A 144179-nucleotide genomic window follows, 5' to 3' on the forward strand; every position below is an offset into this window, starting at 1 on the left:
TGCTCAAATCACACAAATCAGATCATACAAACCCTCTTCTAACTCGGGTTCACCGTCAACTTTACAAAATCCAACATTCTGCCGCGCAAGGTACAACAATACCTAGGAGCCATATTAGACACATCAAAGGGAGTAGCCACTCCAAGTCCACAAAGAATTCTAAATTTCAACACCATCATACAACGCATGTATCCAACACAAAAGATACAGGCAAAGATGGTATTACAACTCCTAGGCATGATGTCTTCATGCATAGCCATTGTCCCAAACGCAAGACTGCACATGAGGCCCTTACAACAATGCCTAGCATCACAGTGGTCTCAAGCACAGGGTCACCTTCTAGATCTGGTGTTAATAGACCGCCAAACTTACCTCTCGCTTCTGTGGTGGAACAACATAAATTTAAACAAGGGGCGGCCTTTCCAAGACCCAGTGCCACAATACGTAATAACAACAGATGCTTCCATGACAGGGTGGGGAGCACACCTCGATCAACACAGCATACAAGGACAATGGAACGTACATCAAACAAAACTGCATATCAATCACCTAGAACTTCTAGCAGTTTTTCAAGCACTAAAAGCTTTCCAACCAATAATAGTTCACAAATACATTCTCGTCAAAACAGACAACATGACAACAATGTATTATCTAAACAAGCAGGGGGGGACGCACTCCACGCAGTTAAGCCTGCTAGCACAAAAGATTTGGCATTGGGCAATTCACAACCAAATTCGCCTAATAGCACAGTTTATACCAGGGATCCAAAATCAACTCGCAGACAATCTCTCTCGAGATCACCAACAGGTCCACGAATGGGAAATTCACCCCCAAATTCTGAACACTTATTTCAAACTCTGGGGAACACCTCAGATAGACTTGTTTGCGACAAGGGAGAACGCAAAATGCCAAAACTTTGCATCCAGATACCCACACGAACAATCCCAAGGCAATGCCCTATGGATGAACTGGTCAGGGATATTTGCTTACGCTTTTCCTCCTCTCCCTCTCCTTCCTTACCTGGTAAACAAACTCAGTCAAAACAAACTCAAACTCATATTGATAGCACCAACTTGGGCAAGGCAACCCTGGTACACAACGCTGCTAGACCTATCAGTGGTACCCTGCATCAAATTGCCCAACAGGCCAGATCTGTTGACACAGCACAACCAAAAGATCAGACACCCAGATCCAGCATCGCTGAATCTAGCAATCTGGCTCCTGAAATCCTAGAATTCGGGCACTTACAACTTACCCAAGAATGTATGGAAGTCATAAAACAAGCCAGAAGGCCATCCACCAGGCACTGCTATGCAAGTAAATGGAAGAGGTTTGTTTGCTACTGCCATATTAATCAAATACAACCATTACACACAACTCCAGAACATGTAGTGGGTTACTTGCTTCACTTACAAAAATCTAACCTAGCTTTCTCTTCCATTAAAATACACCTTGCAGCAATATCTGCATACCTGCAGACTACCTATTCAACTTCCCTATATAAGATACCAGTCATTAAAGCATTCATGGAGGGCCTTAGGAGAATTATACCACCAAGAACACCACCTGTTCCTTCATGGAACCTAAATGTTGTCCTAACTAGACTTATGGGTCCACCTTTTGAACCCATGCACTCCTGCGACATACAGTTCCTAACCTGGAAGGTGGCATTTCTCATCGCCATTACTTCCCTAAGAAGAGTAAGCGAGATTCAGGCGTTTACAATACAGGAACCTTTTATACAACTACACAAAAATAAAGTCGTCCTAAGGACCAATCCTAAATTTTTGCCAAAGGTTATTTCACCGTTCCATCTAAATCAAACAGTGGAACTTCCAGTGTTCTTTCCACAGCCAGATACCGTAGCTGAAAGGGCACTACATACATTAGATGTCAAAAGAGCATTGATGTATTACATTGACAGAACAAAAAACATCAGAAAGACTAAACAACTCTTTATTGCATTTCAAAAACCTCATGCAGGAAACCCAATTTCAAAACAAGGTATAGCCAGATGGATAGTTAAATGCATCCAAATCTGCTACCTTAAAGCTAAACGACAGCTGCCCATTACACCAAGGGCACACTCAACCAGAAAGAAAGGTGCTACCATGGCCTTTCTAGGAAACATCCCAATGCAAGAAATATGTAAGGCAGCCACATGGTCTACGCCTCACACATTCACCAAGCACTACTGTGTAGACGTGTTATCCGCACAACAAGCCACAGTAGGTCAAGCCGTATTAAGAACATTATTTCAGACTACTTCCACTCCTACAGGCTGATCCACCGCTTTTTGGGGAAATAACTGCTTACTAGTCTATGCAGAACATGCGTATCTACAGCGACAGATGCCATCGAACTGAAAATGTCACTTACCCAGTGTACATCTGTTCGTGGCATCAGTCGCAGTAGATTCGCATGTGCCCACCCGCCTCCCCGGGAGCCTGTAGCAGTTTGGAAGTTACCTTCAATTATTTATATATGTATCATCTCAACCTTAAATAGGTGCATACTTAGTCACTCCATTGCAGGGTTGCCTTGCCCAAGTTGGTGCTATCAATATGAGTTTGAGTTTGCTTTGACTGAGTTTGTTTACCAGGTAAGGAAGGAGAGGGAGAGGAGGAAAAGCGTAAGCAAATATCCCTGACCAGTTCATCCATAGGGCATTGCCTTGGGATTGTTCGTGTGGGTATCTGGATGCGAAGTTTTGGCATTTTGCGTTCTCCCTTGTCGCAAACAAGTCTATCTGAGGTGTTCCCCAGAGTTTGAAATAAGTGTTCAGAATTTGGGGGTGAATTTCCCATTCGTGGACCTGTTGGTGATCTCGAGAGAGATTGTCTGCGAGTTGATTTTGGATCCCTGGTATAAATTGTGCTATTAGGCGAATTTGGTTGTGAATTGCCCAACGCCAAATCTTTTGTGCTAGCAGGCTTAACTGCGTGGAGTGCGTCCCCCCCTGCTTGTTTAGATAATACATTGTTGTCATGTTGTCTGTTTTGACGAGAATGTATTTGTGAACTATTATTGGTTGGAAAGCTTTTAGTGCTTGAAAAACTGCTAGAAGTTCTAGGTGATTTATATGCAGTTTTGTTTGATGTACGTTCCATTGTCCTTGTATGCTGTGTTGATCGAGGTGTGCTCCCCACCCTGTCATGGAAGCATCTGTTGTTATTACGTATTGTGGCACTGGGTCTTGGAAAGGCCGCCCTTTGTTTAAATTTATGTTGTTCCACCATAGAAGCGAGAGGTAAGTTTGGCGGTCTATTAACACCAGATCTAGAAGGTGACCCTGTGCTTGTGACCATTGTGATGCTAGGCACTGTTGTAAGGGCCTCATGTGCAGTCTTGCGTTTGGGACAATGGCTATGCATGAAGACATCATGCCTAGGAGTTGTAGTACCATCTTTGCGTGTATCCTTTGTGTTGGATACATGCGTTGTATGATGTTGTTGAAATTTCGAATTCTTTGTGGACTTGGAGTGGCTACTCCTTTTGATGTGTCTATTATGGCTCCCAGGTATTGTTGTACCTTGCACGGCAGAATTTTGGATTTTGTGAAATTGACGGTGAACCCTAGTTTGAAGAGGGTTTGTATGATATGATTTGTGTGATTTGAGCACTGTATTAACGAATGGGCCTTGATTAGCCAGTCGTCTAGATATGGGAACACATGTATTTGCTGCCTTCTTATGTGTGCAGCGACTACCGCTAGGCATTTGGTAAAGACTCTTGGTGCGGTTGTTAATCCGAAAGGCAGTACCTTGAATTGGTAATGTATTCCTTTGAATACAAACCTTAGGTATTTCCTGTGCGATGGGTGTATTGGTATATGGAAATAAGCATCCTTGAGGTCTAAAGTTGCCATGTAGTCGTGTAGTTTTAGCAATGGCAATACTTCTTGTAGTGTGACCATGTGAAAGTGGTCTGATTTGATGAAAGTGTTCACTACTCTGAGGTCTAGGATTGGTCTCAGCGTTTTGTCCTTCTTTGGTATCAGAAAGTACAGTGAGTAAACTCCTGTGTTTATTTGTGTGTTTGGCACTAATTCGATTGCATTCTTTTGCAATAGTGCCTGCACTTCTATCTCCAGGAGATTGGAATGGTGTGTTTTCAAATTTTGTGCTTTTGGTGGTATGTTTGGAGGGAATTGTAGAAATTCTATGCAATAACCATGTTGGATAATTGCTAGAACCCAAGTGTCTGTAGTGATTTCCTCCCATGCTTTGTAATAATGACTTATTCTTCCCCCACTGGTGTTGTGTGGAGGGGGTGAGTGACATGTGAGTCACTGTTTAGTAGTAGGGGTTTTGGGGCTCTGAAATCTTCCTCTATTTCTAGGGAATTGCCCTCCTCTATATTGTCCCCGAAAACCTCCTCTATACTGTCCCTGGTAACTGGACGGTGTTGCTTGTGAGGTGCTGGCTTGTGTGCTCTGACCCCGAAACCCCCCTCGAAAGGGCGTTTTACGGAATGTGCTGTAATTCCCTCTGCTCTGCGGGGAGTAGAGTGCGCCCATGGCTTTGGCAGTGTCCGTATCTCTTTTGAGTTTCTCAATCGCTGTGTCCACTTCTGGACCGAACAGTTCTTTTTCATTAAAAGGCATATTGGGAACTGCTTGTTGAATCTCTGGTTTAAATCCAGACGTTCGGAGCCATGCATGCCTTCTGATAGTTACAGATGTATTAATTGTCCGTGCAGCTGTATCTGCAGCGTCCATGGAGGAGCGGATCTGGTTGTTGGAAATGGTCTGTCCCTCCTCAACCACTTGTTTTGCCCTATTTTGTAAGTCCTTGGGCAGATGTTCAATGAGATGTTGCATCTCGTCCCAGTGGGCTCTGTCATAGCGCGCAAGTAGTGCCTGGAAGTTCGCGATGCGCCACTGGTTTGCAGCTTGTGCTGCGACTCTTTTACCAGCTGCATCGAACTTGCGGCTTTCTTTATCTGGGGGTGGTGCATCTCCAGATGTGTGAGAGTTGGCCCTTTTCCTAGCTGCTCCTACAACTACAGAGTCTGGTGGCAGCTGTGTAGTGATGAAAACCGGGTCTGTAGGAGGCGCCTTATACTTTTTTTCCACCCTTGGTGTGATTGCCCTACTTTTGACCGGCTCCTTAAAGATTTCTTTTGCGTGCCGGAGCATACCAGGGAGCATAGGCAGGCTTTGGTATGAGCTGTGGGTGGAGGAGAGTGTGTTGAATAAAAAATCATCCTCGACCTGTTCTGAGTGGAGGCTTACGTTGTGAAATTGTGCTGCTCTAGCCACCACTTGAGAATACGCGGTGCTGTCTTCTGGTGGAGATGGCTTCGAAGGGTATGCCTCCGGACTGTTATCTGACACTGGGGCGTCGTATAGGTCCCATGCGTCTTGATCTTGGTCACCCTGGCTTATGGTGGTGTGAGCTGGGGAGTGTGATGGAGTTCGTGCTGGTGAGACGTTAATCACGGGTGGAGGAGAGGGTGGTGGGGTAACTCTTTTCACCACTTTTGGTTGTGGTGTCTGTTCAGTTTGGAACTCCAACCTTCTCTTTCTCCTAATGGGGGGGAAGGGTGCTTATTTTTCCTGTCCCCTGCTGTATGAAGATACGCTTTTGCGTATGGTCCACATCAGTTGCTTGTAGCTCTTCCTCAAACCTATGCTTTTGCATTTGGGAGGTTAGCGAGTGCTCTTCTGTATAAGAGCCTGAAGCTGGGTCGCTTGCAGTTTGTTGCGGCATCGAAACCCTGTCTGCGTGTTTTTTCGGCTCCGAGGTGACTTTTTTCTTTTTCGGGGCCGAAACCTCTCGGCGTCGATCTTCTTCGGCGCCGCTGTCTCGGCGTCGAGCCGTGTCCACACCGGCATCTCGGTGTCGAGGCTTGTCTCCAGCTCTTTCTCGGTCCCGAGAAGGCTGCGTGCCGGTGTCTCGACCGGAGTCGGACGACCTCGGCACTGTTTGGGCCTTTTTCGGTGCCGACGGTCGGTCACCGAATTTATGGGTGGAGCCATGGCCGGATGGCAGTGGCGTCCACTGGGCCTTGTAAATCTTTCTCTGTGTGGTTTTCGACGTCTCACTCACGGTTTGTGTATCGTCGAATCCTTCGGAGTCCGATTCTTGGATCGAGAAGGTACCTTCCTCTTCCTGCTCCTCGAACTCTCGGTGGGCTGTCGGCGCGGACGCCATCTGAAGTCTTCTGGCTCGACGGTCTCGGAGTGTCTTTCGGGACCGGAACGCACGACAGGCCTCACAGGTGTCTTCACTGTGCTCAGGTGACAGGCACAGGTTACAGACCAAGTGTTGGTCTGTATAGGGGTATTTATTGTGGCATTTGGGGCAGAAACGGAACGGGGTCCGTTCCATCGGCGTTCTTCAGCACGCGGTCGGGCCGACCAGGCCCCGACGGGGGATCGAAAAACTACCCCGAAGGGCACCGGAGCTCTTCGATGCGGTGTGGAATCTAAGTACGCCGATCCCGAACGCAACAATACCGACGAAAATCTTCCGAAATTAGCTAATTTTCCGTTCCGAAACTCGGAGCGACAGGAACACGTCCGAACCCGATGGCGGAAAAAAAACAATCGAAGATGGAGTCGACGCCCATGCGCAATGGAGACAAAAGGAGGAGTCACTCGGTCCCGTGACTCGAAAGACTTCTTCGAAGAAAAACAACTTGTAACACTCCGGCTCAACACCAGATGGCGAGCTATTGCAAAACATGCGTATCTACAGCGACAGATGCCATTGAACCTTTAGTTACAATCTGCAGGGCTCAGAACATGTTTGTGCCTGCTCTCTCTGTCATTAGTGGCCTGCCTTCTTCACAGATTCAGCGCCACATCAAGATCACTAGGCCACCAATCCACGTCTGCTGTGATGCCGTCCCTTGGGGACCTCGCAAGTGGCTGAAGCACTACTGGTGCTACTATTTGGAGTTTGTCTATAAGCTTGTAGGGATTTATGCAAACACTCAGCATCTTCTCCTCAATTCACCCCTATCCTTATGCTCTGTTTAAAGTTTGCATAAATCTTCTGATTTCCCAGCTGATGAGGTCATTGAGCAGTGATTTTGTTGTGATGAATGGCCAATGACACTAGATAGTCCTAAAAATCCTGACCCTGGAATGGGGGCCAGTTGTCTAATCTGATTTGCAGGCAAGCCTAGCATCGCAAACGTCTTCTCTACGATAGGCTTGGCATTGAAAAACACTGTGGATGGCGCCAGCTGTACCACTGGGAACTTCCACGACAATCAGGTGTCCATCAGGAAAGCTCCTAAAGTCTATGCTGATTTTAGACCATGGTGTAAGGCTGCTTTCTTTAGGCAGCACTGAAGCTGGTGGCCCCACCGGTTTTTGCACAGAGATGGCATGTCCACACCTTCTCAACCACCACTGCATCAATCCCCAAGAACCAAGCTTTGCTGCGCAGACGGGCTTCTGTTTTGGCAGTTTCTTGGTGGTGTTGGTACACAAGTTTGATTACCCAGTTTCTAGAAGATCCATGGCATTACTATTTGTTGCCCTTGCAGCAGCAAACCTTCCCAGCTCTCACTTATTTCCCTCCTCACTCACCATATCTGATGTCTAGCTGCCTGCTCCTCAGGCACCCTGACCCACTGAGAAAATGCTGCCACTAGTAACAGAATAGATTGAATGAATATCTTTTTGTAACACTCACATAGTAATGCAGTACAGGTCAAATTCATGCAGACAAAACTCAAATACCTCTAACCGAGGAAGTTATGTTCCAGGCCAGATCCACATCCAAACTGCAGTGTACAAGAGAAAAGAAAATCCTTGGCAAATCCTTTCGCCATACAGGGTGCCCAATTGTGGAATTCCCTCCTAGCATGAAAAGGAGCCATTGAGAACCATTTAGAATTCAGGAAAAAATAAACGTTTCAACCTGGTTATTTTCAAAGTGATTACCAGGGAAAACCAGTATAATTTTCCAACAAAAATTGTTAATACTGGCAGCTCTGTCTGCAGGCAAATGCCCACCCAATACTTTTCTAAGACCAAGGAAAACCACCTCAATAGCATTCCCTAACAAATGTCTTCCCAGAAGTCATGTTCAAACAGATCAGAACAGAAATCCCAGGAATACATAAATGGACCAAGTGCCCAACATAGTATTTTCACACTATGAAGACCGAGGTTATGAAAGAAGCAAAGACATAAATGTATTACAGTTTATATGAACAAACACCCCCACACCTATTGCCCAGATATAACAAAATTGGACTGTTGAGCACTCCATTGAAGACAATGGAGTGTTCCAGGATTGTAATGGCTAGTAGAAGCCCAGAGCATCAATATTCCATGGTTTGCTGTTGCTGTGAACAAAGGCCTCATGTAGCCCAAGGGGATTTCAACCCCCTCGGGCTCCATAAGACCTTTGTTCTACAAATTCTAATATTCTGACCACTAGGGGTGAAATATTCTAATTACTTTATAGCCCACCATAGCTAGGCTATACCGGCCATGAAAGGCCCACTCCCTTGTTAAAGGTCCTCACCTTCAGCTGGGGCCTTTAACGGCTGTATAGGCCACTACGGCAGGCTATATTGAAGCACCTACACTTGCAATGACCATTGATTCTCTTAAGATGGTGCATGAAAATGAGCATGAACTCGTCCTTTGAAGGCTTTCAAGTCCTTATTAATCTCTCCTTCTTAATCACCATTCGTTATATTGCATGGTTTCTGCCTTTTAGGCCATATATGCACCATCCCCTAGAACAAAACAAAAAGTAGAATTGGCTTCTAATTCACGTTCACAAATATTTTTTCATAAATGCATATATCACTGTACTTTCAACTTCTCAAATGTAATTTATAATTCAAACCTATCCTAATTTAACCACCCACTCACCCCCCAAAAAGTAACTGCTGTGACAAAGACCCTTAGATGTAATGCCTGATTTGTTGTGTAGCCATTTTCGTTATAGCTCCATGCATGTCATTTTAGCACACTAGGCCTGCCGCTGGGCACTTTAACCTAGTTATATTTTATTCAGCTTCCTTTTATTATTCTTACAATAGCCACTTTTAGTGGTTTTGTTTTATTTCTCTCTAGCTGTTTTTGCCTAGGCCAGCACTGCGTTCTCAAACAAGACATTCTTGCTCACTCTGTGCTTCTTTCAAGGCTGTAGTAAGATAGATTGCCAATGATTGTGGTATAAGTTTTGTGTCGGACATCCATAGAAAACACACATCCTTACGTAGGGACTTTTTCTCAGTACATCAGCTGTTTTATTATGAAAACACTTCCTGTCCCTTATACGTTAGAGTGGGATTCCAGCCACAGAACCAAGACTGTATGCTGATTGCTTCACTACAGCTGCTTTTGCAGACTTCAGGCCTTTGCTCAGGTATGGGGGCTGTTGTCTTCCCAGGGGAACCTGAAGGGCAGAATTAGAGCTTAACACGCTGTGCTCTACTATAGCCTAGGTAAGAATTAGTCCATTGACTCTAGTGACAATACGTTAGCGTTATTTCTATGCTTTACTCTCCTTGTCACAATTTTTAACTTGTCATGCTGTATAGTCCTGGTTATTGCAGTCCATGCTCTGCTATCTAAGGTGCAGTCGCTTTATTAAAGCAAAGTTGAAACCTATACTGCCTCGGTCATTGTGTATGTGAGACTAATGTAACTGAGAGAAACGGATGAGCCCCGAGTGACCATGGTTTCCCTGAGAAACCAATTATGTCATGCGCTCGGCTGACCAATCATCCTGCCCTTGGGTGGAGATGAGGCACGGCTGGTTAGCCAGAGTAAAACCCGGACTGGAGCGGCAGGTGTCACCTGTAGTGGGTCAGACTCAGTCTCCCACGCCACAGGTGATTCTGCCACTCAAAATCCAACACTCCCATTAGAATAATGAGGCTACGCGGCAGATTCATCTTGAGAAAACAAGACTAAAAACATTTAAATTCAGTCCACAACAATGCTAGACTAATGTGTAAAATGGTTTCATCTGAACAGTACAAGTGGAAAACTTAATTGATGAATTATTCAGGTGACTAACCACTAACCTGTGGATCCCAGAGTTGTGCGAAACAGAAAAGCACTTCAATGTCTTGTCAGTGGTAGTAGGTGCTGAATAAGTGCAATTAAAAAATATTCTCTGCCTTCTACAGAAGGAATGTGCTTAACAAGGTATAGAGTTTTTTTTTTGTAAAATTCTACATTGACTACATAATTTAGTTTGTCCAATTGGAAAAACGTATTCATTTTTTTTTTTTTTGTTTTTTAACTCAAAGATTTTCAAAGGGCAATTTAAAAAAAAAAATTGAAGCAAATTATAAAAAAAATCCAAAATAGTTACTAAGAACATTTATTTTTACATGAAAATCTGAGGGGAAAAAAAAGGAAGGGCAATGTAGATAGTTTTCCAGGTGGAGTCCTTACCTTTAACGAAGCACACTCCATCAGCACCGAGTTATGAGCCTTGACAGTGACAGTTAGCTCAAATCTCTTATTTCGGGAAGAAGATGCTGAGAGAACTAAAGTTAGTTCCTCTGTGTTGCATCCAAAATGAAGGGAAGGTTACTTATGAAGATTCACCAGAGGTAAGCTATGATTACAGCTAATTACTTCTCTTCCAAGAGAGCTTCATTTCTAAAGGCACAGACTAAAATAGACTTGTTCCTGATAAAGGCATAGGGGAACATAAAGGAAGCCAACTGGCCTACCTAAATAGGTTCAGTGAAGATGCTTAGCCTGGAGTAGACCTGAAGTCCCCTTCAAGGAAAACGCGTTTGTACGTGTGAGGACAAACCTTCAAATTCCTACTTTACAAATTGTTTTTAAATGGGAGCTTCATATAATAAAAAATAAAAAAAAACGTGGTTACAAATTTACTCGAAGCAAAACAGTTCGATAATACAAAGGATGTTAGACAACATCTAGAAATGGCCTGCTTTGCCATCGCTTAAAGCATTGCATATGAACCAAACTAGAGAAAGACATAACTCTGCAAGAAAGATTAAGAAATCGCCTGATTGACATGAAAATCAGGCAAGTTCTCAATCACTTTGTCAATATTGCAAAAAGTGCATGGTTTAAATACGATATAAAGAAAAAAAAAAAAAAGATAAACGCAAAGACAACTTTTTAAGGTTATAAAGGGACCATAACATTATGTCTTTGCAGAGTTACAGAACTAGTTATTCCTTGTCATTCCAAACTGTTGAAGGATTCCTCAACTATATGAATATGCGTTGACCAAAGGCTAAGTATGGTAAGGTTGGTGATGACTTCACAATGGGGATGTGAAAGGACAGCTACTTGCTTGTAAAAATAGTTTTAAAGCTTAAAGCTAGTCTGGATCCACAGGCTGTACACATTAGTCTGCCAACTAGTGGTTGGGTCCAGAACTGTCCCTAATCGCCTCTCCTCTCTAGCTTTCTCCCACCATTTTTTGGCTTTGATCAGAGGTTGGTAATGCCAGTCACTTGTAACATCAAATGTAAGCCTACAGTGCCACTGTACATGGTTTCAATCCTCACATTTTTAGCCCTGCTCTGGTGACCTGTCTTATGTGCAGTGTAGCTTTATTTATTCTAGAGATTTACCTTTTTGCTTATCCTTACCTGTAAGGATGTAACAAGTTTAAATGATTTGCAATATCCATTTTGCAATAGTCCGTTTGGACACTACAAGACCACTGTTTGCCGGTACGTACACCAAAAAGTTTTTTTTTTTTTTTTTTAAGTCGCTTTATCTCTTGCAATTCGCACATGCCAGCTTTCCTCACATCTAATGTGTGCAGCGCCTTTTTGGCTTGTGATTTTACACTACTGAAAGAAAGCAGGCAACTGGATTGTTTTGTCACATGGAAATGTGATATGACCTTTGAACTTAAGCTAAGGTTAATTCTCATGACCACTCTTATCCTTGTGTACTTTGGATACCAGGATGCAAAGCTTTAGCATGGTGTATGTGTGTTACAAACAGGTCTGTTTGGAAGACTGCATCAACTACCTCTGTTAAAAATCCACTTGTGCAAGATTGCTTTTTGCCTGCCTCTTAGGGGTGTCCATCGTCCCTTGATGTTTAGGGTTCCTATGTGTGCAGACCACCTTGTGATGTGTCTGTGGTGATGGTCACAGTGGGGATTGGCGGTTTGAACAGCCTGCTTTTTATTATATTTTGTGATGTCTACCATTAGCTCTGTGCAAGTTCCTTTTTGCAACCACTAGACCGTCTAACTCCAGTTGACTGGGACCACTGTGTATGGGTCTTGTAGGGAGCATGGGAAATAGAATTAGAGGAAGACAATGCCATCATGGCCTAGCATTTACATCACAGTTATTAATGTTGGATATTGTGGGGACAGAAAAAGGCATGCTTGCGCCATCCGTGCCATATCCCTCTTTTCAAATAAGGAGGCTTTGGGGGTGGGGATAAAATGGGGGGCAGGCTAACGGGACTTCCGAACTGTGTGCCTTAAGTGCTTCCTTTATCACCCCTTCGAAAAGACCTGCACTTCATGTTGAAACAGTTTTAGTTCTGCTTCAGCCGCTTTTTTTTTTTGCTTGACGCTGGTGGAGGTATTTTCTCTCTGTTGATATAATTCCGCAATTTGTTTCCAACATGTAAAACCCATTTGTTGGAAGTGGTTTTCCTCCATTTTTGCAGCAATTCTAGTCTGTCTCCAACTGGTGGTAGGCAGCAGGTGTCCTCTTTATGTATATTGTGTCCTGGCTTATATTCTATTCCATTCTTTGGGTGACAGACTTCAAAGGGGTTACTGTCTGATACTTCAGTGTGGGTTTCTGCTTGAATGCTCTGCCTTCGTTGGAATCAGACAAACCGAAATCCAGCAGTGCGCAGCTGTCAAAGGAAATAAGACGATGAGTCAAGGTAGGGTGGGTTTCATGCTTGTAGTGACGACTCGGTGAAAGAGGCGGGGGAACTAGAAAAGCCATAGGAGGACACAGGAGTGAAGAGGAGGACACAGGAGTGAAGAGAAGGGCACAGGAAACAGCAGTGAGAGCAGGAAATATGAATACTGGGGTGGAGGGTGTTCGAAGGTGATACAGAGCAGTGGAGGATCCTCACGGCAGCACAGCCCACACAAAAGGGTAACTGCCACAGAGGGAGGTGTCAAAGTACAGTGGGCTCGACGACCAGATAGCACACATTAATTTATCAGGCAGGCAGTAGCGTCCTAATCTACTGAAAGCTAGCTGCATATGATAGAGGGCACGAACGTCTGGCAAGAGGAACTAACCACCTGTGCTGCTGGTCTGTTGATGAGACAAAAAAAAAAATAACACCTTATCTGTTCGTTTAACAGCAGCTTTATTATTTTTCAAAACGTGAAATGGTGGGGTTTCCATTATTGATCACATTCCCATATATTGTGTGCTGGCTGTCGTGTTAATGGGGTTTTTAAATTCTATAGGTATTTCATCCGTCTACCAAATTTGTGAGGGCATTTTGAACAATTTTAAAAAGTCACTCATTTTTAACAGCAATGCTATTTCAGTTTCGACCTCCCATTTCCACCTCCCGAAGTCAAGCGTTTGTTCCGCAACACTTAGCCACTCTTCCTTTTTAAAACCGACCCCGGTATAGCCTTTTCCCAATGTTTTCTTCTTCCTCTGATCTTATTCCCCTTTTGATGTCGAACAGTCTTCTCTTTTTGGTGTCAAGCTAGAGGACTGTATTCTTTGGTGGAACAAACTATTTCCAAAAATTATAAGCAAATCTTTTTCGTTTGGACCCGCTTCGTCAATGCAGTACTATGGGCTTATACTTAGTCAATGACTTCATTATGTCTTAATCTCCCAAATCCATCAACCACAAATCCTTGCTCTCTGTGACCTCTAACGCATCCTCATTTCCAGACATTCCCAGGTCCTTCATGGATACTGGTCTACGGCATAGTATGCCTCGTATTTTTCCCTGACCTTTAAAGGTTCTTGGAAGAAAAGCCTTGCTACACTGGGCTTCTGGTTCTTCAGACCTTATGCACGTCTTCAGAGCCAATATATGAAGGCAATGCAGGCAAAACCCAGAGTATTTCATTCACTTTCTGTAGTTACTAGGAAAAATAAACTCCCCAAACGTGTCTCCTTGTGTTTTTCAGCTGTCCTACATCAACTTGATTTATTTTTGAGGTGTTGTATTTGTCCTGCATGCTGGGCATCACAACAACAACTTTTTTTTAACCTGGAGCCCTCAACACTGCTTCTGAACAAAAAGGAAAAAAAAAAAATCTTGATGGCAACCACATGTCGAGCATTGTGGGCTTATGTTGCACACCTGGGGGAAAGTTAAGAGACAACCACAAGATGGCAGACTAATACATAGCATATGTAATCAAGAAGAAATCCACACTGAAAAAAAAGAAAGAAAAATAAATGGATCATGGAAACCTACAGCACACATCCAATCCAGCCACCACAATGGCATGGAAAGGTAGATTTGTTCACAGTCTTTAATTAAGAAAGTCTGTACTTTTACTGGAGAACATATTCAAACCAGATGTAACGATTCCCTTTCATATTTAAGGGGCCATCACCACCGCTTCTCTAGAACAGTGCTGACCTCCTGCTATTTAAAAGTTCTCAGTTGCTCATGCTACTCCTGTCCCTAGTGGCAGAGATGTGTGGATGAATTCTGTTTGGGAGGTTGATTTGCTGCCATTTCTAAATATTTAGGAGATTGACAGGAATGCATCTGATGTTGCTCCCAATAGTGCTGCTGCAGCCACCATAGGGTTTTAACCCTTTTTGAGGATCCTTCCTTACAGCAGTAACAACGGAGTGGTGAGGGAACTCAACAAACGAGAATCAGATATTTGGCGGTGTATTTTATTCATTCTTTGCAACCAAGCAGGAACTGGTTTAGGGGTTGGGTTTTGTTGGGTTGGGGGGGTGGCTCCATCATTGGTTCATCTAGTCCAAGGACAATACGTTTAAGTGGAATGGCAGTTTAGTGTTTACAAACTGTCATACGTCCGTTGGATCATTAAGAATGAATGCCGTGCTAACTAGCACCTCTGATGCTGCAATATCAATTACCACCTGTATTATGGTTGGAGAATATCTTCAAGTAGAAGAGATCCATGCCAGAGTGTGCGAGCTTGTACTAGAACAGCATGGTGTTCTTGAGCATCTTGAATAACTAGAGTTGTGATGAGAACTACTGGAATGATTCATTGATACACATCCCTACCTAGACAGACGTCCTAGGGCATGACCTGGCCAAGGAATCATATACTGGAGGATTTGGTAATGAAAGGGGTGCTGTAGTCTGTGGAGAAGATGGTGCTGGAGACTTGACACAGTGATGAAAGTGACGGAGGCAGATAAGCTCACTAAAGGCGCAGATATACTATTTGAATTGGCCTTGGGAAACTCATATAGCACTCTCCTTTTATTTAATTGCAGACGAATTCTGCAGCATGGAGGGTCAAGATCTGCTTTATGCCACCCCCCCCACTTCAACGTTGCCTTAATTTATCCCACATAAAGGATTCTATTCTGAAGGAAAAAAAGAAACATCTATCAAGATAAATGAGAAGTGCCTCAAAAGGACCTTAAGTGGAATTAAGTTTTGAAATGTTCCGAAAGTGAAATGGGCAAAAGTGGCCTACAAGATACTATAACCAGGATTGAAAAATATACATAATGGAGTGTTTCCTTTAAGAAAGTGTCAAACCACAGACTTCTACTCAGCCCACATCTTTCTCATTTTTACCGAGAAAAATAAACATTTTGTAAAAGTTTTTTTATCATGCTATATTTCATGAAACGATTTTTTAAATACATTTTTCTGTTAGGAAACAAAAAAAAAAAAAATTCTCCCCCGATAAGCAATGGAAATCTTTATGAAAAAAATTTGATTTCTCCAAGAAAGAATACGAGTATTTTTGGTTTAAAAAAAAAAAAAAAGTCTTTAGTACAGCACTTAATCAGTACCAGGGCCCTCACCAGAAGCACTTTATTTTGCACCACTCATTGCCCCTGCCAGTCAGACCTCCAACACAGCTTTTAACCAACACCCTACATGTGTTGAAATTCAGACTATTCCAGGTATGGAAAGATACAAGAAAGGTATTTGAAACAGCTAGAAGTCATTTTTAATGTACATTAAATTAATAAAACACCTGGGGTGTGGCGTTGGGGAGGGGGGGGGGGGGGGGGGTGAGAGGAGGGGATGTCACAAAACCCATTTGCATGCCCGTCAGAGCCTTAAGTATTTGCTTTGCCTATGCTGGTATCTATTAAGTTTGATACTGGTGTCTAGGTTCAGGGATAGGAATGTAGGTTGCACATTTAATCCTTTCTTCACAGCAGGTAAGACCCGTGTGTCTCAGAAAAGGATGGTGTTGAATGTGAAGCACAACAGATAATTTCTGAAGATGCACAAATAGGATTCTTGCTTTATCTGAAGTCTGGGAAGAGATGGGTTCAAGGCGTTTACAGCAACTATACATTGATTAATGGAAGTTGTCGAGGTACTCTGCATTACATGCACGATCTAGATTTTTTTTTATTTTTTATAAAATCAGTTCCAATTAAAAGGAAAGTTAAACTATTTTAATTAATCATACCCAACAAAGATATCTCCTCCTATCTGTTGGAAACAGTAAATATAGACCACAACCAAAATTCACACAGGTTTGTTTACATAGATATCATTTATTGTGAACTGGATTAAAGACGTGGCAATAAGCACCATTGTGACAAGTAAAGATGTTTAATGAATGCTCTGTAGCGTAACTACGTATTTAACGATCAGGTACAGTACTAAGTACTACCATGCCCACATCCTACAGCCACCTGTTTGGACCATCCACTAAGCTGTGCTGATCGAGAATGAAAGACAATACGTGCATATTGTTATCAATAGCAAGGCTGATTCAGAGATGTGGGCATTGAGTAGTAGCGAAAGGACTAAGCATTGATTTCACAATGATCACCAAATAGGCCTCAAACAAGTAAATATCATTACCAATGTGTTTTAAAATGTACTTGGAAAGTCGTAGTTTTGGACTGCCGGCATGTTCTATTCACCCCAAACCACCACATTGAGAAGGTTTTAATTTTTGTTTTTAATTCAAGCACAGATACAGTAGTCAAACTAAAATATAAGTGGGGTATTACTAATTCCCAGCTACTGATATCACAAGAACCAATCAATACATCACTGATATACAAAGGCTGCAAAAATCTCTGTAGTACTCAGATTTATATAAAGGTACTTTTACAGCAAATAACAGACTTGTTTTTAATATTTATATATAAAACAACAGAACACGCTGGAACTCAACATTTTTATTCCATTTGTTTTTACACATTCCTGATTATTTTATGCAAGGTGAACCTATAACTGCTTAAAAGACATACACAATTCTAGTACATCAATAACCATGTATTTCGTTTAGCTATACTATTTTCACAACCACGTGTGCTAGGCAATAAAACCATCACAAAAGCTAAATTTTAGGCAGAATACTGGTCAGTAAAAAGAAAGCGAATAAGAGCTACCAGATATACAGACAGGCTCGGTTCCACATTCACTACTGCATTTATCAAGCGCCAGAAGTATCAACTGAACATTTTGTACAGTTGGTGAAGGGGATTTTAAAATCAGTGCATGGATTTCTTTCTTTTTATCAGCAGACCGATGAACAGACATAATAAAGCTACAGCTAGGTAGAGTGTTAGGATAGAGGGTTAATACTGTGATGCTGGGAGGCTGAGGTCCCAAATGATAGAACATCTACTCACTGCATTGCTGACAGTTATGATGGCTCTAATCTTAATGGACATCAAGCGTCATTTTGAACAGTATCTACGTCAGACAAAAAGAATTTAAAGAAAACTAAAAATTGAGAAAAAGGAATTCCGTTCAAGTACTTTAATGCAGACCTTTCTGTGACTGAAATATGTGATGTATTTATGGAAATGAAGGAAGACTTACAGCAGCAAAAAAATAATCTAAAAACTCAAATCCATGACTAATTACACGTTTCTCCTTTTACCGAAGAATTAACAGGCATATACAAATAAAGTGTGCAAAGGTTCAATCGGGGGGATAGGGTAAAATGCGTGCAAATGTTTAGACATTTAAAGGACGATTGAACATATTTAAGCATAACAAAAAAGAAAACCGATACAAATGAATAAGTCCATTATGCAAAGAGCCCCTGTAAAAGCAAAACGATTAAGCAAGGCAATGCCACCAGATTTTAGAAAGAGCAAATTAACTAAATATAAGAAAAATCAATATCCTTGGACAGATAATATGAAATGCATTCATTTGTTTATCTACAATAGTTATTTAACAGTATTTCCTGGAAAACATAATGCTTAACTTACCACTGCCATGTATAACTTACAATTAATGTAATGAAAAAGTACCTGGAAGATCGCTCAGGCTTTCAGTCAATTGCTACAATATGAGGGGAGATTCATTGTCAATGCCATCACTGAATCACTTATGTAATTCATCGTTACGGACTAGAAAAAAAAATCTGCAGTGGTCCCAAACGTTCATACCAAAAAGCACTAAGATTACCACTTTACAAATCTTATATATACCATAAGCAGCTGTTTAAAATTTAGTATATATCGGTATCGTGAATGGGATTAAGAGTTATGTACAGTTATTACTTGCCGAATGACAACGGATTATCTGTCCTCCCTCAACCACCACCCTCACCAGGGTCACAGTATGAGCTCTAACTCTTTCTGTACAAGTTGCAGCACAGAATTGTACTTCGACTTAGTTACCAGTTTGAAAAGAAAAAGTAACACGTTTTTGTTTACTTTTTCTACCTGTTATATTTTGTTAAACTGCATTCACAAAACCCCATTTAATCACAGTGCTTCATTAAAAAAAACGTAATAACCCACAGTAACTAGTAATCTAGATGGAATTGAAAATGAATAGAAGAAATTTTTTGAATGCAAGTGTATCTCTTTAGCTGTACCTTATTTTAAAGTACACAAACACCAACCAAATATTTCTTCATCCCACAAACTGTTAGCTACACTGAGGTTGTGAAAGTCGATGTACTATTCTCATTACTTGTTGCACGAGGGAATACATGTGTAGGATACTGAGCGACGGTGAACAGATAGTGAATTGTGGCAGTCATTAGTTGTCCCCTTCTGCAGGATCGGCATCGTCTCCCTGATTTTCTGATGTCCACAACTGTGAGATGAAATACAAAAATAAGCTTTAAACTTAAGTACACACATTAAGTCAATTATGTAGTTCAAAAGAGGAACAGTCATCAACTGGCATTAAATAACTTGCTGTAGCCTTGTTCAAAGGACCCATTTGTTCAGATAAAGTAAAATTAGTAAGCAGGCTATGGCAAGCGATTTTAAAGACTGAACATTAGTACAACTAAAATCTTCTGGAGGCTTTATGAATTCTCAGACTAAAGACGTGTATCGCATAAGAGCCCAAGACCACTGCTACTCTACAACTAGCGATTGCCAGGACGCTATTTCTGAACTTCGACGCTAGCCTGTAATGGGTTGCCATTTCAAATGAAAGGGGTATGGCATAAATCCATACATTATTCCAGAATATTTTTAAGAAACCACTTACTTGTATAGCTTGAAGAATCACCATGTAAATGTTCTACATTAACCATCATTTAGAATGTTGACCTGAATTTGTATATCATTAAAAAAAATATAAATTCAGGTCTAGAATTGAGGTCTAAGAATGATGGCACTGACAAATCAGTAGCACTGCCATTCTTAAGGGCATTCAGAACGTTCTATGCTTGTAATTATTGAAGGATGTTCGTGTAAAAGCATGCAGCCTGCTACAACAAATGCAACTTGATTGGCGTGCCATGGCTGCCTTTTACAGACGTTCCCCCTTGTTTCTGATGCATTGCAGTTATACTATCAGTTGATATGAACACGGTCTTGTTTCACACTAGCTTATAAAAATGTCAGTACCAGTTGCCCTGAAATTAGCACAGATACATTGGTGTATTTCCTGTTGGTGCGTTCACAACTCCGGAGTGGTCAGACTGTCTTAATGTGCTCCCCACCCTGAAAGGGATACATCTGTGGTAATAGACACCTGTGGCTGAGGGTCGATAAACCATCTGCCCAGTATCAAGTTGTTGTTGTGCCATTATTTTAGTTTGTGCTGAACTTTTCCTGCACTAGATCATGATCACTCAATCTCAGAGAACGTAACGTCGGGCAAACAGGCAGCAGCCTGTCAAATTCCGTCTTTCTGGGCCACGCTTTGTCACACTGTTCAGTATGGCTCTTAAAAACCTTTGCATCAGTTTGGGAAAAATTAGATTTGTTTAGTTTTTCGCATTTACTGTGATATCCAATAGGTGTAGAAGAAATATTACTTGTCAATTAAGAGTTATAGACTGCTGTTGGAGGCTGTTCGTCGGCTAATCCTCCAAATATGGAAAAACACATGAAAAGCTCCGTGTGCAAGACTTCTGAAACAACCATCATGGGCCTTCTCACCTGAAAGGGTAGTAATTTAAACTTGCAATATTTCCACTTACCAGAGACAAAAAGAAGCTATGGCATTCCAGGTGAATGGGGATATGATACTAGGGTCACCATATGATGATCTCAGTAGGGCATCGGAATCATTCCTTTGAAAGTTGTCACCTCGAAGTGTTCCGATTCAATGTAAAAATTGAGTAGCCAGGGGTCATTTATTGCTTTTTGTGTCTGGTCTTTTTCGGAGATTAGAACCCATATTGAGTATACTCCTTGACCTTCGATTAACTGGCATAAGCTCTTCTGCCATTTTCTGGAGCCACACATTCACCACCTCTAGCAAACCCTGGTGTTACTGTTCGAGAGTGGTGATAAGATAGTTGGTTTGATGGTGTGGTATCCAATTATGAGTAATATGCAGAGGCAAATATGGTTATTTTCCTCGATGGGGTAGATAGGACCTTATTCTTTATTAGACAGTGTATGAGCCGGGGCATTGAACACATTTTTTGGCCAAGGAACCCGTGCCTTGGGCTACTACACATTTTCTGCAGCAGTTGCCCATATACCCCCTCCCCTCCGTACCCCATGGCCTTAGCTATTTTGATCTTCTTGATCTTTTCCAACATATTCACCTGAGGGCCAAATTGATGTTTATGTGCAAAGGGGGCACTAAACAGATGATGTACTTCAGGATGGAAGCCTGAGATCCACAAGCAAGTCAGGTTAACTAGTGTTGGCCCCTCAGGACATGTTATAAGCTGCATCAAGCACACAGCAGATATTAGAAGTGAAGAGAAATTTCTCCACTTGGATCAACTTCTTGCCTCTCTTCAGACATGCCTCTCGTAGATGTTTCACCAGATTTCTTCATCAGGGGCATCAGGGCCTTTGTGTCAGCATTGAGGCTCAATCTTTTGGCAGTTGGCCTACTCTAGAGCTCAGGGCCATTTGAGGTCAAGCAGCTTTAAGACAGTGATCAGGGAATACTGTTCTGCCTTTGACAATCTCAGGGCTCAAAGCTCAGCTTTCTCAACGTCTGTGTTTGCACACAGTCAAGACTCTTGTGAAGCAGTAGAGCAGTGGTCTTCAAAGGCTTTAAGCCCCCTCCCCACCCAGTAGAAAAACAAAATCACAGCCCCCCCCCCCCCCCCTCTGAATTTTTCATGATTAATCAAATAAATTGCCAATGTTCAAATATGTATGGATATATTTGAACATTGCAGTCATGTCACAGTTTTTTTAAAAAATGCCATCAAATACATTATACCAAACATCCTGTTCTGGTCATGCCTTACTTTTGCTTAAGTGTCCACAGTGTGATTATTAGGGGTGAGGTGGGGGGTTTGAAGAGTATTTGGAGTCTCTTCCCCTTTGACATACACTACCAGCTTGGATATAAATGACAAAACATTAGTCCATTACAAAGCGATTTACTGCAGTCTCGCCTAGGAGAGCTGTTGGATTTCATATATATTTTTTTTTTAAATGATATGATTCAGGCAATAATGATAAATAGAGCCTCCATTCTTAAACAAACGTGCTACTATTAAGTTGTGCTCGGAGATAAGGACAGTGGGGTAGCAGCAAGGCGCTACGTATCACATAGCCACTTTTTCATTCAAGATCAAATTTAGGTCTGGAGACCTCCATCAAATTATTGATTAGGATATTTACTAACATTTCATGCAACACAGCCGCGAGTGAAGTTGCTGCTCTGTGTTGCCTGAAACTGAAATAGTACAACAGCACCATACTTAGAGATGCGGTGCTGTCTAGCATAGGAGCACTTCAGCCTAGTGGCAAAACATGGTTGTTAGATATGTTTCTGTGCAGGAACGGAAAGCTATCATTTATGGCTACTTTCTCTTTGCATGTGTGAAAAGGATACTTCTCCTTGCTACACCAGCCTCAGATAGGCACCATTTTGGCATAAACCAAAGTTTACTAGGCTTTATAAATGTGGGTTTATATCGAGATACATGGATGGATGCATGGGAACCACCATAGACCACCCAAGTAACTCCTACCTGACAGAAGGTAATGCAAGGGAGTTCTAGGCAATGCACTGCGTTAAATTTTTACAATGTTGCATCATTCAGGATTGGCACTAGTGTGTGCTAGAAAAGCTATTTGAACTAGCAAGCCCAGGCCTAATTGTTTCATTCTTGAGGCGAATTATCTTGATAACTGAAAACAACATTTTTACTTACTAGCAGGAGTAGTTTTGAAACCTGAAGAGTTCTCTGGATTCACAAGCTCTGCATTATTCTGCCATGTAGTGGTTGGGAATGGTCTTTTTTTTTCATTGTTTTTGCTGTTGAGGGCAGTGTTGTCCACCATTTTGGTGGTATGTCCATGCCCTGTGTGACATGGTATGGTGCCCCGGATGTTCCTGTGCATAGTGGCCATCTTCAGATTTTTTTTTTTTTTGCCTTCTGGCTTAGAGTTTGTTCCTTGTTTTTAGTCTGTCGTTTTCCTTCCTACCCGGGTGCATTTCCCCCCCCCCCCCCCCCATTTTTTGGAGAAAGGGGGGGGGGAGAGGGGGGAGAGAATGGAGGGGTTGCATGTGAACCTTGAACTCTTCAGGGTGCAAAACTACTCCTACTAATAAGTAACCATTTCATGTATCCTTTTCTGGATTCACATGCTATGCTTTAAATTATGTAGCACCGTCCCCTACTTTGGGTTGGTTGGAGTGAAATGAAGAATTCATAAACTATTGCTGCAGTACTTTTTTTGTCCCACTTGCTCTTTGTTCATGTGCATGTCCACACAGTATTGTTTTACAAATGTGTGAGCAGAGGCCCATGTTACAGTCTATGGCACGTTTCTTGTTGCATGCACTTTGGAGAGTGATGGGAGTGTCTTCCCTGTGGCTGAATAGCAGATCTGTACTGTTTCCACAATCTATCCTGAGTCTGTGCCCTTTGTTACTGAAGTGCCCTTGGTTGATTCTGCATAGGAGATGAACAGTTGGTTTCCCTTGCAAAACTCTATAGTTTCTTGCAAGTAGTACATTAAAACTCTCCTTACACCCAAGGTGTGTAGGGCTCTTTCCATTTTGTTTCCAGTTCTTTGAAGAACACTGCTAGCTGAAAGATTTGGTCGATGTGAAAACTGCCCACTATTTTGGGTAAGAACTGGGGGATTGTTCTGAGAACCACTTTGTCCTTGTGTATTTGCATGTATGATTCCTGTATGGTCAAGGCTTGTAGTTCACTCTCTCTGTAGTGACGTTATAGCATTTAATAATACTATTTTAGTGCATAGACTCAAAAGGTTTGGTCATCAAGCGTGTTAACATGGTGTTCAGGTACCACATAAGGGCTATTCTCCACAGATGGTGGCAATTCTCTTTGATCCCTTTAAGAACTTTTTCACTACTGGTAAGGTAAAAAAAAGCTGGTACGACATGCCTCCGGTGTATGCTACAATGGCTGCCAGATGTACCTTAAGTGTTTAACAGGTTATCCCCGCTGTCAAGGTGAGGAAGGTATGTTTGTACAGACTACCATCTTGTTCTCATTTCCATTGTTTTGTTTCTAATGCACCGGTGGGTGCACCTTCTCTTAGCAGAAGCAAGGAAGCCTACCACAAGCTATGCAGCAAATAGTTCCATAGTTCTAGGCGAAAGCTGTAGGTGATCAAACTATCTATTCTGGCACTAGGCTGCTACACCGAGTGTTGCTGGCTCCGGGAGGTACACCGTCCCCTTCTGCTTTATAAGGAGGTCCTGTTCCACCTTGATCATTTGTCCCCTTGGACATCGCTAGTAGGTTCAAGTACCAGGTTGGTCTGGCCCATTGTGGGGTTATTAGGATGAGGTCTGTCCCCAGATGTCTGGCTTCGTCTGGCACCTTGGGTAACAGGGAAATCTGTGGAAAGGTGTAAGCAATCTTTCTAACCAATTTAAGTGACAGGGCTTCTGACAGGTGGTGCTGAAATATGGATGCAAAATGTTGCCATTTTGTGTTCAGATGTTGCAAACAGATCAATTGTTTGCTTGCCCAGGCCCTGAAGATCCTCTCCAGAGTTCTCATTTAGTTCCCATGAGAGGAACCTTGTTATGTATGCCTGAAAGAGATAGGAACATGGTCTTCATCTCCATGAAGCGGATGTGTTTTATTGCATCTGTGCTGTTCCATTGCCCTCCTACCTTTAGATTGCCTGTGTGTGCTCCCCACCCTTTTAGAGATGCATCTGTTGTGACGGTCACAGTTGGAGAGGGTGTTCTGATATTCTTATGTTCTTTGATGTCCAACATTGTATCTGTGTTACTTTAACCATGTGATCCTCACAAATCCTGCTGGCCTGTGACTAATTGTTGCATAACCATTCCTGGAACGGGCATATGTGCAGTCTTGCATAGGTTACAAGTGTAATGCATGGTGCCATCATGGCTGTTAGCTTCATGACTGTCCTCACTGTCTGAGACTGCCCCCTCTGGTAAGGGTGACCTTGCTCTACTGGCTTTTACCCTTTTCTGAGTCAGGGAGGCCAGTGCTGTTTGGCGAGTGTTGTTCCTAGGACAACCTTTTCTTGTCCCAGCGGTGGGGATGACTTCTGGTGGTTTACGGAAAAGGCTATGATCACTGAATGTCCCTTTGGCATTTGTTTTGTTTTCACCTTTACTAGCCAGTTGTATAGCTATGGGTACATGTACTCCTTTTCTTCTCTTAAAGACTGCTACTCCTGCGATGCATTTTTTTTTGTAAAGACGCTTGGTACAGAATTTATGCCGAATGGTAAGATTCTGAACGGATATTGTACTTTAAGTGCAAATCGCAGGTACCTTTTACGTGTTTGTTTCACGGATAAGTGCCGATAGGCATCTTTCTGATGTAATGTTGCCATATAGTCCCTTTTGCAGGCGTGGGCTTACTCCCTGAAGTGTTGTCATCTTGAAATGTGTGCAGATACACTTGTTTATGAACAGAATTGGTCTTAGGGTGAGGTCGAGTTTTGGAACTAGAAAGCATATGCAGTTTGTTTTGTTCCCCCAGTAGTACATTTTAGACCTTCCTGAGCAGTATGGACTCCACCTTTTGTTATCTTTTTGGCTTTGGGGAAATTGGTGGTGTTTTTTCTTATCAGTTCTATGCAGTATCCGTGACTTATAACGTATAAAAACCAACTCTGAGGTGATTTCTGCTCACACCTGTGAATAATTTCCTAATCTGCCTCCCACTAGTGTTTTGTGGGGGCTTGTTTCAGTTAAGTCCTTTGTTGGGGGCTTCTCCACCTGGGTCCTCGTCCCCTTCCTCTTGCCTGCATGAGCTGCCTTGCAGGGTGTTGCCACTGTTGGCATGAGGTCTACTGTGCTTCTTGTTGCAAGCTGCTTTGAGCTTGCTGCTGTTGCTGACCGACGGATGGGTTCCCTGCCTGCAGGTCTTCTGAAAGTACTTGTCCCCTCCTGAATGAAAAGGACTGAGCGACCGCCTGAACAAATAGTGCATCTCCTGTAAAGGGTTTGTTGGAGGCTTGTACTTCCTACTTGAACTCAGATATTCTGACCAATGTCTCCTTAACGTTCTGCCTGTGCACATCTGCCTGCTAGCAGCGTTTGCTGCATCCAAGGCAGACTTCAGGCATGTGTTGGCAATGGTTTTGCCCTCTTGTAATATTGCCTTGGCTCTCTTGGTCATCTTCAGGAAGTTTCTACATGACCGACTGAATTTCATCCCACTGCTGGCGACCTTAGCCGTTCAACAGCACACTGGAATTAGCAATTCACCGTTGTGTTTCGGCCTCTCTCCTCATCTTTCTCACACCATGTCAAGGCTCTTTGCTCTCCCTTTCTCATGGAGAGCCTGTTGAAGAGTGTGTGTGTTATTTCGTTTCCTGGCTGTCGCGACAATGATTGAGTATGCGGGTGCGCTCCCCTGGATGCATTTGGGGTAGTCAAGGGCTTATACTTGTTTTCCACTTGGGTAGTAACTGCTTTGGCAGGTTCCTGAAAGGTTTCTTTGTCCAGATCCAATATGCTGGTTAGCATAGGGAGGTATAGGTTCCCCTTAGAGGCAGGCATCAATGGCTCTAGAAGAAAACAGGAATCTCTTCTCCTCCTTCAACGGAACCCCAAAATATGGCTGCAGCCTTTCTGACCGACATGCTGTACGATTGTGAGGTTATCAGGTGGTGATGGCCACGAGGGGCAGTTAACTACAACTTCTGGAGATTATGTTTTGAGGTTGTTCCATTACTCCTCGTTGAACCCTACTGTTCTTTCTTCCCCTTCAGGTTTGTAGAACTCCTGTTTGGGGTCCTCTCCATGATGCTCAGGTGTCACTGGAGAGATTCTAAGAAAGATTCCTCATTTTTTACATCCAAGGCAGGCAAGCCTTTATTTGGGATCCTAAATTCCCTTAAGGAGTCAAACTCCTCCTTTCGTTAAAGCACATCCATTCCTGCCTTTCATCTTTACTTCTTCCTTTCCAACCCTTGCACTTTTGGGATATCAAGCCTCAGTGATGGCCTTTTCTTCAGTGTGGACATTTCGGTCTCCGAAGATTTTCTTTTCTTTCGAGGTCTATTAACCTGAAGGAACTTTTTAAGTTTTGGGTGCTTTGCCATCATCAGTGTCCTTGGGCTTCTTTTGCTCCCGGCTGACATTAGATTGTCGTTTTCTTCAACGTTGAGGTTGCCTTGTGTGGATTTCTCAGAGGTTTAGCCTCTGGGCCTTTTAGTGGCTTGGTTACCTTCTGAGATTTTCTTTCGCCATCCTTCGTAGCCCTTTCCGCTTGTCTCTTTTCAGCATCTGCCTCAAGAGCGTCATTGTCCGATCCTCCATTGGCTCTCTCACCCTCAGACATTTGTGTCATTGCTTACCAGACCCAGGTCTTTAAGCATTGTAAGGAAATGCCTCCTTGGCATGGTTACCCCCTAACTTTTTGCCTTTGCTGTAGCTAAGTTATGATTTGAAAGTGTGCTGGGACCCTGCTAACCAGGCCCCGGCGTTCTTTCCCTAAACTGTACTTTTGTCTACACAATTGGCACAACCCTGGGACTCCGGTAAGTCCCTTGTAACTGGTACCCCTGGTACCCACAGGGCCCTGATGGCAGGGAAGGTTTCTAAGGGCTGCAGCATGTCTTATGCCACCCTAGGGACCCCTCAATCAGCACATGCACACTGCCTCACAGCTTGTGTATGCTGGTGAAGAGAAAATGACTAAGTTGACATGGCTCTCCCCTCAGAGTGCCATGCCCACCTCACACTGTCTGTGGCATAGGTAAGTCACCCCTCTAGCAGGCCTTGCAGCCCTCAGGCAGGGTGCACTATAGCACAGGTGAGGGCATATGTGCCGGAGCACTATGCCCATACAGTGTGTAAGCAAAACCTTAGACATACTAAGTGCAGGGTAGCCATAAGAGTATATGGTCTGGGAGTTTGTCAAACTCCGCAGTTCCATAATGGCTACACTGAAAACTGGGAAGTTTGGTATCAAACTTCTCAGCACAAAAATGCACACTGATGCCAGTGTACAATTTATTGTAAAATACACCCTTGAGGGCATCTTAGAGATGCCCCCTAAATACATACCCGACTCCTAGTGTAGGCTGATCAGTTCCTGCCAGCCTGCCACACACCAGACATGTTGCTGACCACAAGGGGCGAGTGCCTTTGTCACTCTGTGGCCAGGAACAAAGCCTGTACTGGGTGGAGGTGCTTCTCACCTCCCCCTGCAGGAACTGTAACACCTGGCGGTAAGCCTCAAAGGCTCACCCCTTTTGTTACAGCACCCCAGGGCATCCCAGCTAGTGGAGATGCCCGCCCCTCCAGCCACTGCCCCACTTTTGGCAGCAAGGCTGGAGGAGATAATGAGAAAAACAAGGAGTCACCACCCACCAGTCAGGACAGCCCCTAAGGTGTCCTGAGCTGAGGTGACCCCTGCCTTGAGAAATCCTCCATCTTGAGTTTAGAGGATTCCCCTATAGGATCAGGGATGTGCCCCCCTTCCCACAGGGAGGGGGCACAAAGAGGGTGTAGCCACCCTTAAGGACAGTAGCCATTGGCTACTGGCCTCCCAGACCTAAACACACCCCTAAATTCAGTATTTAGGGGCTCCCAGAACCCATCAAGATAGAGCCCGGGAAATGAGATTCCTGCAACCTGAAGAAAGGAGGACTGCTGACCTACAAGCCTGCAGAGAAGGCAGAAGACGAGAACTGATTTGGCCCCAGTCCTACCGGCCCTTATCCAACTTCAAAAACCTGCACCAGCGACGTATCCAACAAGGACCAGCGACCTCTGAAGCCTCAGAGGACTGCCCTGGACTACAGGACCAAGAAACTCCTGTAAACAGCGGCCCTGTTCAAAACCAGCTACTTCTTTGCAACAAAGAAGCAACTTCCAAAGACTTCACGTCTCCCCCTGGAAGCGTGAGACTCTGCACCAGACACCCCCGGCTCGACCTGCAGAAAACCAACACCTCCGGGAGGACTCCCCGGCGACTGAGCAACCAGAGACGACCCCCCCCCCGCCCGAGCCCCCCACAGCAACGCCTGCAGAGGGAATCCAGAGGCTCCCCCTGACCGCGACTGCCTGCAACAAGGGACCCGACGCCTGGAACCAACACTGCACCCGCAGCCTCCAGGACCTGAAGGAACCGAACTTCGGCGCAGGAGTGATCCTCTGCCTTGCCCAGGTGGCGGCTGTCCCGAGACCCCCCCCGTGCCTGCGCCACTAGAGTGACCCCTGGGTCCCTCCATTGACACCTATACAAAACCCGATGCCAGCTTTGCACACTGCACCTGGCTGCTGAGGTGTGTTGTGTGTGCCTACTTGTCGTGTTCTTCCAGTGCTCTACAAAACTCCCCTGGTCAGATTGGAGGAGGGGACCACCCATCAGAGAGGCCCTATTGAGCCCAATGTCTAGGATTATGATTATATGAGATATGGGGGTCTGAGACCCTCACCATGTTCCGCAGGTGGGGACTAACATTTTCTGTTTTGCCACTGGAGCACTGTATACTGTGACGTGGATTCATCTTTTTGCACATTTGGATATAACAAGAGGTAACCCAATGAAATGCAGATGCTTACCAATTATAATCTTTAATATTGTCATATCTGTCGGCAGTACTCTTCAGTGGTAACAATTAAGTTTTGAAAGTAAGACTTCGCCCCGCCAGAGTGCAAACTGTGTCCTAACATTTGCACAGAAATGTGTGCAACAGACATGTAAAACATATGGGGTTTTTGCAGGTTTGTTTAATAATGCAATTCACGCCCTTCAGGCCTTCAAATGATGACAACCAGTCTCGCTCTTGGCCACTCTTAGAGACTCAAGTGACTTGAAGAAGAGTCTTTGGAAGCTTCCAACTGCAAGCAGCCAACTGTGAGGGGTAAGAAAGGAGTGTTTTAATAACTTGCAGTTGAGCAGTAGCCTCAGGAACTGAAGGCAAAGAGAAGCTTCAGGAACCTCAGAGTGAGGGGTGTTACAGAACTCTGGGAGCCAAGACTCAGGCCTGAGCAGACGCTGGCACCTTGAGGACCTACACTGAGCACATCTTAAGCTAGGAATCTAAAAACAAGCCTGTGGGACCTATATCTGGTGGAGAGTGGGAATCCCCGGGCATTTTTGAGTGCAGAGCACCAGGAGACATGCGAGTAAACAGAGGCATTAGGAAGTCTCATGGTTAACAGTCTTAACTGACCTGAAGGTGAGCAGCAGCTTTCAGGCGAGAGTGAACAAGACATACAGGGATTAACAGTGAACAGGGATCCAAGTGTAACTAATGTTGAGCAGGCTTCCAAGACACCAGGGAGCGAACAGAATTACAACGACACCAAAAAGAGAGCATAAGCCTCTTGGCTTCTGTGTGAGCACGATCCTTAGGGAGGTCCGTGAGCAGGAGTCTGAGGACCAGAGAGTAGAAATTGGTTAAGGGTCCCAAGAATTAGTGGGTGGTTTTAGGACCAACTGATGAGTAAGAGCCTCACTGTCTTAGGACCTTCATAGTGCATCGAGTCAGACCTAAGGGGACCTGTAGGTAAGTGGACAGTAGGGATCTCTATGAAAAACAGATATAAGAAGCAAGGATATGATGTTGAGCAAGGGCAAAGTGAGAGAAAAGGCTGTAATCTGCTAATGTAGGGCATGGGGGGGGGGGGGGGGGGGGGGAGAGAGAAAGGAGTTGTAAATTGATTGCAGGTGGTTGGTGAAATAGGCGAGAATGGGGGTGAGGAAGTATCACAGGGGGACAAGAGAGTGAGGAAGAACATGGAGCACAGGTGGAAGATGCAAACAAGCAGGCAAGAGGCACCCAAAAATGACACGATCAAAGGCAGGGTGAGGCGGGTGGATGAGAAGTACACAAGAGAACCACAGTACAGGGGTGAGCATTTGGAGAGAGAAGGAAAGAGATAAATAATTTTAAAAAAACTTGCAATCTTATGTAGTGCTTAACCCAAAAGAAAAAAAAAAAAGTTTACAAAAGTGATCAGTGGAAGGATACAAGCCGGCCAATAAGAGACTAAGCAGGCTATGCTTCAGGTGAGGGACAGACAAGATGGACAAGCTAGAAAGCCACTGGAAAAGAAGCAGGCAAATGAGACCAACAAAGGATTCAAAGGTAAGCAATGGTGGGCTGTAAGCACCTGTACATTATTGAACTGCCTGTCCAGCGCAACCTACAAGTGTAGGTCTCACAGTACAAGACAGGTTCCACAGCAGCTTTTACACTTGCTGAATAATTCACTGAATACATCTATATTGTTTTTCAGGTAAGAGTCACCCTCGAGAGAAGACTTGTTTCTTCTTTAGATGTCTGTGCATCTTCTTGCTTCACATTATAGGAGACCCTCTTTCCTTTTCAGCCAGAGGCTACTGAAGCTCAGGGTTAACTGTTTGTGGTTTTAACAAAAATTATGGGATCGGTTTTGGTAAAATTAAGAAAACTGGTTAGTGTCATTCCTACTACATACTGTCCACCCGCAAGCAGAATAGTATAAATATTGGAATTGAAAGCTGACATGCAAGTTACAAAGTGAACTCACGTAATCTCTGCTCATTCCCTGTTCAGTCTCTCCCCCCCCCCCCCCCCAATGGGTTTCCTCCTCTTACCTACCTTGCCATTCGTCTGTCTCTCTCATTCGCCCACATGCTTTCTGTATCCTCTGCCTCACCTTTTATGTGGCCCTTCTACTTTTTTTGTCCTTTCTACCCTCTCTGCACTGGTCTGTATCGGTTTTCCGATATTTTCACTGCCTTTTGTTCTGTGATCTTATTTGTTCTTTCTCTCTGCTGAGCCGCCATGGCTTACTTTCTTCTTACTGTTCCAATTTTGTCTCTCTGTATCTGCATATATCCTTCCCTAGACCTTTCTCCCCATATTTTTTCCTAGTTTCACACTCCAGTAGTGCCTCTGCACGTTAACCCTAAGACTACGTCCAGTAGCATAGCGCTGCTTCTGGCTATCATTCATGGTCGGCTGTTACATTCTTCTTTAAGTGTATATGTTTGCTAGCTTTTTCATCCTTAAGTATAGCCAACAGTATGTGTAACAGCTGAAGAACAAAAGCCTATTTGGCTTGTACTTCTGTCAACCGTCCGTTTTATAACTGCACAATCCCTCTCGGTTGTGTCAGTAAAAATAAACGTTGTCCTGACTTTTGACTATGTCCTGAATTTTGACCCCTTGCCTTGAATTTTCACGGTCCAGAATTAGCTTCCTTTCCAGCTGGTCATACTAAATCGTGAACTTTCATTGGCTTTTCAAAAGACTGCTTCTGGATTATTCCCACCTGGTGGTGGTGATGCTTTCATGCGGCCTCAACCTAAAGGTAATGAAACCATAATATTAAGCACAGTCAAGCAAAACGTGTAGCCTACTAGAGAAAGAAATAAAGTAGCTCATTGAAGCTAAAGCAGAAACAGTATCGCCATTTAATACCTGTTCATCCAGCCTCAGGTGTGAGCATGAGATCTCACGAGTCATATGCAAGATTAAAGTCTTTTTTTATTATACAAAAGCATGTCAAAGCTCCTGCGTTTCCATTTGGTTTGCTTTCTCCTATTACGAATCCAAACACCATACTTTCAGTCATCTGATTCATCAGTAGTTTTTGGGACCTCAAAGGGTTTCAGCGTTCATTTTCCCCAAATTGTGCATGTTTTGTCATTTGGCCACAGCTGGACTTGCAAGCACCATGTATTACAGTTTGCAATGTTTTATTCTGTCTGGCTAACGAGGTTTTCCCATTTCTAAAACTCAGGGTTGTTGTGATTCAGCTTGCAACTGCTGTGAATAACCTCTGATCTTTTCTTTTAGATGGTTTCTCTTTGTTCTCTGCACAATTGGGCAGACAACTGCTTTGCTTGTGCAGGAGCCATGTGCTTGCATGGCTCATTACCATCCTGCTCCACTGCTGAAGTTTCTTCCCTCACACAAGTTAAGGTTTACTTTAAGTCTTGGCAGGAGACTGTCAGCATGGGGGTCATTAGAGAAGCTTTGGGATCCCCAACTTGCTCTAACGTCTATTAATTATTTTCTCAATTTTAAGGCGTCTGCTGACAAGCAACCAGCAGACCCGTCATTGCCATATCACTGTTGATTTTTCTGCTGTGCAGTTTCAAATGTGATGTAGGGCAGTTAGTTCATTTCTGCATGCCGCAAGCCACAGAAGAACCTTACGCAGGGCCTACAGTACACATTCTTCATCTGGCTGTCTGGATGACCAATCACAATAGAGTGGAAACATTCCAAAATGAATAAAGCTAAAAGAACATACTTCCTGATACATGAACTTGCAACAAGTAAATGGCCACATTTATTCCAGCAGTACACACTTACGTGTCAGAGTTATAATATGCCTAAATGCGTTATGAAAACTCTAGATGCCATATGTAGGGCTAATCCGGAAGGTTTATGGTTTCGATCCTGCCTGGAAGGTCTCTAAACACACGGCTGATCAAGGCTATTCTAGTAGATACTTTATAATGAGACTGAACAGCACAGTGCACTTAAGCTAACTTAGCTTATAGTCCATTAGTCACACCATTTTCTGTCACAGTTTAAATAAATGCAAACGTGTAAGGGAACTTAAGGAGTTTGCATCCATTACTTAGTTTCAAAGGGCTGCTATCCTGACAGATTTTGGGCTAACAATCACAGCGGAACATTCGCACAAGAAAGACAGTTCCTAGTTTCTCTGGGTAACAAATATTCATATCTACATTTTGCAGTTATTTGTCTCAGCATATGGCACAATCACACCTGATGAGGGCGAGGGAGATGTGTACATATGCAGTAAGAAGGCGAGCAGAGCATTTTCATGCACATAATGAATTTGGGTGGGGATCACGGACAGGAAAGTAGTTTGACAAACTTGCTACCCAACAGAACTACTGTAAGCAAATACACTAGTTTACAGGAAAATGTTCTGTTATTCCATGGTAGCTGCTGTTAAGTCTATCTGCATTCTGCTGAAGAATACACTGTTTAGTGAACAAGTCTATTACTGAAATCTTGAATTTGTCCCCCACCTCACCCGACCTCTCTGTGATAGCGTACATGGGCACCGAGTCCTTTGTTAGATTGTTTTCACCCAGGAGGGAAAAGTAAGGAGTGAAGAAATGTATATGTACATATACATAGTAAGTAGAGAAGATGTCATACAATGTATAATACATGTTCCATAAGAAAATTCCACAATGGCTGCAGGCTTTCGGGGAGGAGCGCATGCGACTCTGCAGCACTACATGCCATGAACAGATGTACACTGGGTGGATGACATTTTCCGTTCGTTGGCATGTGTAGCTGCAGATAGACAAGCTTTGCATAGACTAAACAGAAGTCCCTCCGAAGTAAGCAGTGGCTAACCTGCAGGAGTACTTTTCAAATAGTGTTAAGCACCGCTTGACCAACATTTGCTTGCTGGTGAGATGGCACATCCCCACATTAGTGTTTAGTAAATGTGTGTGGCATGGACCATGTGGCTGCTTTACATATATCTGCCAATTGTATATTTCCTAAGAATGCCATTGAAGCTCCCCTTTTTTCTAGTAGAATGTGCTTTAGTTGTTACTAATAGTTACCTTTCAGCTTTAAGATAGCAAGTTTGAGCACACTTTACTATCTGGCCAAACCTGGTTTTGAAATAGGATTACCTTTATGAGGCTGTGTAAAAGCCACAACGTTTATATTTTCTCAAATCTTGTGTTCCTTCTAAATAATACACAAGAGCTCTTCAGATGCCATCATTCCCCGAAGTGTCATGATAAATCTTACTGTGTAAGTTTCACTGTATTGTAGCTGTGATAGGATATTGAGGAAAGCTGGAGTTCTTTGTGGGTTTGGGTACACTAATCCTGACTGGGTGATCAGAATTGCTCCCAGATACGGTTGTATTAGGGCTGGTAGTAGAAGAGATTCTTGGTAATTGATTGCTAACCCTAGACTGTGAAGGTTATCGATTGTGTGTGCTGTTGAGGTTTGAATGGTGCTGGCTTTTATAAGCCAGTCATCCAGATGGGTAAAGACACGTATGTATATGTTGCCTTCTGCGGAATGCTGCAACCACTGAGTAATTTGGAGGCTATCCTTGGCGCTTTTACTCCAGAAGGCAGCACTGAACTGGTAATGCTTGCCTGCTATCACAAATCTAAGGTATTTGCGATGTGCTGGATGTATGGGAATGTGGAAGTAAGCGTCTTTTAGATGCAATGCGGTCATGTAATCCTATTTTTGTAATAGGGGAATAACATCCTGAAGAGTAACCATGTGGAAATGCTCTAAAAGGATGTACTGATTGAGAGGTCTGAGATCTAGAATTGGTGTGAGTGTACCATCTATTTTTGGTAGAAGGAAGTATAGAGAATATACTCCTTTACCACTTCTATTGCACCTTTGAGTAGAAGTGATTGTACTACTTGTTTTAATAGAATGAGATGCTCTTGATTTAATTTGTGTGAACGAGGTGGAAAGTTTGGTGGATCGGAAGTGAGTTCTATACAGTAACTATGTTGAATAATAGACATAACAGACTGATCTGTAGTGATGTTGTGCCATTGTGGATACTAATTTATCAGTCTTCAGCCCACAGCAGATGTGCGCTCTGTGGGAATGGTGAGAATGTCACTGTTTGTTAGACTGTGAGGAACCTCTCGATGCAGAGGGATTACCTCTACCTCTGCTGATAGACCTTCTACAGGAGCCTCAAAAAGGAACTTCTAGCATAGAATTCTCAGGATTGTTTTTGATGGGTGGATGGTGTTTCCGTGGCCGAAGGTTTGCAACCCTCTCTAAATTGTGGCCTATGAAAATTATCCACGGTGGGTGTGGTATACAAAGCCCCCATGGTTTCTGATTTTTTTTTTTGAGTTGGTCTATTAATGTGTCGACTTCAGGACCAAATAAATGCTGCTTATAAAACAATGTTTAAAACTGCCTGTATCGCCGGTTTGAAACACTAACCCCTCAACCAGGCACGTCTCCGAATAAGCACACTGGTGTTAACTGACCTAGCTGCCGTATCAGCTGCATCCATAACCGATCTAATAACATTGTTAGATATTGCAGGCCCTTCATTAACTATTTGCTGTCCTCTTTCGGTGTTCCGGAGGAAGGTATTGTATTAGCTCTTCCATTTCGTCCCAGTGTGCTTGGTCATATCTAGCCAACAGAGCTTGTGAATGGCTATCCTCCAGGGATTTGCAGCTTGTGAGGCCACCCTTTTCCCAGCTGCATCTATCTGCCTGCTTCACTGATCAGGAGGAGGGGCATTTCCGGTGGACTGGCTGCTGGCCCTTTTTCTCGCTGCAGCAACTACAATGGAATCAGGATGAAATTCAGCTCTTATAAATACAGGGTCTGAGGGGGCTTTACTCTAGGTGTGATAATCCTAGCTTTAATGAGCTATTAAAAGATATAAGCATGTCTGAGCATGCCTGGGAGCATAGTAAGACATTCATATGGTTTGTGTTGATGCTAGTGTGTCAAACAGAAAATCCTGCTCTATGTGGTCAGTGTGCGTTTGCCCATTGTGGTATACTGCAGCTCTAGCCACTATTTGATTATATGTCCTCTGGTTGTGAGGGTCTGTGGGACAGCAGAGGTTGGAGCGGGAGAAATCCTACTGTTTTTTGGGAAAAAACTATTGTTTTCCCTTAGTGATCAAGACCATATAAGTAATGTCAGCAAGGCTCAGTCTCAGGCTTACAGTATATTAGACTTCTATAATGAGGTGGACCCGGCGGCATTTGTCTCGTCTATTTGTTTATCAAGCAAAAATCCTGCCTACCCTCCTGTATGCTATAGAAGGAATTGAAATTTCAAAACTGGAGTTTCAAAACAAGACAGAAGGCCGGATCTTAAGAACCTTGGTCTCCTGTAATAATTGGGTATTCGCGGCAGCTTGAAGACTTGAATTTGGCAATAAAAGTGTTAACACATGGCCTAGCTGCGGTAACTCGGAGGGCCTTCAGCTTAGCTCATAGTGCAGATTGTACACTAAGACATACAGCATTAAAGAAATAGTCGGTATGCTAAGAGAAAATAATTTTTTTTTATTTTTATTTTTTAACCTTGCTATGCAATTGCTTGAGCTAGATGTTGACCAGGTTTTTATCTCAACATCCCTGGTCATTTAAAAAGAGGCTATAAGGGGTAAAAGTTTTTATGGGATATGGAGTTGTGTCACCAAAAGAGGCAGCTTAGGCCATTAACTAATTCAGTGATTTTTAAATATCCTCAACCTTATTTATTATAGAATTTACCACATGGAGTACTCTTTTCATCCTGTTGAGATTTGATAGATTACCTCTCAAAGATTAACTTCTAAGTGGGATGGATCCTCGAACATTTGCGATCTCTGCTTGATGGGGTACAGAATTAAGCATGTGCTATTCGTTTGTCCCACCTTAGTTGAATTAAAGAACAAATGGCTAAACCACTTTGTGAATTTTAGTATGTGCTTAGCTGGAGAGCTATTGACATTTTTGTATAAACCTCTGAATAAAATATTCTGTTTTAGGATTTCAATTTTGTAAGTTCTTTTCACATTTTTATTGATTCCATTATCTTTTGGTGGATGTAATGGATGCTACATTTTTAATGTACTAATTTACTTCACAGTCTGGAACTTGCTGTTCTGGCCCTTCTCAGAGGCTATTGGTTTAGGATTAATGTACAATTTTCTCTTTACATTGGTACTGAATTGCTGTTTTGTATAACGTTGCTGGGTTTTAACACATCTTTTTAAATCATAACGTTTAACAATTGATTTTGTGCGTGTAATTTGTTAAAGGGGGTTTAGAATTAAAGTGATTCAACTGTAGTTTTTTCTGCGATTGTTGGTTTTCATATGTAAATATCGCACGGTTTTCCAAGACAACTGACGGGTAGAGACCTGATTATATTGTATTTAAGATAACCCTGTTTTAATTCTAATCGATTTAATGTATATTAAGTATTGTATTTAAAGATAGTCTTTTTACACGTGGACCTCTTTGGAGTTGCAAATCATGAAAAAAAAAACGGAAACTTAGTGGTAAGCGTATGGCAGGATGTAACTGCGGGTCATTCGGTAATATGGGATCAGTCATATGTGTCCCATTAATCAGTGTCCAGTTGATCACTACTAAAAGTATCCCCATGTGGTGAAATTGAGGATGTATGTGGTGATAATTGTGCCTCATATGTGGGTATAGGAGGTGTGGCAGGAGGAACAGAAGAACGTGGTGGAGAAGGCTGTTTCTGCGTTGAAGCCTCTCCCTGTTTCAGCTTAAAGACCTTCTGTGATGGGGGTGCATCTTTTGAACTGTATCTAAAAGTGTCCTTTTAAAAGGACATTGGAGGGGAGGCTATTGTTCGTCCTGTGTCCTTCTGAATAAGTATTTTCCTTTGTTTGGCATCCATCACCTCTAGAAAAGGTTAAATGTCTATGGACTCCTGGGCAGAAGTAGTTTTGTCACTACCTGTAGCTTTATACTCCGAAAACTTTTGTTTTGGTCGAATCGAAAGTGGTGTAATCCTTTCCAGCTCCAAAACTTTTTTTGGGATTTTCAGCTCTACTCCGAAATTGGCATGGGAGCCTTAGTCTTAAATCTCTGTGCCGAACCCAAAGGTTGGTCATCAGGACTTAGTTTTCGAATCCGACCATGGGCTGACAGCAGTGGAGGTTCAACAACCAGTGCTGAAGTCGGTTTAGTAACTTGTGTGGTGTTATGGGGCAGTTGTACTCATGTACTGCGCCGGAGGCACGTAGTGGCTGTTGTCATCTGAATGTTCTTCAGAGTCAGAGTCTTGGACGGAAAAGATTGCCACGTGCCGAACCTCCTCTTGAGCATGCTCTTCACAGTGTGTCATCTGTTGGTTTCAACACCATCCCGAGGCGACTAGCTCTAGAATCCTGAAGAGTCTTCTTAGATCGAAAAGCTCTACAGACGTTGGAACTGTTTTCTTGATGGCCCGGAGATAGACAAAAATTGCACACCGAGTGCTGATCGGTGTACGGAAATTTTGCGAGACACCAAGGACAGAATTGAAACAGAGTTTGTTCCACAGTGTATAGTTTGAAACCAGATCGAAAACAATCCCGACGATATTACAGAAAGACTAGAATAAAGTTTTGAATTTCCGAATTGAGATTTTTCCAATCCAGACGGCAGAGAGAAAACAATCTAACAAAGGACTTGTTTCCGATGCATATTACCACTGAGAGGAGGAGTCAATCTCGAAAAACCTTCTTCGAAGAAAAGCTTGCAACACTCCAAGCCCAACACTAGATTGCAGACTATGCAAAGCATGTGTATCTGCAGCTACACATGCCAACTGAATATATATATATTTTAGACAGAGAAAGGTATTTTACAGGTTTCTAGAGGAGGGTAATGTTAATGTTTCTTGCTGGCACCCTCTGAGCTCACATCTGGAGCATTTGGATCTGAGATGCCAAAGACTATAGCCGACAAGCATTTGCAATGCAAAAGGTCTTGCATTTGCACGAGTTAGAGCTATTGGTGGTGTAAATGTATAACTGGACTTTTGTTGCCACAGAAATTGGTCAACCCTGCCCCATAATGTGGTACTCTGTGCCACATAATTCCAGTGGCCCTGCATATGGCTAAAGCACTTAAATTTGTCTTCCTCTATCTGTAGTAAAAAATGAAAATTGACATTTTTTTAATATTGTTTTTGCCCCCCCCCCCCCCCCCCCCCCAACCTAGCATGAGGATCCAGAGATGACCTAGGTAGTGCGGCAAGATACAGGCAAAAATGTTTTACGAAAGGAATGCCCGGCAAAGCATTATGGGACGAGTTTGAGTGTACTGAATATTGTATTATCTCAACTGGTTTGCTCAGAACAGTCACCGAAGGGCACCATAATAAAAATGGCATTTGTAAGAAACATGGTCATGTAACCATATAGTCAGCCCCTAGAGGGCATAAAGACATGAATACAATGTCAGAAAGTAATGCAGTGTAACCACACATCTAGCCCCTGAATGATGTAGTGCCTTACACATTTTCAGGCATAGCAGGCTTACTACTATACTATTAAAAACAAGGCCCTTAAAACACAAACTACTCACGCCTATAGAACAAAATGTCTAGCCATGAGAGAGCTTTAAGAGACACTGAAAGGTGGGAGAAGTTACTATTTTAGCCCCCCCCCTCCCAAATCTAGTGTGGGGACCCAGAGATGATCTAGACCGAGCATGTTGTACTCAAAGGTTTGGGAATAGTCCCATTGTCATAGGACCCCCACAGGCTGAGGTATGGGCAAAAATGGTTTGAAAAAGAAATGCCCCGCAAAGCCTTACTGGCGTTTCCTAAGTGCAGTGAATATTGTATCAGCTCTCCTATTGTGCCAGGAAAGCAGTGTTGAGGATTTCTGTAGTTTATTTTTTTTTTGTTTTAAGGGCTCCAGTTTGTATATATTTTAAATGCTGAACTTGTACATAAGTGGCAGTCATGTAAAGCACTCCTCCGATAGTTTGTGATATATGAAACTTCACGTACTCGTGTAGTCAGTCTCCAAGGGGGGTTACAAAGCAGCCTCAAGGCGGGACAAACCAAGCATTTACCTATGAAAATCAAGGAACTTTGGAAAGGCAGGCCAGGGACCCAACAAGTGATTGGCATGAGATGGGCATGGTGCAAACCAACAGATGCCGATTACATGTCTAGAGAAGGCGCATGCACGCTGGCTAGGCTCGACCTAAAACCGGGGAAAATTAAAGTGCTAATAGCAGAGGTGGAATCAGGGAGAACACAAAAATTCTGTTTTGTTTCCTTCAGGAAAATAGTTGGTAAATACAAGTTCAAGAAATCTACAGTACCGATTAGCTGGAAAATCGCCAGCATAAAATGTCTGCTTTTTTTTAAATTTATTTTTTTAAGAATAGATTCATGGACACTAACTCCTCAACTAAAATGTGTGCTTTCTGGCTGTATCACTGTTAAACGATAAAAGCATTGTACAGCGACTAACACTCCATACACATCACCAACGTGTGTCGACTTACACTGTACATTGACGGTAGTAATGCACACTGACCATAACACTATACACAGGCTGCAAAACTGTGTATTTGACTGTAGCACTGCACACCGGTTGTAGCACTACACATTGTAGCACCGTAAACTGTTTTCTTATGGCCCTAAACTAAACCGTAGCACTGCACCCAGTCCGTTGCAGCATAACCTACCGGCACAGAGGAGCAGTTGTACCAACGCACACTATCTGCAACACAGGTCACATATGGCAGCACTGCTCAGTACCTGTGGGAAGGCTCGCCAATTTATGGACTGCTCACTTAATTAAGAATTGCAGTGATTATGTCACTGCACATTGGCCTTAGCAAACGCCCCTTCTACTGCACCTGACATTTACCAGAGCATCTCTGCACGCCGATTACCACTGCACACTTTGTAGAACACATTCAGCAGCGTGTTTGAGGAGCGCACGCCACCATTAGCTGTACACTGAATATCCTGTTAGAGACTGGTGAAACGTTAGTTTGCCATAGTGAACACTGCTCAATATATGTTATTCTTCAGTGACAAACAGAGTAGAACTGCCTGTTACGGCAGCACATTCTCACTTAAGTACTGCAGTGTATCCCTTTACATTATACTTAGCACCACACTCTCCCAGTATCACTGTGCAGTATTTAATGTGAGCCAAATTCAGCCCAGTGTGCTGATTTTTGAGCAGTACTGCACTGCATACTGACTAATACACTACAGATTGGCTATTGCACTGTTCAGCGACACTACAATACTGCAATCAGTGTGCAGTACAGCAATGACTTTAGAGCTACACACCTTTACGCTGCAAACTAGTTACGCTGTTGAAAGAATGTGGCAGTGACTGACTGCAGCCATGCACGATTACTTTAGTATGGCACAGCGACTGCTCCATCACACACAATGCAGGAGTGCAAATGGACAGTAGCAGTGGCACGTACACAAAACACCACTAAGTTGCAAAAGTGCAGTTGAAGCCCTGAATCCCCTAGGCATTTCAAGAGGGTCGAATAAACAGGCGTGATTTCCCCTGTCTTTCGGTCCCTCCTTCCTTTATTTTTTTGATTATGTGCTGGACTTTGTTTTGGTACTCTGGGCACTATACCACTGCTGACCAGTGCTAAAGTTCAAGTGCTTCCTGCATACATTGTAATTAAGATGGACTATCCCCGGTTAGCATATTTGATTTACTAGCAAGTCCCTAGAAAAGGGCACTAGAGTTGCCTAGGGCCTGCAAGTCAAATGTGGCTAGTGGGCCTCCAGCACAGATTGTGCCACCCACGAGTAGCCCTGTAAACACTGCAGTCTCTGTGTGCAGTTATGCACTGCTAATTCAACCCAGCAGGGGTTCCACATTGCCAGGCCAAAACCTTCCTTTTTACTACATGTAAATTGCCCCACGGTAGGTTGTAGGTAGCCCCATGGGCAGGGTGCAGTGTATTTGAAAGGTAGGCTGTGTACTGGTGTGTTTTACATGCCAAGATAGTGAAATGCTGCCAAATTCTGTAGTGCTATTGCAAGGCCAATTTCTCCCATAGGTTTATCATGGGGACTGCCTGACAGGGTCTTTTATGTGCAGTTTCCTATTGTGAACAGATTGAGATGTGGAGTTTGAGGTCTCTGAACTCACAACGTAAAAATACATATTTTGGTAAAGTTGGTTTTTAGATTGTAAGTTTGAAAATGGCACTTTTAAGAAGTGGGCATTTTCTTGCTTAACCATTCTGTACGTCTGCCTGTGGAATCCACAACTTGGTCAGACTGACAGTTGGGCTGTTTGGGAGTTCCCTCTAGACAGGGACACCACATGTATCCTGCACATCCTGATGAGTCTTCCTGGGGTGGGTTGGTGTGAGAGAGAATTGGGAGGAGGGGGGGGAGGGGAGGGGGGGGGATAGAGGGGAGTATGAAGAGAAGACAAATCCTGTATCTGGAAGGGCTGTGCCTTCCCTCACGCAATGCAGTCTCCAACTCCCTGGAGTGTATCTGGGGGCCAGGCCTGGGCAAGGCAGGGTCTTCTGAACAACAGACTTTCCTGGATCAAGAGGAAACTCTGCCATGGAGAACGGCTAAAGAGCTGGAGGAGTACTGCCCCTTTGCTGCGAATGCTTTGCTGGGTTGGCCTGTAGTTGCCGCTTATGCCTTCGAGAGGTCAAACACTGGACTTTGCAGTATATCCTGCTTGCGAAGATTGTCCAACAGCTTTGACTGAGCTAGCCCCCCTGTTCTGAAGTCTCAGTGACAAAGACTTCATCTGCCAGTGCCTGGGCTCTTCTGCTGACAGTCCTGACTTGCTAAGTGGTGCGGAACTCAGTTCATGGTCCCTTAAAAGTGGAAGTTGGCAGCCTGCAAGAGAAAATCCATGAACCTTTGTGAGCTGAGCCTGTTCTCTACGAGGACCCTTTGCACAGTGCATCTGAGTTTTCCATGTATCAACCCTGGGCACCAGAATCTTCAACTTTACCATACAGACCGGAGGCTGCTTGTCCGGAAATCAACGCTTCCCTTCCCTGCATGGAAGGGATTGATCCATCACTTATCCGGCAGAGAAAGAATAGACGCCCGACCTCACTTGTGAGTAAGGAATCGACGCATCATCTCTTGCTTCTCAGGACACACGCTTGCCTATGCGGCTTTATTTTTTATGCATACCAGGTACTTTGTGCTAAACATGGATTTCTATAAATACTTTTTACTTTAAAATAAAGTATCTTTGCTTGCATATGTTGTATATTTGTTGTTTTGGTATAGTCTGATTTAAATCAATATTGGCCATGTTTCTAAGCTGGCATGGAGTCTTTCTGTGGTGTTTTTACTGTTACTGTAGGTGTTTCTGCAAATACATTAGCAAGGGTTATCTAAGCTGTGTCTCTCCCTTACCCTGACTAGAATGAGGGTCCATACTTGAACAGACTGTAAACTGACTACCAACTAGAGACCCCATTTCTAACATTGTGATTAATCAGCTCAGTCTTCCAAACCAAACAGACTTTATTCCCAGCCTTCTTCGCTAACTTTGATGTGCATAACATACAGAAAGTGATCGACATGATAGAGATTGAATCGACACCCATCAATCTGTGGTCCCTGTACAAGAAGGCATTTGATCTGGTGAACTAGTCCACATATACATATATATATATATATATATATATATACATATATATACATATATATACACATATATATACACATATATATATACACACACACACACATATATACACACTTGAAGCAATGAGTTTTCCACATGAGTTCACAGGACTGGTGTCTCGTATCAGAGGACTCGGTAGGAAAAAAGTAAGATTCAAAGAGCAACCAGAAAGGGGTTGTCTATTATCCAGTACCATTTACAGAACTATTATCTTATTTTTTTTTTGTCTGATAAAGAAACAAGAGAGCTACTCCTGATTTACTATGGAAGTCAAGATACTTCTCTACACAGACAATTAAGTGCTTCTCTTTCCTGACACCAGTGAAACTTATTTGGGCCACTAAATTTTTTTTTTTTTAGAGATGCAAAATAAATCAAGGATTATTAATAAATTACTCTAAATCAGGTAACTGAGAAACATACCAAAATGGTTACAGGGGATGCTTTCTTAGGAGTAATGCTAAATAGGCCAGTAGCTGCCATGTACAAACTAAACTACTGACCTTGTCAAGAATTGCTAAAAACTTCCAGATCTGACAGCACACTGTACTTACCCCTTGTCAGGGAGAAGAATTTGGTTAAAGTGTTAACTTTACTCAGATGGGATTTTCCACTCCGCCATCTTCCAGGTTGTATTAAAAAATCTTTCATAACCAAGCTTGATAGTTTAATGGTTTCCTTCTTCTGAAGGTGGTTTGTTAAAGGCGGTTGGTTCTGGTCACGCTCAAATTCTTAGCAAAATGCTCATCCCAACTTCTTAAAACCTATACCTCACTGATTACATCTTAGGATGCGCCACAAAGTTTAATGACTCGAGGGAAGAAAATAAAAATAAAACCAATGAAGAGGGATGCTTAAAGTAATTTGAGAGCAATGTTCAAACCACCTTAAGAACAAGCTTGCGTCCCTTTTAGAACACCCCACTGAAGTACAGACTGACTATTTCCACCCCGAATGACAAAAACGGCATGTGCAACCAACCAAGTTCATGGTAGAAACGGTTCCACCGTTTTATTTTATTTTTTTCACTGCGATCCAACAAAAATACAAAGCTGAGGTCTGTGCTGGTGGGGTTTAAATATGTGCAACTAAAACTATTTTATGAATTATCAAAAGGGACTTCAAAAACACGATAGTTTTGGCATTCAACGGGCAGACACTACATGTAAAAGCACACCAAAAATGATTAACCTACTAAAACTTGCTTCAAATGTGTGGATTTCCTTTTAATTAGCTCAAACATGCTGCAATATAAAGTATTTTATTCATACAGTGTGTACTACACTCCCAAGAGAGCATAAATTACCAGAGATAATAAAATATTTGAACCAGATGTTTAAATGCTGTTGGGATTTGAAAGTGTATTACACAGTATTTTAAAACAACAATTTTGAACCTCAATACTCAACTGTATTAGAGACAGCACATCAACTAAAGCTGTATTATAATCCAAGAATGCCACTGACGTGGGGGCAGCGGAAACAGTATGGTAGTTCAAAATGTTATCCTTTTATTAAGATATAATTCTCAAAGAGAGCTACTAAGAACCATCAACAAAGGGGGAGAAGCTGGGTTGTAGAAGATAATTATGCAAATTGTAGGCACTCTTAATCTTATATGCCAACGTTTTAGATACAGGTGGTCTTGGTTGGAAATGGATGAGACCTGGATCAAAACTTGAGAATTACATTTCAGTCGGAAATAACAGTGATCTATTATGTTTAAACAAATGTTAATTATTGTGTCCCTTTGTCCAAAGTATGCTGTTCTATAAATAGCCTAATTTAAAATGGTAACTTCCTGTGTTTAATATACATTGTAAAATAAAGCAACTGTAATAATGAAGATTCAACATTGAAAACTGGTTGTCTACGCATCATCCGTGATTTTTAATTTACACCGAAGTATAATCATCATCATGAGGATAAATATTCCAAAAGGGTGAACACAATCTACATTTATTACTCTGATATTCTGAAAATAAACGTATTCTGTACAAAATTGCACACTAGAAGTACTTACAGTAAGGTTGTCCCTTAGAAGCTGCATGATCAGAGTGCTATCTTTGTACGATTCTTCATTGAGTGTGTCCAGCTCAGCAATTGCCTCATCAAATGCCTGTTATACACAAGGAGAAAGGGAAAATTATTTAACTACTGCTATAAGTATAACATAAACAAATAAGTGTTCAGAGTACCCACGTCATAGGGTCTTACCATCTGTCTTACCACATACTGTCAATGGTCACGTGAACTAGTTAATTTACTGCAAAGCTACACGGTGGATTTAAAAACAAAGCCTACAAGTATTCTTTAAATGACAGGGGAAAAAACCTGCCAGGAAAAAGCCTCCCAACTGCACTTTCAGAGAGTATGTCTCAAGAAAGAAAACATTAACTGTGTACACTGACTATACAAAACAACTGGTGGCGATAATGTAAAGAATATATCAATGGTAACCTCAATTGGGAATACCAGTCTTTCACAATACATTAGGCAGTTGGTCGAAATAAGTAATCTTAACTAGAAAATACGAGGTTCAAGTTTTCCCCATCAGGAGCATATCAGTGCATGAAGTAAACCCCAAGCCTTCTTCCTCAAGAAAGAGTTTGGCATATCTAATTAACAGCTTCTGAATTCCTTTCCTAAGACGAAGAAATATCTTTGTAATGCAGGATAACTCAAAGAAAGGACTCAATGGTGCTCTTCACAATGGCCCGAAATAATCTACACCCATTATATGTACGAATAAGTGCGCTTTCACAATACTGGAGATCTAAGATCACTATTTAAGATCCTTGCAGGTCCACGTTCCTAAAACTCTATTGTGCCAAATGCAGCACTTTAAAGTTAACCCAACACTTTAAACGCGTCTTAGACTGCAAATAGTAGTGACTTGACGATGTAGATGGCAATAGTTTTCAACTTTATAGGCTTCTGGAGAAGGTAGTGTTTCACCATCAAATGACAAATCCATTACTTTCTCCAGGATATTCGATACCCAGCATGTTTCTACCTACAGACAAGCAACTAACATTGTTCACTTTTAGGTCGACAAAACCTTTATCAGTAGTTATTGTAAAGCAGTCTACTTGCTTTCTGACAAATAGAAAAGATATTCTTCAGTGACATCCAAAGTGGAAATCTGCCAACTTTGACCTCCCAACATTGCAAGTTACAAGCCACCTTAACTGTGGCTGCACGACATCTTTCTAAAAGCAAGGCAGAGATTGATAGGCCTTTTTGCTTTGACCCTAAGATACCTTTGCCTATAAATATATACATATTCTTTTCTGCACTAGGAAAAGAATAGTATTTCATTCACTAAAACTTCAGTTCTTTGATATAAACATTAAAAAATTGTTTTGATTATGTTCAGCTTCACATCAAATACAATTACTGTGCAGTAGTATTACAAACAATCTATAAATTTGAAATGTGTTAGTATTACAAATTTTACAATTCTGACAGGGGTGGCTGGATGGAACAAAGTTCTGTATGAAGGTGCAGTTTACCAAACCCAAAGCATCCATAAGCTTCGCATCTGCATGGGTCGTTTTCTTGACTTTTCTGCGTTTGACCTTGTCAACAAGTTCCCAACCACACCTTTTATTTTGTGACTAACCTTATTTTAGTAAAACATTTTTTTCATTGTTTTTATTTGTGAATGGTACAAGCAACAGTACAGCAATGATAGCATGATCACGTTATCAATGTATACATTCCTGTGTCTATATATGCTGGGTTATATCATCTGCCTTGACAAAAGACATTGGTTCGTTTTTTGTAGTAGCATGAATTCAAACGTATATATTTAACAGGCCATTACATATACAGTCAGGCAAGTTCCTCACATATAAGCTATAAATGCTGTTTGGCACCACTCGTGCACATGCAAGCTATCAGTCCAGATTCTACTCTGAGTATGTATGTATATGTATAGTCTCACTCCCAAAAGGTGGGAGTGTCCAATAGGATGCATCAGTTGAAGCTCCAGAGGGCAGAGTCCAAAGTAGGGTACAACATGGGCGGGGACACCGTGGCAGTGAGAGAGAAGGTACACCCATCAATTTTCGCTGTAGGTCAGCTAGTGTATTCATTAGTCACGGGTCACCCGTCCAAAGTGGCATACTGGTGTTCTTCAGCGAACACCTGCATCTCCTATAGAAGCGTATCTCACTCCAGTGCAATAGGATTCCTACACAGCCCGCATAACTCCTCTCTAGGAAGGGCTTCAAACTCCGCTATGCCCCACTTCAAGGCAGCTGCAAACCAGTGAGAAGCTGGGGAGGCAAACATCTTTCCAACTCACCTCCTCTTAGCCACTGAGTGTGTGAACTCTTCTGCCTTTTTCTCATCTTTGTGAGTCAAATGTTGTGACAAGTCTTACTTGACATGCCTATCCACGTCAGTTTCTCAATATGCCACCAGTTTGACATTTCCATATATAAAGTAAAATTATTGTACTGCTGCCATCCCCCGTAACATGCCAGGATCTATTTCATCACTGGTGTTATACAAATATTATACATTATGTTAAAAAAAAAAAAAAATGGAGTGGAACCCTTATACTACCAGAGTTGGGTGTGGGAATGTGAGCACTTGTACATGAAAAAGGATGCTTCAGAAGTCTATTTGTGATGTAAACGCATCCACTTGCATGACTGCATGACAATTTAAGACAACGTTTCTTCGTTAGAGCTCTGATAGACTCTGAATGTGGCAGAGTTCATTTCTTATGGGGTTGGATGATAGGGATGCTTCTATTTTGCCACCCCGCACAGCAGATTTTCACGAGTGCTTATACACAAGCTTTCTGCTCACAAAGTTAAATTTACAAAAATTAGAGAGCAGAATATTTTACAGGCCTACTCCTGCGAAATAAGGTCAGCTCCTAAAACTATTAAATCTGCTCCAATACAAAGCTGTATACATGCAATTGCACTTTCGTGACTAAGAATTGGGCACTTAAGTTTCAGTCCAACTGTCCAATATTTGTATAATTTTAAAAAGCATATTGGCATGCAAAACAGTTTGCGGAATTAAGATTCATGGAAATGCTATTTAATGTTCCATAATAGTTCAGCCAATACAACCCCGCAAGTTGTAAATTGGTGTACACAGAGCAAACAATCACCAATCTTGCTTCCGTCTTATGCACATATTTGCATAAAATGGGGAATTTTGCAAACATAAGGACAAGTTTGTGTATTGGGACCACGGTTAGCACTGCTCTAGGGCGCTCGTAGTAAAAAATGATCAAGCAGATAGTTTCCTCTCTGGTGGAACAGCCAGCGTCTGGTTTCGCACTAGCACCAGAAGATAGCCATCTAGCCCTTATTTAGAAGAATTAGTAAATAATTAACCAAGGAGGGTACACGCGTTTGATAAGTTTCCTTCACAGGCACCAATGTACTGGCTTTCTCGTGGAAAACTACCTATGATTTTAACTTCCCTTCCCAATCCTCATGAAAAAAACTATTTTCTAGTTGACACACTGACCAAACATGTCCTCTTCTGCCCAATACTGCATGTCCTTAAAAATAAGGTCTTCGAAAGATCCCTCAAGTTCCACCCGGTTCGTGAACTCTTCACCAACCATGATCGAGTTTTGGCATTGAAATGTAAAGTTATGATGGCCTCATTTACAATCATACTACCTTTCCCTGTCTAGTGGACTCACATTTGCAGTGCTTCACGAGTGTGTAGTCACTCACAAGTGCTCAGCTAAACGGTATTTTACCGGATATGAAAACTGTAAAACTTAAGCCTTTAAAAACTCCCAGACTTAACAGCCATACAAAGGTGAAACATTTTTAAACATAACGGTAATTAAGAAAGTCACCTTTCTACACTAATCAATTCGCCGGTCCGTGTCCAAAAACAGTAGACCCACTAGCACATTAATCACTGAACAAGGAGCTCCCAATAAGACAACTGTATTCTCACACATTTGACCTAAGAAAGGATTACTGGGCAAGCAGACCCTCAAACAGTTCTGACTAGTTAAAAGGCTCTAAAGAAAATGGGAATAAAATATAGCGGCATTCAGAAACAAACTTCATACTCTTCTGTACACCAAAGAAAACATTCAGTAATAAATACAAATAAAAGAAACCTACTTACCGTTTTTGCCAGGTGGCAGGCTTTATCAGGAGAATTAAGAATTTCATAATAAAACACAGAGAAATTTAATGCTAGCCCAAGTCGAATCGGGTGCGTTGGCTGCATTTCCTTCTTGCTGATTTCAAAGGCCAACTGATAAGCCTCCTGGGATTTATCTACAGTTTCTAGCAAAAGTACAAAAAAAAAAAAAAAAGTTACACAAATAAAAATCAAACGCACCTAGATACACACAAATGCCAACGTAAAAAAAAAAAAACTACGACTATAAAGACTATATATATAAAAAGAAATTCTGCACGTGAAGACCTAGGCCTTCTTATGTACATGCCTTATTGATGCTACATTTTAATGATAAGTTAAAGCTTGTGTACCCATTTGAAGCCCCATAAAGCCCGAGCAATTTTAATACTGACATGCATTTTATTCACCATCATGTTGTCATCCTGTGTTGTGCTCTGCACATTTAAGCTGAATAGTCCTGGTAAGCATAACCTTGTTCCACGGTTGGTACATCGACACGCTTTTTAGAAAGTAGTAGTTCGATATGTCTCATATTTGTATAATTTCTAAAGTCTTCTCGCATTTCTCCCCACAGGAAGAGCCTGGCACCTGTTCAATAGTACCTTTACGTAAATTTCAGTATTATCAGGTTCTCCATCTTTCATACAATTGCATTGAGAAAGGGTGGATGAATGTACTACCAACATGTAAAGATTTATCGTTAAATGCGCTAATTTAGCAGCAACGAAGCTCTGGTCGATTAGTTAGCCAATGGTAGTGGTTATTTCGGAGTGCTTGCTGGCTATGTTTAGCACTCAAAAAATTATAGACTACTGTGCACTATCCAGAGTGCTTTCCCTTAAAAATGTTGACTGAGAAAAATCAAGGTGTGAGGGTCTACTTGCAAGCATGTAAAATTAGACACATTCTGGCGAATATTCAATCATTTGGAATGAAAAATTCAAGTAATAAGAAAAGTTAATTGAAGGACCAAATAAAGGAAGGCACAGAATAATGAAAAAAATAAAAATGACCATTCGAGACGCATGAAAAAGTGTTCAGGGCAAATTTGACTACCAATGCCTAATGAACTAGATAATAATTTGAGAATACGAGCTAGAAGAAAACAAAATAATAATAGTAGAGCAGAGTATCATAAGGGGAAACAAGGTAACTGAAACCTATGCAGTTTTGGCGAACTGGAGTGCTTGAAAAATATTGGAAAATTAAAGAATTTAAATACAAGCTCTGTGGTTTGGAAGCTTGTTATAGGCTAAATACATTTTTTTTTAAATCTTAACATGTTGTGAAACATACCTTTCTTTTTGTCTCCACTTGCTACTTCAGAAAGATACCTGTAGTAGTCCCCCTTCATTTTCAAGTAAAAGACTTTGCTCTCGGGCTGCGATGCGTTTGCAATTAGGTGTTTGTCCAGCAAGCACTTTAAAAAGTTAAGGTAAAAGGAATTTGTATTTAGTGAGAATAAACTTGGCAAATTGTTCCAAACAATGAGTGCATCAAATAGGAAAACTAACATTCAAAACAGTTCTGAAAGGTTAACACCGTGGATTCTACACTTGCAGATCATAACGACAGGGCACAACTGCTGAAGCTGCATTAAGTGCAGGACCACTTACAGGTGACAAGATAGTTAAACTTCTACTTGGTGCAGGTTATGCTTTTCAGATACAACAGAACATCAAATGTATTCGCAATGGCAATGATGATGCTTTTGAAATAGGTTAATCACATGCACATAACATTCCCATATAGTTGAACAGAATTGCAGATGGAGACCACCCCTCCCCCAAAATAAACTTGTCTTACTAAAGACAGAAATCCAAGTGTAGGCGGCACCAATGCTGGAATCCTTTCAGATGTTCAACATTACAGCCTTTTCATGCATGTGTTCAACAAAAATACTAATACCTTGAACAATTCACGAACATTGCTACAGAATCAGACGTGGTACATCAAACAGAGAAGGTGACGAGAATGCTTGCAGTAAGTCTAAATACCGGCAAGCATTTTGTAGCATTCCAACACATTGTTCTTTTGCCCACCATGCCACCTCAGGTCAGACCCCAGGCATATTCAAATCAGTCTGTACACTGTTCCAACAAGGACAGTCCAACCCGAACTTTCAAGTCAGGTCCCCTGAATCGGATCAAAAACAATCCAAGATCAGCTTTCAATGGCAATTGCTCAGGATAGCATCCCAACCCATTCTTCTTTTGCCCCACAGACGCAACCAATCTATAACTTGCTGATGAGCCCTAATCAGGGCAAAAGTCTAGGCTGCTTGTGTTCAGGGTGGATCAGACCTAGCAGTATGTCCCTGTGCCTCTGGAACCAAGTGATATCCAGCTGATGTGCCCTAATCGGGGCAAAAATTGACCTAGGTTGCTTGTGTTCTAGTTCAAAAACTATCTAGCCTAGCAATTCAGCCTGAACTGTTCCCTATAGAGCAGAGTCAAGAAAGATTTTCGTATGGCTGGGCCCAAACTGAGCTGGCATGATGAGCAAAACACAATGGATTGGTATGTGGCCCTGGGCAATTGTTAGTGGCTGGGATTAAATACAAGCATTCTAGCAATCATCCTGATTTTGTTACAGATACAGAAGTTGGCTGAACAGATAAAGTGCCTCTGGAGAGTTAAGGATATACATATCTGAACTCTAGATTGGAGGACCCACTATTCGTTCACAAGTTAACCTGCTTAAGCTTCATCACACAATGGCTCCTCAAGAGTGCTAACCAAAAGGCGGCAATTCCAATTTTGAATAATTATTTTAATCTTTTAGAAGATTACCAGGACATCGTTGCATATTTCCTGCAGTTCGCCTTCAATTTTATCACGGTACTCCCTGGACATCTGCTGCTTCTTTTCATTCCCTTCGGTTTTCTGTTCAATGCTGGAGATGACGCGCCAGGAAGAGCGACGTGCCCCAACGACATTCTTATAAGCAACCGAGAGTAGATTCCGCTCTTCGTTGCTGAGCTCCTTCCCATGTTCAGTGACCTCCTTCATAGCTGCAGCCATGTCATCATATCGCTCAGCTTGTTCGGCGAGCTTAGCTTTCTGCACAAGCTCTGCTGGGTCCATATCTACAGCTAATGGGGGTGGAGGGAATAAACATTAAAAGCCGTCCGTACAACTATTAAACGCTTAAAATCAAATTAGCTAATACAACTCCTCACTCAATACAGGGACTAGGTATCGACAAACAAGTACAGACGTATTAAAATCTCCAGAATAAAACCGGTTTCTGCAATTACAATACTATCTAAAAAATAGTTACTTTAGACTTAATGTTTAAAAGTACGCTCCACCCTAGTATCAATGTTTAATATAAGGCAAAAGGAGTAGCAAATGTATTTTTTTAAAGCGGCATTACAAAAACGTTTCTGAGAGCCTTCAGTTAATGGGACTGATAACCTATGCTCAGTAAGCACTTTCCAGTCTCGCCAAACTCAGGTGAAATATTACACACATTTTAAAGGGATTTGCAGAAGACCCTTTTCTCGCTTACAGGTAGCAGGACCTTTCTGGAAAATAGGACAGTTAATTAGCCCTATACAAGGAAGGTCCTAAAACGATTAACCTACATAAAAAAAAAACAAAAAAAAAAAAACGTTTTCTTGTACCACAAACCATTTAAAAAAACACTTAAGTTGGATATAAGTGCACATGTTCAGTTTCCTGTTAAAACTACAAGCCACGCTAAACTGTGGCACATACTTTATGTTCTGCCGCCAGTTATAGGAATGTTCTGCGTTTCTCTTCACATTAAAGGTCTGAGATGCCGGAAACCCATTCAATGTCCCCGGATGTCTATTGTTCAGTCATGCATGGTAACTCAGGCTACTGCCACTAACTTTGCATAGACCAACATGTTGCATCCTCAACCAATTTTATATAGTGGGTTTTCAAATCAATACCTTTAGTACTCAGAAATCCACGCGTTTAATATAAAAAAACAAAACAAAAAAAAAACAGTGAAAATTAGTGCCACCAATTGCGGTGCCTGCTGGGAGCTATACAGTTTTTCCTTTGACAGATTTGAAGCGGTCTTGAGAATGTGTCACCCTCCCCCTTTTTTTGGAAGGGGTTGACCTTAATGGACCAACAGAATCAACACGTTTACTAACTGGCCTACTTTACAGATACGAATGCACGGTAACAGCCGATCTGGTAAATTTTGGCAGCAATCACTCTTCCCGCCCGAGAGACGGAAGCAATAATCTACCTTCTCGCCATATGGCTACAGAAGAGGGCGAGAAGCCAGGACAGTGACAGCCAGCAAGATGAAACCAGGAAGGCAGAAAGGTTTACTCACGGTGAGCGAAAATAGGGATGATGTGCTGCTTGCCATGTTGGAAGCGCACAAACTAAACTCTTGCACACCTTACACTACATTCGCAAGGATGAATGTGCCTTTCTCTCTGCTCTGGACTCGAACTTCGTTCTACATGTCCATTCCTAGTCACAACTTGATAACTTGAGACACCTTATGGTGGTTGGAGAGTGCGCGGTATGAGAAAGGGAGAAAATGACAAGGAGGACAGGAAAAGCATTTCAGAAAGCAAGTTGTCTCACCCGGTCCCCTAGTGGTAGGCCAGTGATATTCCAATACAGAAGTGCTTCCCGAAAAGTAAGTTGGAGCTTTTTTTGTAGGTACAGCTGTGGGGTGGGAGGTGGGGCCGGGGGGGGTTGAGACTGATGCACATCATATTCTGGCATTCATCGACTCACTTTATTGGCTGAACTAATTCTAAGATTTGGCCCTATAATTTTATTGGGTTTATAAACGACGAAAGGTCAGTAACAAATACATTCATGAACAAATACTACTAAAAGGATACGCGTGTGTTCGCAGTGATCTAAAAAGGAGTGTCTCGAATACATTATATGACCAACCAGTAACACTTCGATTTAAAATAAAGTATGGGGGGGTCGGGTCATTTAGAAAAATCTTGGCAACAAAAAAAAGTAAGTGCACCCCTATAATAAGCACAGAGTGGCAAGGGGGGGGGGGTGAAAGGAGTCCAATTATCTTAGCACAGGGAATAGATGCCGATTGCTCCAACCAATTGAACAAAACAATATTAGTTCATACATTAATATAGTTCGAATAGCATTCCAGGAGCTCGCTTGCTGAAAAGAAAGGCCTTATGAAATTAAGACATCAGTCGTTCACGCGAATGTATCAAGTTTTGGGCCTTGCATTCATCAGACTGTTAATCAATTGCTTAGTCTACAGCAGCAATTTACCCATAGAGAGTGGACAGCTTCGACTATCTCTTGCCTTTAAGACATCGTTCTGGTCTCAAAGTGTTACTTAATCATAACAGTTTCAAACTAATACCAATACACAAACATTGGCAAAGCCTAAAGCCTGGGTATAGCGCTGATGCGTTCGGCATGAGCACTTTTGACGAGACAGAAGGGAAACAGGAGGCAAGAGGACAATAGTTGTAAAGTACTTTTCAATTCCGTTCAATAGAAACACTGACGTGGTGGCATAAGGATAAACCCCAGAAGAATAAACCTTAACCAGAAGCAATGGGCGAGACATAACGACAATTGGGGGGTCGGGGTGTAATGAGACCTGGCTCAAAGAGGGCGGTGAAAAAAAATCGAATTGTTGAAACAGGAGGGCCAAAAGCTCCCTATGCATATTGTTAGCAAGGAGTTGTTGGACAACTGGGCTATTGTAACACGCACCTTAAGACGGATCCATCCCCCGAGCCATCGACGTACACGTGCTGGCTTTATTTTATGCCGACATGGTGCTACTCAGGATTGCCAAGTGAGATTGAAGCGATCACCAACAAGTCACAAGATATACTTAAACAACAAACTTGAGAGTAACTGACATATTTAACTGCCAATAGAAGCTCAGCGTTACCTCTCTTCCGGTATAGGGCATCAGTCTGGCAAATATGGGGCGATTGTACAAGACAACTTGAGTGCCTAAAGAGGAAGCTAGCCCTCTAACTTAAGTCCTGATCCAGTGACGGACAGAAGGGTCTATGGATTAACTCAAAAACATTAAACATTGTGTACTAGTCTACATTTTAAGTCAGACAATATCGCCAGAGAAAGACATCTTAGACACAAGTCTTTTTGTTTCAGATGCACACTTTTGCAGATTATATAGAACATTCTAACTCAAACACTTCAGGAGTTATTAAAATTGATCAACATAGGGTACAATGCAACACCAGCCACCCCATTAAAGGTAGACGGTGCCCTTCAGCTGTCGAGTACTATATTCAGCAACTGAAAGACGACAATGTTGCCCAGTCAATATAAACGTAACAATTACACGGGACTGGAGAACCGCTATTTAATTAAATCCATGTTCAAAATAAAAGGGCTGATCAAAGGTGCAGTTATTTCTTCAGAGTACTCCAACTTTAGTATGAAAACCATGCTGCACCTCAAAAAAACAATACTCGTAACCTTACATTAAGTACCTCCTAGTGAAACATGCACATAATACAAACGAAACGTAGAAAGCATTCTAGAGATGTTTGTGTCACGGAAATGGGCGCAGCCAACATTGATTTTTGTTTGCTGCACAATTCTTTGACTGCTGCATAATTTGTTAGTCAATGCCACGCATTTCCAGTCTCCCTGAACTCGGGCTAGAGGCACATTACGAAAACCCAGCAAATTAAGATAATCAATGGCCCCAGGCAGTAATACTCAAATATGCACTGCAGTGACGAGATGGGGATGCAATGACAACGCAAGTATGTGCCGATTTTGTTTGGGAACTTTAACTTTACGGATGTGCAAATTGAGAGAAAATGGACGAAAAACATGTTGCAGGCGTAGTAGCTGCTGGTGAACAGGTTTAGTTCGGCCCAGCTCTTCAAAAGATGGAGTATGACAGTTCCGGCCAGAGGGAGGGGCGCATCAATTGGGAGGGATCGAGACAGAAGATTCTGTAATGAATACGTTAAATGTGGAAATGAGGTTCGATATTGAGCTGTTTGTTTTCCAAGAGGTGCAAGTGGAACGCCAATCAGAGTATGCAAGTGGTTGCATTAGTGTGACGGTTGTGCTAGGTGCAGTATGTGGACACGTTGTGTTAGGTGGTAAGATGTGCTCGGCGAGAATACAGTGTTCAGGTCTAAAATCAGAAGCTGCTCTTGTTTTTGCACACACTTACGTAAGGACACCTAGATGCACCCCGAGCGAAACTGGCTTGATAAAGACAATATATTCACCTATGGGAATGGGGCATTTTAAGCATGATTAGGCAATTTCCGCAAAGGGCCGTAGGCTACACAAACAAAATGACATGAAGCACATTCCAAAAGGCTGTTCATGCCAAGCTCTTTTGGATGAAATGGAAAAAATAAAATAAAAGTTGCCGAATATGTCCCAAGTACGAAGTAACAGATAGGCATTCATCTTAATCACAAAAAAGCTTAGCAAGTGCAGGAAGAGCCCCCTTTGTGTACCTTAAATGCCCATCACATTGAGAAATCTATATAAAACGCATAAGTGCAATTCAACGTGTGCTACTGAAAAATTCTTACGACTGGAGCCTGTACAGAATACACAAACTGAAATCTTCCTCTAGTCTAATCACAAAGTGTATATATAATGGCAAAGCGAACTGAAGATTTGCCATTATATGTACATTATGAACTGGAGATTTCAAATCTAGTGCGAAAGAAAATATTCAACCGAGGGATTTTTTTAAACTGCTAGATCCACTGTACATAGGTGGAGTTAAAAAAAAAAAAAAAAAAAAAAAAAAGTGTAAAACGCATACGACCATAAACGTGAAGATAAGATGGTACCTGCGCACTATAAAACACTGGAAATAAAGCAAAACACTGGACCAGCAAGTCTTTGGGTCAAGTTTACTATATGCTGTCCTGTCTATTGGGAAGCCTATTGTGGCTGAGCAAGAACACGGAGGTGCTTGGAGCCAATCAATTACAAAAGATTAGTTGGTTTTCCTTATCACACGTATTTGCCTGCGTCTTATTTATGTCCCAGTTTGCCAATCTTGTATTGGTAATATCCATGGAGCATTGAATATTCACAATCTGATTGGAGGACACTGCTGCTTTTATATAATGCTTTCACTCTTTTTTCAAGAACTATTTTTTAGGGGCGAGCACACAAGAACTCCGTTCCTGTTGTAATCTCTCTTTGGGCTTTTAACCACGCCCATGTCATGCCTGTCACTTTCATTGGTTTGCAGGCTTGCCTTTTAGAATCCGCTTGCTTTCACTAGTGAGAGTCATGCATACTTCATACCTTTCCAAGTGTTTGCCCTCCTCTAGCACAACAGCCAACTACTGAAAACATACGAGGCTTCAGGTTTTCAGTCTGGTTTCTGCACTACTTTCTTTTTATTTTCCACGCGGCAAGATTGCACTGTTTTTTTTGTTGGTTTTCAATTAGCTCAATATTGCGCCCTTTTTTCTTTCAATTTAATTGACAAGAAAAGTCCGGTTAGGAGTTTACAATGCAAATAGCTGTAACTCAAGCAAATGCGAGACCTATTGCACTATAAATGCGTGTTTTTGTTTAGTGAGTAAGACATACCTGTATGTAGAACTCTCCCTCCTGCACTGTTGCTGACACTTGCTTGACTGTTTCTCCTGCTACTCCCCTCACTTTATTGTGCAATTAAATTAATTGCAATTACCATACAACAGAAAACATTAGAATATCCTAAAACATTCAATACATTCATATTTTCCTTACTGTACTACCCTCCCCCTTTCTTTCACCTGTGTACATTTGAGTTCTCACGTGTGTTGCTTTGCTGCAACGCCCTCCCCCACAATCTCCCAGCCCTGCATTTGCTTCCTCACTAACCCAAAAAATGTTTCTTGCAGGAAAAGCACATATGTAATTTTGCAACCATCCCATTGTTTAGCATGGCACAGATGGCTGTGCCAGTTTTTTGTTTTAATTTTTTTTTTTTAATATAAAAACTTTAGTCACGCTGGACAACATCACAGGCACTGGGCAGCATGGACGAACAAGCATTTGTAAAGCAATGAGCTGCACATCTGCTCAAGATAGAGCGATTAGCATTGTAAACTCCTAACCAGGCTTGTTTTGCCAAAAACTGAAAATTAGAAGCAAACCAGTTTCACATAAGCGAGTCGATTCAATGCACCACGACCATCAGTGTGAAGAGAGAGAGAGAGACAAAAAAGGGAAAACGAAGTTCTCTCGCAGTCAAACTTATCTGCAAAAGTGCAATTAGCCACGTAACAATGGTGATGGCCAAAGCAGTAACAAAACATCCCCAAGGAAGGACAACGGAAAAGGATTTTTTGAAGGGCAAGCCCACTAACGAGTGGTAGTGATGGATGTGAGGTAGGCGTTGTTACATACCAACATGTCGGAAAAGCAATGCTTGCACGCTGCTCTGCTCGACCTCAAAAGAGAAAAGCCAATAGGCCATTAAGGACACCTACTGGCTCTGCCAATCCTCATTGCCACCTGGCACAACTTGAATTCCTCTCCCATGGGCAACGGGGACGAAGGGGGTTTCCAGCCTTTCCTCAGTATTCAGAAATCTGTATCGTATCAGACAGTGGAAGTGAGCATATCTGGGAAGCGAGGGACTACCCCCATCATAGCATTATGCCCGCGCTCGTCACAAGAATTTATATAAAAACGCTTGCTACAAATATATTAAAAGGAAGCTGCTCCATTCATAAGGGATTTAAGAGGCACACGTGATCCACTGTGATGATTGCTTCTACTTACCTGGTATAAAATATCTCCTCGTTGACTGTAATAGTAACACTGCCCAGCCAATATCATGACCCATGCATTTTAAAAGCTGTTAAACTAACCTACAAAGGCACTGCAAGGGATGAAGGGACAGAGTTCTTAGTAAAAGCAACATCTACTGTCCACTTGGTAAGCTAGTGTGTAGGTAAATCAATTAAATGTCTAACCGTAACCACCAGTGTAGTAAAAGACAAGTTCGGTCGAATGATCTTATAACTTCAACCTGGCCACCTCAATTTTAGAGGTTAAAAAGGGCACCACTCGAAGCGTGGGTATCCTTTAGTGTGCACTTATGAAATCGCAATTCGATTAATTTAGTGGCTGTGTTACCATGGGGACCACGCAGTGCAGCATGTTGACCGCTGTTAATCATTTACATATCATGCACTTGCAATATACAATCCTTTCACTACACTACAGAACGCGTCAGTGATCAATATTTCTAATAAAAAATAAAACAGGTTCTGGGGCCCTTCACAAGAAGCGGATGACAATACCACCATAACTATGTAAAAAAACAAACAAAAAACACACACCAGACAGGCCGCGCCACCATGTGGTAGAATGTCGATAGTGCCCGTCTTGAGAATTTAGGGTGAATGTTTAACACCGAAAACCACCGGGTCAAATTAAGCAAGTATTATCACCTCGTTGTGCCTGATAAACCAGTAAGCCTCACTAGGGAAAGACTTTTACCCCCTCGCTCAGAAATGTCATGGCGCTTATAGTGCTGGCTACAGACTACTCAAGACTCCTTGGTATGTAACCTGCTGGTATGGAGCCCTACTGGATGTTTCAACAAAACCAGGTTGTATTAAGAAGAGTCGCCGTAAAAGCTAAGACTGCGTTAGAAAAAGGAAACATGACAGGAATGGCACGAATGAGGTATGTTACAGCAATGACACAAGCAGTAAAATGATGCCCAGTCCAAAATACCACCTTTTGTGCTGGGTGTGGTGCTTTCTAGTCTGTACTTTTCATCTCACAAAAATGATTTGGTGAATTAAACACTAAAACAGACCCCTGTCATGTAAGAACGAAAGAGGCAACAGGAGCAAAACATACACCCGCTAAGCGCCCATTAGACTTCTGCACGGTGGTTCCTCGGCAACAATTATAAAATATATGAAGTTGAGAGAAGGGCGTTAACATCGGCAACAAATTAGCTACAAGCACGCCAGTATAGGTTTTTCAATTACGTTCGTAATATTAAAACGTAAACCAAAACTACCATGGACTTTGCACGGCCGTTCTATAAAATACGAACTTCATAGCAAAACAAACAAGCCAGAATAGGAGGGAAAGCGGCGCAGTTTCTACAGTTGCATCCCATAGTAGACCAGAGACCATCGTGGTATATTCAGTATTATTTTACACCATAACCGTCAACCGCAGACGGTACAGGAGTTGGTAAACGATACATTTCAAGAAGTCAACTGATGTGGGGGGGGGGGGGTGGGGAGATGGGCATTTGGTACTAAAGGCTGCTTAGAGTGCACTAGACATTTAGTGGGCAGGCCAGGGAGAGATTTAGTCACCATACAGAAACACGTTAAATACCAACGTTGCGCGAATATATGAGGCAGAAAGGCCAAGAACTAAGCAATGGCAGTTTTTTCGCTAACAGCAACATTATTACAGTAACGTTATCTGCCAAAAGGAGCATTTGGTAACTGAAACGTAGTCACACTTTCAAGCTCTCTGAAGAACCTGAATTAATAAAATAGCATATGTGCGGGCCTAGGCAGACGTAGTTTATGTTATAACACAAAACACGACAGAGTCGCGTCACGGAAGGCCTCTTGGGGCACAGGAAAACTATGCTGAAACGAAAAGTATAGCAAGCCTGCTGTTCCTCAAAAGGCAAAAAGTGTCGGTGACTGATAACGAGGGCCATTCTCTCATTGGGGAGGTGGGGGATCACGGTGGCGGTACGGCGGAAGGCAGATATAGTGACACACTAAACCTTCTAGTGGAAGGGTAATTCCAAAGATGAGGCTCATACCCTAGCCGAGCACTTCTGGAAAAGCTCGGATCTGAACGCAACCTGTGCGCAGGTGGGTGAATGGCAAACCCCTATTGAGGCAGTACCTCCTGCGCCAGCCCCACCCCGGTACGGGAGAACACCAGGCCGGAGAAAGTCTATTTCCGAACTGCGTGCCCCCTCCTTTCAGAGTCAACTGATACACGAAATTATAACACCGACTAATTAATTTCGAGGGGTAGCAGCCACGGCCTGCCTCCCGCCCCCGCAAAGCGGCGGCCGCGCCTCTAGCCGCACCCCTCCAGGGCTCACTACTCCACCATGCCTCTCCCCTTGCGCCCCCACGGTGGCCGGCGGTCAACAATAATTCTACAAACAAAAAGCCCCGCACTCACCGTAGCCCGGATTTACAACTCCTCTAGATAAATCGCCGAAAACAGCCGTAGCTTTCCGTCCTCGGGCAGCCTTACGGTCGTTTTCTTACTTCCGCTCGTTTCGTCACTTCCGCTTCCGGAAACTCCACCCTACTATGCAAAATACGCTATTGGAATCGTGACACGGGCCGTAAAAGAGCGCGCTCTACCCCGACCAGGAAGTACCCAAGATGGGTTCATTATTGAGTGTATTTACAGGTTAATTTTTCACAAGCGTCGTTTTTTCGAGCACTACTTTTCGCAATATAATATTGTCACTTTCCATGTGCATTATTAGGTTTGAACTTTCCTACAGGTAACATGGCCGCCGCCGGGAAGTAGTCGCAAATGAGCAAGGCATACCTTTAAAAGCAGTACCGCTCTGAGCTACATAACAACAACATGAAAAAGCTAGCTTTTATCCACCTGACTTAAAAACGTATGAAACTAAGATATAATAATTCACTCTAAAGAAGAAAAAAAAAACGTTTGGAAACTTAATTTCTTTATTTAAAAATCGAGTGCCCGTCAATAAATAAAGCAAACAAATATGATTCCTTTAAGTATGTATCTTAGACGAAAAATATGTTTTAAAGAAAGGAATAGGTTTGTCTGTGCAGCATTAACTGAGGATAAATATGAAGATGGCCACTAAATTTGATCAGTTATTTCAAAGTTGTCTGTCTTCTCCTTCCATTGGTTATAACAAGCTAGTGCATCTCGCTCATCGGTTCCGAAAAGCTGGTAACTGTACAAACCTCAACGCAAACGTAATTGGCAACACCGCTATTCACTACGTCACGGCGTTCTAACGTGCCTTTCAGTTACAGACAAATCACTGTTAACAGAATATGCAACATTTGTGCATAGTTCATGCTCTTTCTTAGTAGCTCGAACATCCTATTGAATGACAATGGGCTTATACAGTGTTGCAAAAATTATATTGTAACAAGAGTGGATCTAAAGCTCATTGTTTGCAACTGTAAAAGAAAACGTAGCAGTGCGATAGCATGTTTAGCCAGGAAGCAGGCAAAATAATGCAAGACAGTTGCAGTTTCAACGATCGGGGATTTACTTTTGATCAGTTGGAGTAGCGTCTAGTGCTAACCCCCATACACATTTTCTACATTTTTATGTTTTCTCCCAGTGCAAATAAACAGGAGTCAGACCTCCTGGTAAAATAGTAACTCCTAGGTAACAACCAATGAGTAGGTGCCAGAATCATCTGGAGTGTAGGAATGTGAGAGGTTATTAACAGAGTGAATCAAGTATTTATTTAATCCTTAAAGTGCGTCCACAGATTACATTTAAAACTACAACAATCAATAAAAACCCAATGATTTAAAATACATGTGATTAAGCCATATAAAACAAGATGAGAACAAACAAAATACATTCCGAAAAATGTAATGTATATAAAGAAAGCTCCCAAAAAAACGAATTAAACAATAACAAATATTCATTGTGGAAGTCTATAAAAGAAAGAAAAATGCTTTTTCGTGCGTTGCTTTAGAGTACCTTGAAAACACAGGATACAGTTTTTTCTGCAAGCACAAGAGGCCAGGATAGAAAAAAAGTACATGATTCAAATCCTATTTGTCAACTACACAGTATTTACAACATGGATGCCAGGACACCCCATCCTTCTTAACCCAAGTTATCACCTAACGAAATCTGGTTAAATCTAAATTTCATTAAAAAAAACTAAACACAAGAGGACATACGTTTTCCTTTAAATAGAATTGTACGTCACCAATTCATACATACAACACAGCTGTAATCTTTTTATTTCTAAACAATGTTGCAGATTAATCTGCAAACATCATTTTTTATCATGCTTTTTTGTCGCAATTGTTTACTGTAATTTTTACAACAGTACAAAAATATTCAAGAACATTTATAAATCAGTTCATAAAAAGAATATTATATTAATAAATGTAATATGCAATAAAATAAAAAATTGGAGATGAATAAAGAAAAAACGAAGACATCGTATAGCAAAACAACAAACTGAATTAGTGCCATAATCACAAGTTCAAACATTGATAAAGTGAATAGTGTAAGAAAATATATGTATTCATAATTAACAGAGAAATATATACATTCATAACTAAGGGCCTCATTACAAGTGTGGCGGGCTAAGGACAGCCATATTCAGATTGACAGTCGGACTGCCGCACTCAGGGCAGTCTGACCGTCCAATTACAAATTAGATGGGCGGAACTGCCTAAAGACCGCTGTCCCTGTCAGCATCATAGATCCCAATGGAGTGAGGACGGTCAGGCATATCTTTACCGGTTAGGGCAGCCAGACATGAAACCAGCCATGGCGGCACTGAACTCTCTGCCACCTGGCTGATTACAACCCCAGTTTCCGCCAGCCTTTTCATGGCGGGGACCCATGGCATGGGAAGTGCAGGGGACCCTTGCTCAGCACCATCAGAATGGGCACTGTCATTGCAGACGTTGGACTTTCTAAAGGAGCTGGAGTGCTTGGAAATTGACCTCACCCCCCTTAAAGAAGCAAGGATAATATCCTAGCACTGTTCCTGCTGGTCAGCACGTCAGGAAGCGTACTGCAATGTACCCGCTGGTCAGCCTGGCAGGGATATTGTATTACGCTCGGTGTTCACCGGCATGGACCACCAAAGTCATAATCAGGCCCTTAGTTCCTAATGTATACCCATATATAGTTGAATTTAACCAGATTGTCTTTCAATTTATAAATCATTTCTTCGAATTTATCAACTTCAAACATATTTTTAGCCACGACTGAAGGGTGGGAATAACCTTTGCTCTTCAAAAACATAGAATGTTAATTTTTGCTAGACTGAGTGCAGTGGATAGCCATTTAAAGGAGTGAGCAGTTGTAGGTGACATTTCTGAAATATCATGTAAAATATGAACAGTGTCACAGCCTGAGTTTTCACATTGCTATCAAAATGAATCTGGACTTAATTTAGCTGAACATATCTTAGAAGGGAACTCATGCCAGCGATGTAGTATTTTTAAATAACTGAATTTAAGGTGTGAGTCACTTAGCCCTTTATTGCAACTCTCTAGGATGGTATCCCAATCCTCTTCACCAAAATCCACATTCAAACGTGTAGCTCGCCATGCTTTTTGATTAGCCGAGTGAGCACGGTCCGGGGTGCAGAAGCTGCTGGCAGGGGGAGCAGCTTCAGCGAGCAGGCGAGTGCGACCAGGGCTGCTGCCTGTTTTTCACCAGCGCCGTCACGGTGCGGACTACGGCGTGGTCACTAAGTAAGCCAGTAAGCCAGAAGGCAGAAGCCAGAAGGCAGTAAGCCAGAAGGAGCACCAGAGGAGTACCGGAGTCCCAGAGCACGAGAGGAGCACTAGAGGGGTACCAGAGGAGCTTGGAGCTTGGAGTTGCTCCCCTGCCCTGCCCTGCCCTGCCATCACATGGACTAGGTGAAGCCAAGGAGATTATTAAACTAGTCAGAGGGAGCCAGAAGGAAGGCCGTCCCCCTGTGGACCTCCTGTGACCTCCAACAGCCCCCTCCTGGAAAAAGACGCTGAGTAGGAGAGCAGACCGGGTGAGATCAGGACTGACCAGGAGAGACCGGGTAAGCAGACTTCGTGGGAAGGGGGGGGTCCCTGTCCACCTTCCCGGCCATTGAACTCCCTCTCCCTCTCCTGCTCCTGCCCTCGGCTCCGGCATCGGTACTCAACCGCGCCACGTCGTCTCACCCAGCCTTACCCAGCCACGGCCACAGCCACAGCAACAGCTCTAGCCATAGCCCTAGTTGGTCTTTGGCCTTGGATTGGGATTTGGACTGGGACTTGCCGTTGTTGATTGGTGGTCTCTTCTAAAGACCAAGCAAGGAAGGAAGGAAGAAAGGAAGGAATCCAGTAAGGAGCCAAGGAGCCAAGGGGTGGGGTGCGGTGAGTGGTGGGTGGTGAACGGTGAGTAGTGAGCAGTGAGCAGTGAACGGTAACCGGAGGATGGTTGGGACAAGAGGAAAAACAAAGAAGGCTAGGGAGGCCAATAAGGCGTTCACTCACCTTGCGGATTCCCAAAGACCAGAGCAGGAGCAGGAGCTCAAAAGTCTACAAAGTCTAGGGTTAGACCAGAACCAGGATCAGGATCAGGACCAGAACCTGGACCAGGACCCCAGAACCATCCAGCAATCCCAGGGGGGATTCGCAAACCTAGGTGAGGACACAGCAGACACAGCAGAGGGTGTCCAATTCGGGTCTCCCGCCAACAAAAGCGATTCCGAGCCAGGAGAAGAGTCAGGCGGGACATTAGAAGTGGTGACACTGCCTTGCTTGCCAGCCCATACTGACTCTGACGATACAGGGGGTGCCCTACCGAATGCAGGAGAAACTGTAGGCGGAACTGTGGGGGGCCTTCTAAGTCCTCTGTGCAGGGGACATAAGTATACACCGACACACCCGGGCCCGGGTGGATCTACGGGAGTAAGGAAAACTAGACCAAAAACAAACACTATCACTAACTATTACAACCAAGTGATCTCGAACTCAGAACAGACGCAAACGCAAAGTCCCAGAGCCAGTGGCCTCCGATCACAGCCACCGGGGGAAGTGGGTGGCTACAACATGGGGGGGGGTGAACTGGAGCTACCAGCGACCAGGCTCCAGGATACTCGCCCACTTCAGCAGCAACAGCAACCGGCTGGTTTATCGCAATTATTCTGCCCAATGAGTAATCCTCTTGGGGATGGTGAAGTGGAGTTAAATAACCCCCCAAAGTGGAGCAACTTTTCGGGAGAGCAAAGAAAAAGCAACGATTCACCTTATCCTGACCCCCAAACGGGGCTATTGAACTCCGGAAATTTTTCACTAACATCCTCTCCACAATGTGCCCAAGCAGAATTCACAGCTCTCCAAAATGTAATGGGTCCAGAAACAGACTGCTCACCATCTAAACAGACCCATAAAACCCCAGCGCCACAGCTTCACTGCGGAAGACAAATTGTTAAAACTAATTCAATGCTGGGCAGACTCAACAGTAGTTCTTTCAGTCTGGAGCTGTCCTCACTCGACAACTCCGTTATTGGCAACACAGACCCTCAACTAAACAGCATAACATCAGTAGATCTAAACTTCCTGGAAGGTAGTATAATCATAGGCCACAGAGGAAAGGAAGGTAAAAATCCAGAAGGTCAGATAACCAACGAACAAAGTGGCATTGGAGACGACCTCTCACTAGACCAACCAATTCTTAGTATCATGAAAGTTATATGTGCAACACTGGGCTCAATCGCAACAACGATCATGGCCCAGTCTCAAAAATTTGATGATCAACTTGAACTGACCAAACAACTTACATCCTCAATACAGTCTATAGATTACAGGATGGCCCTAGTAGAGGGTGTAATTAGGGAAAACCTGTTGCACCAAGCAGTGGCCGATAAAATGGACAAGTTGGATGGACAAGTTTGTGGACCACTGCTGGAAAAACTATTGGAAGTCCCAAAAGTAATCAAGGACATAATCGAAGACTGCAAACATAACCTTAAAAGCACACAGGGGTGCATTCACGAGTTAGGAAAAACAGAATCTAGTTTAATTGAAGGGCCAGCAGACAAAGAAAATATAGAAAGTCACTTCGGCCCAGGACGAGAGAACTACCCAGATGTAAAAAATCAGACACCTAAGAGGGAGAGAACAAATGGAAGTCCTGAATTTGGAAGCAAAGTCCCAAATACAGTAGAAAAAAGGCCACCGGGTAAAAGGCCTCAACTAACAGGCAGATGGAAAAACACATGGAAGAAAGCTAGAGGAAAAAAAAAAGCACCAGCAGGAAAGGCCTTATATATGTTACAACAGATAGGCCTAATAGGAGAAATCAGGAACACAGGTGACGAGAGCGCCCAACATCAGTATAAAGATAAAAGCATTAAGTCGGAGATCTTTGAGAAACCTACTGATAAAGTGTTTAACTTTATAAATAAAAATCCCGGATTATTGTGCGACAAAAGTTGCACTCACCATTCCCATATAAACCGCATACCCACTGGCCCCAGGGGACACCAAGCATCTGGGCATGACTTAGACAAAGAAAGGTGGTCCGGAAAAGACCCTGGAACAAATCATGGGATAAACGAGGTAAATGATCCTCCAGCCAACGAACAACCCAAATGGAGCCCAGGAACATCCAAACCCAGCATTTGTATCGATAAGCACCTCCCAGCTACAAAAACTGAACATTTAGTTCAGGTACACTACTCAAACATAGTAGAAGACCATTACGGAAAATACCAGCAGCCTCCGAACCCCATTAGTGAGGGGGCAGAACAAGATAATAGCAAAGGCGAAAATAGAAGGGCAGAGACCCCAGAGTATATACGAAACGGACAAAGTATAAGAACAACCATGCGCGTGGACAACACAACAGCCCCAGTTCTCGCACCCCGGACAAAGGCAAAATATTGTTCTCAGGGCAGCCCTGGGAATTATAATCTCAGCAACCAGCCTGGGTGGATCACTGATTCGCCTGCACCATCGCGCCCAGCACTGGACCTGGAAACCAATGAAATCAAAGGAAAAAGGGACAATTGGCCTCCAAAAAGGCAACCCTACGAAGAACAAAGGAACAAAGAAGTGCAACAGGGGAGGGAAAAAGGCCAGGTAAATCGAATATCTACTAGTCGGGCAGTTACCACCCAAGACAGACAAAATGAGAACACCCAACTCCAAGGTAGACTGTCGCAGGAAGGTGGCGGGCACACTGTGATCCGGTCTGAAACAACTAAAAACCCCGAAGCCACGATCTTGTTTATGCCTGAGTACTCCTCAAGAGGAAGTCACGACATCCTGAATAGGTCTAACATCTTATGTCTTGTTAACTCCCTGCCAGCCTTACAGAATGTAACAACTAAAGATCTCGTTTCAGTAAGATTCATACCAAAAAAAGAATTAGAGAACGGGGAATTAACAGAAACAGTCTGGGCCTCAAATTGGATAGCAGAACAGATCGTAAAATGTTCAAACACGATGAAGACCTGGGGAATATCCATTGCTACTCCGCAAAAAGAACTATATCCAACAATACTTCTTGAAAAAGCTACAGACCGAAACATGATGCGTAGGCAAGAGGCAAAAGGCAATTTCGGCTCGATACTTCAGGGAGCAATCAGCTCCAAACAACAACTCCCTGAACGAATAAACTTGAGTAACATGAGGTTCTGCCTGGTAGCTAATTCCCCTAGAAACAGTAGGGGTAATTCCCCACAGTTACAGAATTGCAAAGAGCAATCATTTAAAAGCTCGTAGCAAAAAATGGATAACTCGAACATAAAAAATAAAACCAGTCCCATATTAAAAATTCTAAGCTGGAACATAGCAGGTTTAAAAAACAAAATGGAAGATAAAGACTGGGTTGAATTCATTAAAAAACAAGACATCAGCTGCTTCCAAGAAACTTGGTCTACACATGCTATTGACCTAGATGGGTTCGCCACCTTCCACTCACCTGCAATTAAGCAAAAAAAAGGAAGACCCTCGGGAGGTCTGAGTATTTGGATTAGAACTTCATTACTGAGGAACTCCGTAGTAACTTACACCGTACAAAGCAAGGGAATCCAGACCCTCGCAGTCAAATACGAGGAATGGTCACTTGAAATAGTAAATGTGTACTTCCCACCTATCAGCCGGGCTCAAGTTACGCCAGGGGTGCGGCTCCTTAAAGAACATATCCTAAACAAAAGAACTATGGATCGGAGGAACCCAGTACCAGGTCACATGAACAATCGCTCTCTCCAACCTTGTAAAATCTTTTTATTGATATGTGGTGACTTCAACACTAAACCTCATTCTATCCTCTGGGACGAACAAGTAGCAGAGGAAGATTATGCTTGGAATATCCCAACGCCTCTTATCCAACGTTGTAATGACTCCAAGAAAGGAGAATTAATCTTTGAAGCATTAATAGAAGGAGGACTTCGCACATTAAATGGGAGAACAAAGTCAGATAAAACCTTTAAATCTACCTTTCGAACTGGAAAAAGGCAAAGCATAATTGACTATATGGCAATAAACATCGAAGCCTGGCATTACGTCATCGATATGGAAATAAGGGACAGAATCGAGAGTGATCACGACCCACTGCTAATGGAGATAGTCCATCCGGACACGAGCCCAGGGAAGGCGGAGTCTCCATTCAACGGAAATAGCCTAACAATAACTATGAGACCAAACAGGAAAAACATATTAAGGTCAAATGAGGATGAACCTTATATGAGTGTTCCCAGCCAAACCTGGTTGTCATCACTTAGCACGTTCTTAAACCCATCAGATAATGACGCTATACCCCTCCTGCATAACTTTAATAATTTGCTACTGCAAACAAAAAAGGAAAAGATCAAGCATCCTCAAATCAGTCCTAAAATGATGGAGGGCTGGTTCGATGAAGAGTGTTTAAAGCTAAAAAAGACCTTATCACAAGCACTGAAGAACCGGCACTTGAATGATTCCAACGAGCAACATTTTCATGGATGTAGGCAACAGTACAAAAAATTATTAAGATACAAAAGGAAGATATTTCCACATAAACTTTGGAAAACTTTACTGCAAGCAATAACGGCAGGGAACTCCAAAAAGTTTTGGGAGATAGTCAGGTGGGGATGCGAAGGCCCCCCGAAAAACCTAGAACTGAATATTAACCCTCAACTTTGGGTAAAGCACTTTACTGCCTTGTATCAGGAAGTGGCCAAGACAGAACCAGGGATGACCATTAACTCAAACATCCTCACTCAAGGGCTGGGAGGCAGAAATCAAAGATCAAGCAAAGTATTTCCTCTTCAAAAGACCCACGCAGCATCTTCAAATTGTCTTTTTAGATTGGTAAACGGAACCCAGAATGTACTAGTCTCTAACGAATTTTCCAGCACAAATTCCACGCAAGTAGCCCACGTCATTCCACGTGCAATGAAGTTAATACCGGAATTTAGTGAAAAAGAGATTAAACAAGTTATCCTCCTTCAAAAGCCGCATAAGGCTGCAGGCCCAGATGGCATCCCTTCAGATGCTTACCGTAACCAGCTAACGTTATGGTTACCTGCTCTAGCCCGTCTATTCAACAGTGTTTGGCATTACGAGGTAATCCCTCCTTCTTGGAAGGAATCAATAATCGTTCCAATTCACAAAAAAGGGCCTCGGGACATGGTGAGCAATTATAGACCTATCTCACTGCTTGATAGTGTTGGAAAGATTTTTGCCAAATTGATTCAGTCGCGTCTAGACCAATGGCTAGAGGACGGAGATTTAATATCAACACACCAAGCTGGTTTTAGGAGAGGCCAAAGTACAACAGACCAACTTTTTAAGCTAAACATGATCTGTGCTAAATACGCCACCCTTAAAAACAGTCCATTATACCTGGTCTTTGTGGATCTCCAAACAGCCTTCGACAGCGTAAATCGCCAAACATTATGGCAGCTATTGTCGGACATGGGCATACAGGGAAAAATCTTAAGGCTGCTAATTCTATTGCATACAGGAAACACTGCCAGGGTCAGATATTCTACGAGAAATGATTATACAGCCAAAATTCCAATTGAGCGAGGTGTAAAACAAGGCTGCGTTTTGGCCCCAACCTTATTCAATTGTTATATAAATAAAGTAAGTCAAGTTTTGAAGGAATTAAATCTGGACGTGCCAAAACTAGCCAATGAAAGTATACCTATCTTGCTCTTTGCTGATGACGCCGTATTACTGGCAAGAACAGAGATAGCAATGCATGGTCTACTTAGGGGCTTCGAATCTTTCTGTACCTCAAGGAGCATGGTAATCAATGAGGGGAAAACAAAGTTTATGATTCTCAACCAAAAACAGACGTTGCAATCGACTTTTAGGGTAAATAATAAGCCTTTGGCCCGAGTGGCCTCCTATGATTACCTGGGCTGCAGATTAGATGAAAAACAGACATGGAAACCACAAATCTACAAAAGCAGAATTTCCTTGGCCCAACAAGCCGGAGCAGTACTCAGATTTGCAAAGGCTACAGGCAATCACTCCGTGAGCTCCGCGCTGCTTGCATACAAAACAAAAGCAAGAGCCGCAGCACTTTACAGCGCAGAGATCTGGGGATTCAGAAAGATTCCATCAATACAAGTAACCGAGAACAAATTCTTACGCCAATTACTTTGTCTAGGTAATGCTACACCAATGAACGCAATAAGAATTGATCTACAGATGAGAAAGGTTGAGGACTACATCGCTCTGGCTCCAGTAAGATACTGGATCCGTATTTGGACAAAAGAGGCTCTCAAACCATTCAGAGACGTACTCAAGGATATCATGAAGTTGCAAAACCATTGGAAACTGCCCTGGTTCAAACATATTTCAACTATCCTGGCTGCTATTGGCCAGGATGACTTTTGGCTCCATCCTGAAAAAATCGGAAGGCCTAGTCTTGCTGTCATAAAAAAGGCATATTGGGAGCGAAAGACAGAGATTATGTGCGAGTCATTTAGCCCTTTATTCAAGCGGTATATTTTGTTTAACCAAGAGCTTAAACCAGCAATATTCATAGACAGTATTTATCCGGAGGAAAAAAGGGCTCTCTACTTTAAATTCCGTATGGGCACACTACCAGTGACAGCGGTGGTCAACAGATGGCAATCCGCTCCTCCGGGTAGTTTAGAATGTTGTCCATGTCTTCATGGTGGTCCGGAAACACTTTCCCATTTCCTTTTACTATGTCACTTTACGCTCAGACTCCGTAAATTGTACCTTCGTCCACTTTTCAGAACTTTCAGAGTTAGGAAGTGCAAGGAGGCGGAAGCGCTATGTATGCGTTCAGATGAGAAATACATTGTGACAAAGGTCTCAACTTATATCTTGGAAGCATGGAAATCACGTCTATCAATGCACCTACAGTTGGCACAGGCACAATAGCCTATGTTATCCCGTACCTATTTAGCTTGGGAAATCGGTGCAGGGCAATGTAATCTGGGTTAGGCCTCGGTCTTTTATTAAATGGCTGGAAGGCAATGCAAGGCCCCAAATGACTCGTCCCATAATAAGACATTTTAAATATTAGATTCATAATGTTTTTCTAGAATAAGTTAAGTTTTTATGTAAATTATGGTCAAATCAGGTTTTACGATAATGCATGGTAAATTGGATACATTTTGGCACATGTTAAATCAAAAATTCAAGCATAGTTCCTTGTATTGAGATGTTTTTATCTTAATGTGATTTTTATTGAGTTCGAGGGATTGATATCTACTGTGTGATTATTGTTAAGGCCGGATAGGCTAATAACAATTAAATAAATGGTAAATGGAATATAACGTGCAAGTGATGAATGGGATGTTATGTCAGGAGCCTTTGTCATGCATAGAATGAGAACTGAGTGAAGTTGAATATAGTTATAGAGGATGATGACAGTACTCCATACTCCTGTTGTAAGCTGGTGTTAGAAATGGGGTCCCTATTTGGCAGTAAGTTTACACCCTGTTCAAGTAGGGATACTCATTCTAGTCAGGGTAAGAGAGTTACACACCTAAGATAGCCTCTGCTCACCCACTAGGTAGCTTGGCACAAGCAGTCAGGCTTATTTCAGAGGCAATGTGTTAATTATTTCTACACACACACAGAAAAATAGTGAAAACACCTCAAAAGTACGGCACACCAGTTTATCAAAATAGCCAATGTTAATCTCAGGTAAACAAGACCAAAACAACAAAAATCCACCATACATGAGCAAAGATATGAATTTTTAAAAATGAAATCCCAATAAAGCGCTTACCGCCCGGGCAATCACAAAGTCATTGACGGAGTCGTTCCTAACAGTCCAACGCCACTCGCAATGGAGTATAGAATAAAGTGCTTAGAAACACAATAGCTCCAACTGGGACAATCACAAAGTCATTGACGGAGTCTTTTCCAACAGTACGACACCACTCGCGAGGGAATACAGCACCAGTCACGGAGTCGCTAGACCCCCAGGTACCATACCTTTGAAAATGATTAAACAAAGATGTTGCACAGAGTCAGGGAGGGACAGTGTCACTGGCACAGTGACAGTTTCTTACTGCTACCAGGGAGGGAAGGTGTCTGTTCTGTACTGCAAGGCAGGGGAGGTGAGGCGTTGGTTTCTTACAGCTGTAGGGTCGGTGATGCAGTGTCGGTGGCAAGGCATCGCTTCCTTACCATCCAGCAGGGTTGATGAATCCGGTGGGTCAAGACGCAATGAGGTGACCTCTTGGGGTTGCGTTTATGCCACAGGGCCACAGTGGATTCGGGTGTCACAGACGTCGGTGACACAGCACTCAAGACTCATGATGTTGCAGTACTTCAGAGGCACTGCCGCGGCTTACGGCTGGATCCGCGGCATCAGTTGTGATTATTGAACTTTTGTGGGGACCACAGCTTTGGACGCAGGTAGTAGCGCAGAGTCGAGCGGCAGCGCCGGTTCTGGAGTCCTCCGGACTTGATGTGCCTGTTGTTTCTTGTTTTTTACCAGAATTCACTTTTAATAGCCCAGGAACTGGATTTGGCACCACTAAACTAGTCAGGAGTCTCAGCAAGAAATCCTAAGTGCTGGCAGATGAAGTCTTTGATGTCCCTGAGACTTCTAACAGGAGGCACGCTCAATTCAAGCCCTTGGAGAACTTTGGAAAGCAGGATGTAGAAAGCAAAGTCCAGACCGGATGTGGAAAGCAAAGTCTAGTCCTTTTAACTACCAGGGCAGAAGTTGCAGCAGCAGGCCAGCACAGCAAAGCAACAGGCAGAGTGGCAGGTCCTCCTCAAGCAACTAGCTCTTCTCCCTGGAAGAATGTCCTCGGGCCAGAAGAGGTCTGAAGTTGTGGGGTCAGCATTCCAATACGTATACTCATTTCTGCCTTTGAAGTAGGCAAACCTCAAACGAAAGCCTTTTAATGCAAAAAACCCTGACACACACCAGGGGGGTGGATACTGTATTGTCTAAGGACAGGCACAGCCCTATTCAGGTACAAGTGTCAGCTCCTCCCTCCACTCTAGCCCAGGAAGACCCATCAGGATATGCAGGACACACCTCAGCTCCCTTTGTGTTATTCCCTAGAGTGAATTCACAAACATCTGAACTGTCAGCCTGACCCAGACAGCAGCCTGACAGAGGTTAAGCAACAAAATCTCTCTTTCTAAAAGTGCCATTTTCAAACTTACAATCTAAAAACCAACTTTACCAAAATATATGTTTTTAAATTATGAGTTCAGAGACCCCACTCTCTAAATCTCTATATGCTCCCAATGGGACATTGCACTGAAAAGATAGTTCAAGGCAATCGCCATACTAACCTATGGGAAAGATAGGCCTTGCAATAGTGAAAACCGAATTTGGCAGTATTTCACTATCAGGACACGTAAAACACACTAGTACATGTCCTATCTTTTAAATACGCTGCACCCTGCCAATAGGGCTGCCCTGGGCCTTATTTGGGGATGATTTACATGTAGTAAAAGGGAAGGCTTGTGCCTGGCAAGTGGATGCCCTTGCCAGGATGAACTGTCAGTTTAGAACTGCACACACAAACACTGCAGTGGCAGGTATGAGGCATGTTTACAAGGCTTCTCATCTGGGTGGCACAATCAGTGCTGAGGCCCACTAGTAGCATTTGACTTACAGGCAATGAGCACACACAGTGCACTTTACTAGGGACTTACTGGTAAAGCACATATGCCAATCATGGACCAACCAATCCCCAGTTTGGGGATGACACTGCAAAAAGGGCCCAGTCCAACAGCTGGGAAATAATTTGATTGAATGAGATGCTGTTAATACATCTGATATCCAATACATTTTGTGTTTGATCCAAAGGGGTCAGTTGCATTCAGATTCCTTTAATTTAATATCAGTGTTAACCCATATTGGAAATTAATAATAAACGCGAGGGGAGTGTTTATATGTTTATGTGCTTTCTGCCAAGCAAGCTGAGAAGCATAGATAATAGGGTTAGTGAAAACCGTAAACTTCACTCTTTTAGTGTAATAGATTGCTAAATCCAAATCAGAGCGAAGATTGGATCATTCCATTGTAACCCATAATGGTGTGTTCCTATGAGTTGGTAGCATGTAAAAAGAATGAGCTAGTTATTGTGTGATCGAATGATATTCAAAGTGAGGAGGTCGAAAGCCTCCTTTTTTGGACGCAGAATGTAATATGGAACTGTTTAAACAAGGCCTGCCACTGCCCCATACAAAACGGGAAATCATAGATGTCAGTGATTTTAAGGTAGATGTCGGGATGGAGAGTAGAATCAAACTAAAAAACAATTGAATTTGTGAGTCATATTCATTTTTATGATCTGTATTCTACCCCATTAGGATGAGTTTAGAAGTGTCCAGCGTTGATAGTTTCTTTTAGTTTGGTCAATTATTGGGTTTAAATTATCCACAATCATATCCTGGATACCACTATTAAGAAAAATTCCCAGGTATGCACTCACTTGAATGGGAGCCTGTTGGTAGTAGCTACAGTATTACCCACGGTTATAGGTAGGGATTCGCATTTACACTAGTTGATTTTGTAACTGAAAATTTTGAGAATATATATAATTGTGAGGTTAGTGCATTTTCAGATGATTTGGGGTGTGAGAGGGTCAAAAGTATATCATCCACGTAATAAAAAGCTTTGATTTCTCCAGCTGTTGTGTTGATGCCTTCGATGTCAGTATTAGATCTTATGGTGATAGATAGAGGTTCCAGTGCTAATAAAAATAGTAATAGAGAAAGAGGGCAACCTTGCCTGGGGCCGCAATAAATATTAAAATATGATGATGTGAATTTGCCACCCGATACGGATGTGGTGCGTAATGATACATACCACTTTTTAATGTAAGGAAATCCCTACTAAAACCCATCCTTTCAATTGTACAAAATAAATATCTCCATTCTTCTCTATCAAAAGCTTTTTCACCGTCTAATGAGAAAAGAACATTCTCATTTTTGCCATTCCACAACTGCCAATGTAAGTGTAAAAAGGTGCAATGATGATTGGTGGAAGATCGACCAGGGACAAAACCAACTTAGGAAGGATTTATCAAAGAGGTGATTACTGAACGCAGACTATGCACCAGTATTTTAGCCAGAATTTTGACATCTACATTTATTAGCAAAGTTGGTCTGTAACTTGAGCATTATAAAGAGTTGTTACATGGTTTAGGAATTACTGTAATCCAAGCTTTTGAAAAATCAGGACGTAAGTGTCCTAATTTTAAGGCTTCATTAAATACTGATACCAATAGTGGGACTGTGTGCATTTTAGTAATTTTAAAAGTTCAATTGGGAGTCCATCTTCACCCAGTGATTTACCAGTAGCTAAAGAATCAATTGCCCTTAATACCTCATCACTAGTATTCTCCCCCCTCTAATTTTTGTTTCTGATCCAGTGTCAATTTCGGGAGCGTAAGATTGGAAAATAAGCTATTTTCTTCAGATTGATTGGGACAATCAATGGAAGTGTATAAAGTCTCATAAAACATTTGAAATCTAAAAAGAATCTCTGGTGGGAGTGTTAATTTTCTTTAAAAAATGGCTCCATGTATGAACATAGTACTTGTTTCTCTTGTGGAGGTTTTAATGAAGAGAGATTAAGTATTCAGTGAGGTTTTGGGGTTCATGAGAGTCCTAAGTCCATGCTAATATCAATAAGGTTGTGATCCGATACACAGCAAGAGACAATTTGTGCATCATTTACCAATTGCAAAGAGGAAGAGGATGGCAGGAAGTAGTCAGTTCTTGTGCGAATAGCAAAAGGACAGGAGGTAAAGGTGTAATCTTTCTCCATTTCATGTAGTAATCTCAATCGTCCTTTCAAAGAGTAATCATTAAGGATATTTTTCAACATATACCTTTCCTTTTTGTGCTGTGTTGCTGGTTTATCAGATCTGCTAATAAATGGGTTGATTGAAACATTCTAGTCTTCTCCGATCACTACAAGTGTGTTTCCAATTAGTGTTATTAATCTACTAAACTGAGATATAAAGGAAAGTTTAGAATCCTTAAGGGCGTATATTGATCCCACCATCAGAAATGTGTTGCATGTTTGGAATTTAACAAAAATAAAACAGCCATCATTATCTTCCTGTTTGTAGTAGTATATAAGGGAGGTGTTTACTAAAGAGAATAGAAACTTTACATTTTCTCAATATTGTGTGTGAATCATTTGAGGGTTTGGAATTAATACTCACATGAATAACTTAACCCACCAAATCACGTTTTAATTTTTCACTCTCTGAGAGTGTGAGGTGAGTCTCTGGTAAAAAAAGCCAAATCTGGTTTGTCGTGACCAATGTAAGTCGGAATCTTTTTTCTGTCTAGTAAACTATGTCAATCCTTGTACTTTTAAGCCGACTATTTTCAAAGATTTTGTTGGAATGAATTGAATAAAGAAAAAGTCCACTCCAACTCCTCTGCAGTGAAGGCAGGGGCCCTTTCCCCAGTCACATTGGCCATGGTCGGTTCCAGACAGGTGACAACAGCACACGCAGTGTAGGTGTTCTCCTGTTGAAGGTCGGGAAACAAGTGAGGATTTAGATAGTAAATGGCGGTCATGTCTGCGACGGTGTACACCGTCACCACCAGGGCTGATTCCCATTGGCCCCTGTACTGCATAGAGCCCCATATTATCCAATGAGGAACTGCAAGGCGGTGCAAGACCGCCTTCCGCCACGCGCTCAACGTCGGCGGAGTTACCTCACTTCCACCTGTTACTACCTACAGGACAGGTGGTCGCCATTTCATGGTGGTTCGACAACAATCAGAATAACCTTAACTGTGTCACTGCCTAGATTTGCACATACCTTCCATTCCCCTCTGTCCCATCACTTAAAAGGTCTATGTACACTGAGGTGCAGGTTCTATTGTTCAAATTGTGACAGCCTACTCACTCTTGTGTCCCTTTGATATCTACTGCTGCGGATGAATGGGAGGAGAAGACAAACCCCAGTGTACAGACCCCTTGTGGACTTGGCCACACTGGAGGACATGCACATTATACTGATTCATAGACTGGACAGGGCCAGAATCACAGACCTGTGTGCTCAATTGGAGGCTGATCTGATATCAGCTATTTGTCATCCCACTGGGATCCCCCCTCTTGTGTAAGTGCTATCAGTGCTCCATTTCCTGGCAACTGGTTCTTTCCAAGTGACAGTGGGCTTGGCAGCAGGAATGTCACAGCCAATGTTCTCAATCGTGCTGGCAAGGATTTTGTCTGCCTTAGTGAAACACATGTGCTGCGACATTGCTTTCCCCAGGTGGAAGATTTGGCCACTGTGAAAGCAGGATTCTATGCAATGGGGCATATCCCAAATATTATTGGGGTGATTGATGGTACACATATTGCGTTTGTTCCCCCGCCAGAATGAACATGTATTCAGGAATCGTAAGAGTTTCCACTCACTGAATGTGCAAATGATGTGCCTGGTGGACCAGTACATCTCCCACGTCACTGCCAAGTATCCTGGGTTGGTGCATTATGCTTTTGTCCTGAGGAATAGTAGCATCCCAAATGTGATGGCCCAACTACAGAGGCACAGGGTGTGGCTAATAGGTGAGCCAGAGTCCCCACCCACTGTATGTCAGTGTATGCCTTCGGGTGTTATCCCCATAGCACTATGTAAGGCTAAATTTGTCCCTCAATACTTGCACATGACTCTGGCTACCCAAACCTATCATTCCTGTGAGGAATGCCAGGACAGGGGCTCAGGACTGTTATAATGAGGCACATGGGGGAACCAGAAGAATAATCGTGAGGACCTTCGGCCTCCTGAAGGCCAGGTTCAGATGCCTCCATCTGAAAGGTTGATCCCTGTGTTACTCACTCAGAAAAGTCTGCTAGATAGTAGTGGCATGCTGCATGTTGCACAACCTGGCCCTCAGACGACATGCGCCTTTTCTGCAGGAAGAGGAGGCTGGAGATGCCCCTGTGGCAGCAGTGGACACTGAGGACAGTGAGGAGGAGGAGGCAGAGGATGAGGATGTGGACAACAGAACATCAGTTATACGTCAATACTTCCAATAACACACAGGTGAGACAGTGGAACTTATCATTGCTTATCCCATTGATTTCATCTGTGTGACTGTAGCATGATGGAATTCACATCCTTTGCATCTCAACTTACTTTCACCTATGGCTTCTCATTTTGCAGATGTTGGTGATATGACAACAATATCCTGATGTGACCACTACAGTCAGTTACAGGTCGTTAATTGTATGCTATCACAGTGTTCAGATCATTTGCACTAGATGTGACTGTTCCCATAAATGCACATATTCAACACATAAAATAGTGTCACTTGAATTGTGTTCAAGAGTGTTTATTTTAGTGCAAATAATTGACTGAAAAGTGCAATGGAATGGGGTGATGGTAGAGGAAAGTCCAGGGTATTGTTCCAGTCTGTTTGTAGCACAGGTCCAGTGTTCAAGGGGCCATAGGAAGCGGAGAAAAGGCAGTTCAAAGTGGATAAGGTGACAGGGTAGGACACAAGGGGGACAATTAGTAGAGTCTCATTTGCTGGTGGTGGTCTTGGTCTTGGCAAGTGTCTCTGACTTCTGTCTGGGTCACAGGGAGCGTTTGCGGGGTGGTTTACCTTCTTCAGGACGAGTGGTGCTGATGGCCTGTGGTTCCTGTGGCGGGGCCTCCTGTCCACTAGCTGCAGCGGAAGTGGTGGGCTGGTCAATAGACTGGCTAGTGGTAGGGGCCTGCTGGTGTGCTGTACATTCACTCATGATGATGGCCATGTCTACCAGCACCCCTGCTGTGGAGATCATGGTGGTGGTGTTGAGTGCCTGCAAGTCCTCCCTTATCTCCTGATGGTGTTCCTCCTGCAGCCGCGTGTTCTCGTGCGTGTTGTTCAGGATCTGGCCCATCATGTCCTGGGATTGTTGGTAAGCCCCCAGGACATTAGTGAGTGCCTCATGGAGAATCGGTTCCCTGGGCCTGTCCTCTCCCTGGCGCACAGCAGTCCTCCCAGTGTCCCTGTTGCCCTGTGCCCCTGTCCCCTGAATGGTGTGCCCACTGGCACTGACACCAGGTCCCTGATTGTCTTGGGGGTGAGGTGTGGACTGGGTCCATGTACAGTTGGGCACACCGCTGATTGACGTGTCCTGGGGATAGAGGTGTGGGGACACTGGGTGGGTGCTGTGGTGTTGGATACTGATGGGGGAGGCTCGGTGGTGGACTTTGAGTGGGCTGGGGTGACTGACTGTCCAGTGGTCCCTTATAGGGCAGGTAGTTCATCCAGATCCAGATATCCAGGGTTACTGTCATCACTGGGGCCATCTTCTGTTGAGGGACTGGATAGTTGTGGCACCTCCTCTCCGCTGAGATTGGCTGGTGCATCTGTGGGGATGTAAGTGATGTATTATGCTTCAAGCCTGTGACATATTGTTCATCCCTAGCTTCCCCTCTTTTGTTGCTGTTGCTCTGCCACCTTTTAATGTGTATGGTGATGTATTGTGGGATTGTTAGTTCCCCTATGCTGTGCATGCTTTGGTGATGGGTGTCCATGCAGGGCTGGGAGGGCTGTCCATGCATTGGGATGGCATGCAGGGCTTGGCATTGGGGTTAGTCATTTGCGTTGGTGCAGTGAGAGGGATGGAGTGGAGTGATGTGAGTGAGGGTGAGGGGGTGAGATGGCATGCAGGTATGGGGGATAAGTGGTAAATGTTCACTTACCAGTGTCCAGTCCTCTGGCTACTCCAGTGAGTCCCTCTGGATGCAGTATTGCCAAGACTTGCTCCTCCCATGCTGTGAGCTGTTGGGGAGGAGGTGGGGGTCCACCACAAATCCTCTGTATGGCAAGCTGGTGCCTTGCTGCCACGGAACATACCTTCCCTAGTAGTCGTTCCACCTTTTCCTGATGTTGTCCCTTGTTCTTGGATGCTGTCCCACGGCGTTCACTTGTCCACGATTCTCCACCATAGCTCCATCTTCCTTGCAATGGATATCTGTTGGACCTGTGCTCCAAAGAGCTGTGGCTCTACCCTGACTATTTCCTCCACCATCAACTGCAACTCCTCATCTGTGTTGTGCATGTAAGTGTGTGTTGGGTACTGTGGTTGGGTGTGCGTAGTGGAGTGGGTGAGGGATGTATGGGTGTGTGTGTGGTTGTCGCACTGGTCTTGATGTCTGTCTGGTGGCAATGATTTGTATCCATAAGGGGTTGTGGGTAATGTGGGTGTGTGTTTTATAGTGGTGTGGGTGTGGTGTGAGTATGGGTGTCAGGTGTGTGTGTTTTTTAATTGGCCAATGTTGTGTAGTTTAGTATTTGGTTGTCCATTCTGAGTGCAGCGGTATGTACCGCCAGTGGCTTACTGCCGTTGAATGTCCGTTGTGGTGATTTGTGGGTCATAATGTGGTGGGCGTTGTTTTGTTGGTGTAACGGTATGGGTGTTGGTACCAACAGTTTACCACTGACTTTGGACTGACGGATTTGTGGCTGTAATTTGTTGGTTTGGTGTGTGTGTGTGTGTGTGAGTGTGTATCATAATATGGCAGACATATATCCGCCACTGCGGGCAGTATGTTGGTGGCCGTCACTGTGGCGGTAAGCGGGATTTACCGCCAATGTCATAATGAGGGACTTAATTCCTCTGGCGCCCATTATCATACCTTCAGATTTTCTGCCATCCAAAGTAAGATGATGCAAAAATAAATTGTTTCTGTAAGTCAATTGGTGTGAGAGAGAATAATATTAAATCCTTTGCTTACAATAGGATAGGAACTTCCTTGATCTTAAACTTAGGTAGATCAATACCCCTCCATCTTTAAAGTAATGCCAAAATCAGACAAACATAAGAAAATAACAAAGGAGCTGAGATGCAACCTTGATGTAGGTCATTGTCACCTGAGATTTTACCTAAAGTGCATTTCCTCATCCCAAAAGTACTCTCAACCAAGTTGCAGAATAAAGGGTGATCAGTGGACACAATAAATAAGAGTGTATACGCAATCTTACAAGTTGATGCCAAAGAACAGAAAGATCAACAGAACCAAAGGCATTGCTGATATCAACCTGTTCCACGTAAACCTTCATCTTATGCACCCTCACATACATTTCGCCAATCATATATAATCACAAAATGTTATCTATGGTAGAGCACACGTTCTGAAAGCCAGATTGCTTGATAGGCAATAACCCAGCAAACCCACCCAAGAATCTAAGGGGCAGATGTATCAAGTGTTTTTGCATTGGCAAACGATGCGAATGGCTGGTTGCGAATGCAAAAATGTCTTTAATTTTGTATGAAAGGCATTCGATTTGCAGTTTTAAGGATTCAATAAAATAGTGATTCCTTAAAGTTTCGACCCCGTTTAGAGAATCGTAAATCGCGATTCTCTAAATAAGAAATCGTAAATAAGGAATCCTTATTTGCAATTTCTTAAGCACATGTATCAAGCTTTTCCTCAATGCGAATTGGGCATTAAGGAATTGCAATTGCCACCAAATACAATTTGGTGGTAACCATGTGCAAATTTAAAAAATGCATTAAAAATGCATTTTTAAAACTGACATGTAACGCACACATGCCCCTTTGGCATGTGTGCGCCTTACATGTCCTAAAATTATTTTTTTAGGTGCAGCAGAGCAGGCTTTAGGCCCCCAGCACCCTGGGGTTTGCATTTCCCAAATTGCAAATTCCAGTTAGGAATTCGCAATTTGGGAAATGCAAAAAACTCGCAAATATGGGCCTATTGGCCCATAGGTGCGAATGGGGTCAGAATTGCTATTTGCGATTCGGTAATAGCATATGCGATTTTTAAGAAATCGCTATTACCGAATCGCAAATATGATACATACATTTTGCAACTCTGAAATAGCGATTTCTTAAACATCGCTTTTAGAGAATCGCAAAATGGAATCTTGATACATCTGGCCCCATGTGATTTAAGAAAAAATTTGGCAAAAATCTTTCCAGTCACATCTAATAGTGAAATGGGACAGTAGTTTATAAGGGTTACAATCCCCTTTTTCCTAAAGGGGAATTATGTTACTACCGTGCCAAGACTGGGGCGCGCAAACAGCAGCTTCACGAAACCTGCATATAAATAGGGAGGTGTTTGAATAAAGCATGCAGGATTACCATCTGGGGCCTGAGCGCAACTATTATTTAACTTAGAAATGGACTGGAAAATTTCAGCAAAGAAAGTCCAAATGAACCAATGCCTGTTTTTGAAAGTCTACGTTTTTGAGATCCGGGTTGGGTTAGGGGAGGGGTCGGAAACAGAAGAGGCATAAAGAGCATAAAATGAGAACCCCAAAGATCTTTGTCTACTGGAGTAGAAGTTTCCTGTGATCTCTACCCAAATTTATGGTTATTACAAGCCAGAATTGCGAGAAGAAACCGCATCTCAAGATCAAACCGTAACTTTGAGACTTTGACTGAATTATTATTTTACCTTTCTAACTTAGAGCATTTAATAGCTCGTGACCTCTGAAGGTTATCCACATGCCTATGAGCCCTGATATGAGTTTTTATTTTCGTTGCAAAGGTATCCAGAAACAAGTAAGTTTGGCAACATCCAAAGACAAGGAAAGCACCTTAAGCACCTCACTCAACCAAGGCAATAAAAAATCTTGTGGCACAAATTTCCCAATATATACGTTGTCAGGACAAGATCTTATTTCAAAACAAAGAAACTTTGCCTCTCACCTTACAGCTGGGCTTAATATCTAGGCTAACAATAAGCTGGGAGTTATCACTCCAAGAGTGAGGGTGAATTTCAAGGTTAGCAGCAAAACAAAAAAAACAGCATTAAAATAAAATCAATAGGCAATTGGTACAAACCTCTCTGCCAAGCGAAATAATCCATGCAAGAGAGGTCATGATCATGGCCAGATTCAACTCCAAAGCCCATAAAAATAGTGGATGAACAAGCACAACATTTCTTCTTGGGAAAACAGGGATACAAAAGGCCCTATAAACATCTAATTCAGAAAAACCCATATTCCTATACTCAGAAGCATTTATTTTTATATTAAAATCACCCAATACCAATAAAATAGATTTTGGATATTTAACTAATCGACTTTAAAGTGTCTTTTGAAGCATAGACAAAAATAAAGAAAAAATAGCAGTAAATAAATATTAGAAAGTAAAATTAATGTGTTATATCATCATTTCCCATATAGAAGCAGTAAACAACCGTGACGTAAGGAACAGCAACTAAAAGCTAGGAGTTTTTCCATCCAAAAGATAATCACAAAAAAATAGCCAGTCCACCACTTGGTCGACCTCTAATTGAGGGGAGGGCAGGGAGGCAATAAACAAAATACTTAACTAAGTCAAAATCAGTTAGGAATCAAGTTTCGTGAAAACAAACAATGAACGTACTATCAAAAACGAGAATGAAAATTAGACACAGATAAAACAGCTTAAAACACACCCACATTTCAGCAACAGTTTCCATGAGGAGCTAGGAGGGAGAATTGCAAGCAAGCGCATTAGAAAGTCAGGACCAATTGTAATCCTTCAAATCATCATCAGCAATCTCCAAACCCAATTTTTCCTTGACTACCTTAAGCCCATTAGAATTAGTAATGGTCAAGTTGGCTGCAAAAGACTTCAACCTGGTGGAAGACATCGTTTGAGCAATACAACTATATGCATGTGATTTATGAGTTTTAGAGAAAGTAGTTCATGGAGCGGAATTACCTCCCGACCCAGTCACTGGTAGAACATCAGTGCCGATTTAACAAAATGACTAACTGTGTTTCAATATTAGGGATGATATAGACCTCTTGATCTCTGTTAGCATAACTTCAGTTCCACCAGAGCAATGTCCTGTGAGGAAATGAGCCTCAGATTATAAATGTTAAAAAGAATACCTAAGAGAGCCTGATGATTCAAAGGGTAACTAGTATCAGGAAAAGGAAACAGATTGATGAATTTTAAAACACGCTTGTAATTCTTAAGATTAGGGATTTCTTGTACAGGCGGCCTTTCAGCAGGTCTGGAATCTAACTCAGATCTAGGAAAAAACATCAATAGCTTTATGAGTGAGTATAAAACTTTTCCTTAAACGAACAGACAACCTGATGTAATACTCTGTACTAGTATTCCACTTATTGTCATACTTTAAATTTACACAGCAAGAAGACAATACTTTATTGCAGGAAATATCATCTATTTCATCAGAGTTTCCTTTTGGAACTGGAATTACGGGGGAGGCAGAGGACCCTATAACAACAGGAATTTCCTCTAACTCCACTAGTTCAGGTGTATTAGCTAATTCTTTTTCCCGATTTCTTCTTAATTCTCTGAACTTTAGGAAATGTTTTCTTACTAAGGTCTTTAGCTACGTCCAACTTGGGAGGATTTTCAATGATAACATCAGACAAACTGGGGGCTTCCTGGCGAACATTTACTGTATCAATATTTGAACAATTGCCATCCCCAATAAGGATGGTATATCCTCAGTATTTTGTTCACCCACCCCATTTGACTTTGGGGGACATCACAGTGACGAACGGACATTCAAAATAGAAATGTCGTGAATCTAAAGTCTGAGATCATTATGGTTTCTGGGTCATATTTTGTTTTTTTGTTTTTTGAAAATGATTTACCCCTTGCAGAGGAACAAATATCATCTGAACAACCGGACCCCAAGGAAGAAGGAAACAGCTGAACCAGAATTACCTTGGTTAAGGCCAATACATTTACAAGAACATCTATGAGTAAGAGCTCTTAAAATTGAGGATAGCATTGACAATGAATGCTCCTGGACTAATAGCCGCTTGTTATATAATTTCAACAATGAAGAAAGGACAGAGTGAAATTAACACATTTCACTAGAAACGGGGGTCCACAATCGATGGCTGCCGCACATCATGTAGCGAAAAGAAATTCCCTTGCTACAGGACAGAAGAATATTTAATTAAAAGATTTTTTTAATGTAATTATTTTTATTCAAAGTGTTCACATGGATACACCACATAACAATCGATGATATTAAAAAGTGCTTTTCAACACAATGGTTAAATAAATAAATACAACAGTTGAGTCACTTGTTCACCACCCCCCTCCCTGTGTCTGGTAAAAAATCCCTGATAACAACATCCTCAAAATACCACATATCATAGCCCTGCCCATAGCTTGCAGACTTTCTTATACAATCCAGATCTCAATGCATAACGACAAGTCTAGACCCTTTATCCTCTCCATTTTGGACCGCCATTGTGCAAAGGTAGGGGACAACTCGGACTTCAGTTGGGAAGAATTAGGGATCTGGCTATTTTTGTAACCAAAAACAGCTTCTTTTTTAATCTTCAATCCGCAGCTTGGAATCTGCGGAAACCCACAGTGTGATGACTTGAATGTCCTGTGCAAAGTCAGTGTTATTCGTTAATGGAGGCCCAGCACCCAGCTATTTTTAGACAGTCACACATAATATGCTATCACCTTTCATCGCCCTCCTTCAGACATCTGAAACATTAGGCTTGTACCTGGGGGTTAATGCTGTGTGCAAATGCAGGTGTTCTGTATAGGAGCCACTTCGTGTAGTAGTGCAGATTTGCTCCTGTTATCACAGAAAAATGAAATCTACTTTTCTTGTTCCAGACCTCAGCTGACATTGATACTCCTCCCACCGTAGCCATTTTTGTTTAACTTTATTAATCAGATCACCCTGTTTCTACTCCCGAAATGCAGCCATTCAATGTCTGACACGCCTTTGGTTATTGAAGACCATCAGTTCTTACACTAGTTCTAAACTGGCTCTAATTTTTGTTAGGTATAACTCTTTTAAAAATGTCTGCTATGCCTGAAGGACCGGCAAAAGGCCGAATTCCAGTATCTGATATATGGTTCCAAATCTGACCACTCTTTCGAGACCTCCATTCCTGGAAATCCCCAACCTTTCGGTATCTATTTGATTCCCATTTATGGGTGGCTGTCCTGTCGACCAAGACGTGTGTCCCTACACAGATATATCGGTGAGGTAAGTGGCTATTAATACCAGGTATTCAAAAATATTTAAATCATTTTTCCTTACATTTTAAAAGCCATTGTATATGTTCATAGCAGCATTTTTTTGGATGATTTTGTCAAACATAGGAAGTCCTTAATTTTATATTTCTGCATAATTAAATCAAAAAATAAATTATCAATTGATTTACCAGAACCAGGGGAAATTGAAAATATAAAGGAAAAATGTGCAAAATTAGCGAAATAATATTCCTGTGGATTCGGCAGTGCCGGCCCACCTTCTCCTACTGACCTAAATAAAGTGCTTGGTGCAATCCATAGTGCTTTATTAGCCCAACTAAAAGTAGAAAACAGACGTTCAACTTCATCAGAAAACCTTTTCTGCAAGGCACAGGTTAAAGTGGCGAATGAAAAAATTGAACAGAGGCAATACAGGCATGCGAACCAGCGTGACATGACCCACTATAGAAACTGACATTCCTGTCCACCTGGAAAAAAATGCATTTATTTTCTTAATAATAAGGGTTAGACAGTTACATGTAAATAGATCATCTACCTCCTTCCTGGTATAAATGCCCAGATATCTTTTGGGCCTTGAATTCTCCAGGAGGCAAAACTTTTGAGGTAAAGAATTGGCCGCATAATTGCTTAGCAGAATCTATGTTTTTAGCCTATTCATTTTATATCCACGGACTGAAATTCCTGAAAAATGTCAAACACTTTCTGTTGGGGTGGCCATATTTGGTTTTAAAAACAAAGCAACATCATATATGTATAGTTTGATGTTTGCCATACTGCTCAAAGGTGGTTCTACACACACCTCATTTCTGATGGCAGTCACCAAAGGTTCAATAGAAAGCGCAAACATAATGGACAAAAGAGGGTACCCCTGTCTGGTGCCCCACTTTATTTTACAGGTACCGATTTCATTGGACTTTATAATAAACCACGCTGTAGCTCCCTCATAAATCACCTTAACGAAAGTAGTAGAAAACTCAAACTTATCGAGGATAAAAAAACAGACTCTTCAGTTAACAAGGTCAAAAGCCTTCTCGGTGTCTGATAAAAATATATGTGCCAAAATGTTTTTTTGTTTGAAATAGTCTGAAGCCTCACCAGAAAAATTGCATTAATTGACAGCTAGCTACCTGAGATGAAGCCACACTGATCTTCAGAAATAAGAGTGCATTCTACTTTGTTCTTTCATTTGATCTATAGCTTCATGACTATCTTATGTCTGTATCAAGGATACTGATGGGCTGGTACAAACGAATGTTCTCCCGGTTTTTGTCTTTTTTTTATTTTATTTTTTTAGAATGCGCACCACTATAGCCATGTTAAAAGATGAAGGAATATTACCCCCCTTCAGTATGTGGTTAGCGTGTTGCCCTATTTTAGGTGCTAGCAGAGGGAGATATTTTTTATAAAATTCAGCAGGTAGGCCATCTTCCCCACCGCCCTCCCCAATGGTTAAAGACTTAGGGGGTTATTCTAACTTTGGAGGAGTGTTAATCCGTCCCAAAAGTGACGGTAAAGTGACCGATATACCACCAGCCGTATTACGAGTTCCATAGGATATAATGGACTCGTAATACGGCTGGTGGTAAATCCGTCACTTTTCCGTCACTTTTGGGACGGATTAACACCTCCTCCAAAGTTAGAATAACCCCCTTAATGACCTTCACGACCTCCTCTGTAGTGAATGTTGCTGGTAGGTGCTGTTAGCGGTGTGGGATCTCTCATGGTAGTAATCCTGAAACAACAGTTTCACTTGCTAAGCCGTTGTTAGTTATTAAAGGTGTTATGGCGCAAAGATTCTACATTAGCCTTCTTTAGGTGTGAAAACCACTTTATATAATCCTTCATGAGCACATCTTGAGAATGCAGAAAAAAATCCAGCCTGGCTGACCACTTATACCATTCGGAGACACATATAAATTCACACCTGGCTGGAAATTTGTCTCTCTAACTCGCCACCAACTGCAGAACTTTCATATAATCAAATATAAGTTTGGTGAACCTTGGTTCATTTAGCTTTCAAGTACTTGTGGATGAATCTAGTGTTGAATTGAATAGTGAGTTAAAATCTCCACCCAGAATTAATTTAAGTGGGATCGCTAACGACGCTTGGAAGAGATCCGACAACGGAGCCGGATCATCCACTATAGGGGCATAGGGTGTAGCAACTGTAACTCGAGCACTATTCATAATTCCACTTATCAAAGCCCACCTCTCCTCTTTTATGATAGTTCAGGAATTTATTCACATATATGGCCAATTCCCTATGGGCTGCTTTGGCATTAGATAAGCATACAAATCCTGCCCAGTTTTTAAACGTAGCAGGGCACGGGTTACCTCTTCCCTGAAGTGAGTCTCCTGGAGAAAAACAATATCAGAGGAATGTCATATTATCCAGTCTTCAGTTGCCCTGCCCTTCTACCTACTATTTAGGCCACTGGCATTGTAAGTGAATATTTGTAAAGCATCTGTTTGTACCATTATGTCAGGCTGATATATCTTTGAAAAGCAGGGTGTTCTTTCATTGTTGAAATGCAAATGCTAGCCACCATGGGAGATGTCTAAATTTACCCACGGTTACAGGACCCATTAACATACTTCATAAAGCAGGTGCAGTCATTAGGCCTTGTTTGCCAAAGTGCATTGTGCAATGTACAAATATACTCAGATATTTAAAATGCTTCAGAGCCATTCAACAAGATATAATAAAGTACCATTGGACAAAAGTGCAATGTGCTAAATGCTGAGGATATAAAGTGTGTGAAGTCCACCCCCTTTAGAAACGGCCAAAGGAGAAGTTAAGGTATATACCCCTACAAATAAGCTCGCCAAGAGACATGTCAGTAGTGGTGTCAAATTACTCATGTTCAATCTATACTTCTCCTTCAAAATCACCCCCAGCTTCAACGTGAGGGAGAACCCCCCCCTCTGTTAAACAAAATGCGATGTGCCAAAGTACGAATGTGTTAAAAGGACTAAAGTGCTTGATGGAGCTGTACCACGCTTGGACCCCGTGCGCTGCTTAAAACAAGAAAGTTATTTCATTAAACGTTGATCAGAAGAAAATAAATCTCCTAAGTCATCTTAAGATATTTCATAAACCTTATTCTTTAACTCATTCAGTATAGATTCAGAAAGCTTGCAATAGGCATTTAATTCATTAACATTTGTATCCTTAAAAAGTGGTAGTGAAAAAATCTTTGCCCCTGCAATCTCATTTGAATTACAATTAAAGAAGGCAGTTATTGGCTGTGAACCATCCAAAGAGCCTATTCCCTCTATTACTGTCCTTTGAGGGGAGAAGGTTTTCAAAGTATGGATCGTAGTGTTTCCTCCTTCAACACCCTGATCTAAAATTGAGTTAGGGTGGCCTAAATGACTTTTCTTTAAATAGCAACTCTCAAGAGGAGTAAAAAAATCGAGTATAGATCTTTTCTTTGGAGTGGAAATTATCTGGGACGCCTCATGCGAACTATATAAAGATGCAGCTAATGATGCCTAATCTTCTGTACTGCAAGGCTGATAAACAAAAGTTCCTTTCCACAGTTCTTTAGAGCACAATGACCTATCCAATTATTCACTTGTGATTAAACTTGTATTCAGGGGCGGCAGGGTTGGCTTTTCCGCAACGGCGGAGGAGCGTCACTTCCCTGGCTAAGAGCCAGCAGCTGTAAAATAAACAATATTTAATTATCATTTTATTTTACCACTGCTGGCTCAGCCAGAAGCATGTGGGGGAGGGGTGGATTTAGGCCACAGAAGGGGAAAGAGGGGAGATGACCAGCTCACTTAGGTTCCTCCGACCCGCCTGTGATGTACTGCACAGGCACCAGTGCGGTGTCTGAGCTGCAGACCAAGCCGCTCAGACCAATCCTCGTGCCCCTCTCATGCTAGGTTTAGCTTAAGAGGAGCACCAGGATTGCTGGGAAGCCTGTGCTGGTGTTCCAGGAAATGCTTGGACACCAGAAGAGAAGAGAAGAGGGGCGAGGCTTCGGCGCCGGGAACAGGTACTTTTTTGTATTATTTATTTCCCCCATCCCTGTGTCCCCTCCTTGCAAAGTTACTGGTTGCCATACAGAATCAGCATTCTGCACCTGGCAGACAAGGCATAGATCCATTGTCATATACCCTACACCAGTGGTTTCCAGCCTTTGGTCTGGGGACCACCGGGGGTCAGCGACTGCTTAGAAAATTAAATAATATCAACAGATTAAGTCACTAGCTTTCAGTAATGAGTCATTGGGGGGGTCCCTGGATTACAGTAATGATAACGTGGGGGTCCACAGAAGTCAAAAGGTTGGGAACCACTGCTCCACGCAAGAGCAACCTACATGTCATCCAGTTGGCTCTTGAATGAAGGTGCAACCGAATGTTTACAGGATCCTCTCTGATCTGACCAGGGTGACAGATGGTGTCTAACAGGGTAGGCTTCTTAGTGAGAAAAAAATAAGAGTACCTTAGTAATAAAATGAATTATTTTCACTGTTCTGAAAATTCACCAACAGCTAGCGAATTCCACAGACAGACTCTTAGTATGTGGCTGTGGTTCCATTTTAGAACCACAGTATGCATACATTGATTATTTAATTGAACCCCTTAATCCCAAAACTAAAGCGTATGTAACAGCCAGCATTTAAGAGTATTAAAAATGTTCTATTTAGCCTCTCTGAGCAATTATTTATGATGATGGACATACAATAATTATACACCAATATTCCTCAACAGCAAGTTTGGGATGTTGTCAAGGCCACATTACATAAAAAGCTGTTTCCAGCTCAGGTGCCTGCTGATTTCATCATGTCCTTGTTAAAGATACCTCTATATAGATGGTTGCTTTTACAGCTTTTTTTCATTTGAGAAGACTTACCTAGCTTGTCCCAAGTAGTGGAATGTCACATTAATAGAACCATAGGAACTACTGTTGCATGTGCTACATACTTGTACTGAGGATGTACATTTTTATATACTGCTTGCATTAACAATTGCCTGCCTAAAACACACTAAAACCTTAGTGATAATACACATTTACACTTATCTTAAATGTGCTGCCATTTTATTAATCCATGTTGTGCAATGCACATTCAGCTCAACTCTTCTAGTAAGCGCAGCCTCGTTCCAAACTTGGCACAATAAAGTGAGAGCTGCAGATTTAGGCCCTCATTACAACCCTGGCGGTCGGTGGAGAAATGATGGTAATACCGCCAACAGGCCGGCGGAAAAGAAATTGCATTACAAGCATGGCGGTGACCGCCATGCTAAACCACCAATTCTCCACTCCGACAGCCAGGTTGGTAATGACCGCTGGGCTGGAGGCTTCGGTCTCCAGACCAGCAGCTGTCACTACACCGCCGGCGGTATCACGACCCTGCATACCGCCATGGATTTCGTGGGGTTTTGTACCGCACAAAATCCATGGCGGTAGGCACTATCAGTGCCAGGGAATTTCTTCCCTGGCACTGATACGGGGTCTACCCCGTCCCCCTCCCCCGCGTCCTCCACCCACACCCTCCTACCACCCCTCAAAGGTGGCGGACCACCCTCCCGCCCCCAAAATCAAAACACACCCCCTTTCACACACACAGACACCACCACCATACATACCCGCACACATACTAACACACATTCCAACAGACACACACAGTTATACACGCACACATACATACAGACATACATGCACACATGCTCACAGACAAATGTAATGACAGACACGCACACATTTCCAAACACACAACACCTCTGCATGCATACACGCACTCACACACCCTCTCTACACACTCACACTCACACCCCCATGCACGCACACAACACCCCCCACTGCCCCCATAAGGGACGATCACCTTACCTGGTCCGGTGATCATCCGGGAGGGAACGGGATCCATGGAGGCTGCTCCGCCGCCAGCACACCGTCACCAGAACACCGCCATGCTGAATCATGGGATGTGATTCGGTGAGCCGTGTTCTGATGACGTGCCGGTGGATGGTGAAGCAGCCTCCACTTCCCCGCCAACCGCCAATATGGCTGCTGGCGGCTCTCCGTCCGAATAAGGACGGAGGGCTGCCAGCAGCCATAATACGCTGTGCGGAAAACCACCTGCACTGGCGGTCTTCAGCACGGCAGTACCTCGGCGTCTTTCCAAAAGACCGCCGAGGTCGAAATGAGGGCCTTAGCGAAGTCAGCCTTTTTGCCCTAACTTACAGTATCCCTCTTGAAGGTCTTTTAGCATTTTTCCCCCAAGAAGAGTCCAGTACTTGTGTATTTTCTATGTGTTGTTTCAGTTCTAGCATGCATTCTTTCCTCAGTTTGTGGAATTGAGAAAAAGTGTATTAACGTAGCACCAAAGTGTATGAAAGTTAGCATTACATGCTCCAACCGCGCAGGGTGCAAAGCTCTGATCCCTTGAAATGGCGAATTGCCCTTAGAGTATTTTGATACTTGCTATTTTTGCATAAAACTTATTAGACGTCTAGGGACTTTCTCCAGTGTCCGTTTTCTTTCACAGATTCTGTATAATGGGAAATATCTTCAAGAAAGCCTGGCTGATAAAAGGTAATACCCTGAAACCGATTCTAGGATGATTGTTTCCGGTACAGTGAGGACCTGGCCTGGCAGTTTGGGCTGGATTGCTGCCAAAGGCAACAGGGTCAAGATTTATTTGAATATGGCTGAGTCCAAACTGGGGTGGCACGGTGAGCAAAAGAACGACGGATTAAACCCAGATCTGTGACTTGGGGTGAGTGTTTGAAAGGTTTCAGCACTCCATCCATCAGCCTTTTGTGTATTTAAAAAGTTGAACGTATACTTTTAAGTTTAACATCTCCAGGTAGTGAAAAACTGTTACATTTGTTTTTCATTACTGCAAGGCCCATCCTTCCCATAGGTTGACATTGGGATTAACTTGAAACAGACTTTAAGTGTAATTTCTAATAGGGAAAAGATTGATTTTTTTAGTTTGGTGTCTCTGGACTTACAATTGAAAATCATAACGCATGGTGAAGTTGGATTTTAAATTGTAAGTCTGAAAATGCATATTCTGAAACATTTTCTTACTTTAACCATTCAGTTCCTCTGCCTGTCTCTCAATACATGTCTGTGGTGGGTGACAGCTGGGCTTTGTGCAGCCCCTCTAGACAATCACACACAAAGTGAGCAGGGGTGTGACATTTGCAAACTGATGGCCCATCACCCGGCTGATCGGTCTTCCTGGGATAGATAGAAGGGAGGAATTGACACACCCGAATCGGGCTGTGCCTCTCTACACACAAAGGGCTGCATAACCCCATGTAGAGTGTCTGGAGCCAGGGAAGGAAGGACAGTGACTATGTGCACTTCAAAGTCATCTCTTTGAAGTCTCCCACTTCAAAGACTCCAACAGCCACCAAATCAGCACATTTCTGGATCCGAGGCCATTCAGTCATGAAGAACTGCTGTGCTGCCAAGAGGTGCTGCCACTCTGCTGAACTGCTTTGCTGTGATGGCCTGCTGCTTCTTGCCTGGGAGCGAGAAGGACTGGGCTTGTGTATCTACATCTTCTAAATAACTTAAGTGACTCCAAGGGCTTGTTGGCATGCCTTCTGTTCTGAAGTCTCAGGGCCATCAAAGACCTCCTGAATCCCTGGTCAGCTACTGGACTCTGCCAACTGTGAGTCCTGTCCTGCCAAGAGATGCTAATCCAGTCATGGGCCTTGAAAGAGGACTCTGCAGCTGTTTTCCTGCAAAAATTGACGCTTCAGTGCTGATTGGAAGCTTTGCATCCTCCCTCAGTGCTGACGCATCGCTGCTGCCGTTGAGGCTGAGGAAGAGAAGGCTACACCTTGAGGTCATCGCATTGCCGGTTGCGCGGCTTGACAATCACACATCCCCCGGCCTTTGTGGATAAGAACCTACCCTTTGCCTTTGCATTGCCTCCTTGACATCAAAGCGACCCTCCATCCAAGGTTCTTTTCAGCAGGCCCTGTATGGGCCTGTAGCTAGCCTGCCCTCTATTGTGGTTTGCCTGAACTTTGGATTTACCCCTGTTTGCAGGGCCTGCGGTGCATGGCTGGTGAGGCCTAGGAGCAGCAGCCTTGAAGTAAAGCACCGCTGAATTGCTCCCAGGCAATACCCAGAGTTTAGAGGTGAGACAGCGCTAGGCGGTGAGCGTGGCAATTACTGGCACAAATGAGGGTGCCCCCCCTAGGGGAGGTCTTTGGGTGTGGGAGCGGGGAAGACCGCCCGGCAAGAATGGGTTACTTATCTAACTTCAGGCCTGAGAGAGAGAGGACGTGAGGATGGGCCTGACGGCTGGAGACGATTGTGAGGACACGTAGACGGAGACCCCAGAGCCTCCATGGCTCTGTGCTGCGGTGGGGCTGGGTAGCCTGTTGGGATATCTAAAGTCCCCAGTGGCGGGGGGGTCTAACGTTAGTGGCAAGAGGTCCCCACCCAGCGTGTGCATGAGTACACTGACTGGGAACAATTAGGCCCTGGAGAGCGATCCTAATGGAGAAACAAAGCCCTAAGCCTCCGGGATCGCTGGTGGTTAGGCCAGAAAATGGGCAGCATGCCAGAGCACCAATGCCGCAACTGGCAATCCAACCACCCCAAATGCATGATAACCTGCAAAAGATACTGGAGGCGATTGAGGACTCTAAGAACACCCTCCGGCAAGAGATTGGGAAGGTGTCGGCCGAGCTGGGCCTCCTGAGAACCGACCACCAGAAAATGATTGATAGGGTGAAAAACACAGAAGAGGAACTGAACGAACTGGGACCCTCGCACTGTGTGCATCAGACCCAACTCAACCGCCTCACAGACAGAGTGTAGCGGCTAGAGCATCAGGCAGAAGACGCGGAGGGCCAAAGCCGGTGCAACAATGAACGTATTATGGGACTCCCGGAGGGAGTGTATGATGCAGACATGGTGGCCTACATGGAGTCCTGGATGAAATCTCTTATGGGCGAACAACAATTCATGCCATTATTCTCATTGGAAAAAGTGCACTGAGCCCTGGCCAAACCCATTGTGCCAGGAAGACCCCCCAGACCGTTTGTGGCCAAGCTACTGCACTACAAAGACTGGGATTTATTATTACAGAGAACGCTTGAGGCAGGCCCCTAGGAGGTGGAGAATAGCAGAGTCGATATGTTCCCTGACTACACGGCAGCGGTGCAGGCTAAAAGGGTGACCTACATGGAGGTGAAGAGATCTTTAAGAACTGAAGTACTCCATTATTTTCTCGAAATAAAAGATAATGTGGGAAGGCCGCACCCATTTCTTCTGAGCCCTGAAGAGGCATGGGCCTGGCTAGAAACTTACAAATACGGAAAAGACAGAATGGGAACGAATGAGCCCACGATGTCTAGATGCTGAACAAAGAGACACTGCTCCAAGGACCAGCCTCGCAACAAGAGGGTGATTAGGTCAACACAATTGTAAGCAAGCCAGGGGAAACGAGTGGCGATCCAGGCTGCAGCATTCTTGACTGAGTCAATAACCTCCAATAAAAACAAAAAAGATCTCATTGATGCTCGTGAGATGGATGACACATCCCACCTTGAGTTGGTTGCGAGCGTGCTTGAAGACCTCCCACATGTGACACCCCAAACAGCAGAGGATATTCTTTGGTGGATGGCACCTCTCAACTCTGCAAAGAACTCTCAGATTGGGAACAGCAACTCGAACACAGGCCTGGGCTGGTCCAAAAATCGACAGTCTATTGACGTCCCGTAGAAGCCTCACACCCCACTCGTCCTCGGACTGCTCCAGCAGGGTGACGATCATGAAATGCCAAAGATTGAATTCACGGGTTTGAGCGGTCGGCCATTGCCAAACTGCTCTGGGGACATGGAGTTAGGGTTGGACTTTTATTTTAATTGTTGATGCTCAAGTATGTAATTGGTGTGTGGGGTTGGAGCCGTGGGAGGGATACAGGGGTGAGATCAGGAACCCAGGACAAGAGACATAGTAGATGCATTTTGGACAATGATACTACCCTTAAACTGTCGACCTGGGACATACAGGGGATGGGCACTGCGTCAAAGCGACATAAAATCCTGACATACATGAAGAGGATAGGGATCCACATTGCTATGCTATAGGAATCCCACCTCACTTAGAACGAGACTGAGTGCCTCCATAAATGCCGACGGGGGCAACTGTTTGCCATCACCTACTGAGCATATGTGTGGGCAGCATTGGTGTGGGTGTAGGCGGGAGTGTCGTTCAAGGCTATTTCAGTAGATGCTGACAAAGATGGCCGTTATATATTGGTAGGGGGACAACTTTGCGGATGACTAATAGTTCTGGGGAGTATATATGCACCCAACCAGGAACAGGTTTCCTTTCTACATACAATCTCCACTCGGAGTGTGCAGTACCCGGATTGGTCCCTATCTCCTAGGGGGGTCTTCAATAGCATAAATGATCCAGACTTAGGCCCTCATTACGAACATGGCGGTTCAGACAGCCATGCCAGCGGTGGCGGGAAATATCGCCACTGGCATGGCGGTCTGAACCGCCATATTATGAACACAGGAAGGGCCACCTGTGGCAGCCCTCTGCCACCGCCAGGCAGCCTGGCGATGGCGGAATACTTTATCTGACAGGGCAGCACTGCAAGCAGTTTGGATTTAAGTTCTAGAAGTCGTTTTTAGATTCTTAAAAAGTAATCCCAACTTTTAGAGTGATAATGTCTAATACAGATGAAATGGTGATAGAACTCAACCTCATCCCTTACCGGCATCTAGGGATGTCAGAATTAAGGTCTCTCTGTAAAATCAAAAGAGAAAAATTGGGTCCAACCCTACCAAAGTAAAGCTCCATGAGCTTTTGGCAAAATTCACAAGGGACTGCCCCTCTGAGGATAATCCCTCAGATGGGGTTGTTAGTGAACAGGGGGATGATTTCCCGCCTCCTGTCCTAACCAGGGAGAACAGGGTTCCTCAAACCCTGACTCCACAAATCATAGTCAGAGAGACTGGTTCTTCCATAGGGGAGACCAGTAACTCTGGAAGCATTGAGGGCAGCCTCGATGAAGATGATCTCCTGTTAGCTAGGATGGCCAAAAGATTGGCTTTGGAGAAGCAGCTCCTAGCCATAGAAAGGGAAAGACAAGAGATGGGTTTAGCTCCCATCAATGGCGACAGCAACATAACTAGGGTCAGAGAGAATACTGACATTCTAAAAATCCCCAAAGGGAGTGTAACAAAATATGAAGATGGTGATGATATCACCAAATGGGTCACAGTTTTGAGAGGGCCTCTGCAACCAGAAAAGTAAACAGATCTCACTGGGGAGCTCTCCTTTGGGAAATGTTCACTGGAAAGTGTAGGGATAGACTCCTCACACTCTCTGGTAAAGATGCAGAATCCTATGACCTCATGAAGGCTACTCTGATTGAGGGCTTTGGATTCTCAACTGAGGAGTACAGGATTAGGTTTAGGGGGCTCAAAAATCCTCCTTTTGTTGACTTCTCAGTGAAAACACTAGATGGTTGGATAACTTGCAGCGGTATAAATTAGTATGATGGGCTGTATAACTTGTTTATGAAAGAACATCTCTTAAGTAATTGTTTCAATTACAAACTGCATCAACATCTGGTAGACCTAGGTCCAACTTCTCCCCAAGAACCCCAAGAACTGGGAAAGAAGGCAGACCATTGGGTCAAGACTAGGGTGACCAAGACTTCCACAGGGGGTGACCAGTAGAAAGGGGTCACAAAGCCTCCCCAGGGGAAGAGTGTCGAGACATCCAAGGGAAAAAGTAAGAGTCTTCAACAGGGCCCCAAAACCCTGCTCAGGAGGGTGGACCCCGAGCCTCTTTACAGTCCTCAAATGGGAGTAAGGGTAACAACTTTGATCCCAAGAAGGCCTGGTGTCGAATCTGTAGTCAGTATGGACACCAAACTGGAGACAAGACCTGTCCCAAGAAAAGTCCCACAACAAATACTACTCCAGTTAGCACTGGAATAGCCAGGCTCAACGTGGGATCATGTGTGCCCAGAGGAAATCAGGGTTCACACTGAAGCTATGTTAGTCTCTGAGGGTGGGGTGGATTTAGCCACACTTGCTGCCTGTCCGCCTAACATGCAACCATACAGCAGCTCTTAATCAGTGGGGCTAGAGTAGAAGCCCTGAGGGATACAGGTGCCAGTGTCACAATGGTGACAGACAAACTGGTTTCCCCAGGACAGTACCTGGCTTGACAGACATTTCCAGTCACTAATGCTGACAATCAAACTAAAGTCCATCCCATGGCAATGGTAACTTTAGAATGGGGAAGAGTCACTGGCCTGAAACAGGTGGTTTCTCCTCAGCAATTCCAGTAGAATGTCTGCTAGGGAATGATCTGGAGTTCTCAGCATGGGCTGAGCTAGAGCTCAAGTCCCATGCAGCCATGCTGGGTATCCCTGAACTGGTGTGTGTCAAGACAAGGGCACAAAGCAGGGCTCAGGGTGAAAAAGAAGTGTTGGAGTTTGGAATAATGATCCAACCATCCAAGAGAAAATGAAAGAAGACTGGGGAACCAGCTTCAACACAGCACAAGAAGCAGAACCTCTCTTCCCAGGAAGATGCTCTATCCCCTGAGGGAACAGGGTCCATGGAGCTGAGGCCTTACCAGGTTGAGCTCTTGGGCCTAGGGGTACCCTCAGGGGAACAGCTGTGTAAGGGGCAAGAAACATGTCCCTCTCTTGAAGGCCTAAGACAGCAAGCAGCTGAGCAAGAAAAAGGAACTGTCAGTGGAACCCACAGGTCTATTAGGAAGATGGGCTCCTTTACACTGAGGCAAGAGATCCAAAACCTGGTGCCACTAGGAGAGTGGTTGTGCCTCAGGAGTTTAGGGAATTCATTCTGACCTCAGCCCTTGACATTCCCCTTGCTGGGCATTTGGGACAAACCAAGACATGGGATAAATTAGTCAACCATTTGTACTGGCCCAATATGTCCGAGATGGTAAAGAAGTTTTGCACCTCCTGTGTCTCATCCAGTGGTAAGACAGATGGCCATCCAAAGGTCCCCCTCATTCCACTTCCAGTGGTGGGGGTCCCCTTTGAAAGAGCGGGAGTGGACATAGTGGGTCCACTGGAACCCCCCACAGCATCAGAGAATCAGTATATCCCGGTAGTAGTGGATCATGCTACCAGGTACCCTGAAGCAATTCCCCTTAGGTCTACTACTGCCCTGCAGTAGCAAAAGCACTCATAGGTATTTTTACCAGAGTGGGATTTCCTAAGGAGGTGGGTTCTTACAGAGGTACCAACTTCATGTCAGCTTACCTAAAGCACATGTGGAATGAGAGTGGGGTGACTTATAAATTCACCATCCTTACCATCCACAAACCAATGGTCTTGTTTAAAGGTTTAACAAGACATTGAAGGGCATGATCATGGTGCTCCCTGAAAAACTCAAAAGGAGATGGGATGTCCTCTTGCCATGCCTGCTTTTTTGCCTACAGAGAGGTGCCACAGAAGGGAGTAGGGTTTTCCCCCTTTGAGCTTCTGTTTGGCCATCCTGTTAGGGGACCACTGGCACTTGTAAAAGAAGGCTGGAAGAGACTGCTCCATGAGTCTAAACAAGATGTGGTGGACTATGTACTAGGCCTACATTCAACGATGGCAGAGTACATGAAAAAGGCAAGCAAAAACCTTGAGGACAGCCAACAACTCCAGAAGTTGTGGTATGACCAAAAGGCTGCTATGGTTGAGTTTCAGCCAGGGCAGAAAGTCTGGGTTCTGGAGCCTGTGGCTCCGAGGGCACTTCAGGACAGATGACGTGGCCCTTACCCAGTACTTGAGAAAAAGAGTCAGGTCACCTACCTGGTGGAACTCTTTCATGATAGGGCAAATGTAAACATGTTAATGGTTACAGATGAGGACCAGGAAGCAGAGAGTGAACCTCTCCCTGATCTCCTCTCCACTGACCCTAAAGATGGCTCAGTAGATGGAGTGATCTATTCAGACACCCTCTCTGGCCAACAGCGGACTGTCTGCAGGCAAGTCCTCCAACAGTTTGCAGAGCTCTTTTCTTTTACCCCTGGTCAGACACACCTGTGCACCCATGATGTGGACACAGGAGACAGTATGCCTGTCAAGAATAAAATAATCAGACAGTCTGACCAAGTCAAAGAAAGCATCAAGGTGGAAGTCCACAAGATGCTGGAGTTGGGAGTGATTGAGCACTCTGACAGTCCCTCGGCTAGCTCAGTGATCTTGGTTCCCAAACCTCACACCAAAGATGGCAAGAAAGAGATGAGGTTTTGTGTGGACTACAGAGGGCTCGACTCTGTCACCAAGAGAGATGCTCACCCCATCCCAAGGGCAGATGAGATCACAGATAAATTAGGTGCAGCCAAATTCTTAAGGACCTTTGACTTGACAGCAGGGTACTGGCAAATAAAAATGGCACCTGAAGCAAAAGAGAAAACATCATTCTCTACACCTGATGGGCACCACCAGTTTATTGTGATGCCCTTTGGTTTAAAGAATGCCCCTGCCACCTTCCAAAGGTTAGTGAATCAAGTCCTTGCAGCTTATCTTGATGATATTGCTGTCTTTAGCTGCACCTGACAGGATCACCTTGTCCACCAGAAGAAGCTTTTGCAGGCCCTGCAAGCAGCAGGCCTCTCTATCAAGGCATCTAAATGTCAGATAGGGCAGGGTACTGTGGTTTACTTGGGACACCTTGTAGGTGGAGGCCAAGTTCAGCCACTCCAACCCAAGATCCAGACTATTCTGGACTGGGTAGCTCCAAACTCAAGTCAAGACATTCCTTGGCTTGACTGCGTACTATAGGAGGTTTGTGAAGGGATATGGATCAATAGTGACACCCCTCACAGAACTGACCTCTAAGAAGATGCCCAAGAAAGTGAACTGGACCGTGGACTGTCAAAAGGCCTTTGACACCCTCAAGCAAGCTATGTGTACATAACCAGTTTCGAAAGCTACAGATTATTCTAAGCAGTTCATAGTGCAGACTGATGCCTATGAGCATGGGATAGGAGCAGTCCTGTCCCAAACAAATAATGATGGCCTTGACAAGCCTGTTGCTGTTATTAGCAGGAGGCTACTCCCCAGGGAGCAGTGTTGGAGTGCCATTGAGAGGGAGGCCTTTGCTGTGGTTTGGTCCCTGAAGAAGTTGAAACCATACATTTTTGGTACTCACTTAACAGTTCAAACTGACCACAGACCTCTCAGGTGGCTGATGCAAATGAATGGAGAAAACCATAAACTGTTGAAATGGTCCATCTCCCTACAGGTAATGGACTTTGTAGTGGAACACAGACCTGGGACTGCCCATGCCAATGTTGATGGCCTTTCCAGGTTCTTCCACTTAAGACTCTCTTGGGAAAGGTTAGTCTCATCCTCTTTCATTTGGGGGGGTTGTGTAAGGAAATGCCTTCCTTGGCATGGTTACCCCCTGACTTTTTTGCCTTTTGTTGATGCCAGTTATGATTGAAAGTGTGCTGGGACCCTGCTAACCAGGCCCCAGCACCAGTGTTCTTTCCCTAAATTGTACCTTTGTTCCCACAATTGGCACAGCCCTGGCATACAGATATGTCCCTTGTAAATGATACCCCTGGTACCAAGGGCCCTGTTGCCAGGGAAGTTTTCTAAAGGCTGCAGCATGTCTTATGCCACCTTGGGGACCCCTCACTCAGCACATGCACATTGCCTCACAGCTTGTGTGTGCTGGTGGGGATAAAATGACTAAGTCAACATGGCACTCCCCTCAGAGTCCCATGCCCACCTCCCACTGCCTGTGGCATAGGTAAGTCATCCCTCTAGCAGGCCTTGCTGCCCTAAGGCAGGGTGCACTATACCACAGGTGAGGGCATATGTGCATGAGCACTATGCCCCTATAGTGTCTTTGCAAAACCTTAGACATTGTAAGTGCAGGATGGCCATAAAAAGTATATGGTCTGGGAGTTTGTCAAATACAAACTCCACAGTTCCATAATGGCTACACTGAAATCTGGGAAGTTTGGTATCAAACTTCTCAGCACAATAAATGCACACTGATGCCAGTGTGGGATTTATTGTAAAATACACCCAGAGGGCATGTTAGAGATGCCCCTTGAATACCAGTCCGACTCCTAGTGCTAGGCTGACCAGTTTCTGCCAGCCTGCCACAACCAGACGAGTTTCTGGCCACATGGGGTGAGTGCCTTTGTCACTCTGTGGCCAGGAACAAAGCCTGTACTGGGTGGAGGTGCTTCTCACCTCCCCCTGCGGGAACTGTAACACCTGGTGGTGAGCCTCAAAGGCTCAAGCCTTTTGTTACAGCACCCCGGGGCATCCCAGCCAGTGGAGATGCCCGCCTTTCCGGCCAATGTGCCCTCTTTTGGTGGCAAGGCAGGAGAGGATAATGAGAAAAACAAGGAGGAGTCACCCACCAGTCAGGACAGCCCCTAAGGTGTCCTGAGCTGAGGAGACTGCTACCTTTAGAAATCCTCCATCTTGAGTTTGGAGGATTCCCCCAATAAGAATGGGGATGTGCCCCCCTCCCCTCAGGGACGAGGCACAAAGAGGGTTTAGCCACCCTCCAGGACATAAGCCATTGGCTACTGCTCCCCAGACCTAAACACACCCCTAATTTAGTATTTAGGGGCGACCCTGAACCCAGGAAATCAGATTCCTGCAACCTACACAAAGAAGAAGGACTGCTGACCTGAAAGCCTCGCAGAGATGACGGAGACGACAACTGACTTGGCCCCAGCCCTACCGGCCTGTCTCCAGACTCAAAGAAACTGCACAGCAATGCATCCGACAGGGACCAGCGACCTCTGAGAACTCAGAGGACTGCCAAGAACTGGAAGGACCAAGAAACTCCAGAGAACAGTGGCACTGTTCACAAACGTTTGCAACTTTGAAACAACTTTGAAAGAACTCTCCCTTCCCACCGGAAGCGTGAGACTTCTTGCTCTGCACCCGACGCCCTCAGCTCAAGCTCCAGAGAACTAACACTGGAGGGAGGACTCCCAGGTGACTGCGACAACGTGAGTAACCTGAGTTGACCCCCCTGCACCCTCACAGCGATGCCTGCAGAGAGGATTTAGAGGCTCTCCCTGACCCCGACTTGCTGGTAACACGGAACCCGACCCCTGGACCAAGCGCTGCGCCCGTACCCCCCAGTACTGAGAGGAACCACCTTCCAGTGCAGGAGTGACCAGCAGGCAGCCCTCTTCCTAGCTCATTTGGTGGCGGGCCTGAGAAGCCCCCGTGTGCCCTGCCTGCATCGCCTAAGTGACCCCCGGGTCCCTCCATTGCTTCCTATAGCAAACCCAACGCCTACTTTGCACACTGCACCTGCCCGCCCTGTACCGCTGAAGGTGTGTTTTGTGTGCCTGTTTGTGTCCCCACAGTGCTCTACAAACCCCCCCTGTTCTGCTCCCCGAGGACGCAGGTGCTTACCTGCTAGCAGACTGGAACCGGAGCACCCCTATTCTCCATAGGCACCAATGTGTTTTGGGCCCTCCTTTGACCTCTGCACCTGACCGGCCCTGTGTGCTGGTGCGGTGACTTTGGGGTTGCCTTGAACCCCCAGCGGTGGGCTGCCTATACGCAGGAGACTGACAGTGTAAGTGCTTTACTTACCTGCAAAACCTAACCAAACTTACCTCTCCCAGGAACTGTTGATTTTTGCAGTGTTCACTTTTAAAATAGTTTATTGCTTTTTTAACCTATACTGTGTGTACTACTGTTTTAAATCAAAGTTCTCTACTTACCTGTGTGAAGTACCTTGCATTTTATGTACTTACCTCAAATCTTGAGTCTTGTGGTTCTAAAATAAATTGAGAAAATATATTTTTCTATATACAAACTATTGGCCTGGAGTTAAGTCTTTGAGTGTGTGTTCCTCATTTATTGCCAGTGTGTGTACAACAAATGCTTAACACTACCCTCTGCAAAGCCTACTGCTCGACCACACTACCACAAAATAGAGCATTAGTATTATCTGATTTTGCCACTATCTCTCACTTTGAGATAGTATATATAGAGCCAACTTCCCACACCCCCTTAGTTCGCTCCACTCCCCCAGTGCAGGGAGCGGCAGCATTCAGGGTGGAAAGGGAACTGGCACTGGTGAGGTCAAGGTGGGACATGGTGGACATATGGCGGACTCAACACCCCAACTTTAGGGAATTCTCTCACACTACTCCCCCCTCTACCAAGTATACACTAGGATTGATCATAAAATCTGCTCTGCTGGCCTCAAGGAGTACAGAGTATTTGGGCCACACAGTGCCCGACCATCGCCCTCTCATACTCACGATAAAGACATTGGGGAAACTCCCACCAATTCCGACATGGTGCCTGGGTCCCAAAGCCATGGAAGCTGAGGTCATCCAGAGCGCCTTAGCAGTCAAACAGACGGAATACCTCTACCAGGAAAATGGAGTGGGATGCCTTGAAAGTGGTAGTCAGGGGCCACTGCATGGGACAAACGGTGGGGATACAGAGGGAGCTGGAAGCTCACCTTATCTGCACAGATTTAGAGCTGCATAGGTGGGAATCGGGACTGGGGTTTGACACGGTGGCTCCCCGACATCTCTTAGAAAAGGGAGAAGCACACAGTGTTGCACTAGAGCTCCCCCAATCTCACATCTGACATCTACAGACAGGACTACTCTGTTCTTGCCGACACACATTAATGATGAGTTTAGATCTTACTACATGGTCCTTTACAGCTCACCGCCACTAGTGGCTGTGTGCTCACTCCATAATTATCTGGGGGGCCTGCATCTGAGAACACTTACTGTGCCAGATAGCGAGCATCTTGGGGCGGTGGTGGATGTCCAGGAGGTGAAGGCTGATATCAAAGTCCTGGCGATTGGGAAAAAACCTGGGGACTGATGGCCTCCCGCCAGAATTTTTTAAGCGATTCGTGGGAGTCTTGTCGCCAGACTCAATGAGATGTTTATGGAAGCTTATGAGAAGGGAGAATTGCTGCCCTCCACCAGGGAAGCCTTGGTGATACCCCTCCCTAAGGGTAAACAGGACGCAGCGACGGTCGCTGATTTTCTCCCACCCTCAATGCTTAACATCGACTTTAAGGTGCTCAGTACGGTGCTTGGCAATAGATTACTTCCACATATGAGGACCCTTATCTACGATGATCAGAATGGCTTTATTGCTGCACGTAGTACTTCATAACAATCTACAGTGGCTTTTCTTATTACTGTATGATGGCCCATATCTGCCAGACCCGGCAGCAGTCATGGTATTGGTGGACCTAGAAAAGGCCTTTGACGCAGTACAATGGGATTACCTTGAGACTGTGATGCTGTGAATGGGGCTGAGGCCTAGATGGGGGAGATGGGTTAACTTACTTTACACCCATCCCAGCAGGAGTAAAGACCAGGTGCACGAGCTCTAGCAGATATGATTTCTACAGGGGGACCAGACAGGGTTGCCCATTCTCATCTCTTACTATTTGCCATAGCGATAGAACCACTAGCGGAGAGTTTCAGGGCCATGGACCGGGAGTGGGGCGTGCTCTGAGGTGGGGTCACATACATCATCTCCCTTTACGCAGACGACCTCCTTATCTATGTACGAAATGGGAATGCCTTGTTGCCCCAGGTGCTCCAGATGCTGGAGGACTTTGTTGGACACTCTGGCCTTCGGCTCAACAGACAGAAGACGTGTGTATTCCCGATGATTGAAGGGGTGTCACACTCACTTTCCTGCCCAGTAGATATAGTCTAGGCCCCGAAGTTTTTGATATCAGGGAATCCAGATATGTCATGATTTGAGAGATCTTAGAGAGGGCAATATGGGCAGAGTATACCGTGCATTGTAGGCTGCTGTGGCTTTCTGTCGTTCGTTAAGGCTCCCTACCATGGCATAGGTCACACTTTCCAAGATGGGGATGCTCCCCAGACTCCTTTACTACTTTATTAAATCGCCATTGCTCATTCCAGCGATATGGTTTTGAACCCTGGACGCACTCCTAAGAGAATTGGTGTGGGATAGGAGCACCATTGGGTGGCGCTGGGGACCTTCCGCCTGTCCCCCACAGGGGGGGACTCGGAGCCCCGGACTTTGAGCTGTACTAACTGGTGGCTCAACTTCAGTGGCCGGCACAATGGCTAAATGGGTTGGACTTATCAGCGATCACCCCAGACGTAGAGAATGAACAGGGGGAGGGATTCCTGGCCTGACTACTTCGTGGGCGGCAAATACCCCCAGACCAAACATATTGGTGTCCATGGCCTTGCCTGCTTGGTGTAGATCCCTTATGAGAACGAGCACGACTGCCCCCTGGCCCTGTTCCCCGGCCCTGCCCCTCATTGGACTACCACACAGCAAACCCTGTTTCTCCTTTACCCCCGGACAGATAAAAATCCTGGACAGAGATGGGGATGAAGACTGTGGGAGACTGTTACCAAGGTGGGATGCAGGTACCTTTTGGAGATTTAACAGACCAAACGGGTTTACCCTCTGGCCAATTCTTAACATACAAGGCCATTACACGAGCCCTGAAGGATTTGTGGGGTGACAGCAGTGAGAAGCCCCTCACGGCTGCAGTCCTCCAGACTATGCTGGTTGTTGGGGGGGATGCCTTCTGGTCATGTGGATTTACAGGGCATTGAATGGGATGATTGAATGATCGCTGGGCCGACTGAAATTTAAGTGGGACACAGATATAGGCAGAAGTATGTCAGACGCAGAGTGGCAGAAGACTCTTGCATAAGCACACAAGGGTTCACGAAATACATGTCTGAAGTATATACAGTACAACTACGTCCATAGTACCTATATCACTCCACATAGAATTAATTGGATATATGGAGTGCTGACGGGGACTTGCCCCAGATGCCCGTTGATCAATGCTGATATTTGTCATATGACTTGGGAATGTCCAACACTAAGGCCCTCATTACAACCTTGGCAGTCGGACGAGACCAACCGCCAAGGTTGTACCGCCGTACGGCTGCCAATGTGGCCGGAAAGCCGCCGGCCGCATTTGGACATCGCCGCTGGGCCGGCGGGCGGAAACAGAGTTTCCGCCCGTCGGCCCAGTGGGGATGTCGGCCGTAACATTGTAGCCGGCTCCTAATGGAGCCAGCGGCAATGTGGCAGTTAGGCGGGTGCAGCAGCACCCGTCGCGCTTTTCACTGTCTGCCAGGCAGACAGTGGAAATCGCGACAGGACTGTGCCTGGGGCCCCTGCACTGCCTATGCTAAGTGCATGGGCAGTACAGGGGCCCCCAGGGACCCCGGGATTCCCCTTCCCGCCAGCATTTCCATGGCGTTGTCTACCACCATGGACAGGCTGGTGGGAAGGGGAGTCAAAATCCCCAGGGCAGCACTGCAAGCAGCGCTGCTCTGGCGGATTCAAACCGTGGGGACAACCAATAGTGTGACCATGGCGATACCACTGCAGTAAAAATATGGCGAATTGTACTGCCAGCCTGTTGGCGGTACGATTGCCAGTTCAACCCTGGTGGTCCTTGACCTCCAGGGTTGTAATGAGGGCCTAAGACTCTACTGGGGGGGGAGTCCTTGCACGGCTCAACAATATTTTAGACAGGTAACTGGATAAAAGGACGGCTGTATGCTTACTTGGTCTTTTTGATAGGTCTTCTTCTAAAAAGGTGGGAAACAGGTTTGCTGACCTGGCATTGTTGTTAGCACGCAGGAGAGTGGCACTAGCCTGGAAAAATAAACATGGGCCCAGACTGAATACATGGGTAGTGGACGTTACACACTGGGTGTGGGCAGAGGAAAGGGCACTACAGAGAGGGGAAGTGAGAGGTCTGAGGCACCAACCGAGAGCCCCCAAGTGGGCAGGGGTCACAGACCCATGGAAAACTCTAGGGGCCAGATGTATCAAAAATCCGTTTTGCATTTTTTAAATAGCAAATTTTAAGAAATCACTATTTAAGAAATGCAAAAGGTATGTATAAAATGTGCGATTCTGTCATAGTCATTTCTTAAAATTCGCAAAGGCTATTACAGAATCGCAAATAGAGAATGCGACTTCATTCATTATGCCCATAGGTGCGAATGGTTTTGCATTTTTCCAAATTGCCAGTTAGGAATTCGCAAATTAAGTAATGCAAACCCCAGGGTGCTAAGGCCTCCTCTGATGCACTCCAAAAAATATTTGCGGACATGTGAAGCACACACATGCCCTTTATAATGCATTCTTAAAAATTGCACATGCTTATCACGACATTGGATTTTGTGGTAATTGCATTTCCTAAATGTCATCTATAGTAACATAAGCAGCCAGTGAAACAACAATGTATGGCTGGGGAGTAAACATTTTGGTGGGACTACACATCATAAGCTGTCCCTTCACATTTCGTCTGGGTCCTATGGAGACTTCTGCTTGGTCTATTACAGTTTATCACTTTTTGCAGGACTCTCGTGTAACTGAGACATATCTTTTATGTGGGGTTTGGGAAACAAATCAGTCTGTACAGCATACTTAGTAGTATAATTTATTGCTGACAATTTTCTGCACCAAAGGAGGGACAACAAGTCCTAGGAGTCACTGCCAGCCGCAGAGGGAGGAGAAAGGTGCCCTGCTGACATCACGCTTAGAAGGATTGCCCATTCCCCATTGTGCAGAGCAATTTGCTGCACCAAACAAGGGACTATGAATCCCAAGAGTCTCTGCCAGCCCGTAGAGGGAGGAGAAGGGGTCCTGCTGACATCGCGCTTAAAGCACGTGGCTGCTCCCCCCAACCCGGATAACCCGGGCACATTCCTGGGTGAAGACTGGGCTAAGAGCATGCCTGTCTGCACCCGCCAGAGCCCGGGGGTGACTGGGCCACCCCCTGGCTCCTGGTTTTAGGACCCCAAGCTATTATTTTGTTTTCATTGCCTTATTGTATCCATTGTCAAAATGGTGAAGTGCAAATTCCTGTGCCTGTTAAGCCCAGCTCTACCTTCCCTGGAAGGGTATATTAACCATGTGGTGGGCCCTTTAAGTAATGAAAAACAACATGCTGAGCGCAGTTTATTTACTTCTGTGGCCGCAAGGCATTGGTCTACTTTACCGGTTGAGTTAGACTATCAGGCTGCTTGTGGTACCGTCCAAAAGCACGCTCAAGAGCATGAGGGGGACTGCGTCATCATTACTTTCAAGCATCCCAGGGGTGCAGGTGAGATTTTGCATAGGTCCTCATCTCACCTTTTAAATTCTGGCAACATTATGCTCTTCCCCCTGGGTTTTTCTATTGTTACGTGATCCAAGCACCCTTTGGGTCCGACTGCCGTGCCAATCACCCTTTTCCTCTTCCTCTTTTAATTAGGTATGAGGCCCTGAATGATCTGCAGGCATTTGATTGACTCTCTGATTCTGCCTCAAGGAGCCGGCATGGACAGCCCTACTGATCATATTTTTCACCCCCTTTGTTTTAACTATGAGCCTTTAGTCAATTTCATTACTCCTGTCTTTCCTAACCTTCCACCGTCAGTTAAGGGGGCTCAGCTAATGTCTATCAGTTCTCCTGCTTCAGCTTCTTCCTTAGATCACTCCAGCTGTAATGGGATTTGTTGCATTGCCTCCTGGAAGAGTGCCAGACTTCAGAATAAGTTAACAGGCCAAACTGGCTTAATATTACTTCCACTACACATATATAATTTGTCTTCAGGACTCTTTGCATATGAAACCCTTACATGTTGAATGTTGTTCCTTCTTATTCACTGCTACAACACCACCTCCATCTGGCTGCACCAAAGGTGGTTTATAGATTTTGATTTCTAATTTGTTGCCTGTTACTCTTAGAAGGTCTGTTATTGTTTCTCATCATTATCAGTTTGCGTAGCAGTCTTTAGGGATGTGAGATACGGGGGACGGGACACTTGCCCTATTCTTTGGACTGGTAATTTTAATATACAAAAGGGTACCCTCCCGGCGAGACGTGTGTAGCGCTACTAACTCAACAGGTGAGGGTGTTCCACATTTCCTACACAGTGCTTATGGAAGGGCCCTACATTCTTTAATGTTTAAATATGATCTCTTGTTGTTGGAAGATTGTAATATTTCATACAATGTGCAGACCCACTTGTTTGTTGTCGCTCAATAATTGATCACATGTTAATTACCTCTACTGCCAGCCACCTTGTTTCTTATTTCAGGTAATACAAACCTCAGTGAGTGATTAGAACCCAGTTGTATCCATGTCACTTTATGCCACTAATCCTACAGTTATGAATTTTGTAGTAAACATTGCTCCTGTTAGGCCTGAAGGCGTTCACATCAGCTGGTCAGGGGTTGATCCTATGTGTGTAATGCGGAGGCTGATAGCCATGAACATAATGGAGTTTACCTATTGCCTGGGCACTTAGGTGGACCACGTTGGTCTGATCCACTGTTTTGAAACAATTGCCAGGGCATTTAATACTCCATTACCACATCATCCTAAGTCAGCGACCCCACAAAAAACACAGTTAGTTTGACCATTCTTGTACACAGGCTTTAAAGATACAATGGACTGCTTTGCATAGCTCTCCAAGGGATAATTGAGCTATTAATCTTTTAAGGAAACAATACAACGTGATGCTATCCTCCAGGAAATTGGTGCTTAGAGAAGAGGCTTGGTCAAATGTGACTCAGGCAGCAGAGACCAGTGATGTTACCTTGTTCTGGAGCATGGTTAATGCCCCTTTACTTCGAAAATGATTCTGTCCCCAAATTACCATCGCTTGTTTCTCTCCAAGCATGGTTTGATCATTTTATAAAGATCTTTGATCAGCCTACCAGCAATGATTCGGAGCATAGTCAGTCAGCTTCAGTGGAGGTATGGGAGAGTATCAATCTTATTAGTTGTAGACCCTTTGTATTTACCTTGGGTGAGGTCCTCCGAGCTCTGGATAGTTGTGCTACGGGCAATGCTCCCAGGCCTGACAGGGTGCAGGTTGATGCTTATAAAGGGGTGAGTTATGGGGCCCCACTTTGACTCCAGTGTTTAATGTGGTGGTAGTGGCCATAATACATTCTAGTTGGGCTAATTCCATCATGGTGCCCATTTTTAAGAAGGTGGACAAATCAGACCTAAAGTTTTATTGCCTATTTCTCTCCAGGACTCTTCTGAAAAATTGTTGGGTGTTTTTTTTTGCAGAGACTGGAGCCTTGGGCTGTCAATAATTCTATTCTTTCAGACGCCCAGTAGGGGTTCAGGGGGGTCTGTGGACAGTGGACCAGTGCAACAGTGTCAAAATCATTATCTCCCCATTGGGAAATATGCAAAGGGCAAGTTAGGTTCTCCCAACTTGTGCTTTGCTGGCTTTAGCAGTGCTTTTCACCTGGTGGGCCAATCTATTTTGTGGCACTCTATTTTTATTTTGGCCTTTCTCTCGGCTGTATGAGAATATTTCTGTTAGGGTTCCATATGTCCCATGGGGAATGTTCTCTGTCGTTTACAATTAGGAGGACAGTCAGACAGGGTTGCGTTTTGGCCCCATTATTTTTTTCCCATTTTATAAACGGTGTTGATGGTGTCCTATGGTCCCTGCAGGCCCGTGCGCCAGTTGTTATCAGTTGTTGGGTCCCTGTCTTCTGCATGGCGGCGATGCGATCATAATCTCTAGGACGACCATCAGCTTTCAGAGATTTATGGATACGTTTGCTGAATTTATGGATTCCAGAAAGCTAAGATTAATAAACCCAAAACATTTAGGAAAAACATCCAGAAGTGAAGTACATTTTTTATCAAGGGTACTCCTGTTGTGAAGGTTGATTCATTTTGTTATTTGGATATGGTTTTTTTCTAGCAATGGCTCATCGCCCCAAAACACACAAAATGCTCGATCTAAAATTAGTAGATTGTGTGAGGGGGGGTTCAGGTTCTCCAGTGAGCATGGCAGCCCCCCCATCAGGCCTAATACAATATTGCTGAATAAAGATTTTTGAATCAAATCAAATTTGGTTGTGACAAGGCAGCTAATTCAGCCAGTCCATTTCCTCTGGAAACTTTCTCATGTGACTGGTGATGAGCAGAACACTTAACTTGTGGGGCAGCAGTAACACATTCAACATATTTTGTACATAAAGGCAATTCTTTATGAAGGTACTGACAGAGTAAGAATTCCCCTCTGCCTCCAGAGAAGCCCAAAGTCAAACGCATACTTTGAGTCTGTGAATAGAGAAACAACATTTTCTCAGCTAAGATACAGACTTGAGTTAGTGCAACCATTTTACAGTGGGCGAGCAGCAGCTTTTTAAACTTTGATGCACAGTGCATACAGCATACCCTGCAACCAGCAGGTCTCTGTCATTTTCAAGGCAAGATCCATCTTCAGAATACATTAATTCACAAACATGTATGTGTGCACCTGTATGATCAATGTGGGGCTTTGTTACATGTTCAGTTACCAGAAGACAATCATAACATTTTCCCTCACTAGTGGGTATCAAAGATGCCTAATTAAGGGTGGGACAACAGGAAAGGGTATTATAAGAGGCAGACAACAACAGAATTTCATATTGTATAGAGACAGCCTGGTGGTCGGTGTTTTGTTTTAGTGGCAAGGGGAAGTGCAACAACAGCGTGGTGAACAATTGCAGGGTGAAACTCAATACTATATTGTCAGAAAAGGACTGTAGCAACTACACACCAGAGACATGGAGGGAAACACCACTGGGACATGGTCTAAAATGGAAGAGTAATATGTCACCAGCCTCTTCTAGTCCCCATGATCTTGCACCAACAGCGCAAGGGTAAACCCATACCTTCATGATTGTACAGAGAGAAGGGTTTGACATAGATACATTTCGGAGCTACACTTATACACTTTTTTCTCAATTCAATAAATGGAGAAAAGAACATGTGATACAACTGAAACCACAGATATGCTCTAATAAGCAGATGCCAGGTTCTTCTTTTGGGAATAATGCAAGAAGATCATGACGAGGAATACAGTGAGCTGGGGAAAAAGCTGACTTTACTATATCTATAGTCTCAACTTCAGAATGAGGCTACGCTTACTAAAACAATTGACCTAAATGTCCATTATACAATACTAGATAACAAAATGGCCACTCCAAATTGTACAGAGTTTAGCATTACATGTTTCAACTGACCAGTGGTTGAAGATCGGGTAGGTTGAAATGGCAATTTGCCTTTAGAATAGTTTGATGCTTGTAGGTTGTATTTTTTTTATATGTTTATTTATTTGCACTTAAAGCATATTACACGGTACAGTACATTATAAATGCGAAAGACATCCTGGTCCCACAAATTTGGGCCTATGCCTGCATCTTACATTAGTAAGACAGTAGTGCAATATTCAACATATATTCTGTAATTGCTATATAGTAAGGTCAGCATTATTCTGCTTGTTGGCTATTTGTGCACTGGACATGTTAGATTTGTATGAGCTTTGCAGAGAGTGTGTTTATTTTTTTCACAGTACCCAGCTTCGGAAGAATACTGGGTTGCCCATAAGTTTGTATTATAATGTTAGCAGAAGTAAACACATATTTACTGCTGCTTCCAGAGGCTCACTTAACAAGGGAAAGCCCTACACTTATTAAAACTGGATGGATACAAGACACTCTGGGGGTTATTCTAACTTTGGAGGAGTGTTAATCCGTCCCAAAAGTGACGGTAAAGTGACGGATATACCACCAGCCGTATTACGAGTTCCATAGGATATAATGGACTCGTAATACGGCTGGTGGTAAATCCGTCACTTTTCCGTCACTTTTGGGACGGATTAACACCTCCTCCAAAGTTAGAATAACCCCCTCTGTTCTTCTGTAGCACAACGCCAATATGCAGATTAGCAAACTTTGTCAGGAAGAACAAAGAAATTAAGGTTACACAGATGAAGCAGGTTTCATTTGGTATGTGGATTATTGTGTTAGTAGTGATCAGGAGCACAGTTACACCATACTGAGTAACTATAGCTCAACTATAGATGAACAACTCCCACTAACAGATCTGCTACTCGAAAAAGTTACATATTGCACACCAACATTTTTATGAGGATATTTCAATATAGCACTAATGTCTTAATATCAACTCTCACATTTACTCTAGAAGGAGCATCCCCAATCAAGACACACAATAATGAGAAAAGCAATTGAGATGATCCAACAGATCTATAGCATATTAGCTACAGTAAAAGATATGCGGGCCTGAATAGAGTTTGACGGAGAGGGTTCCTTCGTCACAAACGCAATGGATATCCCATCCACCGTATTACGATCCCTTTATAGCCTACGGAGATCGTAATACGGCAGACAGTATATCCATCACTTTGTGACGGAGTAACTATCCGCCAAATTCTAAATCAAGGCCCATGGTGTCAACAACATCTAACATTTGTCTGTTTTAAGTACTCCTTTAAAAAAATACCATAATCAAGTGAGAATTGATTATTTCATAATTAATAGTGAAGAACATAGGGGGTCATTCTGACCTTGGCGGTAAAAGCCGCTTACCGCCGGTCAGAAGGCCGCCACAATACCGGCCCGGCCGCGATCAGCCGCCACGGACATTCTGACCCACAACTGCAAAACCTCTGAAAATCCGCCCTCCACTGCAGTCCGCCACATCAGCGGCCAGCGGTAAACTGGAGAAGACCAAACCTCCACCGCCAACGCCAACAGAAATACGCCCATCCCATTATGACCCGCAAATCGACGCGGCGGTCATTCAACCTGAATTCACAACATGGGAGCAAGAGGTACTCAACATCCTGCATCCTGATGGCCTCGCTGGAGTACACGGAGGAATGGACTCTGGTAAGTACAAGGCCAACCACTTCACCCCCCCCCAGCATGCTAACCCCCACCCTCACCCCCAACCCCCCAGCACACATCCTCCCTGAGAATGTCTCCCCAGCACAACCCACCCAACACCAACCCCTGCATGCCACCCCCAAACTATGGACACCCATCACCTAAGCATGACCACTGCACATACCCATCACCCCCCCCCCACAAAACACCCTCACAACACCTCCCCCAAGGGAATGCCAGCACTGGGGGACAAGGGCACCCATAAAACGCAAGCTAATGCACACACAGAAACAATAACCATACCCTCTTACCCCATGCAGGACCCGAACGACAACACACCGGTCAGGAGGGACCAGAAATGTCCATCCCACCCCCGGAACAGGCCCCTAGTGATGACAGCAGCTCTGTCGACCTGGAACCTGACGACCAGCCCGGACCATCGGGGACCTCTGGGCAGTCGGTTCCCCTCACCCAGACACAGGCCACTGCAGACCCAACCCCCTCTGGGAACAACAGCACAGTTCCCACCCAGCGGGCCCATGCCTCTGTCTCTAGGACAGGTCAAGCAGCGGTGTGTCTACCACTACAGGGCCCCCAGGGTAACCCACCAACCCAACAACAACAGGGACCTGGGGGCAGTGGGAGTGGGCACACCGTCCAGGGGACAGAGGCCCAGGGAAACAGGGCAACTCGGAGGGCTGCTGTGCGACAGGGGGGGGAGGAGAGGCCCAGGGAACCCACTCTCCAAGAGGCCCTCACCACCATCATGGCTGCCTACCACCACTCACAAGAGACGATGGCGACGGTACTGGCCAGGTTCCAGGAGATCCAGGCACAGCAGGAGCAACGCTACATGGGGTTCAGCGACCAACTCAGCAACATCTCAACCGCTATGGGGAGCCTAGTCCAGGCCCTGAACCGCATAGAGGACACGTTTCGGGACCATGTGGCATCACACAGGGCCCCTGTCACTAGCCAGGAACAGGAACAGCCTACCACCTCCGCCGGCGCTAGTGGACAGGAGGCCCCACCACAACGACAGGCCACCAGAACCCCACCTCCTGCTGAACAACAACCGCCCGCAAAAGGAGCCTGAGATCAAAAAAAACGACAGAGTAGGATGTCAAGTCCCCCGCCAGCATCTCATACCCCCTGAAGTCCTCCCACTGTCCCACATTGCCACCCTGTCAAACCTTGAACTGCCCCTGCTCCATCCTGCCACAGGCATATGGACAATGCACCTGTGAGACTGAGAACTGGACTCCGCCATGGACATTACTCCACCCCCACCCATCACTGTTTCACTATCATGTACCAATATCTATGCACTAATAATAAATCACACATTGCACTGAAATCAATCAGGACTCAGCCTGTCTTATTTACAAATGTATGACACATTACATATCAATTACGTATTGTTAACATTGTGAATTACACATACCGAGGTAACTTAGCATTAGTCCATGGGCCAACCAAGCCGAGGTCACGCAGTGGCTCATACAGCACAGAAAAGGGAAGGGAAAATCAAACATCATGTTCATAGGTCTGGGGGGAAACCGACAAAGTTGAGATGCAGGAGGCTTTCAGGAAATGTAAAATGGCATGGGTGATTATTACCTGTGTGCTACTGGAAATACTGTTCTATTACTCTGTCCCTGTTGTCTGTGTCGTCCTCTGAGTCTTCCTCCTCTTCACTCTCCGCAGGCTCCACAGCTGCTTCAACACCACCATCTGCACCATCCTCCTGCAGGAAAGGAACCTGACGTCGCAATGCCAGATTGTGAAGCATACAGCAGGCCACAATGATGTGGCACACCTTCTTTGGTGAGTACATCAGGGATCCCCCAGTCATATGCAGGCACCTAAACCTGGCCTTCAGGAGGCCAAAGGTCCTTTCGATGATCCTCCTAGTTCGCCCATGGGCCTCATTGTACCGTTCCTCTGCCCTGGTCCGGGGATTCCTTACTGGGGTCAGTAGCCAAGGCAGGTTGGGGTAACCAGAGTCACCTATTAGCCACACACGTTGTCTCTGTAGCTGCTCCATCACATAGGGGATGCTGCTATTTCGCATCACATACGCGTCATGCACTGACCCTGGGAACTTGGCATTTACATGGGAGATGTACTGGTCAGCCAAACAGACCACCTGGACATTCATCGAATGATAACTTTTTCTGTTTCGGTACACCTGCTCATCGTCTTTTGGGGGTACCAAAGCCACATGGGTCCCATCAATGGCACCAATGATGTTGGGGATATGTCCAAGGGCATAGAAATCACCCTTCACTGTAGGCAAGTCACCCTCCTCTGGGAAAATGATGTAGCTCCGCATGAGTTTCATCAGGGCAGACAACACTCTGCTCAAAATCTTTGAAAACATAGGCTGAGACATTCCAGATGACATGGCCACTGTGGTCTGGAATGACCCACTTGCCAAAAAATGGAGGACTGACAAAACCTGCACCAGAGGGGGAATCCCTGTGGGTTGGCGGATGGGGGACATCAGGGCTGGCTCCAGCTGGGCACACAGTTCATGGATAGTGGCACGGTCAAGTCTGTATCGAAGTATTATATGGCGTTCTTCCATTGTCGACAGGTCCACCAGCGGTCAGTACACGCGAGGATTCCTCCTTCTCATCGCAAGTCCCAGCGGACGGTGCCTAGGAAGGACAACATGGAGCACAGAGTCAGCCAAACCACAGGTACGTACAGACAGCTTGCACAGTTAAAGAATGGCAATGGGTTGAAAGGCGTGTATGTGTGGCAATGCAAGGCCTAGGCCTGTGTGTCGCAGTCAAAATTAAGCCATGTAGGCCCTTGAAATGGCGGCTGCCTGACCTGTGAAGTGGGACAATGGGATGTGAGGTCAATGCGCTGGCGGGGCACACCGTGGCGGTAGGCGGTCGAAGACCGCGGCGCAAAGCCGCATTGGTTAACATTGAAGCCTATGGGTTTCAGGAGCCAATGACGATGTGCGCCGGCGGTCGCGGTACGCACCGCCGCGGTACGCACCGCCGCGGTACGCACCGCCGCGGGCGTGACCGCCATTTTCTATCTGCTTAATCACTCGAGACCTGATCATCCACAGGAGAGGACCTATACTGCAAGTGCTGCTGTGACCTCGGTCTGGAAGATACAATGGCTGCTGCGACTGGGGAAAGGGCCCCTGCCTTCACGTCTGAAGAGTTGGAGAAGCTCGTGGATGGGGTCCTCCCCCAGTATGCGCTACTCTACGGTCCTCCAGACCAACAAGTGAGTACACCAGGTGCACATGGAATGGGCTATGCCTGTGTGGATTCGGGTGGATGTAAGTTGGTGGGGTGGGGGGCGAATGAGGAGTGCAACGCCCGACAGATGAGAGCATGTGCCATATGGCAAAGTTGGTGGGGGGGGCCAATCACATCTAACATGCAGGTCATTGATGATTTCCTCCTTTCCACCCTGTACATGTCAAATAGGTCAGCGCCCATCAGAAGATCGAGATTTGGCGTGCCATCGCCAAGGAAGTCCGGAACTTGGGGGTCCACAACAGACGGGGCACCCACTGCCGCAAGAGGTGGGAGGACATCCGCCACGTAACAAGGAAGACCGCAGAAACACTGCTGGGGATGGCCTCCCAACCTAGGAGGGGTGCCAGTCGCACCATGACCCCCCTGATGTCCCGGATCCTGGCGGTGGCCTACCCAGAATTGGATGGGCGCTTTAAGACATCACAGCAGACACAAGGGGGTGAGTATCAGCACATTCTCATATATTTCTGCGCAGTGGAGGCGTCTGGGTGGGGTAGGAGGGCTGTGGGTGACATTAGGTCAGGGCGCTTTCTGTAGTGTAGTCCTCTCCCTTAGGCATGGCCCTGTGCCCCCGGCCCCCACCTCTGTAGGGTGACAAGTACAGCCATTGAAGGTCCAGCATCTCCCATGTGCGCGTTTGACGTCTCTTGGCCTGTTGTCCTAGTCAGTAGTACTGAGTAGTGTACCCCGAATGCGCGGCTTAGTGCATTAGGCTCCTGTGTCTGTCCTCTCCGCCAACGGTGTTGACATTGCATGCACTCAACCTGGTCTTCTTTTTTCTCCCCCCACCCTTTCTCTTCATCTTCTTGTGCATGTGTGCATTAGCATCATCAGGCGGAGGAGATTTGGCATCGGAGCACGAGGGAGCTGCAGGACACAAGGCCCCGGTGGGCCCAGGAACAGACACCGAGGGCACCAGTGATCCGGAGGGCGAGGGGAGCACCACGACGGGGACCGCTGGTGAGAGCAGCGACAGCGACACGTCCTCGGATTGGAGCTCCCTAGCGGTGGCGGCAACATCCGGGCCCCCCACCTCTACAGGTACAGCCGCCACCCAGCGCACCAGCCCCGCCCTCCCAGCAGCCCCTCAGTCTTCGCTCCGTGCCCGTTCGCCCAGGAAGGCGCGCGTCTCCTTCGCCCCAGGCACCTCAGCCCCTGCCCCTGTTGCCCCTGCTGCCCTCAGTGCGGAGCTCATTGACCTGGTAAGGACGCTCATTGTTGGGCAGACGACCCTTTTGAATGCCATCCAGGGTGTGCAAAGGGAGGTGCAACAGAGCAATGCGCACCTGGAGGGCATTCATTCGGGTCAGGCTGCCCATCAACGAGCGTTCACTGCTCTGGCCTCAGCACTGACGGCAGCCATTGTCCCTGTTTCCAGCCTCCCTCTTCTTACTGCCTCCAGCCTTTCTCTGTCTCCTGTTCCTCAGCCTATCCCATCCACACCATCAGACCAGCCTGCACACACCTCAACACCCAAGAGCAGCTCATCCAAACACAAGCACCACAGATCCCACAAACACTCACCCAAGCAACACCCATATGCAGACATGCCAACAGCCACTGCCACCCCTGTGTCCCCCTCCTCCTCATCTCCCTCCTCCCTCCCTGTGACGTCTACACTCACACCTGCATGCACCCCAACATCAGCCAGTGCTTCCATCACCACCTCACCCTCCAGTACAGTCCACACTCGTGCAGTCACCAACCCCACTGCCATTTACACGTCCCCTGTGTCCTCTCCCACTGTGTCTGTCACCCCCTCTTCCAAGACACACAAACGCAGGCAGCCACCCACCCAACAGCCAACCACCTCACGACAGCCTACAGCACCAGCACCTTCACCCAATGACAGCACACCTGACTCTCCTACAACCACCTCCTCTACCTCCACTTCCATCTCCACTTCTCCTACCCTTTACCTTGGCCCTAAAAAACTTTTCATGGCTAACCTTGACCTCTTTCCCCCTGATGAGCTCCCCCCTCCATCTTCAAAGAGTCCCAAGAGCACCGCAGCCACCACCAGCCCAGCTTCGGGTGTCACTGTTGTGCATGGGTTCTGGAGCCCACCCTTTGCCAGCAGTGACACATCGATCAGCAGCAAGGACACGTCCAGCCCCCCCCCCCGGCAAGAGGACCCGCAAAAACAAGGGCCACCGTGCGAGGACCGACAGGGCTGCCCCCAAGGAGCAATGTGCGGCCACTTCACCACCCACACCATCTAGGGGAGGCAAGGGCCCGAGAGCCCCATCAAAGGAGCGGAAGGGCAGCAGGAGCGCGGAGAAGGTGGACCCCACATGTCACATCCCAGCTGGGAAGGAGGACACTAAGGAGGCCAGGAGTCCGTCCCCGAAGGGTCCAGAAACGTCACGGTCCGAGGGCGACTGAGCAGGGAGTCCAGGCCAGGTCTGGCTCCCTTGACCTGCTGGATGAGCACCGCTGAACAGGGCCCGCGGGGCAGAAGAGCACCGCTGAACAGGGCCCGCGGTGCAGAAGAGCACCGCTGAACAGGGCCCGCCGTGGAGAAGAGCACCGCTGAACAGGGCCCGCCGTGGAGAAGAGCACCGCTGAACAGGGCCCGCCGTGAAGATAGGCACCGCTGAACAGGGCCCGCGGTGCAGAAGAGCACTGCTGAACAGGGCCCCGCCGTGAGGAAAGGCACCGCTGAACAGGGCCCCGGCGTGGAGAAGAGCACCGCTGAACAGGGCCCGCGGTGCAGAAGAGCACCGCTGAACAGGGCCCGCCGTGAGGAAAGGCACCGCTGAACAGGGCCCCGCCGTGGAGAAGAGCACCGCTGAACAGGGCCCGCGGTGCAGAAGAGCACCGCTGAACAGGGCCCGTGGTGCAGGAAGAGCACCGCTGGACAGGGCCCGCCGTGAGGAAAGGCACCGCTGAACAGGGCCCCGCCGTGGAGAAGAGCACCGCTGAACAGGGCCCGCGGTGCAGAAGAACACCGCTGAACAGGGCTCGCCGTGAGGAAAGGCACCGCTGAACAGGACCCCGCTGTGGAGAAGAGCACCGCTGAACAGGGCCCGCGGTGCAGAAGAGCACCGCTGAACAGGGCCCCGCCGTGGAGAAGAGCACCGCTGAACAGGGCCCGCGGTGCAGAAGAGCACCGCTGAACAGGGCCCGCCGTGAAGATAGGCACCGCTGAACAGGGCCCGCCGTGCAGAGGAGCACCGCTGAACAGGGCCCGCCGTGAAGATAGGCACCGCTGAACAGGGCCCGCGGTGCAGAAGAGCACCGCTGAACAGGGCCCGCCGTGAAGATAGGCACCGCTGAACAGGGCCCGCGGTGCAGAAGAGCACCGCTGAACAGGGCCCCGCCGTGAGGATAGGCACCGCTGAAGAGGGCCCCGCCGTCTCAAGCACCGCTCCGCTGGGCCCCGCTGTCTCTCCACCTCTCCGCTGGGCCCTTCCTCTCAAGCACCGCTCCGCTGGGCCCTTCCTGTCAAGCACCGCTCCGCTGGGCCCTTCTTCTCAAGCACCGCTCCGCTGGGCCCCGCTGTCTCAAGCACCGCTCCGCTGGGCCCTTCCTCTCAAGCACCGCTCCGCTGGGCCCTTCATCTCAAGCACCGCTCCGCTGGGCCCCGCTGTCTCTCCACCTCTCCGCTGGGCCCTTCCTCTCAAGCACCGCTCCGCTGGGCCCTTCCTGTCAAGCACCGCTCCGCTGGGCCCTTCTTCTCAAGCACCGCTCCGCTGGGCCCTTCTTCTCAAGCACCGCTCCGCTGGGCCCCGCCGTCTCAAGCACTGCTCCGCTGGGCCCTTCCTCTCAAGCACCGCTCCGCTGGGCCCTTCATCTCAAGCACCGCTCCGCTGGGCCCCGCTGGGCCCCGCTGTCTCTCCACCTCTCCGCTGGGCCTTTCCTCTCATGCACCGCTCCGCTGGGCCCTTCCTGTCAAGCACCGCTCCGCTGGGCCCTTCTTCTCAAGCACCGCTCCGCTGGGCCCCGCCGTCTCAAGCACCGCTCCGCTGGGCCCTTCCTCTCAAGCACCGCTCCGCTGGGCCCTTCATCTCAAGCACCGCTCCGCTGGGCCCCGCTGTCTCTCCACCTCTCCGCTGGGCCCTTCCTCTCAAGCACCGCTCCGCTGGGCCCTTCCTGTCAAGCATCGCTCCGCTGGGCCCTTCTTCTCAAGCACCGCTCCGCTGGGCCCTTCTTCTCAAGCACCGCTCCGCTGGGCCCCGCCGTCTCAAGCACTGCTCCGCTGGGCCCTTCCTCTCAAGCACCGCTCCGCTGGGCCCTTCATCTCAAGCACCGCTCCGCTGGGCCCCGCTGTCTCTCCACCTCTCCGCTGGGCCCTTCCTCTCAAGCACCGCTCCGCTGGGCCCTTCCTGTCAAGCACCGCTCCGCTGGGCCCTTCTTCTCAAGCACCGCTCCGCTGGGCCCCGCCGTCTCAAGCACCGCTCTGCTGGGCCCTTCCTCTCAAGCACCGCTCCGCTGGGCCCTTCATCTCAAGCACCGCTCCGCTGGGCCCCGCTGTCTCTCCACCTCTCCGCTGGGCCCTTCCTCTCAAGCACCGCTCCGCTGGGCCCTTCCTGTCAAGCACCGCTCTGCTGGGCCCTTCTTCTCAAGCACCGCTCCGCTGGGCCCCGCCGTCTCAAGCACCGCTCCACTGGGCCCTTCCTCTCAAGCACCGCTCCGCTGGGCACCGCCGTCTCAATCACTGTTTATGGTTCACTGTGCCCACCATGCCTCCTCCTTGACCAGTGGAGACTGTCATCCACCTGATGGACTGTGGCTTTGCACTCCCCAGGATGGTACAGTGGGCAGCCCACCCACTGTAGAGACATTGAGAGACTGTGGCTTTGCACTCCCCAGGATGGTACAGTGGGCAGCCCACCCACTGTAGTGACATTGAGAGACTGTGGCTTTGCACTCCCCAGGATGGTACAGTGGGCAGCCCACCCACTGTAGAGACATTGAGAGACTGTGGCTTTGCACTCCCCAGGATGGTACAGTGGGCATGGTGGCTCCTCGTGGATCTGGCGTCGTGGACTCATGTTGCTGTGGTGCCCCCCCCTTCCCTTCCCCCTGAGGTGCCTGTACTTTTTACATCTGATGCCCCTGCAGTGTTCTCTCCAAAGGACTCAGGTCTCCTGTGTGGGCTTTGCCCTTGTTTCTCAAAACTTTGGCCCACGGACATGATGAATTCGTAGGATGTGCAGGACTTGTTACTTCAGTTATACACTGATGTGTATGTCATTTGTTTTCTTGTGAATATCTTTCATGGTTGTTTGATAATTTTCAGGAGCTTTTTGGTACATAAATATTTATTCCAAATTTGATTATGTCCTAGCATTTTTCTGGGGTGTTTGGGTGGTGTCACTGTGACTTGTTGCTCTGCATTGGTGTGTACATAGTTGGGGGGGGGGTCGCATATGTGTGTGCCCGTAACCTTTCGTCCTCCCCCCTCCCGTGTGTTGTAGGTGCAGTACTCACCGTTGTCGTCTGCGCCGGACTTCGTACTCGTGGTAGATGAGAAGGTAGACGAGAGCAGGTAGGATGTTTAATTCGGGTTCCATGCTGTCCTCCTTCCTCCTGGAGTGCGTAGTGGTGAGCGTTTTCCCGTCCGTAGTCTGTTTCCGCCGTGTTTTTATCGGCGGTGCTCCCGCCCCGGAAAAGGTGGCAGATTGGTGAGTTGTGATAGTGTGGGCGGTACATTGTCTGCCGCCTGTCTGTTGGCGGTGACCGCCGCGCTGTTTGTTTATACCGCCGTGGCGGTCGGAGTGTTAAAGTGGCTGTCTGTGTTGGCGGTTCCCGCCAGGGTCAGAATTCCATATCTTTTACCGCCAGCCTGTTGGCGGGTTGGCCGCTGCTTTAACACCGACCGCCAGGGTTAGAATCACCCCCATAGTGCGTAGATTCTGGCATACTAGCTTTTTATCAGAGAGGCTCACCACCCTCTACACATATTCATTGATTTTCACACGTGTTTCCATCAGTGACCGTTTTTTTTTACCAGCGAAAGATCTGCTTCCACTGAAATTGTCTTTGATAAACCTATTTGTTTTACCTGCAGGTGATGGTGGTGTGTGTGTGCTGGTGTTCTCATGGCCAACAACGATATTGCAAATAATGTTGTTTCCTTCTACCGTTTTGCAGGCAATCTCAATAAATCACCGCATTATTCCTAGAAACCCTGCATTAAAACTTACTTTGAATGAAAACTTTCATTTGTCTTTCACATTACTCTTTTATTCCTGTCCAGCCTCTGCATGCCTCTTCTTCCAAAGCACAACATTCTCTAAATCACTTACATGTTTGCCTTACTCCCTATTATTTAATCTCCGCAAATTGCCCACACCTCATTTAAAAAATCACAACCTCTCCCTTAAATGTCATCCCTCTACAACCTTACAATACCTAATCACCTGTACCTCATCTGTTCAAACCACAAACCAATGCATGAATTTACGTATCCTCCTCTTCCACTAACGATTACACCTAGCTCCTATTAATGTAATGCACCACGTAGAAACTGGAATAAATAATCTAATTCAGAGTGCAGAACTATTTCTGTTAACTTGCACTATCTATGACACCCCACTCTCCAGGAATCGAGGGAACAAGACGAAAACGTGGTGTGTCTAAATTTAAGCACTCCCACCAGAGCAGACAGGAGCCAAAGTAGGTGAGAAAGCAGAGTGCAACCATTGATGAATGCATGACTTTAAGACCACTCTTGTTGTACTCCGTTCGTGAGTTCTTCTCAGAGGAAATGTTTTCTCTCTAGAAGCAAGAATAAATATACAATTTGGTATTGTGTGTGTATGCCTGCTGCATGTACAGTATGTTTGGACTAGAGTACAGGGAGCTAGGGATCCCTGGTTCTGATGAAAGCCACGGACCCTGGACAGTGCCATTGGCTGAAATGTATTGACCTGCTGGATGCAGGAATAATAGATTCCTAGGCATCTCTCTAGTTTTTAATCACCTTGTCACCTCCTGCATACAATAAAGACAGTTCCCAGTAGAAGGCCACAGATATTTTTATTTTCTACATTTCCTAGATCTCATACCCCATCCCTCATCCACAAGTGATTCCTTTGAGATCACAGGAAGCCTGCCCACAATTAGAAGTTTCTTTGGTGAGCAAGGATGGACATTGATGAAGCATTGATGAAACATGGCACTCATGCAGTTTCAATTTTTTGAAACAAGTGCTTAAAGTTTGGTAACTCAGAAGGCATTGTGATCATACATTGACTACAAAAACATTCAGGTACTTTGACATCTCACAAAGGCAATCAGATATGGAATAATAGTTACAAAGTGCACCCCAGCATGTCCGACCCCCCTCTTCCTCCAACCAATGCCTCTGTGCAGGCATGCTAATGCATAATCTTAAATTTTTAAACAAAATATCACGGAATGGACAGTCCAGTGCAGTAATCAGCTAAGTGCACTATGAAAAGAAGAACTAACATAAAGGGCCTTGCAGATGTGCTCAAAGCCTCCAGCTTAACTGAAGCCATAAACTGTGTGCCTGTCTCTCATAATTTCTCATCCATCACACTGCTAAGCTCTGTGCCTCATAACACAAGAACTGCACCTCAGTGGTTCTCACGCACAACGTGTACACACTTCCCACATAGGTTCAAAATAATGACAATACCATTCTAAACACACACCCTACACATGTAGTGTGCTACCCATATAGGCAAGTACTTCAGCACCCCTCATAGAGGAAGTACACGCTATATAAATGTTGCTGTAAAATACAGTTCAATATAAAGGGTGCCCTAAGTTTTCGTTCTGCTAGTAAAACAAAACGTTATAATGATGAACTGATAAAGAAGATAGTCTCGTTCATAGAGCTGGTAAAATTCAGAACTTTGTGATCATAAAGGCCAAATAGCCTACAAACTATTAGTGAAAATTATTTGCCAAAAAACGACAGTTGTGATTTTCATGGTTTTGCATCACAATCAGACTGGTTTTATCTGCATAACACTACTGTCTTCTAATACCTATTATCTAATCAAAAATATAAATTACTGTAACTCTGCCTCTATACTGCTTGCTATTCTCCTTTTTGATGCTAAATAAAATGTGATCTAGTAATCCAAAAAATATACAAAGCCCATGTCATTATAGGCATAAATAACAATATAATTAGCATATTTATTGAAAAACAAATGCATATTCCATCTAATACCCACCACACCATTTTGCTGTCATTTCCATTGATGTATGCCAGACCCTCCATCAATATAAAGACCCATTGAGGCAAACATATGCACAGTCTGGGTGAAACTATACTTATCATGCCATCCCCAGCATCCAACGCACCACCACAGGAGGCAGGTCCTTCTCCTACCTCGCCCCAAAACCTGTAACTCCCTCCCCACCAACCTTCACAAAACCAAAGATCTCCTGCTCTTCAGAAAGAACCTCAAGACATGGTTGTTCGAACAGTGACCCTCCCTGCCTCCCTCCCTTGATTCCCCCCCTCCCAGCGCCTTGAGACCCTCACGGGTGTGTAGTGCGCTCTATACATTTTTTTGATTGATTGATCTATTCGTCCCTCAAGCTCTCAAATCTCCTTCATTCACTATGGTTTTCAGTTTTTTCTTATTCAACACTATACACTTAGCCTGGTGTTAAATTTAGACCCTAAAACCAGGGCCAACAACAGAAATGACCAGAAATGAAAACTAAAGTGAACCACATAAACCATCTTACACAACAATAAGACATTCCAATTTTCCATACTGTTAAGGCCCAAGCTATATGTATTAAATATAGACATAAAAAACTGCTGTCTATATTTTTCCTCATCGTGTTGATATTCCCTCCTCTTCTTTTTGCTTTCAACATCTCTAGTAGAAACAAATGAACATCATATTCTTTATGTTTGGTCTTTAAATGTGCTTTCACCTTCTTTGTCCTCAAGGCAGATTTCTGTTTATTGATCCATTATTCCAGCTAGTTTCTCCAATGTAGCCAAAACCACAAGGGCAATCAAGCATGCAACATTTTTGCTCCAACGGCTAGCAAAGAGTGTAATTCATGTTTTACCCTGTGATAAGAGACCCTCACATTCCTTGTACATTGCCGACACACATTGCAACCTCCACATCTGGGGTTGCAAATGATCTTCTCCATTGGTTGTATCTATGGTCGCACGCTCTGTAGGTTTGGGCCAGCTTATTCATAAAGGTCCTATTCCCACAGAATGCAAGCAAGGGGTTTTCCAGTGTTATCCCTTGCTTCACTGTTCAAGATGACCCAATTCCTGTTTATTTCATCCCTAATCCTATTACTTTCTCCGGAAACATTACTGACACAGACAATCCTCTCATTTTGTTTATCCTTCTTATTATCATGAACATACTTTCCATATTTTAGCATTCCTATAGGAGTATCTTATGGGCTTATTGGGGTAACCCCTTTCCTGCAGTTTATTTTTCAAAATCTCATAATATAATCCTCTATTGTGGCACGGTTTCTCCGCAGTCTGAGAAATTGTCCAAAAGGGATATTCTCATTCTGACTCCCAGAATAATAACTTGAAAAGTGTAGTAAAGGAATTTTTGGGTGGGTTTGCAGAAGAGTGCATCTTCTAAATGACCAAACACGCCTTGATAGCTATGTCCATGAAGTCACACATACCTACTTTTAGTAACAGTAAATTTAAGGTGACAATCTCCCGAATTGAGGCAGCTGATAAATTAATCTAATTCTTCCACTGAACCATTCCAAATAAAGAAAGCATTCACAAATAAAACAAGAAGAGTATTTCACATTCTCAAAAAAAGGGAGCCCTTTTTTAATAGACATGGTTCTTTTCAATAGTCCCCAAATAGAGACATGCCAAACTTGGGGCACATATGGCTCACATACTTGTCCCTTTGAGTTGGAAGTACAGTTCATCTTTAAATAAAAATATATATTTAGTGATGATCTTTATCAAACATCTCAATAAAAGTTCTATGGTACCTCCTTGATGCTTAGACTATCAGAACTTGTTGAATCACCTTAATAGTGTTATCCTGAGGGATGTTCATATAAAGAGCTTCCATGTGTAAAGTAACCAAAAGCTCAGTGTATCTATAAAATTCCACATATTTCACCATGGAAATCTTGTGGGTTGAATATTTAATATGGGACTGTTGCAGACCTACCAATGGTTTTAAGAAAAATTGACATATTGACTAAGTGGTTTCATCAGTGACCCAAGACAAGACACAATGGGCCTAATTATGACCTTGGCAAAACAAACATGACCTATAATCCGCCCGCCGTTTTACAAGTTCCATAGGATAGAATGGAACTTGTAACACGCGGATGGGAAATCCGTCACATTTGTGACGAAGTATCCCATCTGCCAAGGTCGTAGTCATCCCCAATGTGTCTTATAAGTTGCAATCTGATTATAAACAGATGATATGGCACCGTACTTAGACCTCACGACTGACATCACTTCCTTGTTTAGTTACCTAGATGAATTCTCAAGTAGTTGGGATTACTGCATACGTATAATACCAAAACCATTCTGATCCACATGAAAGAGGATTTATTGCCCTTAGATCCAAGACACCAAGATTATCCCCTTACTAATTAGATAGCTGGGGGTAATTGTTACAGCCCAGGTAAGTAATTTAAATAAATGGAATTATGTTGAATCACTAGCCAATAGCAATACTTTCAAAGACGACGTCAATTCTCTTTATCAATAGTTGGACGCATAACAACAGTTTTGATGACAGCACTACCTCAGTGTTTATTCATTTTCCAATGCCTCCCTTGCTTCTTAAATGAGAGGGTTTTTAATGAAATTGAATGAAATGATACACCTGTTTATCTGGGCTGGCAAATCTCCTTGAGTCTCTACAATTAAACTGTGCGCCAAATACAGACAATGGAGGATAAACTTGTCCCTGCTTTGAACATTAGTACCTAGCCACAGTATTTTCAGAGAGTAATAATACTTGAATTAAACTGTTTATACTTAAAGGTTATTTTAAAAGCAACTACTAGAGATTTATAGTTGTATGGATATCATAAAAATTTTTACTATTTAAACATTAAAAATTGATTAAGTACAGTATTTTACAAATACTGGGTCAGAATTATGATTTGTGGATTAGGAATCTATGTCTCATTAGAGAACTCAGCAGCTTCCCATTTTAGAGATAGCTATGGCATAATAGTGCCCTTACCATGTAACTTTCTGACTGAGAAGGGAAGTGGTTAAGTTGTATTATTTGAAAAAGATGATGTACTTTTCAGTCACTGAGATGGACTTTGTGTTACTCGTCAGAACACATTTTTTGAAATAACTTTGATGATGGGGTTTTCCAAATATAGAGGGCGAGGGTAGATCTGCCATTTATGAGCATGCATTTTGCCTAGTTCCTCTTAAACATCTTATTAAAAATGTAATTTTCTTCGGCTCCTGTTTCAAAGAAGCACGATTCCAAGGTCATTAGCAAATCAAGTTGAAGTTCTCTGTGGGATAGAGGAGATATTTTAGCTGCAGAAAGAAAAAGATGGACAATTTAAGCAGGTATAGGGATTGCGTGAAAGGAAGATAACGTTTGAAATGATTAACTGTTTAACACTTGCATAATTGTTGTTGCAGTATATCATTTTCATCTGATTGAATTAGGATGATGTGCAGCTTTTCATTTCTTTTCTTTGCTTTATATAATGAGTAACGTTTTTGATTGATGACCACTGCCATTATCCCATTCAAAAGAAGCAGAATGAGAATAATACCATGCCTCAGTAGCTTCTGTGTATCCAGTGTTGGATTCTTTCTTTCAATCTTCCTCCATGTCAATGGTGAGATAAGAGGCAGAAGAGACCCTACCACTTGGCTGGTTAAACTCTTAGTATGTACAGCTGGAGAGATTCAACAGTTTGGGTCCTGAGATGAATCACATCTCCTTTATGTGGCATTTTCAAATGGTTTCCCCAGGCACCTGCCTCCGTTGCCAGTCCTCTAGTAATCTCAATATGCCTCTCAACGCCATTAGGTGTGTCATACGTCTGGATGTTCTGTTCAAGGGCGTCGCTTTTGTCAACAAGACTGTAGAGATGAGAGATCCAGATTTCCCAACAATCAAGCTGGCATGTAATGTTCAATTAATCAATCAATCAGTGTTTTTAGAGCATGCTACTCACCTGCAGAGTCTCAAGGCACTGTGGGCTAGGTCCTCAAGATTCTGTCAAAGAGTCAGGTCTTAAGGTCCTCCCTCAATTGAGGTAGTAATGGTGAATGCCTGAGGTAGAGAGGCAAGGTTTTCCAACATTTTGCTGCGAGATAGGTGAAAGATCTCCCTCCAGCTGAGAATTTCCTTATGTGGGGTATGGTAGCAAGTGACTGCTGGGAGGAGCGGAGAGGACTTGTCAGGAAAACTATTGCCAGTGTTGTTAAGTTCTTCCCTCGCAAAAACGATTCCCCTTTTCCTTGTGCCCACGTTGGTTGCAGTGGCATCCTCACTCCCGGTGGCTCCGGCAGAGGCTGTTCTTAGAACTAGCTTCTCCAGGTTTAATTGCCACTCAAGATGGTGGCCGCACATCCTTGTGAGGTCAGCACTCTAGTGTTTCTACCTTAGACTTGTGCTGAAGCTTCCCTCCAGCTGTTTCTCTCTGGGAGCTGTGCACTTCAACTGCCATCCTGAGGAGAATGAGCAGTGTTCCTGAGGCGCTTCGTTTCATAGACAATTCTTCCAGTTTTTAGTAATTAATTCTTTTTCTTGTTATGGTGTGCACACCAGCTACTTTTTCCCTTTTGTAGAAGCTGATTTTTTTCCTTCCTCCAACAACTGGCTATCGGCTTTCTGAGGAGAATTCGTTTTGGCTTAACAGAACTTCAAGCAACTGCAGTAAGGAATCCTTTTATGTGATTTCCAGACTTGCCAATATATACATGTACATATATATTCAAGAACTCTTTGCTTTGGAGACTTGTCAGTCTTAGAGAGAAACCTTAGTGCTCAGACTAATTCCTAGAGACTGTGATTGAGAAAACTGAACCTTGAGAAGGAGTTTTCGCTTCCTGTTAAAGAGATTAGTAGATTGTATATTTGTGAACTTTTGAACTGTTCTCCAGAGAACCTTGGAAACCTCTGACTCACTGAGAAAAGAAGATAATAAGTTAACATTGTTCTCTTAGAGAGAGGCTAGTCTCTCAAAAGATCCAGGTTAGGAGAACAATAGAATTGGGTGAATGTGAACGGCTGAACAGTTGAATGCACAGTAGGAATGTACTTATCAATGCTCTTATCACCTGACTGCAGGTCCTTCCTTTAAAGAAATCCCAAAAAGAAGAAAGGTGCAGGTTTTCAGAGACACGCACTGAATATCCTATCTTCAAGTGGGAAACACAGACTGGAACTGGATCTGGAGGTGGTCTCTCTTTTTCTATTCCCATTCCTATTTCCCCCAGCGGATGCAGGGTTGAGATAATCAGTTAAAGTCTGAGCACGCATCTGTTGAAGGGAGTTGGGTAAAAGACATCTGCTCCTATGGAAGTTTTAGTTAATGGGTAATCTCCTGACAGGTCTAGCAGGGGAGTAAAAGTTGATGCAGTGGTTGAGATAGCTGGTCCAAAGTTGTGGTGGCCTTGTAGGCATGAACAAGGAGTTTTAATTTGATCCTCTTCTCAACGGGGAACCAGTGAAGATCTCTCAGGTGTCCTTCCTACGATGTGTTCTCGATGGGGGATGCTCAGGATGAGTCTGGTGGAGGCGGTCTGGATTTGTTGTAGTTTGCTCAGGTTCTTCTTGGTGGTTCTGGTACAGAGGGCATTGCTGTAGTCAAGCCTGCTTGTGATCAGGGATTGTGTCAGGGTCTTGTGGCAGTTGCTTGGAATCCAACTGAAGATCTTCTGGAGGGGTCAGAGAGTGTGGTAACAGCCGGAGGTGACAAAGTTGATCTGTCTTGTCATAATGAGTGCAGAGTCGAGGGCGATGCCGAGGTTGCGTGCGTGGTCTGTAGGGGTGGGGGGACTGCCAAGTGTGGAGGGCCACCAAGAATCTTCCCAGGCTGAGGCGGAGGGTCCCAGGATGAGGAATGTTAATTGATTGTAGGAAAAGCAGGGTGCATGAGAGGAGCCTCAGAAGCAGTGGAAAGGGAGAAAAGTGTGGATTGATAGGAGTACTAAGCAAAAGATTTTGTAAAATAACCAACATTTTCGAAGACTTTCAAAACAGAGAGAGAGTGAGTGTGCGTTTTTGTCTGTGTGTCTGTAAAAATTCCTGGTGAATTCCAACAGACACCTCACCATACCCGACTGAAAGCACTTGTATCCAAATATTTATCAGAAAATGCATTTATATGGGGGTGTGCAAGCCAGCATGCTCGCACAGAGGAGCGCATTCAATTTCTCAGAAAACCTTTGAAGCTTTGGCGTTTTTTTGTTCTTGGACCTGTTAGCTATACGGGAGTCCTTGTTGTGTTTTACTGACTATCATCAGATTTAAAAAGATGACGCATTGTGCATTATCGGATTAAGTGCCCTGATGAAGGTGGCCGTGAATATCATGAACTTATTTAAAAGCACAAGTCCACCAAAACGCGCGTCTGCAGTTCCGGCATTTCTGATGATTTATTAAGGGAAAAAGGATCATCTATCATCTGGCAGCAAGGAGGATTGATTAATTGATGAAGCCATCTTGCTTTTGAGAACTTGTACATAAAGACGCACCGGCTTTAGCAACAATTAATTCATAGAAGAAGCAATTTGGTTGATAAAAAGCTGCATCTAAAGACGGATTGGATGTAGCCAAAGGAGTTTGAATTTATGTGCTTTATTATCAGCATGGATCTTTGCAAGATGAATTACTGCATTTGTGCAATGGATTGATCTAAATCATATTATTGGAGAGAAATTATGAATTATTTATGCAGGGGTGCAATGTCTTACTTCATCATTTTTTTGACATTTGAATTTGTGATGATTGATACTTTTCAGTTGTAATAATATTTTTGTGTCTGTCATTATTGTTTTTTCCGGTGCCTGGTCTTTGTCTATATGTAGTCTGTATCTGTGGTTATTTGTCTGTTGTTATTTGTGTGTTGAGTACTATTTGTATGTGTGAAGGTTATCTGTGTGACAGTTGTTGAGGTGATAGGGGTTGTTATTGAAATAATTATGTATATATATATACACATATACCTGTGTTTGGATTAATAAATGTTTGATTATTATTTAGGCCTTTGTGTGAGAATAATTTGCTTTATTAAATTAATAGGAGAGTGATGCACTTTTTACTTATTGGGTCTAACACCCCAGACACACCCTGGGAAGCTATGCCCCTGCAAGTTAACAGCCACCCTGGTTCTTCGGGAGAGGTGGACGTCTGAATGTCCAAAATAGCATATGTGAAGCGGGTGTGAAGAACAAGCTGGATGCCTCCCACAGAGAAAATCCCAGTTATGTAGTCCTACACTGCCCCATCATTCTCCTCCTTCTGCCTGGAGTGGAGCAAGTTGCCTCCACACAAGAGCCTTCCTTGTTAAGGAGAGCTGCCTGTTTCCCAGGGTCTCGGGAAGGTATGATTGCACAGATTTGTTGAGTTTTTAGGGCATCTGGCCAGGAGCTCACAGAATAGCTGCCAGTGTCGTCTGCTGTCGCCCAAGCCTCCAGTTTTATTTTGTTAATGATGATAAGTCAATTAATGTATCTTGAAAATGTATCCTTCCCCTCCACCCCCAAGAACCCTGCCTTCTTGTCAAAGTGGTGAGCCTGTTATCCCAAAGTGTAAGAAAACAAGTACTAGAGTCATATCAAAATATCCTCCCCTGTTCAGACACTCCATCTCTGGAATGCACTGCTGTTTGCTATCAAGGAAATCTGTGATTATCAGGACTTAGGACACCTTTCCAAAACACCCTTTAGCTCACTGTAAGACTGATATATTGACAACCTTCGTATGCAGAGTTTCTTTATCTGATACCCAGCTTCCGAAGCCATGTGGACAAGTGAGCACTCTATAAAACGCATAACAGAACTACTCCTTTTCACTTCCATAAATCAGTGGCATCATCATATCATATTTTTGGTCATTAAGAAGTCCACATGATTTCTGGCTTTCTGACATCATGGTCTATTAATATCAACTCACTTGATGGTAATAATATTTTTACCCGATATTTGGGCCCCTCACCTAAACAAGGTTTGCAATGCAGTAGCCGCAGGAGCATTCATTCCTTGCACATGGAGGGGAGCTGAGATAGTCCCTCTTTTTAAGAAGAACAGTCCCTGCGATCCCTTCAACTATCATCCAATAAGCTTGCTTGATAACTTCCAAAAAATGTTTGAGAAGAAGATTTTGTTTCACTTAGAAGAGTGGATTACAGAGAGTGGGGCCATCTCTGATTTACAGGCAGGTTTTAGACCTGCGGTCAGTTCAATAGATCAAGTCCTGAGGTTTTTGGCAACCAAATGGAGGACTGTGGATATCAGAGGTGGAAATTTATATGTGGCCTTCACTGATCTTCGAGCGACCTTTGATTTGGTACCCAGGAACAAATTAGGGTTGACACTGACTAACATGGGAGTCCCCAGAGGCCTTCTGAACCTTCTTGTCTGATTTCATGAAGGCACTTTCGCCCAAATTAGAAGTGGCCAGGAGGGCGAACTAACAGATACAGTTATTATTGAGAGAGGAGTGAGGCAAGGCTGTGTCCTTGCCCCCACCCTCTTCCTTTTATATATAAATAACTGTATTAAGTATTTAATAAACTGTAATAATGACTCACCTAGGTTGGCAAGCCAGAAAATCCCAGGGCTGCATTATGTGGATAATACCATCATCATGGCAAAATCACCCATGGGAATGCAAATTTTGGTTGACCAATTTTGTTTATTTTGCAGAGGCTTCAGTCTGGAGGTCAATGTCGGCAAAACAAACTTTATGGTCTGTAGTTCGCGAAAGAAGAAAGTGTAAGCTAGCATATTAATGAATTCTATTCCATTGGAAAGGGTCAACGAGTTTGACTATTTAGGGATCAGGCTGATGGGCTCAGGTAGATGGGATGCACATATTAGAAAAGGAGCAAATGTTATATGCCAAAGAGGAGGGGCTCTGGGTCACAAAGCCAGAGCTGTAGTTAGCCTCCCATTAAACCCCATTGTAGAAACCTACAAAGTTCAGATCCCGGGTGCTGCACTGTACGGTGCAGAGTTGTGGGGTTTTCAAAGACAGCTGAATGATTTTATTAGACACATAGCCAGGATGGGGAAGAGCACCCGATGATCCCCCTTAGACTAGATTTTGGGATGAATAGTATCAAAGATGTAGCGGGCTTGAGGCCCCCCCTTATATTGGATCTGCCTCTGCAGGACAGAGGAACTGGAACCCTTTCGCAAGGCAATTAAAGACCTAATAAGGAATCAAAGTAGCTGGACAAATGTCAGTTGGCTGAGGGAAATTAAATTAGTCTGGGATGTCTTGGGTTTCCCTGAATTTTGGGAGAGACCTGACTTGATCCCAGCTGATGCTATTTCACTGGTCAAATTGAGATATTGGGAGAAGGCCAATGAGCAGATCCTTCATAGTAATGGGGTGGGTCGTTTAACATTAGAATTTTTGCTCATTAAACAGGAGCCATGGCCTGAGCAATTCCTTGACCTACCAATACCTGCACGTGGCCACACTTTATTCCTCCAGTTTAGATACAGCATTTTACCAGTTAATACATTACTGCCCGGTGGTCACAGAACAGCCCTGAGGCCAACAAATGCAAAAAGTGCAATTAATGTGTGGAGTCAACTGAACACGTGCTCTTTTTTTGCCCCCTATATAAAATTCCCAGGGAAAAATGAATTATTCCTTCGTGCAAGGCTTTGTTTTTATGTGATCGTGCCAATGCACATAGAATTTGCAAATACAATCCGTCGACACTGGTAGTAAATGCAGTTACTAAATACTTGTCAGCAGTTTGGTCCATTCGCCATAGGGCCATCACAGCATCAGGTCACAGTGTTTAGCCTGTATTACGGGTAAATAACTATTTAACCATGTGGCTTTGGAACTGATTTCTTTTAGATAGTACATGGGCAATTATCCTGTGTTTCTGTTACTTTACCACCAGTGCTAACTGTAAAGTGTTATTTCTATGTACTTGTTCAGTGTGTGCGCTATTTTAACATGAATCTGATAACTGTTTTAAGTTACGATATATGTTTTTTGCCATACTGTGTACGCATTTCTAATGATTTGACCGTGCTTAAATTCTGTGTTTTTCGAATGCAAATCCTGTCCTCCACTTTCTTTGCTCATATGATCGTGCAGGCAACAGGCTCTCTTTGTCAAAGCATGTTATTTGAATTAATATGAAATTGTATTAATTTACAACACAATCTCAGTATTGTAGATCCTGGGTTGGATTATTTGCTTTTAACTTGATGATGGAAATAATCGGGAAAACTTGAATCTGTAATCACTTTTATTGTCTTGTTGGTTCTTAAATATTTGCATAATTTTAACTCTGTGACTCAGATGTTTTAGTAACCTTGGCACCTAAATGTAAAACCACATACCGGGAGTGCCTTTTTTTTTCCTAATGGACAAGGGCGGACCAATGCAGGCCTTGGCCTATGATTGACCTTTTACTTCCAGTGACTATCGCCTTGGAGAAACTATCTTCATTTAATGTAAATTCTATTTTAAGCCACTGTGGTGCTTTGTAAAGCACAATGATAATGAATGCACTTTCCTGTTTTATTGTTTTATGTGTAAACTTTTATGACCTATGGTCGAAATACAATTCGATTTTGATACTCGTATGGATATTTTTCATTCACATAATTGATGTTTGGTATACTACAATCAGCAATTTACATTAATTTGCCTGCTCTATTTGTTCTAGAAGTAACCTTAATCTTGGATTGTTTGGGGTCCACCTGTGGCCCAGGGGCTGCAGAGGCCTGTGGTATGCCCTGGTTACCCTACACTAAAATATTATTTATAAACATAGTAAAAATGTGAAATAACCTTACAGATAATGCTAGGTATGTGAAGTTCAGCACTTAACAGGTCGTACCAACAATGTGGTTGAACAAAGGCATGTAGTGAAGAAAAGGAGGGAAAATTATAGGGATAGGCGCTAACAGAATATCACCCACCAAAACATTTCTTTAACAATAGATAGTAAATATGGTGCTCCCGAACGGAGGGTCCTCCCAGTACCTCCAGTGTTTCTCCAATAGGAAAAACCAAACGGATTCAAAAGGCCAGGGCACTCGTATGAAATAAGATAAGAGTCTGTGCAGTTAGGTTCTTGGTCTTCGGAGAATCAATATATAATCCAAACAGAGGTAAAGTTCAGTGTCTTTATTCTTGTGAGAGGTTTTCATACATGTTCATCACATTAGAAATATTCCATATGTGGTCATCACAACAACATCCAACAGCCAACACGTGTTTCGTCTCCGAGAAATTAATCTCATTGACTTCCTCAGGGCTGTAAGAAACATAATAATGAGCTTGGTCATAATCTGTAGTTATACATGATTATGGAAAATTAATACCTGGCACTAAAATCTTTGCCAAGTCCTTCACCAATATCGCCTGAGTGTCTAAAATCATCAAGTGACATTACCAAACGGAGCCACAGAGAAAAAACTGTGATTACAGTCTGCCACAAGTGATAAACTTGTTATCATTATAAATATCACCAAAAGTTTGATGTGCACGTGAAACGAAGTAGAAATTGACAATTCGAAATAGGGATAAAGACTCCCACTAGATATGTGGCGATGAGAAATGGAAACTAAGGTTGAGAAATGTACTCTTAATGACAGGGTGTCATTAGGAAAAAAGGAAACAGAAAGGCGTCATAACACCTAGGAAATTGGTGAGTGAGTGTGCTAAATTAAGCATTCACAAGTGTGTCTGAATAAAGAAAAACTTACCAAAGTATAAGTAAGGTGTTAACATGAATAAATGGCTTATCCTAATCAAGTAAAACTCTTCAAGATAATGTACGATCTGAAATAAAATGATTATGAAGTATCTATGGGATCCAGATTTTCACCAGCTTACGCCAACCTCTTCATGGGTTATTTTGAACATAACGTGATCTGGAGTTTGAAAGGGAACACTTGGAACATGGACATATTATTTTGGGGTCGCTACATTGATGACTGTATTATGATCTGGACGGGGGACATACCCAAACTGAACAGTTTTATAGAATACCTTAACTCGTGTTGGCTGTTGGATGTTGTTGTGATGACCACATATGGAATCTTTCTGATGTGATGAACATGTATGAAAACCTCGCACAAGAATAAGGAACAAAGGCATGTTGTAGTCACTGAAAGGCTATTTAGTTTTCTTTGATCGAACTAAAAGCACCTAGATAGTAGCTGTGTTAATAGAGGAAACCTAGCTAAAGAAATCACAAGAAACAGTTGGAAATGGGTAATTCGAAAGATCTTTGCCTTCAAAACTGTAGGATCGAAAGCTCCATCTGTATTCCGTCTGGAATTAAATCAGGTGAATATCACGCTTTTTATTGAAACAATATACAAACTGATGTTCTGAGATTGATTGTAAATGAAGATATTGGCTAATCACATATATTTTAAAACAATGGTTTGGACATTATAAAATCAGGAGGTAATCCATCAAATAATCTATGCAGTCTTCAATAATAAATTCCACTCATCCCTGTGCCTGAATCAATTGAGATTGGAGGCCCTTATAAAATACAAAATGGTGACACTATTAAGCGAACATGCGTGACCATCAACATCAAGTGACAAATGGTAATGAAAAGAAAACACTCTGTCCTCGTTGCCTTTATACATATAAGTTAGACACTTTGGAGCCCATGCACAAATGCACATGAAAGCACACTAAAAGGTTAAAGGAGTACTCCTGTAGCACTTCATTTGGTACTTATAAATTATTTGGTGATTCAGCCACAATATTAATAGTCCTTACGGACCTCATTGGATGTACACATACATTTTGGTCATAGAAGTGTGTTACTGAACATTTCTTCCCAGGAGATGATAGTCTCCACACTCTATCTTCACCCAGCCAGTGTCAGGAGGGCTGTATTGTCTTCTGAATTATGTGCCTTACTAGGGTTCCCTCAGATCACTTTTTTTTTCACAACATAGTTGAGGGTATTTTAGTGTCCGGTCACAGCCTGTGTAACATTTGCCATAATCAGCATCAGAAAGTAATACAAAATAAGCACGAGGTGGTGCTCACCATCAACCGCTCCCTCCCTCCCAGTCCCATGAATCTGTAATCTTTGAATGTATATGTAAAGAGCCTGATCACATCATGAGGCATTGAAGTTCCTAACGTTGTCTTCTAGATGTTGTAGTGGAGTGTGTACTGTGGGTAGTACTACGCCTCTGTAGCTGGCCCATCCCTGCCCGATATACCGGTATCTCGAGCCCCATGCAGTAATCCAAACCACGCTTCCACTTGGAGATGGAAGAGTATCATTTGATTTCCATGCCTGCGCTATATCCCTTTTGGTGATTGTAAAGACTAAAAAAGGACGCCCGTTTATATCTGTTACCCTCTAGGCTTTTGGAAATATGTAGGAGGGCCAGCCGGGAATCCATTGGTACGGCCCTCAGATCAGTTTTAATCTCAACTCTGGCTTGATGGTTTCTGGCAGACAGGTTATGCAATATGTAAATGGGAATGCTCAGTTCTGGGAAGATAGGCATTTCCTCAAGGGTGCTTCAATCTTCTGCCATCTCCTCACTGTCATTCAGTACCCTCATATTTCACTTGGCTCTGATGACGGAGGCTCTACGTCTGCAGTGTGAAATATGTGCTATTCATAAACCGATTGTAGTTTACTTATATGGGATTGTCTTTACTTTCCTTGCCCTGAAAAATGTAGGGAGTTATCCCAAGGAACATTAGTAGCCTATAACTCTTCCATAGGACCTCTAGGTGAAGACTGGGAGCAAAGAGCAAGGGACCTCTGTAGCTCGGCTAAGGAGAGTCAACTTTCAAAGGTAAAACCAAAGAAACTGAAGAAATTCAACCTTTTGCCATGGCATGTTTCGACTTCCTCTGTAGAGCTGCATGTGTGGACATTGATTCACCAAATCATCAGGGGTAGCAGACATTCATCAGGTGCCACTTGAGCCCAGACCCATTTTTACCATAGATAGCAACCTTGATTGACCTTTGACTCCAATAGCTTCACATGAAATATTGTTTACTTTTTACATTGAAATATATCAAAGAACAGTTAATTACCAGAGTTTAATTGGAGGTATGTACCACACTCAGTAAATACTGCATCATGTGATATTGTTTTTTAGTGTGTGCCGTAAAAATTTCAAAGACAGATATGGTACATACTCCTTTTACATGTGAAAAGGAAAATAGTTGAGGGCAAATCGTGAGGAAAGTAAAAGTGTAGCTGTGGAGAGGTGTAAAAAATAGTGAGAAAAGATAGTGAGACAATAAGAGAAACAGTGTTCTACACATCCTAAAGTCTCATGTACTGTGGTTGTGAGAAGGTTAATAATACAAACAAGCACTGGCAGACCCAATAGTGCGGGCTCATAACTGAAAGTGCCTGGAAGCTCTCCTTCATTCAGTCACTCTTCCATATGTTCAGGCACTCAATGTCTCATCATTCATTTACTCAGTCTCTCAAACTTGCAATTATCTTCATTGCATCGATTTTCCCAGTCACCCAGCCACAATATCACACTCGCACACTAACCAATAAATGAACATGAACTTTCAGTTAACTGCCAGATCAACTGGCTTTGCCACTACTTTGTGAGAGGTACAAGAGTGCGTCCTGTAGGGTGTGACTCCTAGATTCTTTATTCTTAAGTTTGTTCAAACACTGTTCAAACACATGTTTATTTAGACCTTGGTCTATTCGCAGCCAAGAACGTAACAGTTACGTCCTTGGCTGTGGCGCTGAGGCACCAAGGACGTAAGCGTTACGTCCTTGGACTGGCTCATGGGGCGAGCGCTAGCACTACCCCCATGAGCCTCGCCTCGGCGTCCCCAGTGCAGGGATGGAAGGGGAATCGCTTCCCCTTTCACCCCGTCCCCCCTTGACCACTGTGGCATCTGATGACGTCAGCGCACAATCCCGCGCTGACCTTATCAGAGGCCTCCCCCTCAGCGCGGATCAGAGGAGAAATGCTTTTGCATTTCTCCTCCGATCACATGGAGGAGCCGAGAGAGGCATTGAAGGAAAGGAAAGGTCTTTCCTTTCCTTTGATGTCTTTCTCAGCATTTCTCCTGCCTGATCGCAGTGTGATGCCCACTAGACAACAGGGAGGTTTTATTTAGATTATTGACATGAGTGGATCGGTCCCTTGGGCAAGGGCTGCCCTCCATTGCAGACAGAGAGAGCGTAAGCAGCTTTTTGAAACATCTTCCTTCTTCAGCTTCCCAGCATTTTTTTGTTACTGATGCCAACTACCTCGGCTCCATACTGGAACTGAGGTCTCGTCTTACCCTGATAAGCCAGTAGCACAGGATGTAAGGAGGGCCCCACTAACGACTATCAAATTTCTTCAAACCTCCCACATAAGAGAGTGCCTTAGCTTGTATGGAGTCGAAATGATCCTTCCATTGTAAATCATGGGAGAACCACATCCCTAGATATTTATATTTCCTTACTATCTCATTTTAGCTTCTTTTATTGACCACCCCAGCCTTATCCTCTTCTTATCTATCAGAAGCACTTTGTTCTTTTCCATATTGATTTTTAATTTTTTTAATTTACAATACTCCGAAAATGCATTCAGTTTTCTCTGGAGACTGATTTCTGTCAGGACAAAAATTATTAGGTGATCCTTGAATAAAAGACATACATACCGTACATTTTAGGGCTAAAGCTGTGTGTTTGGCTGAGTGCTTTTGGGAGGTCTGCAGATATAAATAAAACAGAGTCAGTGCCAAGACGCACCCTTGTCT

At 44.2% G+C, this 144179-nt stretch overlaps 1 protein-coding gene across 1 annotated transcript; it reads right to left on the reverse strand.

Moving 5' to 3' along the window:
• Positions 1 to 17028: 17028 nt before the first annotated feature.
• On the reverse strand, positions 17029 to 62655 carry YWHAB (tyrosine 3-monooxygenase/tryptophan 5-monooxygenase activation protein beta). The gene is made up of 6 exons (XM_069243542.1): positions 62370 to 62655; positions 53013 to 53314; positions 51517 to 51640; positions 50200 to 50363; positions 46097 to 46192; positions 17029 to 19156 (listed from the first exon to the last, which is right to left on the reverse strand). Exons 2-6 carry the CDS (start codon positions 53304 to 53306, stop codon positions 19100 to 19102), a joined length of 735 nt encoding a protein of 244 aa, XP_069099643.1. The 5' UTR covers positions 53307 to 53314; positions 62370 to 62655; the 3' UTR covers positions 17029 to 19099.
• Positions 62656 to 144179: the final 81524 nt, after the last annotated feature.

The sequence above is a fragment of the Pleurodeles waltl genome, chromosome 7 (assembly GCF_031143425.1).
Source record: "Pleurodeles waltl isolate 20211129_DDA chromosome 7, aPleWal1.hap1.20221129, whole genome shotgun sequence".
Classification (NCBI taxonomy): Eukaryota; Metazoa; Chordata; class Amphibia; order Caudata; family Salamandridae; genus Pleurodeles; species Pleurodeles waltl.

Coding starts and splice junctions, on each gene's coding strand:
- YWHAB (XM_069243542.1), bottom strand. CDS start 53,306: ATGGACCCAGCAGAGCTTGTGCAGAAAGCTAAGCTCGCCGAACAAGCT. Junction 46,193..50,199: donor CCTGCCACCTGGCAAAAACG/GTAAGTAGGTTT, acceptor TGTGTATAACAG/GCATTTGATGAGGCAATTGC. Junction 19,157..46,096: donor TTCTAAGGGACAACCTTACT/GTAAGTACTTCT, acceptor TTCATCTCACAG/TTGTGGACATCAGAAAATCA.